This window comes from Sinohyriopsis cumingii, chromosome 8 (genome assembly GCF_028554795.1).
Source record: "Sinohyriopsis cumingii isolate HCF-2022 chromosome 8, ASM2855479v2, whole genome shotgun sequence".
Lineage (NCBI taxonomy): Eukaryota > Metazoa > Mollusca > Bivalvia > Unionida > Unionidae > Sinohyriopsis > Sinohyriopsis cumingii.
This window is the reverse complement of record NC_142968.1, coordinates 91,642,705-91,745,890: the sequence shown is the minus strand read 5'-3', so window position 1 is coordinate 91,745,890 and position 103,186 is coordinate 91,642,705. Positions and strand designations below refer to the sequence as shown.

General features: G+C 35.4%; 1 protein-coding gene across 7 annotated transcripts; it reads left to right on the top strand.

Moving 5' to 3' along the window:
• The first annotated feature begins 36,859 nt into the window (after positions 1–36,859).
• On the top strand, positions 36,860–101,336 carry LOC149794139 (DNA repair protein complementing XP-A cells-like). 7 transcript variants are annotated; one of them, XM_089968210.1, is made up of 8 exons: positions 36,864–36,915; positions 41,959–42,082; positions 44,687–44,839; positions 57,785–57,891; positions 70,219–70,324; positions 72,701–72,866; positions 82,494–82,611; positions 98,317–101,336. In XM_089968210.1, the coding sequence occupies exons 3-8, from the start codon at positions 44,703–44,705 to the stop codon at positions 98,466–98,468; spliced, it is 786 nt and encodes a 261-aa protein (XP_089824336.1). In that variant the 5' UTR covers positions 36,864–36,915; positions 41,959–42,082; positions 44,687–44,702; the 3' UTR covers positions 98,469–101,336. The 7 variants fall into 7 exon arrangements, with proteins under 7 accessions (XP_089824335.1, XP_089824336.1, XP_089824332.1 ...); XM_089968206.1 differs by having other exon boundaries at positions 36,871–36,915; positions 41,959–42,154; XM_089968211.1 differs by lacking the exon at positions 36,864–36,915 and adding an exon at positions 37,192–37,389.
• Positions 101,337–103,186: the final 1,850 nt, after the last annotated feature.

Here is a 103,186-nt window from a genome sequence, read left to right as displayed (position 1 = left end):
ACAAATAAATATATATATACTTTAAATCTGTATTTAAAAAATGTTTTCATCCAATAAATGAACTTATATTTGCTTGTGAATAATTGCTCCAATCAGATAAGCAATACAATGATATTGTTTTATGATAGATAAGTTATGACTGGCAGGATTGATATTGATTTCATTTTTTACAGGTCAAACCAAGCTTATGGAAGTCTCATCAGTTTTGTTTCATTTGTGTATGAACCTCAGAATGGATCAGGACCTAATTGAGACATAGACTTGTGTATCCTTGATGCCTGCACAAAGGGGCAAGGCCCCCGCCCTACTACCCCGGAGTTCACCTCTAAACATGTTTTGGCCTACATATAAAACATGTTTTGGCCCACAAATAAAATATAAATCTATTCATTTTTTATTTTATTTTTCATTAATAAGGAAGCAATACTAATCATGCTGAATCTGATAAATAATTAATTATTTACACTGGTTGCCATAGCAATCAAAATATATTGTTACTGTTTTAAAGGTTTAAAAGATTTCTTAAATAATAGTGTTGGCAGAATCTTCTATCCAGCTAAATAAAGCCTTGATTTTTCAAAGAACTCAGCGTTATCAAGCTGTTTTAATTATGAAGATAAAATACTAATTATCATAATGAAGAACAAGTATAGTGGTCTTGTTTAGTTTGAAGAGAATACAAATTTTGAAATGAAGTAAAACTAACGGAAAACTAGTTTTCTCATTTGAAAATATTTGAAAGGCAGATCCCTTGCAGATTGGTATGTAAACACTTCTTTAAGCAATTAATGTTGCTTGCAAGAATACGTTTTACGAATATACGTATCTCTATACATGTGGCATATGTAATAACTAACACAAATTTCATCTGCATGTATGTCATCGACTGCATTGGACTATTATTTCATCACATCATGTAAAATAAAAACAATTATAAAAAGGTTTCTTTCAAAATAAGAGATACTATTGAAAAAGTAATGATTTCATTAATGGATTTAGCAACTTTTGCGATTTTTTTCAGACTCATGCAACATAAGTATTTATTTTTGCCAGCTTCACTACTAAATCTTATGTATGTCTTAAACTTTCCTTTACTGTCGATTAACATGCAAACTGAATACATATTAATGTTATAGGATACATTGTGTATTTGATTTCTTGAAGTGCTTTTATAACTAATACGTTCTTTAATATATGTCTGCACATATAATTTTTGAATAACTTTCTTTGCAACTCAGGTTGTTTTAAAATATTTTAATGGTTAGCTAGTTTGAGCACAACTGCTAATGGCCTACCAAACAGAGGTATTTAATTATGTAACATTCTTGTGTCTACATCTGAATGATTTTACTGTAATATCATCAGGTAGGGCAATATTATCACGGCCATTAGTTTGGGCCTTCTCTCAACACAGAGGAGTGGACTATTTTTGGTTATATATGGTAACAAAACATCCGTTGAGAAATGCCAATGTGTTACCAAGCCAAGTAAGCTCTTTGATCTTTTTAGCCAAGTGAGGCAGAAAGAAAAACAACAACAACAACAACAACAAAAAACACTATGAACACTGAGACGTGAGTTTGCAATGCTGGATGGGAGCTCTTGTGTCCAGTTCCATGAGCGGCCTTAGCAAACGCAGGGCCCAATCTCGATCATTTTGTCGAGGCCTCGTGGATTTACATCGGGGGGGGGGGGGGGAGGGGGAGAAGGGTGGCCCTGTGAGCACAGCGATTGGAAATAAACTTTTAAACAAGTTTTATATGATATTAAACTTAAAATTTTCTTCCATCGCTTTAAAATTACTTTCGGTCCAATCGGCTTGAGGCCTGCCCTGTCCCGTATATATGAGTTGTGAGGTTTTCAGTAATAACTATTAACTGCAACATACACACACTATTTTAAATAAGATACATTTCTCAAAACCATTCGTAACATATAATAACTTCTACGTTGTCAAACTTTTGAAGAAAATAAAAAAGAACAAGCTTTATATGTTCATTTGCCTACCTCTGAAACTAGCCTTATAAAAACGAAACAAAACGAAATTGATGAGGGAAAAAAGAGTGGGTTAATTAAGAACTCTCTCAGCAGCAGAAAGGGTGAATAGACCTTGTGCTGAAACGTCATTTTTCATTTTTGAAAAATAAAGCTTCCTACGAAAATGAAGAACACATATAAGGTCACTAACGTCAAGTAACGAAGAGTTTCTCTAATTGGGTTATTTTTATTATTATTATTATTATTATTATTATTTATCGTTGGCGTCAGTGTTTTTTTTGTTTGTTTTTTTTGTTTGTTTTTTTTTATAAAATAAAGTATGCGCGCGTGTTTACCAGCCGGACCTTTCACTGAGGTCGCACTCTCTCTGCTGCTGTAATTAAATCAGTCTCTCAACCAAAGATTTTATCAAGCCCTATACGATAACGTGATCGAGGATCATGTACATTTATTGTTATAAATCCGTGTGGGGTAGATTGTGTTTTTGAAAAGAAGTTTTTGAATTTAATCATGTACATGTCCCCACAACACCAAGTCTGATGAATATTTCGCAGAGTATGTGTATCAACTCCATTAAATACAACTAAAATATTACAGTTATCTCGAATCACTTTAGGCATTTGTGTATATCGCTGAGTAACATGAATCACGTCTGTGTTTTTATGTCTGCCTCTGGAGAATAGTCTAGCTGGATTTGGTTGTATGCCCAGCATCACATCATCATAAACGATTAAATTATTAATAAATTCATCTAGGTCATCTACAGATGGGGCTTCATCAATATCAGTAATAAATTCAATAATACCATTGCCGTCCTCGTCTAACAATTTTACATTTTCACTAAAATCTTTAAGCACTTCGTATGATCGCTGATCATCAACTGACGGAATTTCTAAATACAACTTATCCCATTTGATCCATCTCGTTATCAAATTAAGTAGCAAGTGTGTTTTACCAGACCCAGATGAACCTATGATAATTGCTCTGATAGAATTTGGTAGAGCTGGATGATGCTTTACTGGTTCTTGTTTTGGTGTCGCTGAGAAATCAATTACGTTCAAATAATTATAATAAGGATCTATATTGTGTAAAATGCAGAGCATCCACGCCCACAAGAGGATTAACAACAACAACAAAAAAACACAGACAGGTTGTGATATCGCTGCTTCGCTAGGAAAATTATCAGGACCTCCATGGGCTAAATACCCAGGAGGAAAAAAAAAAACATCTTCCAGGATATAATTATTGCGGACCTGGAACTCGACTTCATATTCGACTTGAAACACAAGATCAACCAAACCCTGGTGAATATCCAATATTGATAAATCATGTCCTAATCATGATGTAGATTATAAAAGTAACGATCTGCAGCGAAGATATATTGCAGACGTAAAGTTGATTTACTCGTTACATTCTACAAAAAAATTAATCTTTCAGAGAATAATTAACTAACTTTTAAAATGACATCTGCGATGAAAGGTAAATTATTATACGGAGCCGGTAATTAATCAATCGATTATTGAAATATTGGAATCGTTTTATTATGGCCCAAGATAATATTGAAAAGGTAGAGCAGCGATTAGTAAATTCGTTGATGCAGCAAATGTTGCACGTACTGTTGCTGCAAAACGGTTAGCACGACAGGCAATTTGGCAAATTTACCTACCACCGCCTAAACGAATTCAGCATGAATATTTTAATGTAGGTACAAAGGGTTGATAGGGACAATGATAGACATAAAGAAACAAACAAATATACATCCAAACGCACATAAAAGAGGACAGAAATGTTCTAAAGAAAGACTCACAGATAGAATAGAGACTCAAATAAGAACAATATATTGTATGGGTACAAAACATTTATTCAAGTATATACTTCGGAAATCTCTGGCCTCTGCTTTGGTCTAAGCATTTCATACATGAACATTTCTACACGGAAAAAAAAAACATTTAGTAGTTAAACCATTTCCACGTATCGAGCTTGTAAAATGTACCGTTACTTGTTCGGCTACAAACTTTACTTTTGATAATTTCACCGGCGTCAGATCATCAACGTTTGTCATTCAGCAGATAAATGGCATAAATAACCGCGGTCACATGATAAGCTTGTTCCTAATACGGTTTATCAATACCAGTCAACATTCCTGACATGGAAGTTTTACTTAACACGGCGATTTTTTCACTATGAAGGACATGGCGACATTTTTCACGGATCATCCAAGTATCATTGTCTGTTTCTCCTAATACAATAAACTTTACTCTGAAAAAATATCTTTGATCGTCGAGATAATTAATAATCTTTGCCGCTCGATCATTGTCCATTGTAGCATCGATTACACCTTTGGTGTCGCACATCATTATAAATGTTGATCACAAGTGAGTTGCATCATCTTTGCGAAATTCTTTTTTAGCATCTCGAATACTAGAGGTTCCGTCAGATGAACCAGAGCTCACATCGGTAAGTCAGGGGATATTCTGTCAAGATCGAATCCATATATATATATATATATATATATATATATATATATATATATATATATATATATATATATATATATATATATAGACATACATATATACAATCATAATTTAATTTTCAAACATACAACAAATGTAGATGGCTAATGATAGGCTCTACAGCTCCCTGTAACAAAGCCTGTGTAAACTGTGATATCATTTACAAAGAATGTGTCGTTGAAGTCTAGGACCAAAACCGTGTTTACGGTGTGGTGTTGGACTTAGAGGAGAAACGCAGTTGTGTATGCAATATGTTGATAAAAATACAGAGAGCTGAAAAAATATTAAGATAAAAAAATAGCACTGACAATAATAAGGTTATAAGAAACGCTGAAGACTATCTAGCTAGATTTTCAAAAGAATAATTTAGACAAATAATATATATAAATGGAGCACAATTAATTTGTGACACATCCTATCATCAAGAATTATGAAGCATCCCGTGAAGGTGTAATCAGAAAATATCGACTAAAAAATCAGTCTGTCTTGTTAATAGTGCTTTTGGTTATCTTAGATTTGCTGTCGGGAAGAAAACGTATTGCTCTCATAAATTTATTTACGAGAGTTATCACGGAGCAATCGAATAAGGTCTTGTGATCGATCCTATTGACTCAGATAAGAAAAATAATGATTTGTGTAACTTGCAAGCTAACACATATAGCTAGAATTGTAAATTTGGAAATACTGGCGATAATGATAAAAAGCCAAAGCAGTTGTAGCTACAAAAGTAGAGATATGCAAAAAAATAGAATTTCAATCGACGTATGCAGCTGGCAAATATTTTGATATTTCCAGGTCTTCATTATATCTTGCCGCATATAATATTACTAAATCGATGTATTCAAGAAAGCATAAAAAATTATATTTCAGTATCTCCGATTATGTTAGATGCAAACAGATGAAGATAGATAACTATGTCAAGGATACGCATAGCTGTTAAAGAATTATTTTCTCTGTATTTTATAATCGTATTCACTTCTAAATATAATAAATATTGGTTAATTTTTTCCCCATCGTGTTGCAAATAATATAACCAAATCGATATTTTCAAAGAAATACCAACAAAGGTATCTTACTTCAGAGTAATTTAATGTGTTATGACCTGGTCGATGACAAGACGTCCCGTATAATCTTTGACAGCGTCAAGGGATTAGTTATGTAGGTAGAGTCTGTAAACTTACAAATAATTTGTATTTACTGATGAACAGTGCTTTTCTGGTTGTTTGTTTTTGTTGGAACGTTTTCCTTATTTTTCTGAATCTCTCATATTTTTTTTTTGCTTTATCTAAATTTTGTAAGCTGTTATAATTATGAATAACAAACAGCGAATGAGCCACACCCATTGCGTGAGATACTTTTAGATATATTTGTTATGCAGAAAATGAATATCTTTCAGCCCTGACTTTGTCCGGGCAGAAATACGCATGCAATTTTTTTATACAGTGTGTTTAGAAACAGAAACAAATCCACGCTGTAATTTTACTCAATACAATGATCATTTGTAGCAATCCAGCATAGGTAAATTTATAATCATTTCTGAGACGAATATATGTAAGACTGGAACGTAGCCGATTGCTAAAGTGCAGAACTCTCATACTCGAGGTTTGAAGTTCGATTCCCGCCAATGACAACTGTCGACGGTATCGATAATCGCGAATTTTCATTAAAAGGGTGGGCGGTCCAACCCCATACTGAACTTCAACTTTTTTGCACTCTCCCGGGGTTGATTTGGGGTGGTGCTGAAATGTTGAACTTAGAGAAGGCTCCCCGTCTATATACAGCGCCGTCCTTAGAATTAAGATTGTATATACTGTAAATATGCTAGTATTTGTACTGTGTCGTGCTTAGTGTTGTATCGTTCTTAGAATTAAGTTAAATAATAATGTATGTTGTGCCGTCCTTAGAATGAAGTTAGATAAGATTGTACGTTGTATCATCCTTACAATTAAGTTAGATAAGATTGTATGTTGTACCGTCCTTAGAATAAGGACTGTATATACTGTAAATATGCTACTGTATGTACTGTGCCGTCCTTAGAATTAAGATTGTATATACTGCAAATATGCTATTATATGTACTGTGCCGTCCTTAGATCTAAGGTTTACTGCAAATATTAAGTGCCCTTTGAACCTGCTAAAATGTAGTTTGGCAATCCAGAGTTTCACATGGAATTTGTGTTGTCCGTAGATCTAAGATTGTAAATATTTCACGCACTCTGAACTTGCAACAATGTCAAGTTCACGTGGGGGTTGTCATGTGTAAATATTTTTTATTTTCAATATATATTTATTATATAATGAACTTTGAAAATAGCAATGCTACTATTTCTGCAATTAAAAAATTATAACATAACGGTATAAAATTATATAATGAACTAAATCCTGAAAAAAATATTTTTGATTTTGAATCATTACAATAATGTAAATTCGAAGAGGGATATAAACTACCACTGTATTTCAAATTCATCAAGCTCATTCAACAAGCTATGGTTCAATACTTGACTACAGGCAAGAAAACAGAGGTTGATAATTTCCTCTCGCTTTCACGCGTCATCGAGAAAATTATATCAGAATTGTCTAATGAACACGCAACAAAATAATTAACACACGTGTGATACAATTAAGAACGATTATCTCGTATCTTGAAAGAACTGACACAGTCACTGATGAAAGAGAAAGTTGATATTGGTTGTCAAGGGATTCAGATTTATTTTTCATTATTATGTAATTTATTAATTTTGAGATTTTCATTATTCACCTCATAAAATTAAAAAAATCAGTAAAAAATTGCTATGATATTCTTACTTGATTTGACTTTGTCAGGATTATTTTGTAATTTTTTTCTTCTGTATTAAATGAGATGAGATTTTTATTCAGAACTATACAATATATTCTAAGCTGATCAAATTAAATACAAGAATGTACATAATTCTGAATCTGATCTCTATCACACGCAATCATAATATGTTCTCGCTGCTGTTAATTTAATTGTTCCCGCGTCAAAAAAATTCCTTTGCCGTATTCATCAATAATTATATTAACACTAAATTGTTCTGTATTGAGTTGGGACGGTGTCATTATTGTTTGGCACATTATTAAAAAAAAAACTCTTGATTACATAATTAATTTGTAAAACACTACAAAAATATCTTGATGATTAAAAATCGTTATGATCTTACATATAAATTTATACTCAGAATTACATTCCTTAAATCAAGCAAATGTCCGGTCCGGTCAGTTAGTTTGATATTTACTGTTGATAATAGCAGATTATGATATAAGCCGGATTAATGGGTTCTTGTACGATTAAATGTCCAGGAGGTACTTGATGCATAAATGTATACAAAATATATCCTTGTTGAGCCTGGCTAGATTTTTCAAGATCTGTTTGAAAACTGCCATCGATTATCACATACAAGATTGACTGCAATAGTTGAAGTTATATTTACAACTCCTTTCTTAATATGATGACTCCACCGTATTGAACATTGTTATATCGGAGAATACTTGCCGGTGAATTTATTTTTTCGACTCTTCAAGTATTTTAGGAAAACATTCATCGACGATATCGTTGACTGGTTTCTTTACTTCAGCGGCTTTAAATCCAGGAAGATTAAACGTTGCTAGATCCGCTTCTCTGTCGAATATTTGTTCATGTAACGTTGCTTATGGTTGTTTTCTGACTCAATTACCGCGTGCAGAACACTCTGAAAAACAAATTCTAGATAAAATACAATCGGGTTACAAATTTCTATTTGTTTAATGATTTCCTCTTTTAGGACGTCACATCAAAAATATACTCGTTAAATAACTGACGTAATTTTTCCCGTTGTTGTTCATGGTCATGATTATTAGTATCAAAAACGCATGTGATTTCTTTCTCATCAAACACACGCTCAGGTCTATACTTTTCTCCATACGACCACCGTGTGTAACCCGGTACGGATAAAAAAAATCAACATTGTCCACGGTATTACTATTTATAGGTTTGTATGTCCAGTAGTCTTCATAATAATATGGTTTTCTCACATACGACCGTTTATCTGAGGTAAAATCAGATCGCGCTGGCTCAGGTATTGTTGTTGGCGCAGGAGGTGCTATTCCAGGCCATCATAACACAGACCTCACCGACGAAAAATACATATCAATTGCGTAATCTGGTGAATTTATTTATATGCAGTTGTCAACGCCAGTTCGTGAACAGTTATAGCTATTTTTGATTTAAAAAATTGTTATAGATTTAATTATGCACTTAAATTCATCACTGATTTGTTCAATTTGATAACTACCTGTTGGTATTCAAACAATCTGCCAATCAGGGGCTCCATCATCTTAATATTTATTTGCAAATCCAATAGAATTATTTGCTGGTAATCCGCCAAATGATTTTGACCTAATATTGGGCCAGCTGTAATATACTAGCAATTGTGCAAAAGCTATTTCTTTTACTGGAATTGCAGTTGGAAATTTGACGCTAAATTCAGGGTTGGTTGATCATACTGATATCATCGTGGTTTTCAACGGTGTTGTGTTCGCGACAATTTGCTGAAGTAACTCGGTCATTATTATTTATATCTCAATTTCCTAAATTAGGTGTGGATTCTATTACAGTCATTGAATCTTTGTAGATTTTAATCATCTCCGTGAACTCAAAACCTGATGTTTTTCCATTGTTAAGGCTCACTGATAATAACATGGATAATTTAGAGTATGCTAGCATTGCTGTATATAATTTTACTATATAATCACTTAAATTTGCATTTGTGCATGTACATATGTTCTTGCGATGATATTAAAAATACCAGCAATTGTTGTTGCAGCTGAAACACAAATTGTTTCCAAATGCAAGCTATTGTGTTATTGTTGATAATAATACGCCGGTTCCAGCAATGAGAACAGACGCCGAATACACAATTATATCAACGACAACTACACGTCTACGATATTTTTTACTTTTACTGTAAACTCGTCAACGATATGTTTTAGTTTTTTTCCATTCACGTGCTTGGTTATACATATAATGTTGCGCTGCAACATCACGTTGAACGTTGATTGGGGAGCTCATTATAGTTTAATTATTTAGCAATCAACTGAGGTGTTTCAGCGACTAATTCCAGACATAATTTTTTATCAGATGATTCCAGTATAAATGTTTGTTCGTCTCCTTTATTTAACACAATAGACAAATTTCCAGAAAAAACTATCGGTCGAATGACGCTAGGGATACGTGGGAAATATAATAAATGTTGAACCGCTGCACACGGACAGCCTATACACACCAGTGACTCCTGCAGTATGTTTGATATTGTTATTTTGCTGCGACCATGTTGAGACTCCTGATAACACTGCGTATACTATGTTGGTAATCTGCTTGTGGGGAATTTTAATCAAATTAATTGTTTTAACGATATCAGGAATTCAACTTATAGCATCTTCTAGTTTTTTTCTAATCATTTCAATATCTGATATAGCTGTTTTAATATCGCCGAGTTTTGTGTTAATTTGAGAGAGTTTTACGTAAACAGTCAACGGACTTCCAATGAAATCATTTGCGATTTCGTTAAGTTTTCGAAAGTTTCTACGGAGATTTGAAAACATATTTACGTGAATGTCATATTCAGCTCGTATCGTGTTTAAATTAGTATCTCCAGTATTATAGTTATTGCCTACATATTTTTGGTTGCGGCATCTTCATCAGATGTTGGATCTCTCAGAACAACTATTTTATTTCCGTTCATGCCGAGTTCACCTGTCATTATATCACCGATAGGTCGTAAACGATTAGCAACACTTTTTTGCAATTTCATTTCTAATAGTTGCGATATTTCAGTCTCTTATTCTATCGCCGTCAGTCAATACTGGAATATTATCCATAGTAGCACCGAGAATTCTACGAACTATGCCATTACACTTGATATTACTCGTCTTTAAAACTTTGTATTTATCCTGAAAAACAACAACTTCATCTTGGTCAACTCCAGAGAGGTTCATTATATCGGCAAGTTCATCTTTAGTCGCGTAATTTGACAAATCAATATCATCTTTTTTTTCTTCTTCTTGTCTTCGATAGAAGATCTTCCGTAAATATCTACCACTAAACTTTACGATCTTTTTAAATCGTCTACTTGTATAATCGTGCATGATAATGTTGATGAAGATGTGGCGTTGAGTACAGATATTACTTCACGGCCACATATTGGTAGATTGGTTATTGTTTGTCTTGGTACTAGACTGGAGTTTTTATTGATTTAACGAAATTGAAACATTCTTTTGGTGGAGCCAACCCATACGAATCAAAATAAAGAATTCCACGTGGATCAATTGCGTATGCCACCCTATTATTTTTTCCTTGTCCTGTTGCCTTCTTTAATGCCATTCCAGCAGCAGTTCCAACAGCACCAAGTGCGGCTGCTTTTGCAACAGCTGGAGCTTCAGTAGCTATTAACGCTGGTATAGCTGCAAGAAAAGGAAGTAAGCAACCCGTTTTAATTGAGTCTTTAATAGCACTAGCAGAAAGATTGATTTTTACACCTGTTTTTGATTGTTTGGCGTTATTGAAATGCCTGCGTTGACTTTCCTGTCAATGATAATTTATTTTGACCACCTGTAATCTGGTCTTTTTTTAATGATATTTTATTCCACAGTTCTTTGCTGAATTTGATTGAAGCTTTTTAATCTGACCATGATGATATAACATTTATAATATCCTGAGCGATTTAATTACATGTTTTCTACTGGAGCGTCGATAACTCTCATTTTTCCGCCAACACCTTCAAGCAACATTGATTGATCACTTGGTATAACAGCGGTCGCTCTATAGCCACCAGCGGGTAGTCAAGCTACACGAGCTAGGAAGTGTATATATCAACGACAGATTGCCTGAATAAATCTAAATGTTCCAACGAAAAGTAATAGATCGGATATAGCGTTGTGAAATCCCGCTGAGATATCTGCAAAGTAGAATCAACATTCTGATCACGCCCCATAAATGTCATCAAACGATGATATACACTTGCAACATTATTGTCTTCAAAATTCAGCAATACTTCTTCAGACTGTTTTTGATGTCCGTTTATCTCCAAAACAACTTCAGAAACTCCAAGTGAGTCAAATACCATTGGAAGTCTCTCCTGCGAATCTACTCTGGCATTTTCCTGACATGCGATAAATATATGTCGTGGTACTGCCACTCCCTGCTGTGATACTATCTGCCATGTGAATAACCCACCAGCATTACTTTGAATACTATATGTGGTCATTGTCAACCATGATAATAATGATTTACCACCTGAGTTCATAAAATAAAGTAATTTTTGTTCTTCTGCAAGCGATGGAGTCATTAATGGCATCCACAGAGATAGTTTTGTTAGTGTTACTTTACCAAACCAACGGCAGCATCACACCATATTGCACCATTTTCAGTGGTTTTTCTAACAAGTACCATGGTGTGTTTAGCTCTAAGTATAACCTTTCTGCAAAATAAAAAAGGGGAATGTTGAATCACACATGAAACATATTCATCACCATTCAACATCATTCGACGCGCGGCAAATCCGAAAAGTTCAAATTTTCATTCAGTGATGCAACTTCAGTTCCAGCTTCATTTAGTCTTACGTTTCTGTTTTCTGGATGATCAGTTGCACCCTTCATGAACATCAATGACGGACCAACTGATCTTGGGTAATCATCGCTGTATCTTGTAAGACCAAGTATCGTCGTGGCAACGTCTCCGTTTTCGAGACACGGTTCAATATTTTTTCCGTCAATCGTGTATATAGCGCTGTTAAATAACGCCATGACACCATTATTAACAAAACCAGCTTCATCACCAATTCTGTATGCTATATCATCTGCTTTCAAAAGTCTACCTTCGATCTCGAGAACTGCCTCAGCGGGCATGAAATACCTACTTGTATCCTGAACCTGTAATTCTATTCCTCCATGTGCGTTAGGTACACGTGCATCATAAGAATAATATTGATAATCAAGCACAGACTCATCTTCGAGAATTGGTGCGTCCATGTAAAAATGCTGGATCAGATACACGCTTGAACATTTTATTATAATTGTTATCGTCTGACACAAAGACCACATCCTGCTATCAGACTTGAAGTTATATTTTTTTCTTTTTCTTTTTCTGATAGTGGCACACGAGCCAGCTCTGCAAGTTTTTTATTTCCGGCTTGATTTATCACTTTACTGATATTTACAGGCATAACGTCGGCACTGAGTAATTTTTACTGGTTGTGGTTTTCATCGTATTAATCGTGCTAGTCTTTCTTTGATTGCTGAAAATGCTTTACTGGCAACATTACTAACTGCGCTAGGAATTTTTTCACGAACAAAATCCGTAAATTTCATTCCTAGTTGTTGTACTATCGGAATTGCTTTTGGGGCTATCCTTCTCAATAGACCCTGAAAAACATCGCCGAATCTATCACCGTAAGTTGCTTTATAAGTAGGTAATCGCGAATTTAACACCCTGACCATTACAGGTCCACGTTTAGCATTATGCACGATCATCTTATTTATTATTTATTAATTTAATCACTCTGATAATCATCAACGATTTTATCAATGAGAGACCGATAAACATTGATGTCCATGATATTGCCTGTAAATAATCTTCGACAAATATAAGCTGCTTGATTAATAATTTCGGGGGAATTATTTCCAGCACGTTTCCCTCCAATCAGAATTTCTAAGCAATCTACGCCAGAAAGAACATTGTTAGGACAAGCAATAAATCCACTTCCTTGAGTAGAAAACACACTTCCGGTTATTCCTTCTTCCTCACTTGTTGTTTCGTCTGATCTTTTCTTCCATAATCTTAAGGGTGATCTTTCTACTTTTGCTTTTTAAAGTTGCTGCTTCATTTCTTCTCCCTTTGGTCATCTATCTTGTTTTTCTTTCTTCAATATACTCACATACTTTATTCTCAAAGTTCTCAAAATTATAAATATCTTCATCAGATTGGATTATTAGTAGCGACACGATATATATCCCTGACTCAATCAGCAGCTTTTAGAGTATTACAATACTCGGGCTTTACATACTTATCTCATTCATAATATCCAAACGCGACAATATCAAGTAATTTGCATGGGTCCTTGACAGCGACAATACATTCAGGCTAAATTTATCCATAATTTTAGTTCTGAATCTTTGCAAAGGTTCAGGCTGAACTTCAGGTTGTGGTTGAGGAGGTTGCTGGGGGTGGTGTTGGCTGAGCTGCTTGAAGACGGCCAATAATATCAACGGGCAATGTTTCAAGAGTTTTTTGAGTCACCTCAGTTGCTGTAACAATTTTCATTTAAATAATTGGTCAGAACCTTCTACAAATTCCACTTGAGATTCCTGACGTTCTTGTGCTTTTTGTGTAACAGAATCACGAATAAGAAGACATTTTTTAATTGCTTCTAATCTCTCTCGAGCTAATATAGCTGTGTAAGACTCCATAGCTGTTGTCATTTTTGATATAACAATGATTTAATTACAGCAGCAGAGAAGGTGCGACCTTTGTGAAACATCCGGCTGGTAAACACGCGGCATACTTCTTAAAAAACACTAACGACAACGATAAAGTAACAAAAAGCTCACCCAAATTAAGAAACTCTCGGTTGGTTAGAAGCTTAGGTTGGACGTTATTGACCTTATTTGCTCATTTTCGTAGGAAGCTTTTTATTCAAAAATTGCGTTTCAGCAAAAGGTCTGTTCACCCTCTCTACTGCTCTCTGTCTGTCTCTCTCTCTCTCTCTCTCGTCCATTTCCTTTTCAACTTTAGTGTTGAGAGAGAGAGAGAGAAGCAGAGCAAACAGAACTTCATAATACAAGAAGTATCGTGCTTTTTTTAAAAAGTAAAAAATAAAATACTAAACGGAATTTTGAAAACAACTGTAAGATAGGCGAGGAAAGGAATACCTCGGAATCAAAATTAGTCACCCCCGAAAAATGACATGTTTGTCCCTTTCAACTTGGCACATTTTGCACTTCTGATTTTACAATGTAAAATGTATATTATTGAGGGAGACGAGACAGATCCCCCTCCCCCCCCCCCCCCCGTTTACCAAAAAAAGAAAACAAAAGGTTTTTATATGTTTACGTAGCCCCTAAGATATGTTGTGTTGTGCTGTTTCTTGACAAAGGATTTTGAGTGGGATATTTTTTCCCCGAGTGTTTGATGAACCAGGCTGGTTCTTCTAAGAGGTTGTTCATCCGACCAGGGACTTCGTTGTCCGAGGCGAATTCCCTTCCACTATGTTTTATAGTGATCTTTGCCAAGGATCTCCCAAGTTCTGTGTTTGCTATGTGTGTTTTTGCGATATAGTTTGTATGCTATAATTGTTATTGTAAGGACGACAATATACAAATTTTCCCCGCATGTTGTCTATTTGTATACCCCCTCCCCATATCTTCCAAGCTCTCACCCATCTTACCCCACCAGTTATCTTGTTATACTTTATATCTAATATTTTTTTGTTAAATCATCTCTAACCCACTCATATGTTTTCTTATAATCTAATTCCCATAATTCCATTTTTGCGAATCTGAAATTTAAGATAATTTCTTTAACATATCTTTATTTTCCTGGTATATATATATATATATATATATATATATATATATATATATATATATATATATATATATATATCCGTCCGGTTTATCAGTGTGAAACCGAACCAATATCTATAAAGGGCCTCACATGCCAAGTTTGGTTTGGATTTAAATTCTTTTAACTTAAAATATTTGCTATTTTTAAACGTAGGGGATTCGGGAGGCCTAAACCTCCCCATGTCGTATCTCTGTAGAGAGTGTCTTTATTTAGGGGATGTGTTTTAAAACTCCATATATATTCAATTATTTCCTTAGTTTTTTAATTTGTTATTATCTAAATCAGTTGAAAACAAAGTCATATGGACAGCGTTTTTTATTTTTTTTTTTTTTTTTTTTTTTTTTGCATACCAGGGCCCAGCAACGTGGAATAAATTGCCCACTGGACTTAGACACAAAGACAGTGATCCCATTTAAAATGTTCTCAAAACTCACTTATTTCGACTGCAAGAACAAACTTAAAGACCTAATAATGTGTCCTACCTGAAATATTCTCAGCATGTTTTTTATGTTTTCTAATTTCATGATGTTTGTTTTTGTAATCATATCATTATTTGTTTTTTTTTTATCTTATAGCTGTTGTCTGATGTTGTAAAGCGCTTAGAGCTTCTAAAGATTAGGCGCTATACAAAGTCCTTATTATTATTATTATTATTGTAAGAAGTTTATTATTGAAGTTTACATTTGAATATAAATATGTTTTGGCCACTTGTGCCCGCTCCATTAAGCATAATGGCGTTATGCCCAAATATCCACATTTTCTTTTATTTTTATCATCAGATGCTTGTAGATTTCTATTTCAGAAATTTTCCCAAAGACCCCTTCGAGGGTCTTGGCCTTTTCTTTTACCAGTTGAGGTGGGAGCCCGGGGTAACTCCCCCTACAGTTCCCTATTTTTAAGATTTATGTTTTCAAATGATTAATTTTATAAACTTACGATTTCCCAAAATGTTCAAACTCTTTCTGTAGACGTACAAAACATTTTACGTCTCTGACTAAACTGGTACAATCATCTGCATTTTTTATTTCCTCTCTTGGATTCGGAATGCGTATTCATTCAATGTTCGGGTTATGTCTTATTTTGTGGCTAAGTATTTCGATTACTATTACATATAATAGCATAGATAGTGGGCATATCTGCCTTACTGATCTTTGTATTTCAAATTCATCCGTGACAGCTCTATTTACCTGTACTCTTTAGGTTATTACATTTTACAAGATTTCGGTTCATTTTCGAAAGGTTTCGCCGAAACGAAATTTTCACAGCACTTTTTCCATGTAGTTCTAGTCTGTCAAAAGACTTTTCTTGGTCAAAGAGTACAACGGCACCCTTTTGTCCTATTTTGGTTATGTAATCCATGACTGTTTTTTATGTTTAAAATATTATTTTGAATATCCCTCCATTTTCCCCCACAATTCTGACTTTCATTCATAAATTTCTCCCATTCCCATTTTAACTCGTATGTCTTCTTTCATTGTTCTTGTCATCACTCCCTCAAGGAAAATATTGCTGTATAAAGATTTTAGAATCGGTGCCAAATCAGTCTGGAAGTTCTGGTAGAATTCCGAGGTGAGTCTTCTTTCCCGGGCGATTTCCCTTTCGCCACGGACATGCTAGTTTGTTTTTATTTCTTCACTTGAGATGAACTCATCACACCTGTCCTTGTGTTCTGATGAGATCTATCATTTGGATTCTTTATGATATTCCATTATAGTATTATTATTTATATTTTATGATGTGTATAATTCTTGATAATATTTTTGTAAACACTTTATGACATCTTCCTTTTGATTATAAATGATATCTCCCCCTCTAATAGTTTCTATGTGTTTTCCACTCCCTTCCTTAACTCCTCTCTTTTATACAAACCCTCTGCATTTTTTATATAAGTTTGTGAATTTCCCTGCTCTTATAGTTCGCATTTGATTTTTATCCTCTAAAATATAATTTATTTTTTTGACATTCGTTTTTTCCTCCTCTATTTCAAATCTTCTTTTCCTTTTTTTTTTTTTGTTGTTGTCTTTTCTGCTTTCCCTTTTTTCCCTCTTTTTTCCCCCTATTTTTCTTCTTTCCTAAATAAAGACACTCTCTACAGAGATAAGACAAGGAGAGATTTAGGTCTCCCGAATCAACCGCAATTTATTTGATTCACAGTTGCCAATTACTATCTCATCATATGAATTTAAGGTCTGAAATGAGAGTGTTTCCTTCAGTCTGTTACTCATCTGTCCGCCTCTTGTTTCTCTCGGTATATCCGGTACCCTTGAAAACGTGCTCTAATGGCAGTTCCGGATACGTCCTTCCGACACTTCCGACACGTTTCCTTCTAGCACTGCGCCTCTACTCAAACTGCCTCTCACACCCACCCGAATAATCTTGTCTCCTTGCTATAATCTCAGGAGAAATAACGACACTCACGGACATTTCATCATCATAATGGCGAATAAATCATCATCATTCACGCACTCACATCTAAATATTTCATAAACGCTTTGCACTGTAATAATTGTGATATAAGAATAGCACTAGCATCAACGACGTCTGATAAATACATACACATCATTAATTATTAAATTCTCTATATAGTAAACTATAATCATCAAAAATAATTATACGCATTTCCTACACTACGAATTATAAAAGACACATATAGATATACAAATAACTTTTAATATGCGCAAAAGCTGGCAGCAGGAGGGGTGAATCCGACAAAGGTACAAAGCCACGATTTTACAAAGTTTTCTTGATAGAAGCGTCAATGACAAAATTAACACTTCTATCAAGGAAGTGCAATCCGACAATCAACGCGTAGTGGGGAGGGGGATTACTCGCTGCCTGAAAATATAATATTCCATTTTTTCCTCGCTGGAATAAATACAAATGTGGATGTGGTGGGCAAGGTATGTAATTAAATCACTGTTATATTATTAATAATAGGTGATTCTGCACTAACTATCGAATCTCGTACACTTAACTTAAACTAGCTCGACAACAACTAGATGCAGTCGAAAATATAGTATTGTCCGTGATCGTGTCAAGTAAAAACTATATTAGCGCCAAGAAACTCGAGTGGAATTTGCAGAAGATGCGGCAGGTTTATTTAAACCAGTTACAGAGACTACTAAAGGTCTTCTTTCATCGCTGGAACAAACCGCTAAAGCAACTGGTAAAATCGCAGATCGAACTAAAATAAAAATTAAAAATCTTCTAGAGATAACTGATACTCAATCACAATTACGAGAGGGTATTGACCATGCACGTGTTGAGATCGACACAATTAAGAGTCGTATACGAGAACCAACAGAAGATCAGCCAGTAAGAGTTAAAGTTGATATAATAGATAAAGTTACCGAGGGAGGTATTGCAGCTATAAACTAATTCATATTGCTGCGTTTGGGGGTTGATAAAAAAAAGACATGTGAAACCTGAATATGTTGAAAGTTTGAAAAGTCGTGCTAATTGGCGTAGACACGTGTATCGCAAGTAGTAGGTAAAAAAGATATTTATGGCACAGAGGTCCTAGTCATCATCAAATCAAATGCAAAAACCATATCTTTCGTCGGAAAAATCATACCTTTCAATTTTCTATCTCAGATATTTTTCTCAATATGAGAAATGGCTCATTTTAGATTACATATTTGAGTTAAAAACTTAAAGATACTTTTTCTTACACATGATAAGAAAGTGATTTTTGTGTTTGACTTGATAATGACTCAGATACAGAAATTCTCTTTCTTACCTACTGCTGAAATTAATAATCTTTCCTCAGCAACTATCAAAATGTTATTATTTTATATTAGAGATTATGGTTTGGATATTTTCAGATGAAAACGATGAAAGAATCAGGGGTTGGACTTTTGATCCGATGTCGCTTATTGACATGGTTGATGTTTTATTTGATAATGATTTACAGATAAAATTGATGTTCGAAGAATTTTTATCAGACTTATTTATAAAGTTTAGGCAAAATTTATTAGAGAACTTTTAGCTATCACTAACACATTTAGTTTTATACCCTTTTTTATATAAATTATTCGCATTGGTAATATATATGCAAGAACACTATCAATTGTATGAAATTCATTAATTAAATCATTCATGTCATATGTAACTCCGCGAAGACATGATCTAATCGGATCTAACAATTTTTCTATATTATAATTGCTATTTTACAAGAATTTCTTTTGTCTCAAATTTAGGTTTGATTAGTTTTAACGCTGTTGATAAACTAACGCCGATTCCAGAAATAATTCCAAAAAAAGAGAGGATTAAACAGTACTCCTTCAGAAACTATACCACATCTAGTTAATAGCAACGGTAAATACGAAATTACTCGTAAAATATGTACGTAATTCCAAAAACATTTTTTGTGCACCAAAGTCGTTTATGATAAAACTTGTAATATTATATTAACGCATCATTCTCAGGTTTTTGAATATTTTCTGAGATATAATTGAAATCAATAATTTGTTGGTTTTTTTTCATTGTTATATTTTTTGTGAGATAACATTTTTACACAATTTCAACAAAAAAAAAGCAAAGAAACAATGCCGAAAATGATGATGTCAATGTGTGGCCGGTAGTTCATGGTGCTAATCCAGAATTCAACTTAGGATTCTCAGCACGTCGATCAACGCAAAATGGTGGACATCGAAGATTTTCATGTGCGATTCCACTCACACATATTTGGGTTCTGCAGAGATTTTAGAAAGGTTATCATTGGTGCAAAGCACACAGTTATGCTTGTAAGAAAGGGTACCAACAACGATATAATCTGGGAACCTGCTGATGATCCTGATGATCCTGGTAAAGTAATACTGACAAAACCCTCGATGTGGATGCCAAAAATAACACCACCATTGACCAAAGAACAACGGGTTCTCTCTTTCGTGGACCAAGGTGGTAAATCTACGTTGTCGTGGTCGACAATGACCAATTGATCAGATTCAAAGCAATGTCGCTGCTAATTTACGTGGCAGAAATCATCACAGCAATGTATCTCTGCACCAAGACATATATTTGTGGCTTTTTAAAATACTGCTAGATTAAACTCACAAACACAGAGTCAAATGATATTTGATAAACTTGGTATCACTGAGGTTTCGTTGCAAATAAATGGACATCAAGAATCATCCGAAGAAATATTGCTAAATTTTGAAAACAACCACGTTGCACGTGCATATAATTGGTTAATCTCATTCATGTGTCGTGATCAAAATGATGATTCTGGTCTGCGAATATCTCACTTGAACTTTACGTTCCTGTGCTTTATATATTATTTTTCGTTGGAACATCTGGATTTGTTTAGACAATCTGTCGTTGGAATAAATGTCTGAGCTCGTGTAAGTGCTGCATTGTCAGCTGGTGGTTACATAGCAATCGCTGTTATATTGTTAGACAAAATAATGCTGCTTGAAGGTGTTGGATGGTGGATGAGAGTCCTTGATGTACTGCACCAGTGGAAAATATGTAACTAGATTCATTAGCAAATACATTAGAAAGTAATCCAACAAAGCAATTGGATCATGCATAATATTGAATAAATGTCATATCATCACGTCAACGTTACTCTGATGCATGCTCAGATTGCAAAGTTACAATCAGCATCGAAAAAGAAATCTGGAATTGCGATATCGCTGAAATCATCTCCATTGCACTGCCCAGATAAATTATCACTGACAGAACGTCAACTCAAACACTTTAACTACGCCAAAAGATCAAAGGTCTGAGTTTGACTTCATCTTTTTGCGGCTGCCAATAAAGACCTAGCAAAAACAAGTGGTATAGTTCCACTTCTTGTAGCTGTACTAGTATTAACAGCCTCTTCAGCCCCGACTGTTGCAAAGGCATCTGCACTCGGTGCTGTTGGAACTGCTGCTGGGACGGCATTAACGAAAGCGACAGGACATTGTATGACCTTAAAAAGTGTGTATAGTCATTCCACAAGTGGAAGGGAACTACGAATACCAGGGACTCCAACGTGGTACGGTCAAGGTCTAAGACTACCAGGAATCCTGTCTGAAAATCACCATCTCCAATTTTGATTTACTTGCTGCTGCTCGTTGATGCAAAATAACAAATGTTAGAAGACTTTTCATGCCAGACCAATTACCAGACCGACCTTATAATCCAGTCACATATATTATTAATCTGGATGGTCATTCACGCCCTTGTACTCGTTGGGTTGCATATGCTGTTGATGCTCGTGGTAGTGTTTATTTTTATTCATACGGGATAGAATTTCTAACGTATGCTGGTAGAATTTAAGCGCCCACCCCCCGTTAATCAACATTACCAACACAGACATCAACATATCCATCCATATGTGGTCCTGAATTACTTGATGTACTCGATGCTGTATCATATACACCTCATAAAGTCGTACACGCGTAGACCAGTGCGAGGTCGCTAGCGACCAAGGCATAACCGTCGTTTTAAATACAGTGACCACTTAGAGAGCAAAGCACATCATATAATGGTTGATATATGCTTAAGATCTTCGTTCAGCAATAGAAAAACAACAACTAGATATTGATTTATCAGCAAATGCGACCAAAGACGATCTTGCTAATCGTATGAACCTCGCTGTGATCGACCGGGATGAAATTTTTATTTTTCAAGATAAACACGGCACATTATAGATGAGCAATATTAAGTGGATTGATATTGTCCTACGAGTTTTAGGTGCTACCATTAATATCATTCCAGTATTTACTGATGGCAGGCGAATCAGAGACTCGCGTGTACCAATCGCAACTATCAGAAATGAAATTATAAAAAGTATCGCTGTTCGTTTACGATCCACGGGTGATACAATGACAGGTGGACTCAACATAAATGGAAATAAAATTGTTGTTTTGAGAGAACCAACAAACGACGAAGATGCCACAACAAAGAAATATGTGGAAGATAGCGAGGCAGTAGTCGGTGACAAACTAGCTACATTACGCGCTAAGTATGACGTTCATGTGAACATGTTTACAAATTGTCGTAAAAACCGTCAGAAACTTGATAAAATCACGATGATTTCTTTGCAAATCCGATGGTTGCTGACATGAGACTAGTTGACATTAATACAATACTCAGCGATATTATCACTGCTTTATCAGACATTAATAAATGACTCGGTGTTATCCGATGTATCAAGTCTGTTTCGGACATCACAGTATTAGTGAAACGAGATCTCGATGATGCAAAAAGAAACTCGTAGATATATCCAGTAGATTACCTAACATCGTTGAAAAAATTAATGCGATTGAATCAAGTATTGGTCGGCTTAGTTTTTCACACGAGACTCCTGTGATCGACGTGATATGCACTGCAACATCAGGATCAACAACACGGTTACAGCAAAATAACAACCTCACAAATACCACGGAAGTCAGTGGTGTGTACAGGCTGTCCGTGTTCAGCGCTGCGCGATTTAGGATATATTCCACGCATCGATGGCATCATTCAACAGATAATTTCTATGGAACCGTGTCTGTTGTGTTATGCGGTCAAGGCTGATATAAAACTCCTTAGCGACGTAATGGTGTTGTTGTCTGGAATTTGTTGCCAAAACTCCTTAATTGATTACTTAACGTTAATATACTGAGCAAACAGAATACAGACCACCCCCGATGAAATGCGATTAAAAGATCTAAATTTCGTACATTTTGACAATCATCGTTGCAAAAACATCACTGAAGAATATCAGGTGAAACAAAAAATCGCAGACATATCATAGTCATTGACGTTGTTGTATACGAGGCATCGCCAATAGTCGCTGAAACAATGACGTTAAGCGTCACATTATCAGCTACATACGTGATAGCACCTCCACTTGGTATCTGTGTTGCTGCCATTGCATGTGTTGTTGTCATACTTAACATTGTAGCAAAGAAATTATCAACATGTACAACTAATAAATTACAGGAATATACAACTGTTATGTTCAGCAACACGCGCATACACAAAATTATCTTCATTGATATCTGCAGGATAAAGCGATGGTGCAATCACCGATGCTGATTCATGATATGCCTAAATTTACAATGAAATATCCATGTACTCTGCGATCACACACAAAATGTGAAGCAACAAAGCATTTCAGCACCGAGTACAGCAATCATCAACAACAGCAATTCAAAAGTAAAGTACATGCATGCAGTAATAATTAATAAGGACAAACAATGAGCGAGTATCACAATTAATAGAACAAATCGCTGCTAAGTACAACACCAGCACGTCCCATGATGATATTAACGACGTCAACGCAACCAGGATTTGATATTAGATTTCCTACACCGATTAACGCACCCATGGGATCTTACCGATCCACGCGGTCACTTGAAATCGCACTTGCACATTTTCGAGTCTATAAGAGTTGGCCAAATATTAGATCAAAATTGTTCGGGGGCTTGCCTCGCAAACAACTCTCATATTTGCCTATATATATATATATATATATATATATATATATATATATATATATATATATATATATATATATACACCTGATGGAACACCCAACTGGAACGTTGTTAGTATTCCAATGGGAAGTTATCAAATCGAGAAAATCAACGATGAATTTCAGCCCACGGTTAAATCTATCACTGGAAAAAAATGGCTGGTCAGAAGAAACACCACTACAAGCGGATCCTATTTCTGAACCTCAACGGGACGACTTTACCGAAATAAATAAAAAAAAGTTCATGACGGAACTTGACTATTGGAAAGAAGATCTATTTTGGCAAACCTATAATAATAAGCTCATATATCATTTGATAGGTCCTATATGTGATAAGGGTTCTTCTTACGAAGTTAATGAATCTCAGATCAATTTTTTATCATACAATAACACAAGAACATCAGCGTGTAACCGGTCACCTTTCTTCAATGATAACTGGTGATCGGAAGTATTCAGCTCAGTCGTGTATATACCTAAAAGTCCATGACAACATTAGAGGACGTGGCCTATTATCAGTGACAAGCAAGTAAGTGGTTGTTATTATTACACACATCGCAATACAAGGTAAATACAGGAATCTCAGCACATAAAAATAACTAAATACAGAAACCCCAACAAAAAATAATATGATTGACACACAGTATTGTGAGTTACCCATTACAGAATAGTACATATTTTATATACACTAGTAAGTACTTCATTGGGAAAACCCATTATGATCAATACTTCCTTGTACGGAGACAAGTGTGATAACTATATTGGTACGGTTTAGTCTTAAAAAAACAATCCTCCCCATACTTGATTTTACTGTGTGATTAGTGAACTGCAATATTATTCGTTGATCATATTTCTTTGAAAATGTGTAATTAATTTCACCGTGCGAATAACAACTGAAACCAATTTGAGGATAAGGCGGTGGAAAATATCGGTTAACCGATAAAGTCACTTACAACAAGTAACACATTGTTTGGTTCTAAATTCAGGGCAAGTAGAGTAGCGGCCAGCCGCAGGAAAAAAAAACAACACGTCTGATCTTGTCACTATGCGAAAAGCTATTGAAATCAATTCGAAGCGTACGCGGTAAGAAAATAAGTATATACAGTGATATCGTATATGATGAGTGATGCGTTGTTTGTTCTAAGCTAGTGTGGCAAAATAATGCTAAAGTTCAGTGAACCTCGAGGATGATGACCGAAGCTGCATGTTCATTGATGCATGTATTAACATAAGGAGAAATATAACCTCTAGAATACAAAGATATAAAGCAATCATGATTAGAACGAACAAAAAGCCAGAAACTGTACTAAGAAAGGTATGTTTTCCTTCTGGTCCGCGTAAATTATTTTCAATCTATTTCAAGACAAATATGGTACATTTTGTAGAGCTTGAAAGAAAAAACTGAACAAACTTAAGCACTTTGCTATATATATTTTCTTTCGCAGCAATAGACTAAACAACATAAATATAGTAACACCAAAGAACGCCTTAAATCTTCTATAAAAAGAAATTAAATCTTCTACGAAAAGAAATTCACCAGAAAAAAAATAGAATTAATGATTAACGATGACTAACCAGCAAAACTGAATTTAATAAAGGCAATGGCATGTGTAGAGGAGCCTCTCACTTTGAGAAGATAGGGCTAAGGTAATCTGCTATGCACCATTTTTTCAAGCTTATTTGTGTTTTAGAGAACATACCGCAGCACTAATAAAGGGTGGAAGAGGGGAAAATACATATAAAGCTTTGATATTTCTGAATAAATGAGGGGATATTCCTAACGTTCTTAATCAGCTCTATATGCATGGACGGGTATGTGGGATAGTAAAGAAGTACAGACTTATGGTCACGTTGCAAGTTTATGCGTGTTTTGGAGAATGGTAAAAATTAGATATACATTTTTCTAGTGACGCTTGTAAAGTGAAGAGTCTATGCAAGTGTCAAAAGCCAACGTCACATTAATTTGTACGGTTTGTAAACATTTATACTTTAGATAATGTAAAGTATAACAAGTCATTGTCACAACAAGAGGTAGAACATAGAGGGTTTGGCAGTTGTTGTGTAGATGCCTCCAGTCAACTTAACAACGCACTTGCCTTGTCTTGTGATTTGGTCTTAGGAAAGATCACCTTTGTAGATGCAACACCAGTGGTAAGAGCTGTCGAAAATGGGTAGTTCTATTAAAAATGGATTTAGTAAGTTTTTTACAAACTATATCAAATGAGGAAACAAAAATGTTAAATCAGGGTTAGTAGATATCTTGGTCAACGACAAAATAGAAGTGACAGAGAGAAGGAGACATCGTTGCCGAGCAACGTGGTTTTCTGGAGTATGTACGTGTCCGAACGGCACAGTACCGTCTCTAGTTCTCTTGATGACACCAACTGTCTTGGATTTTTTTTCTTACAAGTTTTTTTCTTTTGGGGTATGGACTGAATCGAAGGTTCGTCAAGATGCATGACGTGTTTAGGACGCACCATTGTCGTTCGCTAAAGTCAGCCAGGGTTCCTAACTGTTGGACTTTCCCTTGCCCTTGTGAAATATACAAAGCTATTGTCACAACAAGAGGTAGAAAGGGTTATATATATATAGGGTTATATATATATATATATATATATATATATATATATATATATATATATATATATATATATATATATATATATATATATATATATATATGAGCGAACCTGAACCATCACCTTCCACGTCTTCGACCAGACCAAGATAAACTATTCCAAACTAAAGTCCACCACCAACACTAAACCCCAAAAAGTACTTCCACATTCGAGAGACGGAAAAGCGCTCCTCCAGATAATTTAAAACCACGGCCTACACATCCACGGTGAAGTTTAAAGATTTCAGGTCCAAGGTACCGGTGGAGAAAGCAGTGGGGTTCATCACCGAGTTGTGGCATTCTTTGTTAACCACACTGAAACAGCAATGTGAATCCAGAGTCAGCGATCGCTTGAGACTATCCATTTATCACAACAGTATGAAGTCCAACATTTGGATCGAATTTAGCAGCCCAGCAGAACTAACACATTCCAAAGTCATCGACAAGATTCAATTCGTGCACCACTCCAACGACAAGGTTCACATCACCTATGGGAAAGCGACACTGTCCATGATCCACGTTCTATTCCCGAAGGGACAGGGCGCAAAAAGGTGTTATTGGTGGAAGAACGTCGTAGCACCAAAAAGAGCATCGCTCAAATTAACAATACTCAAGACCATGTGTGTTTAGCCCGCGGCATCGAGGTGGGACGAACGTATGCAGGAAAGAACGACACGGCAGAATGGAAAAGAGCCTGGGAGAACATTTGACAATCGGACCGAGCCAAACAAGGAAGTGAAGCAGAACTCCTCTTTCAGCAAGCGGAGATATCCAATGGCACACCCTGTGGCATTCCTGAAATGCAAACATTGCAAGACATCTTTGTTGTTTCGAGGCAAAGATTTCAAAGACAGAAACTACATTCACGTCTATCATCACAATGAACATTTCGATGCCATTACAAGTAGCGTCACATTCTTAGGATACAGTTATTAGTGTGAAAAATGTGACTATGGTTATAACAATCGAGAGCAACACAAACATTGTGGATCGAAATACTCAATATGTTTAGCCTGTCAAACCTGTCTGGACGACGGATAAGAACGAGTGCATTGCCCTGCTTGTCAACGAACTTTTGTCAGTCCAACCTGTTACCAACAACATCTAAAGACGCAAGGTTAACAGCAGAGAAGTGCTTGTCAACTGCTGAGAGTGTGCCCTACTTGTGGACAAAGCATACATACCAATAGAGCCAAGTTATACGTTTGTCGAAGAAAGAAACGATGTCACATTTGTCGCCAAATCGTGGACATGGAACACGAATGCTACATTCAAAAATACCATTCAAAACTAAAGGAGTAAGATGACCAGAAAAAGGGGAATTTGATCTTTTTCCCTTTCGAATGCACGCAAGAGACCGGCATTCACATTCCTAATTCTGTGTGCTCATCGAGCGTGCGAGAAGTGCATCAAAGAGCCTATATTTAGTCATTGCCCTCACTGCAGCAGGGTTCCTGGATGACGTGAAAACAATCTTTCAGTGACCGAATATGCTTGCCGATTTCTCCCAATCGATCTTAGACCCCATCGGCGAGACATGGAACCGATTGGACATCGAATGTTACGGAGATTGTCGGAGATTGTCATCGTCATGTCCCGGCGACCGGTCACAATTTCTCGGGATACGATGGTCAATTTCTTCTTAGATACTATACGGAACAAAGTACCGAACGTCCGAAAGTGATTTTGGACGGAGCCAAAATCATTTCCATGCAAGGATTCGATGAGTTACTTGGTCATGTCATTGAGTCCAATGCCTAAAACGTGTGGAATGACAGAAATGGCCAACGGTTATTTTCCCCACTTTTTCAATACCAAAGCCAATCAACATGCCATTCTACTCATTTGCCTGAGGCTCACTACTACGACCTCGACAGCATGCGCACCGAACAACGAGAAGCTTTCTACGATTGGTACCAGACTCATGCCTCTGACCCCTTCGACGTTCAGGAAGAAATGCTAAAGTATTGTCGTTCCGACGTGGACATTTTACGGCGTTGCTGTGGAAGATTTCGAGAATTATTCATGGAACACGGAGGTATCGATCCTTTGAAAGAAGCCTGCACCACCGCCAAGCGTGTTCCTTAGTATACCGCCAACGATTCATGCCTGAAAACACCCTGGCTATCATCAGCCCTCAAATGACCAACTTTGTCAAACGTCAATACTCGGTGAAAGCCCTATGCTGGATACATTACTTGTGCGACAAGGAAGACAAATGGATCTAATATGCCCGAAAAGGAGGAGGCGAAAAGACTATCGGAATGCATTCGGTGGCTGGTTAGGACTTATAATACCCCAAGATCGTGTACAAGTTTAACGGTTGCTTATTTCACGGATGTCCCCTCTGTAACCCTCAACGTGACATCAAAAATCAATTTTTTCAATGGAAATGTGGGAACACGAGTACGATTACCGTTTGAAAACCGATCTCAAGTTGAAACTCATCGTGGAAAGTTACAAGCTGGTGAACCCACTGAACAAGCGAGACAGTTTGTACGGAGGAATGACAAATGTCACCTTTTTCTGTACCAAGCCCACGAGGAGAAAGGAGAAGAAATCAAATACTTGGACGTGTGTTCGCTGTATCATTACGTATGCAAATATTTTCACTTTTTTGGTTTATGTACTAACGCCATGACAAACTACGTGCAACCAGTGCAACTTCCAGACCACAAGACTTTACCTTATGGACATTCTGATATCGCCCAGTATAAAAAGGGACGACTTCCAAGAGCGACACTTCACTGAGAGGACAAGCGACGAGAAAGATGAATCACTCTATGCAGATGAAAAAAGAGAAGGAACAAACATCATTGACCTCTTTCACCACCATAGCGTCGCAGCAAAGTGCGTCCAAAAAGGGAAAGGACTCTGTAGACCTAAAGGAGTATTATAGCATCCAAATAACTCAGACAGCGACTTCGAGCAAATTTAGGACGACGACTTACACGTACACCGTGAAATTTAAAGACTTCGCGGTTGACTTTCTAACCAAGGAAGTAGCAGGTTTTATTACGGACTTACTTGACTCTCTGTTAGAGGAACTCATAGGTCAGTGCCAAGTCAAAGACCGAGGTCGTTTGAGCCTATCTATGTATCAGGACAGTTTGTACTCGCTTGTATGTCTCGGGTTTAAGCATACCTGCAGAATTAAATTGTTCCTAACGTTTGAGGGCTATTGAAGACGTGCAGATGATGAGAGAACAATTTGACATCACCGATGGAAAAGTGACCATTCATATGGCATACGGTGTACCTCTGTGAGAAGAAAACGATGACTGCACTTGATCTGCTTACTGATAAGTGTACCTAGCAAGATGAACATAAAAGCAGATTTACGAATGAAAGGGAGTACTTTGTGGGAAACATCTATGCTGAGACACAAGAGGTAGCTGAACATATTTTAAACAACGGATATAGAGAAAAACATGAACTTTGTCCTATTTGATTGTTTGTTACTTGTTTTGTTTTAACTTTTTCTTATAAACGAACATTTAAAGTAAATAAGTTGTATATGAAGTGATTTTTAGAAAGGCTTGAACTTTCATTTTAAAAAGTAGTTTATTAGAACCAAGAACTAAATAACTAGTAAATAAGTCTGTTTCATGTCGAAATGTTAATGTATTAAATGGATAGTGCTTAGACCAAAGCACAGGCCAGAGAGCCCATGTATATACTTGAATAAATGGTTTGTACCCATGCAATAGACTTTTCTTTTTCGAGTCTCTGTCATATGTGTGAGTCTTTCTTTAGAACATGTCTGTCCCCTTGTCTGTGTTTCCATCTTCTTTGTTTGAATGTGTGTTTGTTTGTTTCTTTATGTCTATGTTTGTCCCATTCAACCTTTGTCCCTATAATTGCATTTCACCCTATAAATAATTTTGACCCTATAAACACCATGACTTCACCCATGTTCAATTCCACAGGTGCTATTCCCTTGTTAAATTCCCGTAGTCCCTATACATGCACACCCATGCTAAATTCCCAAAGACCCCATAGTGCCGGGATACCTTTTTGACTGTAACTTCCATTGACCCTATACAACCCCGAGGTTTTGCCCCGTGTTAAATATCCCATAGACCCTAAACAGCCCCCTGTTACTATATATATATATATATATATATATATATATATATATATATATATATATATATATATATATAATAATAATAATAATAATGAGGACTTTGTATAGCGCCTAATCTTTAGAAGCTCTAAGTGCTTTACAACATTAGACAACACCTATAAAATATTAAAAAAACATATAATAATATCATTACAAAAACAAACACCATGAAATTAGAAAAACATTGAAAAATAAAATACATGCTGAGAATATTTCAGGTAGGAAACATTATTAGGTCTTTAAGTTTGTTCTTGCAGTCGAAATAAGTGAGTTTTGAGAGCCCTCTTGAATGTGATCACTGTGTCTTTGTGCCTAAGTTCAGTGGGCAATTCATTCCACGTTGCTGGGCCCTGGTATGCAAACGAACGCTGTCCATATGACTTTGTTTTCATAGTGGGAATAATGAGTATACGATTGTCAGAAGAGGAACGTAAGTATCTTGCTGGTGTGTACACATGGGTGAGGTCGGATAGGTATGTTGGACTAGAGTCCGACAGTGAAACGTAGCACAGAGAACAAATTTTGTGTTTGATTCTGGATCAAATGGATAGCCAGTGTAGGGTACAGAGCAGCGGGGAGGTGTGCTCTGATCGTGCTACTCTAAGTATGATCCGAGCAGTTGTGTTTTGAACTTTTTGAAGTTTCTGGAGCAGATATTGAGATGAACCAGACAGAATTGAGTTACAATAGTCCAGTCTTGAAAGTACTAATGAACACACATGTGTTTTAGTGGCATCAACTGAAAGATATTTGCGAATTGAGCTGATGCGTCTAAGCTCAAGATATGCAGAATTGCATATATTCATGACATACTGGTGCAATGTGAGAGTACTGTCCAGAGTAACACGTAGGTTTCGTACTGATTGTGTGAATTTAATGTTGGCGTTGCTTGATATTTATTGTTTGAGGTAAAGGATGTGAATGAAAAGTCTTTGTGTTATTTTCAGAATGGCCTCAGTTTTATCATCATTCATCTGCAGCTTGTTTCATGTCATCCATGATTTCACATCAGAAATGCACCTCTCTACACCTTGGATGGTAGCATCAACTTCAGTTGGGTGGCTAGACTTGTATATTTGTGTGTCATCAGCGTACAATTGGCGAGACACTGGATGATGATCCATGACACTTGAGAGCGACTGAGTGTACAGAATGAAGAGAACAGGTCCAAGAGCAGACCCTTGTGGAACACCAAAACATAGATCAACTTGGCTGGAGTGTATTCCATTTGCAGATACAATTTGTGTCCTGTTGACCAAGTATGACTTGAACCACAGTAAGATTGTATCATGAATGCCAAATACATGCTGGAGATGGTGAAGTAATATATCATGGTCTATTGTGTCAAATACTGCAGACAAATCAAGGAGGCTACCCAACGCAGAGAGAATGTCATTAACTACTTTTAGAAGAGTAGTTTAAGTACCGTGGCAAGGGCGATATGCAGATTGTACATTGCTAAAAAGACTGTTTGAATTTAGATGAGATACAAGCTGGGATAGAACAACCTTTTCTGAGATTTTTTATATGAATGGGGTATTAGAAACTGGGCGGTAGTTCTTTAAATCGTTATGGTCTAGTGTTGGTTTCTTCAGCAGAGGCTTTACAATGGCAGTTTTGAAAAATGATGGGAATTCCCCGGATGAGAGAGAGGTATTAATAACATCAGTTAGTGAAGGCAATACTGGATCTACGCACTCAAGCAGCAGTGATGTTGGAATTGGATCAAGTTCACGTGACCTTGGTGCACCCTTCATCAGGATTGTACGTACGAAATCCATAGAGACAGGTTCAAATGCTGCTAATGGTTGCCGCTCAAATTCTGTATCCCAACTGTACGGTGACGACCAGTCAATTGAAATTGTGGTGTCAATATATATATATATATATATATATATATATATATATATATATATATATATATATATATATATATATATATAATTTCTATTTTAGATTATTTTGTGTATTTACATTCATAACTATTTTTCAACATTTCTTGAACATTTTTAGCTGGATAATTTCCCTCCTTGTTTCAAAATTATGATACAATTCTTTACACGGTTTATTTCTTTTGGCTGTTTCTATTGCTTAAGTTTATAAATCATTAGAGGTTAAATCTGGTTTCTTTTTTTACCAACAATCCTGACTGAGTGTGTAGCTATAACCTATGTAAAAACAATGTTTTCTTTAATGTATTGTTAATTATTATGAGTTTTGTGTTTCAGCATACACTGTGAAGCTATTATTGGTTAATGTACATTATCTATACCACATCTGGTAAAGATAACACAAACGTATTGATTACATGCTTTTCACGTCTAGTAAGGTGCTATATCATCTTATAGCACATATAGTTTAGTTAACATAGAATATTCTGTATTGCTGTAACAACACTTCCGTTCAAGATGTGAAATGCACAGGCAAGGATGTCAAACCAGGGCCATAAATAGTTTAAATTATACAAATATTTTTAAAGTTTTTTTTTTAAAATCAATTGGTTTGTAACCAGGTTTTACTGTTTTACTGTATGCGCATTTAATGGCTGAAGTTGTCATGTGGTAGACTGAATATTTCTTAAACTATGGAACTCTTTTTTAAAAAAAGGCTCAGTCTGTTGTACATGAACTTTGAAGTTGTTATAATTTCTCTAAGATTATATTAATGAAGGTATTAAAATGATCTGCAATAGCATGGACTAAGAAGTTTCTACAGATACCATCAGTAGTTAATATTAAAATTCAACTGTTGTCATAATTATTTGGGGTCATTTTATTCTCTCAACTATGTTAGAAACATAGATCCTGCCTAACATTCCTCCACACTTGATTTCCAACTTAAAAATATTCTTTAATCAGCGGCATATTTCATTCAGTGAAGGCCTGGAGCTGGATTTGGTTGTCAGAGGCTCTATCAGACGCAAGCCATTGGGAGATTTTCAAGGGAAGTGGGTGCTTATTTGCCACATCCACCCCCGGCGATGACAACCATTGGAACCCACTGAATGAATTATGCTGCTGATTAAAGTGCGGATGTAGCGCGCTGCTCACACACCTACACGACCTCCTCTGCCAGTGCTGCGACGAGGGTGCAGTGCCTCAGGACATGAGAGACGCTAACTTCATAACCCTGTACAAGAACAAGGGCGACAGAAACGAGTGCAACAACTACAGGGGGATATCACTTCTCAGCATCGTGGGGAAAGTTTTCGCACGCGTCATCCTGAACTGACTGCAGACGCTTGCTGACAGAGTTTACCCAGAGTCGCAGTGCGGGTTCCGCGCAGAGAGGTCCACAATCGACATGATCTTCTCTGTCAGGCAACTGCAGGAAAAATACAGAGAACAACACAGACCCCTCTTCCTGGTCTTTATAGACCTCACCAAGGCATTCGATCTGGTCAGCAGAGACGGACTCTTCACAACCGTGGCGAAAATTGGTTGCCCTCCAAAGCTGCTAAGCATGATCCAGTCCTTCCACGATGACATGAAAGGCACAGTGCAGTACGATGGCTCAACATCCGACCCCTTTGACATCCGCAGTGGAGTTAAACAGGGCTGTGTCCTTGCCCCCACGCTCTTCGGGATCTTATTCTCAGTCCTGCTCAAACACGCCTTCGGGACGTCCACATAAGGGATTTACCTGCACACGCGATCAGACTGCAGACTGTTCAACCTGGCAAGACTGAAGGCAAAGAGCAAAGTGCGTAAAAGTAGCCATCAGGGACATGCTCTTCGCAGACGATGCTGCTCTAGCCACCCACACAGGAGCTGAGCTTTAGCGCCTGATGGCCCGCTTTGCTAAAGCATGCGATGAGTTTTGGTTAACCATAAGCCAAAAGAAAACAAATATGATTCAGGACGTGGACCCCCAAGCTTCTCCATCAACAACTACGAACTCGAGGTGGTGAGTCAGTTCATGTACCTCGGCTCTATCATCACCAACAACCTCTCGCTCGATGCTGAACTCAACAAGCGGATCGGAAAGGCATCAACAACTCTCTCCAGGTTGTCGCAGAGAGTGTGGAACAACAGCATGCTGACCTTGAACATTAAGATCACCGTGTACCGTGCTAAGCACTCTCGTGTATGCCAGTGAAACCTGGACTCTATACGCCTCACAAGAGAAAAGACTGAGCACCTTTCACATGCGATGCCTCCGACGCATACTCGAGATCACCTGGAGTGATCGAGTAACAAACAACGAGATGCTCGTCATCATCATCATCAGTCTCATGACCTAGTGTGGTCGTTGAGGCACTGTGCTGCTGAACATCTGACCAGTTCCCTCCACTTGTCTCGATCATGTGCCAATGCCTGTGTCTCCGCAAAACTTTTCCTGGTCCATTCTGTGATGTTGTCAGTCCACTTTTTTCTCTCTCTACCTCTCCTTCTGCCACCCTGGACGCTGCCCTGCAGGACTGTTGTGGATAGACTGTTGGCTCTAGTGACATGGCCATACCATTTCAGCTTTCTCTTTTTGACGGTAGTGAGGAGGTCCTCATATTGGCCTACTTCGCGCCTGATGGTGTTACGCATTTCTTCATTTGTGATGTGGTCCATGTAAGAGATGCCAAGGATGGTTCTGTAGCATCTCATTTCAAGTGACTGGATTCTTCGTTGTAATTCTGCTGTCAGGGTCCATGCCTCACATGAGTACAAAAAGACTGAGATGACTAGAGCTCGCAATAGTCTGATTTTAGTTTTCAGACAGATATTCTTGTCTCTCCAGATGGGTCTTAGCTTTGACAAAGCTGCCATTGTTTGTGCTGCTCTTGACAAAATTTCTGATCTTGATCCCTCTTCAGTGATTATGGAACCAAGCTATTTGAACTGGCTCACTGTTTCCAGTTCATGTCCTCTGACTTTAATCTTGGCTGAGATTTGTTTGCCACTATTTGTCATCAGTTTTGTCTTCTCAGCGCTTATCTCCATGTCAAATCTGGAAGATGTTTCATCCAGGTTCTTCACTAAGGTGGCTAGCTCGTCTTCACTGCCTGCCAGCCCATCAATGTCGTCTGCAAAGTGGAGGTTGGTGATGTTACGCCATCCAATGCTGACTGTCCCACAGTGGTTTTCCAGGGCTTCGCTCATGATGCGCTCTTAGTAGATGTTGAAAAGCGTGGGTGACAGGAGACAGCCTTGACGCACTCCCACTGTTGTCTGGAACCAGTCCCCAACAGCACCTTGGGCAATTACTGCACTGGTAGCCTTGGCGTACAGCTGCTTGATGGTATTGGTTAGCTTTTGACCCATGTTATACTTCTTCATTGTGGCCCACAATGCCTCAAGCCACACTCTGTCAAAGGCCTTTTTGAAATCTATGAACACATGATAGATGTCTTGTTGGTGTTGCGAGTACTTTTCGCACAGAACCCTGAGATTGAATATTTGTTCTGTTGTGCTTCTTCCACACAACAGATGCTCGAGCGTGCCAAAATTCCCAGCATGATCACACTCCTCCGCCAGCGTCGCATCAGATGGCTGGGCCATGTACGTCGGATGGATGACGGACGAATCCCCAAAGACATTCTTTATTCAGAACTCGCCTCTGGCAAAAAGTCGACGGACGGCCACATCTCCACTTCAAGGATGTCTGCAAGCATGACATGAAAGCCTTTGATATCGATGTCAACACCTGAGAAGAGCCCGCTCTATACAGATCAAGCTGGCGACATGTTCTGATCACTGGTCTGAAAGCCGGAGAGGACAAGCTACGCTTGCTAGCTGATGAAAGACGATCGCAGAGGAAGAAGAAGCAGCTCAAACCAACACCAGACGCAGCCTTCAAGTGCTGCAAGTGCAGCAGGGACTGCCACTCCCGCATTGGACTATATAGCCACAGCAGACGCTGCACAACCACCAACCGGGACATCTCTCATGGGTGCAGTTCCATCGTCTCTCGAGACTAACGGATGTCAACAACAATGCAATCAGTGTGTTTATATCAAATAAAGAATAATGCATTTATTAGAGAAATGTATCGGTGGTATCTAAACATGTTTAATATTTATTTGTGTAAACCAAAATGAATTTCATTTTTTAAAAGTACAAGTTTAACCAAAATGAACTAGTTTCAAAGTTTGTAATCATTGCTGTAATAATTAGGAAAGATAGAAACTTCAAATTAATAGTCATTAATACAGTTTGTATAATAGACTACGTGTACCTAGAAAAGATTTTGCAAGAATTAACTTCACCACCTATCTTAACATTCACTTGAAACTGTGATGAAAGTGAGAAACAAACTAATTAACTTGTCCTTTAATTGCTAACTTCGCCGACGACATGTTGTAAAAACCTGACAAATCTTTAGGTCTCCTATCTGGTATATAAAATACATTATTGTCGAAATTCCTTGTTGTCCTATTATTGGCGCATTTTTCCCTGCAAAAGAATTTTCAAAATTTCACTGTCAACATATATTGCAAAGTCACTAATGGAACTGATACAAAACCAGCCGCTCGGTCTATTTATATCGCTTGACACGGTCACGCAATTTCTGGAGAAAGAGCGCAACAACTCGGAATTCCGAATTGTTGCGTTATTCCAAGTTGAAGCCCAAAAAACTCGCCTGAAAGGAGACCTTTCAGGTATGATTTCTACATAAATATAAATACAATCTGGTTGATTTTAGTCATGAAGGTAAAATGTGGTCAGGAAAACATAAATTTCATTAAACATACAGCGTCAAAATTTGTACTTAGGTTGAGATGTTATATTATTCATTTTCGTGCACGATATTTGGATTAGTTAAAACCCCAGGTGCTCGACGCGAGCTTGGTGTTGAGAAAAAAAGAAAACAACACAATAATCTGAAGGAAAAAGAAATCATTCAGAATGACAAAAAAAACAAAAAACCTTAGATTACCTAGATTACCATCACGACGCGTTCTGACATAGGACCCTCTATATCATCTCTTATATAGTATGATAGAGAGGGTCGTGTGTCAGAACGGGTCGTAGGGTTAATCTGAGGTATTTTTTGTCACTGTAGTGTATGAATTTTTCATTCATATTATTGGGTTTTTTCTCGCGTCGAGCACCTGTTGTTAAAAATGAAAGAGGTGAGTGTGTGATTTTGATTTTTAACGTAACTTTAGCAATATTTCAAACATATCACAATGAAAGCTACTGTACGCTTATAAACAAATTCGTAATAATCTCGATTTTGACGATTCCACTCGACGTGCTCATCTTTTGATCCAAGTTTAGTACATGGCCACCATTGGAAAAGTCCATAGCGATTGGTTATTTTCGTCTTGAAGTTTCTTATGATAGTTAAGGTACAGAGCATTCAATAATCAGGACTGAATAGACATTGGTTAATGAAAATTAGAGTTAAATTTCAACATAACAATTTATAACAATTTATATTTAATTTAAAATTAGTAAATGCACATACATTACCATGTGACTTGTACTATAGTATACTCCAATGCTGTATTATCATGGGCTCTATTGAGTATATTATTGCGGCAAACAGGATTTTTCTTTTAATTTTGGACACACAACGTCTAGTGGTTGTTTATAGAAGTAAAGCTGTAGCCAGTAAGGATATAAATATCTTATAGAGCAATTTCTTCCTCTAAAATTTCAACATTTTTTATAAATTTTCATTGAAAAAGAATGAACATTACTGTTTTGTAATGTGCATGCAGTTATGTTGATCATCATATACAAAATTCCAATCTAACTTTCTATACCCGAATTGGCTTTGATTAAAAAATATATTCAATGTATCCTCTGATGTTTGATGATTAAGTCATGTACTGATGAGTGACATTCATGTCCTTACAAGGTTATGCTTGAAATTTCATTCCATGGTAGCCAATATGGACCAAAATTGACAAAACATTGCATATGATCCTATTTATCCTACATAAATAGGAAAGCAATAATATTTATTCTATTTTTTAAATCAGTAATATTTCAGTAATAATAATATTAATAATAGATTAATTTGGTCATATAGATTTCTCAGCCCACATTGCACTTAAAATTCAAAGTGATATATATATAGATTGTTATTTCTAATTTTTGTTATCATGAATTTGAACTTAACTGACATTAGTGTATTTCTCATGTGACCAATTTAAGAATCAACACAGAAATTTCAAGCTACATTTTGCGTAATGTGATAAATCTGGTGCCAATGTTTAGCTTAGGCTTAGGTATTCGACTTTGGATACCTATCCAAAGTTTGAACTAAAATTTATTATGCTATGCAAAATGTAGCTTGAAATATCAGTGTTGATTCTTAAATAGGTTGTGTGAAAAAGGATAGAAGTGTCCTCCCATGTACTATTTTATACTAATGTATGATAGTTAAATTGTAAGCACTCATACGAGCTCCTGTGGTCCAACCCAGTCACATTATTCTGACACCAGGCCTTCCATTCCTAACACTAACCTTTTAATGCTGAGCGCCAAGCAAGGCGGTTGTTAGTACCATTTTTATAAGTCTTTGGTATGGTTAGGCCAGGGTTCAAACCCGCAATCTCCCACATCCGAAGTAGATGCTCTAACCATTTAGGTAACCAGATCGATGAAAAACTGAAAGGAGTTAAGCTTCAGGATAGTCCTACAATGCAAGACATATCACATGATGTCTTTGTTTCGGAGCACCAAAACATAAATAACATGTGATATGTCTTATATTTTAGGACTAACCTTCAGGAGAGTTTTAGGTGAGGCAGATTTTGCCACCTAATACTATTTAAGAATAATTCGCCAAGCAAGAGGTATATATATATATATATATACATACATACATACATACATACATATATGCTTGCTACAGCTCCTTGATCATTGATTTTAGCTTGCTTTTATGTTTATTTACATGTCTGATCATCATTAAATCAGTCATATGACATCAGTTAATGAGTAAATCGAGAGACCATTTTATCAATCACTCCTTTCATTTATCCACCTGTCATATTCTAGTGACCTATGTTGTTACCATAATCACCAATTTTATCAGCCAATCAGATGAAGTCATATATATTAACATTTGGGAGACAGAGGAGTATGGTTGAAGTGCATCTTTGTGTGCTGAATGATTTAATTCATTTCTAGATCAATGGAAGCTACATTTCCAGTGGCTAATTCAGATGTCACTGTAAATGACCCCTAAGTGGTTGCTGTGAGATCTTCAAGTGAGATAGTGGAGTCTGAGATCTGATTTCAATTGATATGTATGAATTTATGTTCAATGAAAGCAAGAATTTAAAAGATTTTTTAAAAATATTTTGGAATTAGCAAGAGCAGGAGAGAGATCAGTGAGTCAAACGTTAAAAAATCAAACTGAATAGTTGGCTGATTCCGTTTTTATTTTATTTATTTATTTGATCGACAGGTGGATAAATGAGTGGAGTGATTGAGACATTGATAAAATGGTCTCTCAATTTACTGATTAACTGAAATCAAAAAAGCAAGCTAACAACACTTAACTGATCATTGTTAGATTTTCATTTACGACTGGAGATCTGATCTGTATAGACTTTGCATTCTGGAATAAATTATTGTTATAGTATCTTATCTTTTTATATATTTGGGGGAATATCAGGAGAATATTTATGATAATCTCGTAGTGAGTATGTCATACACTGACATGTTTTGATGCAGAAAAATTAAGTTTCATTGTAAAAAGTGAGGTTTTGCTATCATGGAATTATTGATTTTTGTTGTAAAAAAAATGAATATACAAAATTTGCCACTATTTCTCACGCACCCAGAAATTATAAGAAGATGGCTCATTTGAGATATAAAATCAAATCATTTTAATGAGTAAGAATCTATTTCTAATATGAAAGAGCATTTCAGAATCAAAATTGAACCAAGCAAATCAAAAGACTAAACACAAGCTGTTTTCTCTTATTATTGTCGAGGAAGCAATATAATACATGTATTCCATTTTATTCTTATATTAGTATTTGTCAGACTTGATATATCAAGATTGAAAATGCAATGGATAATTTAACATCTCCATCCATTTTATTGATAAAGTTGAGTAACTTTCACTGACAAAAGGTTACTTATGTAAAAATGTGCAGCAAGGTTACACTGCTAATTCATATAAAAATGTGCAGCAAGGTTACACTGCTAATTCATGTAAAAATGTGCAGCAAGGTTACACTGCTAATTCATGTAAAAATGTGCAGCAAGGTTACACTGCTAATTCATGTAAAAATGTGCAGCAAGGTTACACTGCTAATTCATGTGAAAATGTGCAGCAAGGTTACACTGCTAATTCATGTAAAAATGTGCAGCAAGGTTACACTGCTAATTCATGTAAAAATGTGCAGCAAAGTTACACTGCTAATTCATGTAAAAATGTGCAGCAAGGTTACACTGCTAATTCATGTGAAAGTGTGCGGCAAGGTTACACTGCTAATTCATGTAAAAATGTGCAGCAAGGTTACACTGCTAATTCATGTAAAAATGTACAGCAAGGTTACACTGCTAATTCATGTGAAAATTGCAAAGTTTGCACTTCTTAACTAAGGCAATTTATTTTGTATGCAATGTGCTATGTATTTTTTGTTTACATTCTCTTTTATCTTAAATTCAGGATGATAAATTGAAGCCTAACATGCATGAAAAATGTTAACATTGTTTATATACTTAGAATTTAAAAAGAAAGAATGGTAACAGTTATGACAAGGTCAGAAATGTTATGATTGAGAAAAAAAACTTGGGAAGATCTAACTGTATGCAGTACATGAACTGTACATTACATTAATTATTTTTAGTAGGCAGAGTGGCATAATGTTAACAAGAAAAAATATACACCAAAATTTTGCCATTTTTCTTTACCCCTTTCATTTTCATGGGTCATTTTGCCATGAAAATCCTTCAGATAATTATTTTATCTGAATTTCATCTAAAGAAGTGATGAGTTGGTGTTTCTTAGAAAACATAATTCTTTGTAATGTAAGATTGAAAAATGCATGTGGCCGTCCTTTATGAAAGTAATTTTTTATTCATTCTACGTGTTGATTGTCATATGCATACTATTAATTTTGGCAATAGAAATAACACCTTGTTTACTAGCAGGTGTTGTTCCATTTGCATACTTCACCTATTATATATGCTCTGATCAGAGTCCCCTCTAAGTCTAGATTGAGTCCCTCACATAATCTAAGTAAGTTGTCCAACAGGCTCAAGTAAACAAATGTTATTTAATTTGCCTGACAATACCTTGAGTGCACTGACAAAATGTAGCATTTTTATTTTGAAGTTTTTGAACATCACTGGTAAATTATTAGTTTTATCCCCTGTAGGAGCTCCATTTGTAGTTAATTACCTTTGAAAGATCATTTTGCAACACTAATTTGTGTAGAAAGTCAATCATATGACTGTTGAAGGCATCTAAGACAATGTTTTTCGCATTAAAGGAACAGAGATAATTACATTTTATTTTAAGCTGTTAGTACAAAAAGTTGGTTGCTGCTGATTGTATTGATATATGGAGTGTGTGTTATGTAATTGCATTGCATCCACTCTAGATAACATATACTAATTGAAAAACCTGAAGCTGTTGTTACTGATTGAAATAAGTTTTAAAAATTGGCTGTCAAACAGTTTTTGTTTTCATCTCTAATGAAACAACATATTGAGATTTTTTTCAGATGTTCAGGAAATGAAACTAGTGCCTTGAATACTCTTCCCTACTGATAATGATGAAATATAAAGACAGTTCATCAACCTGAAGGCAAGGCTGAAGACTTACTGACAGAGATTACAAGAGCAGAAGTGAATGCCACATTTATTAGGACTTCTACACTTGAACATACAGAAATTTTGAAATTGTTGGAAATCTTAATTGTGAGCCTCTTTAAAGCAGATTGCAAATGATGGTTCAGTTTTCCAAACAGTATAATAAAGCAGATTGCAAATGACGGTTCAGTTTACAAACAGTATAATAAAGCAGATTGCAAATGACGGTTCAGTTTTGCAAACAGTATAATAAAGCAGATTGCAAATGATGGTTCAGTTTTACAAACAGTATTATAAAGCAGATTGCAAATGACAGTTCAGTTTTACAAACAGTATAAAAAGGCAGATTGCAAATGATGGTTCAGTTTTACAAACAGTATTATAAAGCAGATTGCAAATGACAGTTCAGTTTTACAAACAGTATAAAAAGGCAGATTGCAATTGATGGTTCAGTTATGCAAACAGTATAATAAAGCAGATTGCAAATGATGGTTCAGTTTTGCAAACATTATCATAAAGCAGATTGCAAATGGCGGTTCAGTTTTACAAACAGTATCATAAAGCAGATTGCAAATAATGGTTCAAAACTTGCCAACAGTATAATAAAGCAGTTTGCAAATGGCGGTTCAGTTTTGCAAACAGTATAATAAAGAGAAACTGTTTCATTGAGAAGACACTTCAAAGAATTTAGAATGTCTGCAGATCCAGTGAGTAAGAGGGCATTGTTGGACACTGGTTGACATTAGACCCAAGCAAAAAAAATCTTTGCTTTAAGTGAAATGGGTCAGAATTTGACTGGACAGTCAGACATCAATGTTGTTTTTAAAATACTGTAAAGCATAGACTATTTTGGTACTGAGTTCTGGTTTATATCAGGACTTGGAAACAAACCCACATAGTTTTTAATTAAATTAGTCAAGTTAGAATTTTTGTTGGCAAGGTGACATAATTTGTTTTGGAAGTACACATGTATGTTGAGTTGAGAGGTTTAATTGGATAATAAGCCAGCTTAAAGCATTTTTGTGTGAAGTATAGTTAATGCTGGATCAAAATACTAATAAAAGAGTATACTGTAATTCCTTTGGGCAAGTGGAATTTTAATCTGGGCATGTGGTTTTTGTTAAGTCACATGTCCTGGGTGTGTGTCAAACAAAAATTACCAGTGAGTATCATCAGTGATTTAATCTCAGTCTTCTGATGTTGAAAAACACTATTACAGCCTCTATACTCAAAATCAAATGGAATAGGTGCCAGGAGGTGGTCGCAGTGTCAAAATGCATTTGTTTCATCTGGTCTCAACTGTTCTGGTGGCCTAGTGGTTAGAGTGTTTGTCTTGGATGAGGGAAGTCGTATTTCAAACCCTGGCCTAGTCATACCAAAGACATAAAAATATTACTAAAGTTGCCTTGCTAGGCACTCAGCGTTGCGAGGTTAGTATTAGGACTGGTCGGCCTGGTGTCAGGATAATGTGACTGGGTTGGACATTATGCTACATGTCTGCGGCATGATGCCCCAGTGTTAGACATCACTCTAAACTGCCACAATGCACATATGACTGAAAATTTTCAAAGCTACATTAAATATCCAAATCTCTCACACACACACATTTGGTCTCATCTTGTGTTGGCTGTAAACAGTTTTAATACTGATATATTGTATGACTTTGAATTACTAGGAACAACAATCCATAAATTAATATATGTAATAAGGATTCTGCTAGGTAAAGCAGCATTTTGTTGAAATTTAAAAGTGTCAGTTGTAACTAAATGAAAGCACCTTGATCGTCTTCTACCTCATGCACACACACACACATGGACAAGTGACTTGAAATTAGTAATATCAAGAATGCAACAGCAGATGGAACCTATTTTATGTATTGACAACACTATAAACTCTACAGCATTATACCTAGGGAGGGAATATGATACCTAAAATATATTGAATTGAATGGATCTCTGCACTTTAGCTAAAACAGCAACAGCACTCCCAACCCACAAGGAAACACTAGTCATATGATCTTTTATAAAAACTGATTACACCTGTACTTCACTCACACTCCATACAGTCCAATTTGCACCGCAGGTTCACCTGTTGTCAAGTTGGAGCAGTATTTGCTCATTTGTTAGGGTAGTAGATCCATAATCCAAGCTTGTGGGTTCAATTAATGCCTTGGTCAGCTTTCTTGGGTGCTCTTTTCGATATGTACATTGGTGAAATATCATAATACATGTAAATACAGTTTTTAAAATGTTTTTGTTTAATCTACTACTGGAGTTAATATGGAGAGGAAGACAGTTTGATAGGGTTTTTTTTGGTCAAGAGAGAACTGAAACTATGTAAACTTTAAAAAATACTTCAGGAAATGATAATTAATTTTATACCTTTAATTGCTTGCACACCAGAGGAAAAAAATTAATAAAAAGTGTACAGAAACGTAAAGATGGTAACCTAGAAATCACAATCAGATAATAATGCAGTGGTAACTTTATTTAGAATGCTTACATTTTGTCTAAAGTTAATGAAAGTCCAGTAATATGCAGTTAATTTTATAGTTTTTCACAAGCCTCATAATTGGTAAATTGGTAGTGTTCTGTTGAGCCATTGTTTTTATTTGCATTCCATACCATATTTATGCTTCAGTGGATCTGAGTTTATAATGGAGACTGATGCTGACACTGGGAAAAGATTGACTGCGGCTCAGAGAGCAAAGATTGAGAGAAACAGACAGAGGGCACTGCTCCTGCGACAGAGTCGACTGATAGCTCATCCATATGCATCAGAAGCAGCATCTGGGTATATGCTGAAATTATGCACCGATTCATAATTGACCTCATAGATAGTGGTGATAAAGGTGCATTTTTCCTGTGCCTGACAATTAGTATAAAAAATTACCCATGATCAGGTTCACACTAATTTTTGTGAATATATGGTGTCTGTTTTAGACATTATATAACGTTTTTTCAAATTATAAAGAAATATTTTATTTACTGTGTTTTCTTTGGAACTTGTCCATTTTTGCAATTTATTTCCCATCATCCTAAACCTGTACATCATATAAGATTTATTTGTATTTGCACATCAGTGTAATCTTGTACATCGTATAAGATTTATTTGTACTTGCACATCAGTGTACACCTGTACCACATATAAGATTTATTTTTATTATATATTTTACTGTGAAAATATTGAGACTTATTAGCAAAATAATTTCACATTTTTTTTATTCCTGTAATTTCACATGTGAAATCTATATATATACAGTACAACCCCACTATAACGCGAATTCGGATATAATGCAGTCGTGGCTTGGCTCCAAAAATTTTGTATGTTCATTCGCACATGAAAAAACTTTTTTTGTTCAAAGTACATGAAATAGTGAATAACAAATTTATTATCATTATGGGGAAGAGATCGCGAATGAATTTTAATTTAATATGATCATGGCATGGTTCCTGAAATTTTAAATACATATCTGTGTATATTTCTCGTACTGGGAAGAAATAAAAAATTTTAAGTAAGAGAAATAGTGTGTAAAACATTTATTATAATTTTGGGGAAGAGTTCACATATGAATTTTAATGTAATACGATTGTGGCGTAGCTTCTAAAATTTAACAATATCACCAGGTTCTTGAAGTGTTATGCCAAAATAAACATTATCGGACATGTTACCAGTAAATAATGCCTGCTTTATTAGCTGGAATGTGAAATGGTATGAATTTGTACATGCATTGAGCTTGAAATTTTTTTTTATAAAAGTGACTCGTGACCATTGCAGGTCTACTGCACTTAGTTTTTGGGTTTTACATGTGTATGGGGTTTACTTATGAACTCGTTATTAATTTCCTATTTGTTTTATAGAAATATTTTACCATTATGGTAACGCAAGTTCACAGATGCAATTCATTCTCTGCACTTTGTACAACAACAACAAAAAATATCATTTTGGGTAAGAGATCGTGTATGAATTTGAGATTAATACAATATATAATATGATTGTGGCGTGGTTCCTGAAATTTTAAATACTTGTACGTGTATTTTTCTCGTGCCTGGAAAAATACTTTTTAAAAGTACGAGACATAGTGTGTAAAACGTTTATTATCATTTTGGGGAAGAGTTTGAGTATGAATTCGAATATAATACGATCATGGCTTGGCTTCTGAAATTTAACAGTCAGAAATATTACTTGTTACTGATCCATGAGTAAAGCTAGTAAGTCATCTTTGTGATTGTCTTCAATTAATTCAGAATACCATCGTTGCTCAAACAATAGCTGACATGTGTTTCTTTAACTGCATACACAAACAAGCAGCAGACAATGCGGTGGTTGATAAAAGATTCTCACAATTTAATAAACATAAAAAAAACGAAAGCTCCCAACATGCTTGCTGGGCTTGGCTTTGTTATTAGACGCAATCAGTTGACCAATAAATAATGTCCGCTTTATTAGATTGAAATTGAAAGGGTATGAAATTGTACATGCGTTCAGCTTCATTTTTTTTTTTTTTACGTGACTCGTGATCATTACAGGCCTACTGCACTTAGTTCTTGGATTTTACATGGGTATGGTGTTTGTTTTTGAACTCGTTATTAATTTCCTATTTTTTATTAAAATATTTTACTGTTATGGAAAAACAAGTTCACAAACACAAATCGTTCTCTGCACTTTGCTCCATAGTAGTTTTCACATGTTTATTTCGATATTCACAAAATCTGAAGTAATATGCACGCAGAAAGCATGTGTTGATTTGTAATTATTCTTGTTGTAGTCATTCAAATGAATAGACGTACAAGCGTTAATTATTGGAAATTTGCAATGGATAAATGTACACGGACACATATGAAAAAAGTTTACCTGTTATTTTTTTTTCATTGAATTCAGACACATAATGATGTGTGACAAAATTATTGAATATTTTAAACATGTATGCAGTTTTTGCAATGGAATTACATATTTTATGGATTAATTTCAAGCCCTGACGGTACGATATCAGACGGCAAGTAAATGGTATTAATACTCTATCTGTTTATGCTATATATTAGACGTTGAATTCAGATACAATGATCAGGGGGGAATATATTGAATATTGTAAATCTGTGTTCAATTTTTCAATGGAATTACATGCATTATAGATGAAATGAATGCCACGATGGCACGATAGTAAACGGTGTTGATACCCTATTCATCATATACCGTAGACATGAATACACGTATATGTGCCAATGAGTTGTTCTCTCAAAAAAGAAAATACTGTAAAACTCTGCATTAATGTGACCCTATATTAACGCGATCCAATTTTGTGGACCCCAATTATCGCGTTATAGCGGGGTTCCACTGTGTGTGTCTATATATATATATATATATATATATATATATATATATATATACACAAGAACCAGATGGCTATGCATTGTTATTATATGCTAATTAAGTATGCTTAAAAGATTGTATATATAAGAATCGATTTGATGGAGTCAGTTACTTTAAAATTTACAATTGAAAAAGACAAGTGTTTTAATATTTTTTGCTTGTATTACTAAAATGAAACAGTAAGACTAATTGACCAATAGTCTTCACTTTAGCATGTACTGAGATATAACTATTGTAGGATAAGAAAACATCAAAGGGCTACAATGTTGATGTGTGATAGTTTATTTCTGGAACAAGGAAAAACAACAAACTTAGGTGACCTTGTGCCTTACAGAAAACTGGATTAGACCCCATAATTCTAGAAGTATAGTGTCCAATACAAGTATAATATCTATTTTATCATGTGAAACAATCTAACCAGACCCAATACCAAATCTTTCTGCCAAAAGACAAACAAATATATATATATTGGAAATTACAGCAAGAAAATTGCATTTTAATGAAACTTAAATCTAATCTCCCAAGAACTTTCCCCAGGTATCATACCTGTTTGGCTGTGTCGTAGTGTAGTATCATTTATTTTTGTGGGTCTCAATTTTTTTTAAGTTGAAAGGGACATTTTTATGGTTCTTTAATTCATGGTTTTTCTCATCAAAGTTTGCATATTTGTAGGTATTTTATATCCAGGAATAACCTCAGCAAATACTATAAATAAAGATTGTAAAAGAATGAAATTTATGCTGACAGCAAATGGTGGTCACTTGAATGTTTAAAACGATACTACTACACATATAAGTACAAATCAAACACTTGTTAAGATGAATCACATACTGTGTTTTCATCTGAGTGCACAACATCAATGGAAGCTGATCCAGTCAACAACAGTAAGTCAGTCATTCATTGAAGCACATCTGTTTGGTCTCTAAAAACCACTGTTGATACATTTCCACCATAAGTACTTTCTGATAATAATGGCATTAACACAGTTTGGTAAAATTTGGCCTCTGGACCTGACAATAAATAAAGACTACAACGAATAAAATCACACTTGCACAACTGGTATGATAAACAGGTCAGGAAAAGGATGACATCACTGGTGACAATCAGTGTACTGTATTAGTGAACATTGCAACCTCAAGAATCAAGCTGATTCATGCTGAATGGATACTTGCAGCTCACAAAACACTGAGTGAAAGATCAAACCTAATTATTCTTGGCTTGACACTTTGAGAAGCTTTGATTCCGTAATTTTAGGATTTTTTACCTGACAAGCATTTTTGTGTACCAAAAGACCTGATTGACACAAAGTTGATACATTGTGTTTGTCTGAAAATCACTGCATTGTGAACTGCTGTAATTGTATATACAAAACGTCTCATTAGTAATTGTGCTTCAAGCAATATTCCTAGTATTTTACAGTCTTGTTCATATGTTTGGTTGGTATGGGTTTAACACTATTTTTCAGCACATAATAAGCTAGATATGTACATGGCAGCCAGTATTTTTGGTGGAGGAAGAACTTGGTAAAACCCCATAGAAGATCTGATTCATAGTAAGCTATTGGCAATCTTTCATACATAACCATGTTGGCTCACCATGAGACTAAAACCAAAGGAGACAGAGGTGAGATGTCAGTGATCTGTAAAGCAGGTGCCTTAGACCACTTGGCCACCCTGGGCCATTTGGAATAAAATTACATTGATAAAATGAAATGTGCTTCTTTCAGGACATTAACATTTTTTTGACAAACGTTACACTTGAATGATGGATGAATTTGAATAAGTTTTAAATCTTTATTGTCAAATACTAGTGCCATTTATTATTCTTTCTTTCATTTTCAGTAATACTAGTGTTTGAATACCTTATGCTTTTTCTTATTTCTCCTTTGAATACTTTCCCCAATCACATTCCATTAGGAATATTAGCCTGCTACCTTGTGAATCCAGCCCTACTAAAAGACAAAAACAAATTGTTCCCTATCTATATCAATGGACAAAGGGCAAAAGCTCTTGCCCATTACCTCCCCTTGATACCACTAGGTGTTGCCAGTTTTTAGCTTTGCTGCTGTACAAACTATATGTCATGTCATACAATTTATTCTTCGACAGTCCAGTTCTTTTTGTGTTCCTATGGGCCCATCAAAGTTAGTTTTGAATTTATTGTGTAGATTTATCGATCTACTGCAGGTTGCATGCTTTAATTTAAAATTTATGCCAATTATTGAGTGATTTGTAACTTTTTGTGTGACTTTGTCTAGTAACACCACCATCTCACCATGCTATTGTTGACCTTATACAAGGTCATTATAAGTTAGCATACCTTTGACTTTATTTGCTTACTTCATCTGTTATGGAGCTCTTAGCAGAATTCTGAAATGCTGCATGATAATTATGCTTAGTTTATTCATATTTCACACTGCTTTGATTGAATTGTGGTTCAATTTTTAACTAAGCATTGTGCATAAATTTATAACAGGGCCATAGGCTTCCAATATGATACTTTCATTGATCTGTTAGTTACGACAGTGTTTAGCACCCTAGTAATTTCAACACATTAATAGTTTCTGCTTTAGTTTATGATATTTGTGTCATTTCAGCAGAATGTCAATTAAATGTTCTATATGCAACTTCAGAGCATGGAAGTCTACCATGACTGCTGTTTTTTTATACTACATATACACTGTTCTGATATGTAGCATCTATAATGCATAGTCATTGGAAGTCTGGGCTAAGCATCACATATTAGGTATATAGTCACACTTTGATTAGCTATTTATGCTGTTAGCTAGTTAGTCACATGCTAATTTGCTAATCTGTGCTTTGTTTTATCTTTTTGTGTCGCTTCTGGGGTAAAGTTTGCGCGTGACATGCCCATTTACAGCATTCGTCCATTTGGCATTGAAGGGAAGGAAAGCCAGAACAAATCAAGGAAGACAACCTACAGTTTGTTGATGGCACTACCGACTCATTGGGGAGTATTTCCACACTTTAGGCAGCCCATGAGGTGTAATTCCTCCTGTATGTCCCAACATGGTCTTAAAGTTTGTAAGTCCGGGCGCTCGGGGTTCATGTTGGAACTCTAAATACTACCGTGCCATTACCATTTGTTGAGCAGTCACCGGCCCCCAACATTGCCAACCATCCAGCCAACTCCACCAGTCCAGCTGACCCAGCATGGAGACCCATTGAAATGGTCCAGCCAAATATTTGATATGGGGATCTTAGTGATAGACCTGTCTGTCTAGCCACGCCATGATTAGCATCTTATTATTACTGTACTGGAGATTTCAGTGAGAAATGTGTCAGCATCTGGGCCGACCACATGCTGTTCACACACCATCCATTGGATCTAATGCATATTAAAACTGCACCATCGTCCAGCCATTCCAACATGGTGTCCAGCCAGCTATGATTTACGGGGATCTTAGTGACAGATCCATCCATCCAATGTACTCTTGGTGACATGCCCTTGCTATGATGGAGATTTCAGTATGAAATCTGTCTGTCCAGCCAGGCCTTTGGAGTGGTCAGTACTGGTGATAGCCGGACCATCTTCTATACTGCCAGCTTCCAGGCCGACCATTTGTCATTCAAACCAGCCAGCAGTGCCAGACTTCCATGCATTCACTGCTTGTCCACAAGGTGTTGGCTACTTCAGAATGGCCCCACCCTTAATGCTGCTCTAAAGAATTGGTAGATCTTTTTGAGGAAGAAGAAACAGATTCATGGCAACAGACACCTTCAGAACTAGTCTCCCATCATATTTATGCCCGTCTTTTTTGGGGGCAGACGGATCTGCTCCATGCCTATCAGAGCTGGATAGGGATGTCGTTGCAGACACCCAGCAACAGCCATGCTTATGAACTGCTAAGGTCATTAACTAGGGTTGATCACCATACCATGGTCAATTCTTTGACGGGTTTGGCCAGCTCCCTCTTGATATGATGTGTCACATCTTGCAATCCACATCATTCCTACCTTATCATACCCTCCCTTTCTAGACATCCCTGTTTGGTTCACCGTTGCTTTGGAGGAAGAATAGAGGAAGTTTGGAGGCAGGCAGCTCAGGAACTGCCACTCCATCCCACTGCTTAACCCACATAACCCACATGTGCATTTTAGAAATTTGATGTATAATCATTTAAGTAACAATATAGTAAATTTGGAATAGTTCAGTTTTGAGAAATACTTTCAGAGTTGTAAGAAATTCTTTTTTTTTTTTTGAATCTGCAAGGCTAATATATGCTTTTTTTTAATGGTATAAGATATCAGCATGGAAACAATATTGGTATTGCCGTCGCTCTATCATATCTTATGAAAGATTAAGATTTAGATTTATGCATTTTTACTAATATTCTTTGAGACATATGCCTATTTAAGGGCTTCAGAAGTATTACACACGGTTCCCACGCTATTGGGAAATCGAGAAAAAGTGGGGAGAAATGATAATTGTTTATCTGACCGTGACAAGTCCTTGAATTTCGCAGATATTGATGAAAGTCGGGAAAAACCTGGGGAATTTTCTGCCACCACCTGATGCCCAAAACAATGACATCATTGAGTCGTAACTGAGTTAAACTTATCATGTTCTAACTAGAATATTCAGAGGTGCAGTATAGATCATCTGGGTGCTTGCAATAAACATAAGCTGAATCAATCCAAAAGCTCAGTGGATTAGATTCGTCTAGTAGACTTTTATTTTCAAACTCCGTATCTTGTGTTACATAGAAGGTATGAAAACCAGTCTAGCATTACAAGAGGCCAACATGGTCGTGGCAAAACGAAGCCACTTACCTGATGGCTGAGCAAACTTAAACATTGTTCGATCGATTGATACATGCCTGAAATCAATCTGAAAATTACTTATTTTCTCAGATATTGTGAGTATTGAAATCATTATGTCTTTGATCTGCTGAAAGACAAGATAAAACTATGGCATTGATGAAATGTGACCTGGTACTCATGATTTGCATTGCATGTCGCATGAGTACACAAATCTAACAACCCACATTTTCAAAATGTTATAGAGAAAAAAAACAAAAATATTAAATGAAAGTTGTATGCTGGTTGTAATAAAAATATAAAAACGAAAGAACACAAAATACTCCATATTTATATATTCTGAGAACAACTTCAGGAGTTTTGTTGTATCACGTAACTACCACATTGACATGTGCTCTCTGCTTGATAATTCAGACTGGCCACGTTGCTGGTTTTTATAAAAAGTATCTGACTTTAATTTAATATAATTGAATTTCAGTACAACAACATTAAAGAGGAGTTTGTTGTTGATATCATGTGACTATTGAACTTCCGATGTCGTTTGAGATTTGTGAAGTCATGTGACTAGTAATGTAAACGGCGAGTACGGGGGGTCAGGTTTCATCTATGCCATAGTTTCGTCAAATCCATCAGTGGATTAAAGACATAAAGCTTATACTACTTGCCATTTCTGAGAAAATAAATCATTTTCTAACAGTTTGATGTAGGTATGAGTTGATATAACATAAGTTTAAATTTGCTAGGCCCACTGGTAAGTGAATACCATATGTCGCTATGCACGAGGGCAGCAAATTCGAAATTTTTGATTTGCAATTGCCATGACCCCACACCCCAACCTGAATGTCCAACTATGAAAAATGGGGTGGGAATATTTGGAGGAAACCTGGATTAGAAAACAAAATGCTATTCATTTTAAGCCAAGTTGGTAGTCCAAATTGTTGAATCTCAGAGCCGAAATGAGAAATTGTTGTCCGTTGTATTATATATATAAATTGACACGAGCTTCTGTATCAATACAGGCATGGGGACTGGTTTAACAAATTACAAGAAGACAGGTTGATTCTACAGAATATTCAGTCCTTGTTTATACAACATCATATAATTTTGAAGGTCTTTGTCAAAGTTTAAATCAACCCATTTGAAAATGTTTTTTAAATGGTGGATTTTTAACCAGATTGTCTTTAGGAGATTATGTTGTTTGAAAAATCTAGTTTGACATTTTATGGGCACAGATAAATTTAGGGTTAAACTCTTTTTATTACAAGACAAGATCTTAATTATTTGCGTTCATTGTTTTTTTATATACTGTAATAGGAAATGTTTACTTTCTGTAAGATGCATATATATTTATATGTATTGCTGTAGAATTCTTTATAATTAAAGGTTTGAATGGAAACAAAAGGAAACAAAACCAGTTTATGTTCATTATGTTGTTTCCACATAGTAACAATGCAGGTCAGCAAAATATTTATACCCATTTTGTGGTTTTGTACATGATCATCTTTTCTGACATAGATGTTTTGGAAAGTCTCGAAATAGGAACATCTTTACAATTAGAAAATTTTACAATTTAAAATGTTCTTTAATTCCATTTAATAATGGTGATATGTGAACCTTGAAAAAGTTAATTTCATCCTGGAGAAACCCTGGAAATGACCTGGAAATTTATCTTTAGAAAAGTGTGGGAACCATGATTACATAACTTCCTAGGGCATATCATTCATAGATTGTAATTGCTGAAAGCTATGGCAATCAAATCAGCAACAAAGCTGACCACAGAGTATGCGTATGTAACATAATAAGCCTTTATATCGCTACCTCAAAATATTTAAGTAATTAAGTTGGCTATATCTTTCTCTGCATGTTGAAGTGAAACCAGCCTTCTTGATAGTGACTGTGGGGTTTGTTACTGAAGTGACGAGTTGAAAGTAGACTGACATCATTTATATGTACTAATTCAGATATGAAAAATTAAATATTCATGCACTTCATAATTTATGGTATGTAATCTGAAGAATAAACCATGTTATTTCTAGTAAATTTAATCACAAAGTTTGTATAATTCCAGTGAATTACAAATATATTGGAACTATTTTTTAGCAGATCTTAACTTGATGGGGTGACTCAGACTTGCATGTACTTTTTATTTACCTTTTCAAGAGCAAGCATTTCATAAATTTATTATTTTTTAATTAACATTTTGCAAAAATAGAGAAATTTTTAGTGTAGCTTTTGATTTTAATGATGAAATATATGTTCAACATAAATTTGCATTGTTGAATATACCACAGTCATGACCTAGTACAGTAAAACCTGCTATGAAAGACCACCTGTCTTGAGAGACCAGGTTCTCCTTGCACATATTTATTGGTTATATAGTGTTATGACCTGTCATGAGAGACCATCTGTCTTGAGAGACCATTATTTTTTTGCACAAGGGGTGGACTTTCAAGACAGGTTCTGCTGTATATGATGTGCAATTAGCTGGAGTAATGTAACATAATAATATCCATCCTGATGCAGTCTGTCCTTGGTTAGCTGCTCACACCTTGGTGTACAAAGCAAAGAGGAAAAACTCAGGCAGCCCCAAAAAGTAACCATGGTTTTCATTCTTTCAGGTTATTTAGGTATCTGAGTAATGATTAGATGATATATCTGGCATGTACAGCACAATAACAGAACAAAATTCGTAACATATTTCAACTCCAAAGGTTATTATGTCAGTGTCCCCTTTCTTATGAGATGCTTCATGCATAACATATTCTCAATCAGCCTTGGTACAATTTCTTACTGTAATTAGATTTTAAAATGGGACACATGTATAATTGCATTTTAAGTTGATGTGTTAATGTTAGTAATTTTTGTTCAGTTTGAGGAGGGGCCCCATGTGGCTGAGTGGTCCAAAGCACTCACCATTCCGGATCACTCCCATCTCACCTCTGTCTGTATGGGTTAGTCCAAGGCTCGGCTAGCATGGGTATGTGGGAAAGCCTGCCAGTAGCTTCTCGTGGGTTTTCCAGGGTTCTTCATCCACCAGTTATACTGGCCGCCATGTATAGCCTATCATGTGCTGAAAAATGGCGTTAAACCCTAGAACAACAACAACAACAACAATCAGTTTGAGGAAGGAAACGGCCAAAATTTAAAATGACCAAATAGAGTAGTTTCTTCAGATACATTGACCAATCATAATACCTTAGAAGAACTGCTTCTTTTTTTGCAAATCCAGCAGTACTCCCAGGCTAAACATTTCAGCTATGAAGTTAGAAGTTACCGGCCCACATTGATAGTGGTTAGAGTGATCTCCCCTTGATACAGAAGTTTGTGCAGAATTCCATGACCACTCCTGTTACTACTAATGCTTGTGCCAAGTAGCACTCTTTCTAATAAGAGGCTTCATAATCGAAACCTACAAATATTCTAAAAGGGAAATATATTATATCTTTAATTTTCTAGTATTATCTTGCTCTTATCTTTTGACATCTAAGTTTTCTGTTGTTTGTAGAATTATATCTTTCTCAAACTCACACACATAGGTGTCATTCACCTGCACAGGTCACTAGTGCTTTCCCCTCACATTGATGTAACCTTTTTTATGTGCAGATAGTATGTGTGCAGTAGAAAACTGATATTAAATTACTGTGCACACAATGCTCTGTGAACTAAGTTTAGTGCTCCAGTAAACTTGGGATATGTATTCACTGTGTTCTCATGCCTTTGCCACTCAGTGGCTTAGTGATTCTTTGGAAGTAACTGTATTCCAGTCAGGACATTCTATGTGCATTGTGGCCTGCCCCTTTAGACAAATCTTCTCCAGCTTCATCTCAGATTGCACAGGAGGCATTGGCATCACCTCATTGACCTTGAACCAATGAATTATGCCTCCAAGCTTCATCGTCTTTGCTAGATCTCACTGTGACAGTCAGGTGTACCCTTGCAGGTACACCCTCTGGATTTCACAGTTTGTGTGCATGCAAGCACAGAGAGAGGTGCACATCTCCTTTGATCATTCCAGGAGGCCAGTGGAGCAATGCCCACTCATGCACAAGGAGCTATGTGGAAACGACATTCTCATTTTGTCTCAGAATTCCATTGTGGTGAATTATCTGATAAGGCAAGTGGGAACCTAGTCCCCAGACATTTATGTTCTTGTTTCGGCTTGTTTACGGTGGTGTCTTTAACAACAAATCCAAATACAAGTTCATCACAATCCAGGTGACTGAAAGTATTAGAGAATTTGCTCTCCTGTGAGAATCACAGATATAAATAGAATAAGTTGCTATATCCCTGGTTTTCACTCATATATATATGCCCACTGGAATTAACCAATGGTAGATCTATTTGTGATATGGTGGAAAGTAAAGCTCACAATCTTTGTCTCACCAGTCCTGGATCTGAAGGCCTGGATGGTTGATGGTCTTTCTATAGATGGATAGGATTAAATGCATACGCTTACCCTCCAACACCTCTAATTCCAAAGGTGATACAGAAAGCAAGAGAATCAGAGTCTCACCACATCCTGATTGCTCCTCTCAAGTTAAAAAATCATGGATCAACAACATCATAAACTTCCAGGAAAACAGATATTTCCTTGTCTGCTCAACCACAACAGCAGGTATTCTATCCTAATCCAGGGTTGTTAAACCTGCATATCTAGTTTACATTAAACATGCCCTCAGGAACAAACAAATCTCTCCACAAGTGGTGGAGAGTATCACTCAAGTGAGATGGTCATCCACTTTGAGAGTGTACAAGGGAAAATGGAAACTTTTTGCATGATAGTGTGACCATTAGCACATTGCATCTCTGAATGCATCAATGCCTGAATGAGCTAACTTTCTGCTTTGGCTCTTTGATGAGAAACAGTTCAAGGCAGTCATGACAAAGGGCTACCATTCCATGCATGCAGTATTATCAGACAAGACAAAGGGCTTCATCTCTAATACAAGACCTGCTTCCTGCTCGCACTAGCAGGCAGAATCAGCAAAATAATTGTATTATCAGGTTACTCAACTACTCACAGTTCCAATAAGATAGTATGACTCGTCATGGCACCTATTTTCATTAACAAAAACATACCTTCACTCATGGAAAATCAATCATTTGTGGTGAAACCTCTGTCTACTCTGGACACTTCATCCCATGGTCATCTACTGGAACCAGTGAGAGCTATGAAGTGGTGCTTGAGAGGGAAAGGACTAGAGATTGGGGCTGGCACTATTTTCTTGGATAAAATACACTATCTATATGTAGGCAGGTAACTTTTAACTTCTTAACTTAAAAGTTTAGTTTGAGAGGGATGGATTTGTGAGTTAGCAGTAGTTCTTGTAAGGTGTTGTGACTGAGTAAGTATCGTTGAAGAAACTTATTGTACTAGAATAAAATTTTGTATTTCTGTATTAAAAGATATGTTATTATCATTATTTTTGTTTATATAATGCCATTTTGATTATCTTTTATTACTTTTGGAAGCATTCAAGTCTTGGACAATATACTTGGTCTAGAATTAATTGTTTTCATATTTCTTACTGCGTTCATATAAAATGGAGCTTTTTATATTTTTAAGACTACCATTTATTTTGAACAGGTGGAAAGTGAATGGTCCTGCCCGCCAAATTGACACAGGAGCTGGATTCTTTTTAGAAGAGGAAGATGGGAAGGAAAAGTGCAAACAAGAAATTAAGCATCCTCAAGGTAGAATTTAAAACATTAGGATTCAGAGGAGTTATGTTGGTTAGGATTCATTTAGTTTGAGTGTGCTACTTAGAAAATTCTAACCTGTACATGAATATTCTAACCTGTACATGAATATTCTAACCTGTACATGAATATTCTAATCTGTACATGAATATTCTAACCTGTACGTGAAAGTTCTAACCTGTACATGAATATTCTAATCTGTAAATGAATATTCTAAATCTTATTATGTCTGTTTTGATACAGTCAGTCTTGAGTTTAATGAATCCAATCAGGAAACCAGATTCTTGCTAAAGAAAAAGAACAAAAGCCCCCATGCTCAAGTTCTTGCAGTGAAATCAAGATTGCTGATAAAACATGTTTAATAATTCCAACAGCCATTACAGGAGACAATATGAAATTGAATTTTGTTTGAAATTGTCAGTAGAAGTGAAAGCCATTTTCTCAACTGAAATCTACCAAAGCAATGAAAGATACTGACATAAACAAAAGGTCTTAGGAGCAATGAACTACCTATTAAAACACAGTTTTTCACCCATTTTTTATGGACACTTAAAGGCTGTCCTTTATATTTTCACTTTAATTTAATAATACTGTTTGTCAAAAGGCTGAAGAGATGAGAAAAGCATCCTACATGACTATTCTTACATTCACAATTTAAACAAATAAAAGTAAAATAAGTGTTGGTACTATAATGACTGTAAGTCTTGGGACACAATAAAATATATTAATGTAAGAAATATAGCAGTTTTGGTGTCCCAGCATTTTTAAACACAAAAATGTCAAGACAAAATTGACCAGATTGACACACAACAATGACCAGATTTTGTTTAATTACCATGTCAGTATACTCATAAACTGTGTCACAGCAATGTATCCCCTAGGGGTGCAAGACTGAGAGTCAAAAATCTCCTTGGTGTCAAAACTGGTGGTCAGACTGAGTAAAAAACAAACTTTGGTATCAAAACTGGGGGTCAAATTAAAAATTTGAGGGTTCTGAATCGCAAATGAGGGTAAAGGGAAACACTGATAAGCTGTGTTGATTGCTGTTATGTTATTATTTAGAGCGGGGCCCCAAGTGGCTGAGTGGTCTAAAGCGCTCTCCATTATAGATCATTGCCGTCTCACCTCTGTCTGCGTGGGTTCGAGTCTCGGATTTGGCTAATGTGGTTATGAGAGAAAGCTTGCCAGTAGCTTCTCGTGGGTCAGTGGTTCTTTCCGGGGTTTTCCGGGTTCTTCCTCTACCATTAATACTGGCTGCCGTGTATAGCCTATTGTGTGCTGAGAAATGGCATTAAACCCTACAACAACAACAACAACAACAACAACAATTATTTAGAGTTTACCTGGAGACCTATACTATAGTGTACTGTACATACAAAGTACAAATCAGGTGCAGCATCACTTATTATCATTGTTTATTCCAAATATATTTGATGCAGATTTTACTTTATTCATTCTTTTTGCCAAATCGCATTCATGCAGATCGTATTTTAGCTTGATGTCCATTGCTATTTTATTTACTTTAATCCATGTGCTCAAGAATTACTGTCTTTCAGAAATATAATCAGTTCAATAAAATGATGTAAATAATAGGAAAAGATGCACATCTTTCATTAAATAAGTTGCATAAACAGCATATATTCACATCATTCAGACATGATTTTTTTTAAAAGTGGAATTCCACTTTTCTTCTGACTTGAATCCGATTTTTCTTGATATAGTCCATTTTTTATCATCTCCGATCTGTTTTTTTTTATGGTCAGTTTGGTCCCATTCTACAGCGATCCTTATATTAGTTAGCCCACATATTCTGATTGGTCAAAAGTTTAAATTATCCAGTGAATCTTCATGTAATGGAAACTAATGGCAATGGAAAGAAGAAGCATGCTTGCAAAAAATGGTATCCTGAGTTGTTGAGAGAGACCATGACACGAGAAGTTTAGAAAAAAGGTTTAAAAAACATATGGAAATGGGAATGGCTGGAGCGAAAAGTCGATGAAAATTTAGTTAGTCAGTTTATAAGAAAACTGAACGCTAGCGGACTGGCATTTTGTGACCTCTGCTCAAAGGTAATTGCTGTTGGAAGTGTTTGGAACAGCACCTACAGGAGAAGCTGCATACGGAAAAATTGACGCTCAGAAGGCATCTGGAAAAAGTGCAGTTAATTATTGTGAGAAAAAAGATTTCTTGCATGAGAGAACAGATGTCAGAATATGCGCACTGCATGTCACCAATACAAGCACCAGCTTGAAAGGAAAAAGGCCTCATCGAGAAGGAAAAGAAATGATTGCACATTGAGCCAAAAAAGTCAGTCAAAAAGTAAGGCTAAAGAAATCTTTGCCAAAACTGCAAAAAGAGTTCAACTGGCATATCAACAGGTTGTGTCCATTGGAGAAAAAGACAAGTAAATGTATGGGATTATTTGTATATAGTTGATGTACTTGGTGTTTATTTTACAGATTTGTTATGAAAAGAGAGAAATATATATTTGCTGCAAAAATTGAGAAATTATTGTGACTTAATTACTATGTGAACACTGATATGCACATTAAATAACTCCAGCATCAATATTATTGGAGAACAAATTCATCTGACAACAAATATTGTGATATTATCCAAGTTGAAATTTTTTGGTAAGTTTGTTAGTTTTTCAGAGGATTATTTTGTTATATATTATGATCATAAGTTCCACCAGAAGCAGTTTTTTATGATTGTGAAATGCATTTTTGGCCTGAGGGCTTTTGGCCCCCCTGCCCCCCACCCCCCAGATTGGGGGAACTGTCCCTCTAGACCCCGTTGGGGGAGGACCCCCCTTTAAAATTTTCAGCTTTATTTATAGAATACCAAAATCTGATCATTGATCCATATTAGTTTGTATATGATGGCTTAACACAAAATGATAATTTTGGTCACCTGGCTGTTTCAGCATTTGCTTTTGTTTATAATTGGCAGATTTGTCTTTTGTTTCTTGACAATAATCCAGGCCAAATAATTGTTTAAATGATGAATCTGGCATGGGTAAAGAGGACTTTTTGTCTGGTGGCAGTGCCGATAACCATTTATTCTACCACAATAATCCACACTAATAAACTGTTGTAAAATCTAAAGTGAGTTTAGCTGGATGAGATGCCATGCATAATAGTGCTAATAAATTAATTGGTTCCCAAAATTGATATTAGATTGACAAAACATATCACATGTAAAAATGTTTTAACTTAGTATTCAGCTCTCTCTTGCTCTCTCTCTCTCTCTCTCTCTCTCTCTCCCTTCTACTCCATAAATTTAGCATCATTACCATAGCTAAGTAAATAGGTATTTATTTAAAGTTGTTTACATCAAAAATCAAACTTGACCAGACGATGGCAGTAATTGTGCATTCATGGGTTGCTGTAACACTACCTGTCTCTCTTGACTCAATTATTGTTTGTTTATGCATTATTGCATTAGACATTTTATATCAGTGCACCAGTAATTATGATTTTGTTTTGCCTTGAAATTGTAAATACCTAACTAATTAAAATATTATCCCAGTATGAAATTAATGAACAACAATAGGGTTTTGCAATTATGCTAGTGAGCATATTTACATAATGGTGCCACCACATGTACACTGTAGACTTGAACATGTCCTGAAAATGAAGTACATTCTGCTGAATAAAGTACATCCCTTGGATTCGACTCATGGGCACCAATGTATTAAACTTTAATGAGAAATCAAAAATACAATAATGAAGTTTAGAAATAATGCTTCGTAAATGACGCTAATACCATAATCCTGCTAATATTATGGAGTGAAAGGCAATTACACATCAAAGTACAGTTGCAGTTCAAAATTGCCTCTTATCCCAACCCAGTTTCAGGTTTTAATGATTAACTGGCCTGTATTGCTGTCCGAATTAAAAGACAAATCTGCTTATTATAAACAAAAAGGAGACGCTGAAACATCCAGCTTTCCATTGTGTGGAAAATTATGATTTTGTTTGGTCAAAGCACAAAAGTAATTTTGCCTTTATTATTACCATTCTTTCATAAATATGTAACAGTTGTGCTGGTTGTGCCTCGCACAATTGAACGCGTGTACCTTTTCATAAAGATTACCTTAGTTTGTAGCATCCCTTAAATCATTGAAAAAGAGTAACTCGTGAATGTGTGGATCAATGTAAATGAAATGGCTATCACTGACTGGTTGAAGTGTTTTCTGAAACAATGTGATTTGATCGAAAAATGAATAAAGCAAAATCTGCATCTAATATGTTTCGGAATAAACAAGGATTAAAGTGACACTAGGCATGATTTGCACTGTTAGTAGTGTACATTATAGTACAGTCTGGTCTCTCAGGTAAACTTGAACTGGCCAGTCAAAAAAGTCTTTATTTACTTTTATTTAATTTTGTGTCGTGGAAATCAGAAATTATGCACGTGCAAAATAATAACAAAAGCAATCATAGTAGTTTATAACAGTTTAGTTAGTGCTTGGACACCGATAATGTACTTTTTCATGCAGCAAGTGCATCTTAGGACACGGAAAAATTATGTTTTCGTATCCCAAGATTTACAGCCATATTGGTAGTCAACAAAAAAACTTAAAAACTTTTAAGTTTAGATCTTGGCCTGTGGACAAACTGACCCCCCTTTCTTCTAACCTATAATTTTTCTTAAATTATATGGCTTTCGTGCGAGTATATACAGTACACACAAATACATGAAATGACACTTAATATATTCCACTTACAGGTATATTCAAAGATACAACTTAGTATGAAAACACTTGCAGGGATTCATCGGTTTCACATATCAGAAGGAAGTTATCCTAGCATAATAAATCTTTTATTCAGTGAAAATTTGATCTCAAGGAGATTGTCTAAGATATTTATCCACACTGTGTGATATCATTACTATACCATTATACATGGTGTTACTGTATACAGAATTCCAAAAATACCCATGAATATGTTTTTATGTTTATTTCATTGGCCCAGAATGTCAATTTGTTTTTCACCCCCACCCCCATTTCAGTGACATGGATAGTTTTTTTCATGAAGGACAAATGGTGTTTAATTATAGGTTATTGAAATAAAAAGAGAATAAATATTCTTATCAATCCCCATTCATAGGCTTTTTTCCTACTTTGCATACAAAGTAGTGTTCTTTTGTTGTTTTATCTGTATTTTTTTGGGTGGGGTGTTCTGTTGACAGGTCTGATAGGCAACTCATGTGGGATATAGGACAGACTCAGTCTAGAATTAAAGAAATCTGGGCATCAGTTTGTGGAGCACTTTTATATTTTGTCCATCTTCTGCTTTTATGTGGTGTTGCATTTTTACCAATCAAATTACAAATAATTATTCAAAGATTTCTTCAGGATGTATATATTTTGAAAGCTGAAGGCCTGTCATATTTAACTGCTGTACATAGTTAAACATATATGTACCATACACAGTAATGCATGTAAATACGGTACACAATATTGTGGAGGGGCCCCAAGTGGCCGAGTGGTCTAAAGCGCTCACCGTTCCGGATCACTGCCATCTCACCTCTGTCTGCGTGTGTTCGAGTCCAAGGCTCGGCTAGCGTGGGTACGTGGGAAAGCCTGCCAGTAGCTTCTCGTGTGTCGGTGGTTCTTCCCTGGGTTTTCCAGGGTTCTTCCTCCACCAGTTATACTGGCCGCCATGTATAGCCTATCTTGTGCTGAAAAATGGCGTTAAACCCTAGAACAACAACAACAACAACAACAACAATATTGTGGATACCATATTTACTGTATATTTTGGGACACCATATTTGTTTATACACCATAAATTAATTTTAAAAGTAATTATTTTGTGCACTGTATGTTCTGGGACACATCGGTTTTTTTTTTTAGTCGTAAGTTGTGGGACACCATTTAAATCATTTGAAAATTACATGTCGGAAATTGCACTCCAACTGAAATTTTATTTTAAAAAATATAAAACTGTACTTGAGATAAAACTCTTTAATCCACTGCAGCAGCATCTCATCAACACAACCCTTCTCCTGCACATGTATGATCTATTCTTTTGGTACATGAATATTTTTTTTAGCTTTCTCATACAGTGAATTTGTTTAGAGGCAACACACCACCTGAAGCAGAAACTGCAAGGTCAAAAGTCAGACTTTTTAAATCTGCACTAGTCCTGCTAATTCTCACACTTTTTGATGCCCATCTTACCATCAGTCCATCCAGGAATGTGATCAAAGTACACTAGAGTTTCATCCATTTTAATGATCATATTGTTGGCAAAATGATCAGTTTCTCTTCTGGCCTTCACAAATTCATCATGTGATTTTATTTTCTCCAAATCTTCTGGATGATGCTGGGTCATTGATGTTCGCACACGAAGCACTATATTGTGTAACTTCAAAAACTGTTCCACTGTTTCACTTTATTTTCAAAATTTTTGTGAATAATGGTGAAAAGGAACCAAAGTTAGGTTCCATATCTTGGATGTCAGCTTGCTTTGCAATAAAATAACCTTTGTATTGATATCCTTTATAAAAATCGGCTTCTGAGTCCAAAGTCGACTTTCGACATCGGCTTGCTTTGTAATAAAAATAACCTTTGTCTTGAATGCCCTGTCGGTAAGTTCAAAGAAGAAATTTACTGCTGGCTGCCAGTTGTGTTTATTTACCACCAGGGCTTCTATGTGCTTGGCATCTAAAGTAATAATTAATACAAAGGTGCACTGATTTCTGCGGGTAAATAGTAATGATACTTTTGTAACCCGCACTGGCGAAAAGATTGTGACTTGCACTCAAATAAATGTGTTTTCAATAATGATTTTTTGTTTGCGAGATACTGTCATACAGTAGACCTGGATGAAAATTAATTTTGATTATTTTGCACCTAACACCATGCCATGCGTGAATGGCAGTTGTCTTCAGTATATCGGTTGATTATTTCCCTCTCGTTTGCGAAATTGTTTGCTTCTCTTCTGGCCTTCACGAATTCATCACATGATTTTATTTTCTCCAAATATAATGGGTGACGCTGGGTCATCGACATCTGTGCACAAAGCACTATATTGTGTCACATTAAAATTTGTTACATTGTTTCAGTTTATTTTCAAAATTCTGGTGAATACAGTTGAAAAAGGAAGTTTGCTTCCATATCTCTGTCGTCTTTGTATATTCCACACAAAATAAAAATCGTCTCACTTCACAGAATCCATAGTCAGCTTCCGATGTCGGCTTGCTTTGCACTAAAATAACCTTTATACTGATATCCTTTACAAAAATGATAACCAAAGTCAGCTTCTGAGATCGGCTTGCTTTAATAATAAAAAACTTTTGTCTTTGTTGTCCTGTCAGTAGGTTCAAAGAAGGAGTTAACTGCTTGCTGCCAGTCATGTTTATTCACCACCAGGGCTTATATGTGCTTGGCATCTGTGGTTACAATTAATACAAAGGAGCATTGATGTCTGCGGGTAAATAGTAAGGATAATTTTGTAACCCGAGCTGGTAAAAAGATTGTCACTTACACTCAAGTGAATGTGTTTTCAAATAATGATTTTTATTTGCAAGATACTGTCATACAGTAGACCTGGATATAATTCAATTTTGATTATTTTGCACCCAACACCGTGTCATACATGAATGATGGCTTGAAGATATCAGTTGACTATTTCCCTCTTGTTTGCGATTTTGTTGGCTGCAGTTTTCAGTTGGATAACATGTTCGAATCTCTGAGCACAATCACACACAATTGTTTCTCAGTGTTCATGTCAATGAACAACGTGGTGTGTGGTATTGGACATAACTGATACATGCTACAGTATGGAATCATACGCTACTTATATGGATTTCGTGGAAATATTTTATTCTTTAATGCTTATGTTGAAAAAAGGAATAAATGATAACAACACCAGCTTAGTTTCTTTCTTTTTGTTATCAATTAGGCGTTTTATTTACCTATTTTATTGCAACGTACAGTGGAGGGGGCAAGCACAAATGCAGTACAAATTTATTTCGTTTCTTAAGTCTTGGGACATATGACTAAAGTGAAAAATATTTCACCATAAGTTCTGGGACAGAAAAAAATATTATTTTATCATGTCCCAACATATGCAGTAAATATGGTACATGTATATGCTGTACATAGTAATGCATGCTGTACACAGTAATGTGTATATGCTGTACACAGTAATGTGTATATGTTGTACACAGTAAAACGTGTGTATGCTATACATAGAAACAGGTGTATATGCTGTGCATGGTAATGTGTTTATAGGCTGTACATGTCTTGTGGCAACAGTATCTCATTCTGTTTCCTATATTTAGCTTCGCAACTGTAAAAGGAAATAATTTCAAACCTACATATAAGAAAGAAAGCTTAGAATGGCAAATCTTCTTAAAATTTTTATCAAACTACCATGATCATTATTCATAATTGCTCCCTGATCCTGGCTTCAAACTTCCATCAAGAAAGCATATTAAGGTACTGTAGTATCATCAGTTTTCGTGGGGGACCAGTTTTTGTGTTTTCTGTTGTTGCCCCTAACCGCAAATTTAAATTCCCAATGAAAAATGAGCCACATAGGATGATGTCCCCCTCATTTTTCTTACAGTGTTTCATTCCTACAGATCAACACAGCTGCTAGTATTTGATAAATCAAGGTCAATACGTTAATCTGCTAATTAAATGTTAGTTTATACACGTGTTTGTTTTATTTTTATTATTTATTTTAACCTTTTGAAACAAGAATTATAAATCATTTTATATTGTTTCATTGCACACGTTTGATAAGGTCTCCGATAGCTGTAATTTTAAACTCACTGCCTTAAATCGATATGTGAGGTAAGTAAGGATAGAGAGAAAATAGAGAAAAAGCATATGTTAGTCAAACAATAGTAATACTGAAAATGAAAGAAAACAGTATATGAAAATTAAACTTAATAATTATTCAGATCAATCATTCATTCGAGTACAACTGTTGTTGAAATGTTTAAATCCTGCTTAAACACATTTCATTTTATCCATGCATTTTTAATCCAAAAGAACAACAATCCTTTAAAATACTATAACTATATCATAAAACACATTTATTAATGAAACACTATGCATATACACCAATTACAGCAGAGTATTAAAGCTCACACTTCACAGATTTTTCGACAAACCCAAGGTATCAACATCATGTTTAATCAAGTCTCAGGGTACTTACAAATCCTTCTCAGGTAAATAATCCCCAAATTGCTAAATTAAACAAGTCCAGCTTTCTCAAAACCACTGATAATTATGTCTGATCTTTCACTCATTGTCGCGTGAGCTGCAATTTTCCATTCAGCATGAATTGGTTTGATAAATGAGGTTGCAAGGTTTACTAATACTGTGCGCTGATCATTACTGGTAACATCTTTTTCTGTAATGTTGTCCATGACCTGTTGTTGTTGTTGTTTTTGTTGTGGGGTTTAACGCCATTTTGCAGCACATGATGGGCTATACATGGCGGCCAGTATTAATGGTGGAGGAAGAACCAGAGAAAACCCCGGAAAGAACCACCGACCCACGAGAAGCTACTGGCAAGCTTTCTCACATACCCACATTGGCTGAATCTTGAACTCGAACCGCCGCAGACAGAGGTGAGATGGCAGTGATCCGTAACAAAGAGCGCTTTAGACCACTCGGCCACTCGGGGCCCCCATGACCTGTTTAGCATACCACTCATGGAAGTGTGACTTTAATTCTTCTTTGTACTCTTTATTTACTGTCAAGTCTAGTGGTTGAAGTAAATCTGTACAAGGGGAAGGCACAAACATTAGCTGCCTGGTAAGCAAGTGCCTGCATCATGTTCACAGCTTCTGATGGGTTAGGAAGTCCATGAACCAAGGGGGTGGGTCTAATTGAATTTTATGACTCTTAAGCCACTGTGTTAATGTCATGATCGTCAGAAAATACTGATGGTGCAACTTGATGGACAGTGGTTTAAGTAAGAGATCATCCATATGTACTTTGATAACCGATTGGCTAAGTGTTGTTGGCTGCAATGGCTTCCTTTGATGTTGAGCACACAAACAAAAACATGGCGAAAGTGATTAATCTTGACAGGTGTTTTATTTGTGCACATAGAGATGGAAGTATTGTTTTAGTGTTGTTGGCTGCGTTGGCTTCGACTGATGTTATTCACTTGGTCAAAAACACGGTGTAGGTATTGAAATTGCCAGGTCTTTAATTTGTGCTCATACAGGTGGTAGTATTGTTTTAAACATTAAAGTGACTGCCGTTTGCGTCAGCATAGTTTTATTCTTTTGTATTCTTTATTTTGGGTATTTGTAGAGGTTAAACCATGAAATTAAATACCAACTAATATGCAAACTGACACAAATTTAAGTACCCACAAAAAATGCCTTTTTTAAATACAAAACCATGAAAATTGAGCCCAATGAAAATAAATGTTACTACAGTATATTGCCATACTAAATAAAATAAATGTTACTACGGTATATTGCCATACTAAATAAAATAAATGTTACTACGGTATATTGCCATACTAAATAAAATAAATGTTACTACATTATATTGCCATACTAAATAAAATAAATGTTACTACAGTATATTGCCATACTAAATAAAATAAATGTTACTACGGTATATTGCCATACTAAATAAAATAAATGTTACGGTATATTTCCATACTAAATAAAATAAATGTTACTACGGTATATTGCCATACTAAATACAATAAATGTTACTACAGTATATTGCCATACTAAATAAAATAAATGTTACTACAGTATATTGCCATGCTAAATAAAATAAATGTTACTACAGTATATTGCCATGCTAAATAAAATAAATGTTACTACAGTATATTGCCATACTAAATAAAATAAATGATACTACAGTATATTGCCATACTAAATAAAATAAATGTTACTACAGTATATTGCGATGCTAAATAAAATAAATGTTACTACAGTATATTGCCATACTAAATAAAATAAATGATACTACAGTATATTGCCATACTAAAAAAAATAAATGTTACTACAGTATATTGCCATGCTAAATAAAATAAATGTTACTACAGTATATTGCCATACTAAATAAAATAAATGATACTACAGTATATTGCCATACTAAATAAAATAAATGTTACTACAGTATATTGCCATGCTAAATAAAATAAATGTTACTACAGTATATTGCCATGCTAAATAAAATAAATGTTACTACAGTATATTGCCATACTAAATAAAATAAATGTTACTACAGTATATTGCCATACTAAATACAATAAATGATAATACAGTATATTGCCATACTAAATAAAATAAATGTTACTACAGTATATTGCCATACTAAATAAAATAAATGATACTACAGTATATTGCCATACTAAATAAAATAAATGTTACTACAGTATATTGCCATGCTAAATAAAATAAATGTTACTACAGTATATTGCCACGCTAAATAAAATAAATGTTACTACAGTATATTGCCACACTAAATAAAATAAATGTTACTACAGTATATTGCCATGCTAAATAAAATAAATGTTACTACAGTATATTGCCATACTAAATAAAATAAATGTTACTACAGTATATTGCCATACTAAATAAAATAAATGATACTACAGTATATTGCCATACTAAATAAAATAAATGATACTACAGTATATTGCCATGCCTAAGTGATCCCAGCTAAACTGATACACGTACTGTCAGTTGTCCAACAGAATCTGTAATGTAGCTTTCTTAGCAGTTCAGTATCAAATGGCACATTTACATTTAGGTGATCAAAGGTGAGGTCTGCATTTATAAAAGGAAAATGTCACTTGTTATGCCAATTCCATTACAGCTGCATAATGACCTGAAACTTGAATAAAAGATACATTGTTGTTAATTTATTGAATTATGATGAATGTGGAAGGGGGAGGCTTGCCTCCGACAGGTTAAATTTCTGACAGCGCACAAATATTTTTGTATCCACACTTTGTTGGACAAAGTGTGATTGGTTTTACATGTATATGTTTAGATGTCACTTATATGTCTGGCTGCCAGTCAGTTCATATTGTAACTGTGTTTAGACTGATTAAGAGACTCTGAGAATGGTCATATTTGAGATGTTTTTTGAGGATGAGTTGTCAGTGACAATGTAGGTTTGGGATATGAATGCAGTCATTTACAGTGCAATGTAAGGATGGCATAATCAGGAGGAGACAAACAGAAACATATTTGTGATAGCTTCCTGAGCAAGTTTTATCCTGTTGCCAAACATTTCTCATAAAGTCCACTTGGATTTTTTATACTAAATCCAATTGTGACTCCAAAATATTTGTGTATATTTTTTTCCAGGTCCTGTGATGGTGACAGAGAATCTCATCTGTGAAGACTGTGGAAAGGAGTTTCTGGAATCATACCTTTATGACAAGTTTCACTACTCTGTCTGTGACAATTGCAAGTAAATATTTTGTGTTAGGCTGTAGGGCTACGTTGTCAGATTGAATAACACAACTATTAAACAGAGCATATGACAGATTTTAAAGAATCTCTATTTAGTTGGTTTCTTTGGGGTTTTGGTTTTTGTTCTTCATTTTTGGTTTAGTTGGTACTAAAGCAAGCATTGTGACATATCTGCAGCACTAAATGAAAGATAAAGATGAAGATATACTGTACCATATTTTACTTATTACCTTCACAGTGCTTTTTAAGAGAATCCTGGGTAAATTTTTTATATTAAAGCTCATCATGATAAGTGCAGACAGAGTCATAAATAATGTCCATATGATGTGTATCATTGGTTACCTTTATATGTGTTGAGAGCTTTGATATCATACCTGTACTTGGAAGTAATGGGGTTATAAACATTATTTATGATGTCATACCTGTATGTGAAAGTAATGGATCTATAAACATTATTTATGATGTCATACCTGTACTTGAAAGTAATGGAGTTATAACCTGTACTCATGATATCATACCTGTACTTGAAAGTATTGGAACTATAAACATTATTTATGATGTCATACCTGTATGTGAAAGTAATGGAGTTATAACCTGTACTCATGACATCATACCTGTATTTGAAAATAATGGATCTATAAACATTATTTATGATGTCATACCTGTATGTGAAAGTAATGGATCTATAAACATTAGTTATGATATCATACCTGTACTTGAAAGTAATGGATCTATAAACATTATTTATGATGTCATGCCTGTACTTGAAAGTAATGGAGTTATAACATGTACTCATGACATCATACCTGTATTTGAAAATAATGGATCTATAAACATTATTTATGATGTCATACCTGTATGTGAAAGTAATGGATCTATAAACATTATTTAAGATGTCATGCCTGTACTTGAAAGTAATGGAGATATAAACTGTACTCATGTTATCATAAATGTACTTGAAAGTAATTTATCTATAAACTGTACTCATCATATCATACCTGTATTTGAAAGTGTAGTGGTCCCACTTGTGAATGGCTCCCCTGACCAGCAGACACCTACTTTTTACAGCCAGTATCCCTTGGCACCAACGAGTTTGTGCTTAAAGGTATCCCTCAAGAATGACCACAGATCTAATGTGACCAGCAGCCAGCATATTGGTGCAAAAATTTAAAAAATTCCCCATATCAGCAACCACATTTTATTTTAATGTAACCAAATCTAATATTTAATTTGTACGGTAAGGTAAGTAATCCAATTTTCTCCACCAGTGTCTATTTCTCGATGTCAGGTTTCATTACTGGAGGAAGAGTTGGCTAAAGTGCATATACCACTAAGGTTATGATTATATACTTTTCTATAAATACCAATGTTTACAGGAAATGGGCTCAACAATGTTGTGATAGAGTTTTGGGCTATACACAGCAGCTGAGTTATTCTGTTTGATGATTATGACTGGACGTAATTGTCAGGATGATAACATGGTTAGCATAGGCTAAATGTAGATTTTGTGGATTAACAACTGAGAGAAATTAACCTTGAACAAAACATGATACCAGACAAAGACAAAAAAAATCACATAACACTACACGTATATCTTCCTTTATAAACAAGGCATTTTGTTTACTCTACAAAGTTTCATCTGCATATTTAAATTGCAGTGCAGTACAGTTAGCAAAGTAGGAATAAATTGTCACAAAACTTTAACATGTCATAACATAAACAGACAATTATTACTTTAGAAGAAAAAATTAAAGTTACTTAACTTGACAACAGTGGGGATAGTTCAAGTGTTCTTGCTGAGAAAGTTTATATTGGAAAGACTCAAAAATAAACAACATCATAACAGATGAGAATATTCTGCAGCAGTGAAAAAATGGACTAAGTGGAAAGAGAATTATTCTCAATGCCTAGCAATGTTTATACCAAGATTTTAATGTTTTTTAAAGGTTTTGCAGCGTGCAGGCCCAAAATACCCAATTTGCATTTCACGATTAAGAATAAGAACTATTAATATATGTTCACTTGAAATAAGTCTATTCTTAAAACACGAAGAACCATTTAATAATTGATCCTTTTAAATGATATTAAATGCTTTTGAAGCTATATATAGTTTTCTTACTACATACACATTGATATACTTCTCACAAATATAGCCACCATCTTGAAAGACCATCCGTCCTATATCTACTTTCCCATTGCAGAAATGGTGGCCGTATAAGAGGGGGATCACTGTAATTGAGAGTTATAAACTGTACTCATCATACCTGTACTTGAAAGTAATGGAAATATAAACTGTACTCATCATATATGATACCTGTACTTGAAAGTAAGGGAGTTATAAACTGTACTCTTAAGAATGCATTTTATTTTTCAGACAAAATGAGGAAACACATCCACTGATAACAAAGACAGATGCCAGGAATAAATATCTGTTAAAAGATGCTGATCTTGACAAAAGAGAACCGCCATTGCATTTTATCATTAGAAAAAATCCTCATAATTCAAAATGGGGAGACATGAAGTTATATCTGGAATGTCAGGTAACATACAGTACTAAAACATAAAAATTATACAGTCCAACTTAATTCATAGAAGATTTGCCTGAAGAAAAAAATGTCCTAGTTTGAGCCACATATTATATCAGCACACTGATAAAGGTATAACAGTGTACCACAAATATATTTCTTAACTTACAGCAATACTTACCACAATTATATTAGTAACCAACAATTAAATGTTTTGGGGCCTGACACTTTGTTGTTTAATTTCCATCTGTCAATACCTCTAGAAATGTCTTGTTCTGATTTATAGCAAAATAACACCATATAATATCCATGACATTATTTTTAAAGAAATTATTAATTATCCTGAGATAAAAGAAAAGAAAATAATACAGCTCAAACAAACAAAGTCACATACCCCTTCCCCCGAAAATGAAATTGCCAGTATTTTATAGTGGACGAATTTTCTGTGTATGTTAATTATTGTTTAAGATTCAGTCATGAAGCAGTATCAAAAGTGGAGTGTTTAAGCTGTAGTAGATACTGTGCAAGACAGCATGCTGGCATTAGCCTGTTGATACAAATAGGAAGTGTTGATATAAAAACCTACAGTTTACTAGCTATACTGTTGATACAGGCAAGGAAACTTTGAGTGGGATGCTAATACCCTGACTGAATTTTTTGTGGTCTCAGTATTAAGCTGACTGTTGGGTCAGAGAACCATTCCAACATCACCTTACAATCTCGCATAATCTAGTACAAGAAATGTGTAGGGAAATAAAATTCACACATGCACATATTCATATTGTAGACAGTCCTGTGTTAGACAAATATAAACATACAACATCTAGGTGACAGACTTTGTGATATTATAGTCCTTTGTTTCTGTCATCAAATGAGACCCATGAAATATTTTTTTTGATTAGCTATTATCTTATAATAGAAACACATTGTACACTATATCATTCTTAGTTAAAATTCTATGACTAACATGAAATTGAAACCATTGTAATTTTGTTTCTTGTTATTTTAAAAACTTTAGCATATATGTCAGGCCATATTCCCTATTCAAAATTGAAAATTTCATTTTATATATTTTTACTAGTTGGTTTAACATCTCGTTTTAAAAGTGATTTGTAATAGCTTTTACATCCTTTATTGTTATGAAATACAATTTCTAAATGGAAAGGGATAAATGTTCTGTCAAGTGTCATTGTATCTAACTGTACCTTTTTACATAAGGACTTTAAACGTTGAATTATATCTTGAACAGGGTTCCCACACTACCAGGAAATCGGGGGAAAAAGTCGGCAGATATGATAATTTTTTTCCCGACCATGAAAAGTCCTTGAATTTAGCAAATATTGATGAAAATCTGGAAAACACGGGAATTTTCCACCACCACTTGATGCCCGAAATAATCACATAATTGAGTTGTAACTAAACTGATCGTGAGTTAAATTGATCGAGTTCTAAACAGAATATTTGGAGGATGCAGTATGGATCATTTGGTGGCTTGCAGTAAACGTATATGCTGAGACAATCCAAATGCCCATTGGATTAGATTCAGCTAGTAGACTTTTATTTTCAAAGTCAGGTCAATATCTGTATATTTCCTTACAGGGAAGGTATGAAAACCAGTCTAGCATCACAAGAGGCCAACATAATGCTGGCGAAAGCATAGCCACTTACCAGATGGCCTAGCAAACTTTAAACGCTGCTTGATTGAGTGATACATGCATGAAATCGATATGAAAATTACTTATTTTCTCAGAAATTGTGAGTATTAAAATTATGCCTTTAATCTGCTGAAAGACAAGATAAAACAATGTCATTGATGAAATGTGACCTGGTACTCAGGATTTGCATTGCTAGTTGCATGATTACACAAATCTAACAACCCACATTTTCAAATATTGTAGAGAAAAAAATTAAAAAAATATTAAATGAAAGTAGTATACTGGTTGTAATAAAAATACAAAAACGAAAGAACACAAAATTCTCCATATTTATATATTCCGAGAACAAATTCTGGAGTTTTGTTGTATTGCATGACTACCACATTGACACATGCTCTCTGCTTGATAAATCAGACTGGCTAGATTGCTGATTTTTACAAAAAGTATCTGACTTTAATTTAATATAATTGAATTTCTGTACAACAACATTATAAAGAAGTTTGTTGTTGATATGATGTGACTATTGGACTTAAGATGTGGTCATTTGAGATTTGTGAAGACATGTAACTAGTAATGCAAATGGCAAGTACTGGGTCAGGTTTCATCTACGCTGTAGTTTTGTCTTGTCTATCAGCAGATTAACAACATAACATTTATAATACTTGCCATTTCAGAGAAAATAAATCATATGTCACTACCGCATGGTGGTGGCAAATTCCAAATTTTCGATATGCAGTTGCAATGACCCCACTCTCCTACCTAAATGTCCAAATATGAAAAAAGGGGTGGGAATATTCAGAAGAAACTCAGATTAGAAAATGGACTGCTATTCGTTTTAAGCCAAATTTATAGTTTAAATTGTTGAATCTCAGAGCTGAAATCAGAAATTGTCGTCCCTTGTATTATATATTAAAAAAATTATATGAGCCCCTGTATCAATACAGGTTTGGGGACTGGTTTAAAGATTTACAAGAAGACAAGTTGATTTTACTGAATTTATTGTTGTTGTTGTTGTAGGGTTTATGTAGAAGCATGTTAGTTCATGTACACAAAAATCGGTAATGTCTCATCATATCTTCATTATTCGACCAATTGGATTTCAAAATATGACCAAAATACATATAACTGTTGACATAGGTAAGAGCATTGCCATTAAGATGTACAGGGGGAGGAGATGGTAATTTGAAAGAAGTTGGCTAAAAGACCATGCATACTGATTTTTTTTGTATTATAGATTATATCATTCTCAAATGCATATTGTTCACATATCTTTAATAATTTCCTTAAACCTGTTTTAGAAGGATTTATCAATGACATATCATCAGCAAAACTAAAATTGTTAAGAAACGACACATTTGGTGGCAGACGTAACCCCACGTAACAATGATCAAGCTTATGATTTAACTCCATATATATATATTAAATAACAAAGGGGACAGAATACCCCCCTGCTTCACCCCATTGGTTACATGGAAAGTGCTGGACATTACACTTCCCCACTGCACACAATACAACTGTTTCCCATACCAGTAAACCAAAGTATGAACTATGTAGACAGGTATTTTAATGTCAGTAAACTTTTTAAAGTGTGTCCAGTGATTGACCCTATCAAATGCCTTGCTAGCATCTAAAAAACATGCACACACTGGGCTGCCATGTTCTGCATAATAGCTGACAGTTTCCTTAAAGGCATATATGCATAAATCTGTTGAATGTTGCTTTTTAAAACCAAACTGATTATCGGAGATTGTGACTTCACATCTTTGTGTATGATGCATTGAAATAGTTTTAAAATAATAGTTGTAAGAGCTATAGGTCTGTAGTTATTTTTGTCTGCCAGGTTACCAATTTTGTTTTCTAGAAATAGTATAATGGTAACTTTTGTGAAATCATCTGGTACAAAGTTATGCACAAACATACAATTAAATAAAATCATCAATAGCACATGAAGTCTAGTATCAGAAAATTAAATATGTGCCACATATAAAAAATCTGATCCTCGACATTTACCACCTTTTTGCCTTGTTATTGCACTTTGGATCTCAGATAATGTGATTACCTCAATAAGAGCAGAAAGTGTATTCAGTGTTGAAAGCACATGCTTCTTAATCGATTCATTTTTAACACTAATGAGTAAGTCTTCAAAATGATTTCTCCACATGTTGCATGTATTATTCTGACCATGGTTCTCATCAATGCAAATTGGTAGTTTATTCAAAGTTGTAGTGTTTTGTTTAACTTGCTTGCAGAATTCATGTTGGTCGACATTTTCAGATTTTTGTGCTAGCGAGTCTGCTCAGTGTTTTACTTCCTCCTTCTTACATAATCTGAGAGCATATTTAAATTGTGCTTTTGTTTGGTACATTTGGTTACTGAGATGGCCGTGATGAGGTTTACCGTTATCACGCCACATAAGGTAAGCATTTCGTGTGAAGTCGTGTAATTCTTTGACACAGACATTCCAGCCTGTTATAACACAGTGACCACATCTGGATTTACTAGTCATGTTATTACTGAAGTTTGACAAAGTTTTTACTATATCAGTGTATAATCCATTTATCTGTTTCATATGCACCTGGTTAGTGCAGCCGTGGTCATTACAGATCGCAACACAATGTGGGATCTCAGTCTTGTTTAATAAGAATGCAGAAGTTTGAGTATAATTCAGTTTTTCGTCATTGGGGCAAGAATCAAATTTGGGAAGCAAATCAGTCTTGATAGTCATTAAAGTAGGACAATGGGTGGACCCTACTAGGGTGTGAAGTATTCTCATATCACAGACTGTGTAGAGACACAATGATCCAACCAAGACACTGTATTGTGTGAATCACTGACGTAAGTCAAATTTGTTGTGTGGTCTACTATTAGTTTTAAGTCTGATATGATATAACCATATTCGTCACACAATAGGCGAAGTTCATCCCCAAAGGGAGTGGATTTTAGCATATTAGTATTCCAGTCTCCTACTACATAAGCATTTAGTGTATTAGCATTTTCTACAATTATAGAATTAATTTTAATTAATTAATGATGCATATGAAATGGTATTTCTATGAATTTCCTCAACAGAAATAGTGAATATGATACAGCCAATCTGTCAATATTTCCATCATAATCAGTTGCAGCGTATTGTAATTTTGTTCTTTTCATGCAATATTTGATTTCATCAGTATAGTTTTAATCAAATGGTAAATTGTTATTAAATTTCCACAAACCTCTTATGAACTCAAATGCAGTATATTATCATGGAGTGATCAGACCTATAACTTGGTTCAATTGTCACTTTTCCTACATTGGGTATAAAAGATTCTGACACAAGAAAGAAATATAATTACTTGTTTTAGAGGACTTTTTCTTCTCCATGTATATCTCCATAATCCTGCATTTAATGCTGTAAATGGATCTACAAGACCAAAATTTTCATTTTTACCTAATAATGCATTTCTAGCATTAGGGTTATTTACATTTATATAATTATGTGAATTTAATTCTGGATCTTGAACCAAGTCCCCACATATAATAATAGACTCATTTATATTATTATAAAATTCTGAGCCATCATTATTTGGCCCATGTATGTTAATTAAATTACCAACAGTATCCTTTTTACAATCTTTTGTAGCATACTCAAAGTTGTTATTAAATAGAATACAAACTCCCCATGAATTAGACCTGTAACAATTTGCAGTACATTTTTAACCCCATTGTGCTTTAATATTTAAAAAAATGTATCCTCAGAAATATGTGTCTTGTAAGCAATATATATTGCACTATTCTTTTCTTCTAAGATAATCACATGTCCTTAAAATTTTCAAAATCTTCAAGACCCCAACAGTTGGCAGATAGTATTTCCATTTAGCTATCCATTTTCACTTTAAAAGTATAATTCATCATGCTTGCAATGCACCATGTTTTGTGGTGGTAAATACCAAATATAGATTAAGAAATGTTACATATGACTAGGAGAAACATCAGCGATTGGATATATACTTGGAAAATGTCCACCCAGAACTCTCTCAAAACAGGAACAGACTACAGTTTACACACACAGACACACACACACACACCAACATACATACACATTAAAGTAAAACAAACGTAGAAAAGTGTAATAATTTGACATGGCAGGTGAGAATTTTGATATGTAGGATCACCAGTATACCATGAACAATGTGAGTACGAGTTATGGTAGAACCTTTGGTAAAATAATGCATAGTTACACACATACAAAGATTAAACTGAGAAGATTATCTGTGTTGATGCTAATCCTTATATCCATTAAAATAGAAATATCGAAGGTTGCAAAATTATGTATGTGTGTTCTTCTATTAGCCACAGATATAGGTCAGCTTGTCTTGGTAGTCAGTGACATAATTTTTAAAAAACCACCAAAGCAACAACAAAAAATACTTTTGGTATTCTTTTGATCACTTTAAAGCAGTCTTGTCATTGCCTGTTTTCATATGTTTACCTTCATGCTAACGAAACCAATGTTTATTACCAATTTCATCATCAATTTCATCACTAACACTGTCATTGTTCTCAAATAAAGACAACATATTGATGTGAAGTATTGGTGCATTATATTTAAATGTTGCTCATTTCAGCACAACTACTAACATGCATAACATGAAATAATAACTTGCCCATTGTCCTATTTAGTTAAAGTCCTATATGGTTCTACTGAAAGTTGAGTTGTGTTACTGTTACAACTGTCAAACTAACCACATTTGAGTGGGTTGAGTGACATTAAGGCAGTTGAATACTTAGTAATTCTACCCATATTACTAGTCACTAGTGAACTACTAATATTTTTCAGTTACAGATTAAATCAAGAAGACTGGCAAAGATATAATAGACAAAAATCTTTGCTTGCACAACAGATAGCTGTTAGAGCAATCATCTGTGCAATATTATGATTTATTATATACTCCTTTTTTTCTCCATTATCTTTACATTGTCAGAATTATGCAGTATTTTACGATGTTGCACACCTTCATCTTGTACGCACGTGCACAACATGTGTGCCCAATAGTAGTATAGTGTATTAGGAACTACTTTGTAAACAAATCATATACTCTGACGCTTTAGGTTTTGGTTGATTAAATTTGTTTTTAAATTAACTAACACAGCTGTTTCATGTACTTCTGCACACCAGCGGCGTTGCAATATTCGGCTTTAACTTTTTTGATACAATGTTTCAGATTTAGGCTAGTGATAGATGTCGTACATGTCATGACATTGCTACAGATAGCATGCAAGTGACTAGGCATAAACATGTCTTTAGCTGGTAATAAGAATGGCAAAAAATATACTTACAATTTTACATTCTGAATTTCCTCAAAATTTACCTTAGTTCTGCAAATCCGAATTACATGAGCTACGTCATGGGTTCTAAAACTTGACTACAGACTGCAGAATTGTATTGTAATTTTGACTAGATTTCCAACTACAGTAAAATTCTTCTTAGGGTCTACTACACTCAAAATAAATTGAACATGATATTCCGTAGCGTCTTTTTCGATAATTACATTTGAAAGAGTTCTTATTTTTCCCACATTACGATTCCAAACATTCAATGATGGAACAGAAATGCACATGCAGATGAGTCAAGATTCATCCCTCCCTGCTCAAAACGACAATTATTTTTTGAACAGATATTGAGTGCACAAAACAAAGCTCAAAGGTCGCTGGGAGGTGCTATGTGTTCATTAATATTGTTATTGTGTGCATTAATATTGCTATTGTGTATTGAAGAATCTATGGTTGTGTATTTATTTTGGAATACAGCATAAATTCAATTACTTTGTTTCTTGTACTGTTTTTATATATATAATTAAGCCTTAAGTAGAATAAGAAAATGAGTATATAATAAAAAGAAGATACTGCATTGGTATGGGAATACTGGCACTTCCAAAGTTGTGCAGTATTAATCCCAAAAAAACTCGTTCATGTTTTCCCATACAAATGCAGTAACCTATAACTACCTTTTCTTCCGAAATATGAAGGTGGAGGATAAATAAGAATTTGGAACAAAAAACACATTTTGCTTAGCTAAATGAATGTGACAGTGAGAAGAAAAAAAAATAAAAATAAACCTTAAGCCTGAATGCAGGCTGATACACACCTAATAATGCATGTCTTGTTTGAATATGTTTTACTAAATTTGTAATTACTGATGTATTTGTTTGATTCAGAACAAAAACTTTTTTCTCTTCTTCACTTATCAAAATGTTCAATGAACTGTGATTTTGTGAATTATTCCATACCTTGTGATGATTGTGCTGAGGATTGGATTTACCTTTTTCATAACTTGTGCAAACAAGTTTTCATAATTATTATTATAAATATCATGATATTTCTTAAAGTATCAAAATAAATATTCAAAGCACCTGGACAAGATATTTATTAGAGAGGGGCAATAAACAAAAAACACTCAATAGATGAGAAAAATTTCGTCTGAAAAAATTATGTAAAGTTCAGACAGAATAAAATGCACACCTGACAGTCATAGGATGATTTGCAATCTTACAAAGCAATGCTTATACTTAACACATTTACATATGATAGTAAATTAATAATACATGATGTGGGTTTGTTTTTACTTTCTTTTTTTCTTCTTCTTTTTAATCCAAATTTTTCCAGAACTTGGATTTGGCCCAGATATTTATCAGATGGTTCCATTTAGCCACTGCTTTGACGTACGTGATGTGTCAAACATGTGATAAAGGAATCATACATTTTCACCAAGAAATTGTGACATACAAAGCCATTTTGTAAAAAAGATTTTTTTAAAAACCTAATTATCACGAATAATGAAACACCCTGTTACACTGAAGTCATAAAAAGATCCTTCTGGGATATGCATACATTGCTTATTGATGGAAACTACTGATGTACAAGTAGAGTGTAAAAGTATCATGGTATGTACCACCTGAAAAAATACTCTGATGTATAGATAATATGATTCACCTCTCCTATAAATTGCAGTGTTTTTTGTGTCATTTAATTTAGGCAGATCTTTAATTTAGCTTGTAAGCAACATAGAATTACATGAAAATAAGTGATTGATTTGACCACACACAAGAAGTTTGTCAGACCATAAATAACATGAATTGTTGCTGACAGAGAGGAGGGGCCCCAAGTGGCCAAGTGGTCTAAAGCATTCTCCATTAAGGATCACTGCCATCTTACCTCTGTCTGCGCCGGTTCGAGTCTCGGATTCAGCCAATGTGGGTATGTGAGAAAGCATGCCAGTAGCTTCTCGTGGGTTGGTGGTTCTTTCCGGGGTTTTCCCAGGTTCTTCCTCCACCATTAATACTGGCCACCATATATAGCCTGTCATGTGCTGAAAAATGGCATTAAACCCCAACAACAACAACAAAAACAAAGAGGAATATTCAAATAAAATTAAGACATCAGATATAGAATTTCTTAAAATATGTCAGCTGCAGGGCCATCTATTTGCTTGCTTGTTACAGTAGCATCATATGGTGCTTACAAAATTGGTGGCTTGTAAAAAAAGGACCAAACTGTCTGTTTAGGTAGTTAATGTAAAAATACATTAATGACCTTGTTTCAAAAAATTGTTTGCATGAAAAAGTTACAGCAATTCACTGAATTCACTAAAATGTGTGTTGGCAAAATATTTTGTTATATACAGTTGGGTTTTTTTTCTTCTCGATTGGGCATAGTTCTACATGAATATTGAGATCTTTTTCTAAAGCAGCAGCGGCAGATGAATTATTATCTGTCATTCTGTTTATTGATACATCCTTTGTTTGTGCCATTTTACAGGATTATAACATGCTCATAATGTGTCAACTTTTAAACTGTGTTAGGACATCTAACAAATTACTGCCTTACTTCATCTAAGTTTTTGTCCTTTGTTCATTATAACATTTTAGTGCAGTATTTCAAATAATAAACCCTGTACTTGAATCCTAATGCATATTACTGTCTTTCTGCATGATTTTTGATATTGTAGGTCAAAGAAAGAGCCTTAGAAGTTTGGAGTAGTGAGGAAAAGATTGAAGAAGAGAGAGCAAAGAGGGAAGAAAATAGAGGAAAGGCAAAACAAAAGAAATTTGATAAGAAAGTAAAAGGTACAAAGAAAAGAATCTCTCCTTAAAATATGTTCCCCAATCACATTATGTTAGGAATATTAGCCTGCTACTTTGTGAATCCAGTTTAATAGACAAAGGGCAATAACTCTTGCCTATGATCTCCACTTTGCACCGCCAGGGAGTGCTAGTTTTTAGCTTTGCTTCTATACTGGATTACTGGATAACATTGTACAGTTTATCCTCTGACAATTTCAGCCATTTTTGTGTTCTAATTGACTCATCTAACTGTCCTTTGGGATTTATTGTGTTGATTAATAATTCTATTGCAGGTTGTGTGCGTTCTTTTTTACAATTTCTGCCAAATTGGGGTGATTTTGTCACTTTTAGGGACTTTGTCCTTTTAAGACCATGTCACACCATGCTATTATTGACCTCTACAAGGTCATTATGAGTTTGGCTTTCTCACTTGCTTCGTTTGTAACAGGGTTGGTTTTAGCAAGTATTTAGCATACTGCATTGTTAATTTTTACCATGTTTTTTCCATCAGTAGAATAGTCAGCTAAATATTTGAAATGCATAAGTTCAAAGCATAGTCTATAAGTTTTGAATGCGAGTCCTTCGTTACTAACAGGGAATATGTTTATATTAGCGAGTTAATAACTTGATGAATTACTAATTTATGCTTTGCTTTCTCTTGTGTTTATGTCAGCAAAATGTCATTTAAATGCTGTATATGCAATTTTGGAGGATAGACTCTTGTTTTGTTTATACTAAATATTCACTGTCTTCGATATGCAATGTCTGTAATACATGGTCAGAGGAAGTCTGGGCTATCATTATGTTAACTACTCACAGACTGATTATGGTAAGTTTTATTCCACCCCCAAGGCAGGAACGATTTCTACTCTCTTTTAGATCATCCAGGAACTGGGAAAAGTCAGACCTCCATCTATAGCAGAAAATTTTGCATTCAGACATGGAATTTTTAACCAACCAGAAAAATATGGTGTGACATCCTTGTGTTCATGTAATGAAAGTCATCAAGCTCATTGAGTCCATTTCTACAGGATTTCAGTGAGAGAGTTTTAGGAGCAAGAGTTATTTCCATTTGTCTATTGAAATAGAAAATTATCAGTTTCATCTTTTAGTAGAGCTGGATTCATCAGGTAGGAGGCTAATATTCCTGTCATAATGTGATTGGCTAATATTCCTATCGTAATGTGATCAGCTAATATTCCTGACGTAACGGGATCGGCTAATACTCCTGTAGTACTGTGATCTGCTAATATTCCTGTCATAATGGGATCGGCTAATATTCCTGTCATAATGTGATCGGCTATATACAAAATATTTGCTTTTTCTTGAAACTGCATTTTTATTGAGCCAGAAAGTAAATTAAATTTACCATTAAGGTCAGTTAAAAAAAAATTAACATGGGCCTCAATTTTAGGGTATGGATTACTGGATGAATGGATGCTTTGGGTTTCCACCAAGATGGGATGGATAAAATTCAACTTCAGATTTTATTCAGTACCAGTATTGTACTGCAGTTTTGTTGTATGGTTACATTACATTATAGGAATAAACAAGTCATACTTTAAGTACATAGGTTACCTTTTTAAATTCAGAAAGTAATTGAATGCTGTTTTGGTAGCACTAATCGTAGCATCTATATGTTTTTACTTAGCAAATGGAAAATATCAACTACTTGATTCTTGCTTATTACCTAATAAAACCTAGCATCAGTTTGAGTTAACAAGATCATGAAAATTGTCACTCAACTATTTGACAGGTAATAAGTTCATAAGTATGGCAAATGTAAATAAAGTTTTGAAAATCTTGTGCTTATAAAAGTATTTTAGTTCAAAGTTTTAAAAATATGACATATCTTCCATGTGACCGGCATTGCCACATTCAAGTGGTAAAATGTATGAATGGTATCAAAGCATCAGAGCATCTCTGAATGTATTCTTGCATCATGAAGTCAGTTTGGGATTATTGCAGACTTATATAAACGAAATCTAAGAATGCTGTTCGAGATAAATATTTTCTCGGAGAAAACAAATTTAAATAAACTGTATCTCATGTCACATTCAATTTTATTTCAACTGTGCCTTTTTTTAAAGTTTTTTTATAAAGTTTGTGTGATGATTTTAAACCCAAGTGAAAGTAAAAGGTGATTGCTGTCATTTGATTAGCATGCTTTATCTGAGCAGAAAAACTAACTGCCTCAGTTTCTAAATTAGCTTCAGCTTCAGGAATGTCTGACAAGTAAAAAAAAAAAATTTTAAAAACCATTTTGCAAGGAAATATTTTAATTGCAAGTTTCAACTGCATAGTACATGTAGCCATTGTAAACACACTTATTTAGTTGTGTCATGGATAGTCTTTAAAGGCAGCAGACAGTGAATGTCATAATACAGTATTTTCAGGCAATTTATCAGCAAGATACTGACACTCCTCTTCTGACAATCGTATACTCATTATTCCCACTATGAAAACAAAGTCATATGGACAGCATTATTTTGCATACCAGGGCCCAGCAATGTGGAATGAATTGCCCACTGAACATAGACACAAAGACACAGTGATCCCATTCAAGAGGGCTGTCAAAACTCACTTATTTCGACTGCAAGAACAAACTTAAAGACCTAATAATGTTTCCTACCTGAAATATTCTCAGCAATTTTTTTATTTTTGTTGTTGTTTTGTTTTGTTTTTTTGGGGGGTGTTTTTCTAATTTCATGGTGTTTTGTTTTTGTAATTATATTATTATATGTTTTTTATCTTATAGGTGTTGTCTAATGTTGTAAAGCGCTTAGAGCTTCTAAAGATTCAAAGTCCTCATTATTATTATTATTATTATTATTATTTCATAAATATGCCAAATATTTTCCATTCTGGGGTTGAGCTTATATAAAACATGTTTCCTGCATATCATGTATAATAAATACAATGTCTTTAATCATATTACAACTTCATGACTTTATTCATATTACAAAGATCATGACTTCATTCATATTACAAAGATCATGTCTCTATTCATATTACAAAGATCATGTCTTTAATCATATTACAAACTTCATATCTTTAATCATATTACAAACTTCATGTCTTTAATCATATTACAAAGATCATGTTTTTAATCATATTACAAACTTCATGTCTTTAATCATATTACAAACTTCATGTCTTTCATCATATTACAAATATCATGTCTTTAATCATATTACAAACTTCATGTCTTTAATCATATTACAAATATCATGTCTTTAATCATATTACAAAGATCATGTTTTTGATCATATTACAAAGATCATGTCTTTAATGGTATTACAGACTTCATGTCTTTAATCATATTTCAAATGTTCATGTCTTTTTAATCATATTACATACTTCATGTCTTTAATCATATCATAATATCATGTCCTTAATCATATTACAAAGATCATGTCTTTAATCATATTTACAAAGATCATGTCATTAATCATATTACAAAGATCATGTCATTAATCATATTACAAAGATCATGTCCTTAATCATATTACAAATATAATGTCTTTTATCATATTACAAATATCATGTCTTTAATCATATTACAAACTTCATGTCTTTAATCATATTACAAACTTCATGTCTTTAATCATATTACAAAGATCATGTTTTTAATCATATTACAAACTTCATGTCTTTAATCATATTACAAACTTCATGTCTTTAATCATGCTACAAAACTTCATGTCTTTCATCATATTACAAACTTCACGTCTTTAATCATATCATGAATATCATGTCCTTAATCATATTACAAAGATCATGTCTTTCATCATATTACAGATAGATCATGTCTCTTGTTTTATTATAAAGATCATGTCTTTATTCATATTACAATGATCAGGTTTTGATTCTTTGCAATAGTTATTAAAGATACAAAGGAGTTTTGACTCTTTTACATGTGTATGTAATGTACAAATATCAGTAATGAAATTGCATTGTACAGGGATAATATATAAATGGTTTACCAAGAGAATCTCTGAAAGGACAACATGTTGCATATATTGCACTGGAAATTTGTGGAAAATATCAGGCTTCAATTTTACTAAGCATCTCAAAACCTCCTGTTCAAATTGAGTTGTTGAAGCTCTTTATTATTGAATGATTGATAACAATATTATTCACAATGTTCAGCGGGCATCAGGGATTAAAATACATTTTGTCCCAAAATATATCTCTGAGAAAATTGTTTGGATTTCTTCATATTCATGGCATTTCTCTGTTATTCACCTGTTAAAAAAAAAGGTTTCCATGTGTTAAGTTTACATTCTAAAAGTGATTTTGCACTCTACCTCCAATGATAATACTAATATTATCCAATGTGTATTAGTCCATGAACCAGGACCCCACATTTTTGCCATTGGTACCACCTTGGGGAAGAAGGTTTATGATGATTTTCAGCAAGATCTGAATCCCTAGAGTTAGAAAATATGTTATAGCTTGCATAACTCTTTGTCTTCTTTGCATTATCATCATATTTTCAATTATTCCTCTGCTTTTGTAAGTGGATAGATTTATTGGTTTGTGCTGCGGGGTCTTTATTTCAATCTCCAGTAAAATCTTTCTTGATTAAATTATGGCATTAAAATGAAGAGCTAATTTAATCTGACACCTGCAATTGCTTATGTAACAGCATTACATGATCTTCACTGGTTTGCCATTGGTAACTTCTTTAGTCAACGTTTTCCTAATACACACCTTGCAAGAATTCACTTTAACTCAGTTGACAGTGTATTTTTATTTCCCATTTCCACAGTAATCTCCTCTTTTGATACTTTTTCATGTAATAAAGGGACTTCGGGTTATCAAAAAGAGTTTCTGGGGATTCATCACATTTGGTAATGGTAATCAATAACAGAAACGAATAGCTATGGCCCCAATCGTAGCAGTGTAATCTGCCTTACCATTTGTCAATTTTTGCCTTCTAAGAGAAAATATATTTAAAGTGACTGGCAGAAAGAATTTTAATCAGCAGCATTGATGGACTTCTACTTTTATACAGAAATGAAATTTGAAGCCACAAAAGAAGAGACAGAAAACGAATAGGAGATTTATTTACATCTTTGTAGATTTAAGTGTTTCTTCTTCAAAATACATCATCCAATCATAATACTTCAGGAGAATTACTGCTACCTTACAAATCCAGCCCTCCCATTCTAAAACCTTTTTGCCAAAATGCTAAAAGTTGTCTGCCCACCTAGGTGGCAGTTAGAGTGATCTCCCCATGATACTGGGATTGACACCAAATCCAATGAGTTAATCACTTACTGCTTCCATTCATGTCAGGCAGCATGCTCTTGTCAAGAGAGACATCGCAAAATCCTTTACGAAGTTTCTGGAAGCTCACTGCATAAAAGTTGAAGGAGTCTTCACATCAGAAGGAAGTATATTCCATCAATATTTTCAACTTTTCTTTCTCTCTATGATGACAGAGTTCTGTCTTTACAATTATCACTTTGCCATCACTTAATAGTATTGACGTACTGTCATTGGTAGCGTATGTGACTTCACAATAGTTATGGCTTTAGTTTTAATTTATGCATGTATGCAAGACTGTAGTAAGCTATAGAAAAACCTCTGAACATGTGTACAAGTTCTGCTACAACCAGGTACATGCAGATAAGTTTTCAATAACGATAACAGTATTAACATCCATGCACCAAGCTTCACTGAATTTACCTGTACAGGCCATCATTGAGCCTTCATACAGGTAGTATTATGAATTGATATCATATATTGATGCTTCATTGTCCACATTAAGTCCTCTGCTAGCACAAATTTCCAGCTAAAACATTATCAGGTATATCTCTGCACCAACATTGTGTAAACTCATCGGTTACATGCCTTCGGTAACTTTGCTGTGATGTTCACAAGTTCATAATGACATTCACTACACTCTATATATATATATATATATATATATATATAGGATGTGCTGTATTTTATTCTTACAGATTTAGAACATGGGTGAGACCAGTCCAACAAGCATTTGATATGTAGTTTTCTCTGGTTGTCATTTAATACATGTCAGACATTTCTATTATAGACATAAATCAAACATAGTCTGAGGAATGAAAACATCAGTTTGTACGCAAGGGTTCAAAACCATATCATTTAATGGGCAATGAGATGGAGACCAACAGCATCGGTTACAGTCTCGCATATCAGAAATATGGACTGTATACATGGATCAATATCTCAACCTGAAGAACTGGACAACATCATGCTAGCCAGGATGGCCATGTTCCTTCAGAACCAGACTGGGCCTGGGCCATATAACTTTAATCGCAGTGGCCAAGAATACAACTGATCATACTGTATTGGGCACCAGAACATGAACCTGTACAGTTCCACAACTTACATAGTGTGCAGCTAAGCACTTCCTGCATATGATGCCCAGCTTAATGCCTTAGTACTTATGAACCCAGTTATACAGCAGTTTAACCAGCATAGTGGTGCTCAGCACTTCCTGCAGATGATGCATAGTATATATACGTGCTCATGGATCAGTCAAACTCAAATAGCGTTTGCTTGCTCTTCCTGTGGATGCCATATGATTTATATAGACACCCTCATGAATCAATCCTACCTGCAGAGTACTTCAAGACACTTCCTGCATATGATGTCCAACTTGGAGCCTCAGTTTTCAAGATGTTTCTTTGCTCACTCTCAAGCTCTGCCACCCAAGAGACTGCTTAATTACACATTAGAAGTAACACAATCTTACTCATGAATGCTGCCAGTGTAGTGGGTTGCCACCCTTAACATTTTTTTCCACCATCTATGCAGGTAGCATAGGATATGTTGACTTTACTACTTAATTTATAAATGTTGAAAGCTGACACTCAGGTTCCCACATTGTTATTAAATCTGACCTGCTGAGCAAAACTCCACTTTGCAGACTTGGACTGAAGTTGTCCACCCAATCACATTGGAATTCTGTCCTCCTCATCACTCTACATCACCTGCTGGGTCAACAATTCTGACAGTAATATATACAGAAGAATCTGCCTACAATTGCTTCCACAATCTGACAAGTTATTAATGCTTTGGGACTGCTTATGTCATCAGTTACAAGTTACAAGCGTCTGTGGATGTTCTCTTCTTGCAAGTGCCTTCTGTTCTCAACACCCATGAGGTTGATTCATAATGTCATGACCATAGTAGAAATGTTGCATCTAATATCCATTTTTATATTGAACAAGGCAGCACACAGCTTATGTTCTCCCACCCCAAATCTCATAAAATATATGGGAATGTGTTCATAGAGGAACAGCCTACTATGACCATCTCTGTAATAGCAGCTATGAACTTTCAACAGGTCGAACAAAATGCAATGCTACCCCCACCTTAAAAGATCACCATGAGCCAAGTTATGCTCACAGCCTTTGTCATCTATTCTCCTCTTTAATGATCAGATTGATGGAATTCACAACAAATCACCATCCATAACAGCTGTACAGTTAGAGGGATTTGTAAGGCAACCAACCAAAGGTTGCAGGGATGACCCTTGAGCACATGCTACTGGTAAACAGTCCTACTGAATTTACAACCATTGAAAACCACAGTTCTACCAAACTAAGTGGATGAGTCAAAGAGAGGATCATTTTCACCAGCATTCCACAAGACTTAACTATTCCAAATGACTTAAATACAGACCCCACCCCCACTCCTGGTAAATAGAAGGCTCTGATCTTTTGTTGCTGAATGGGAAATATTGACATTGGGACCTGGTATCACGTTAATCATACCTACTAAGCCACTGGCCGTAGTTCTTTCAGTTACAACCAGTATTTTTTATTTGGTCATCAACCTAAGCACATCCAATTAGCTCTGTTACTCTTGGGTTCTTGATAGAAAGCAACAACATGTTTGAATACCTGGCCATTGTGGAGGTTACACAAATCAGCAAGGTCTGAAATCAATGTTCAAGGAAGAAGAATGTTTGCTCATTGCGGCAGCAGACAACTTAGTACTTGGTTGCCTTATTGGGTTCCCATAACAATGATTATCTGGTCCAAATAGAGACTGAACCTTTGACCTTTAGAAATGTTGCCATACTCTGCAGTGATACCAACAATCATAATTGCTATGAATGCAAATGGGGAGGGGGCATGGAACAAGTCTCCTACCATTTTGGAATGCCATAGAAGTGTGGCTCCCACATGATCACTATTTATATATAAATTTCATTGCGATGGAAACCATTTTGAAAGCTTTCGTTGGTGACTGGTAAACCTATATGGGAATGGAGTTCTTAGTCTGTCCAATAACTTAACCATGGTGACTTATCTCAAAGTAGAACAAGTACTCAGACCTTTGTATTCTTGTTTGTGATTTTCTAAAATGGTGTCCTCAATGACAATCCAAGTTGTTAGTTCGACGTATCCAAGGCTGGCTAATATATTGGCAGGCTCATTGTTCTGCAAGAAGGAACAATACAGACAATACAAATGGACCGGTCTCATCATACCTCAGTTTTCACTCAATAGTTGCTCAGTGGGATTGACGTATGATGGACCTATTGGTGTTAAGGTGCAATGCCAAAAACCCCAACCATTGTCTCACCAGTCCTGGACCCAAATGCCTGGATAACTGATGCTCTGTCTTTAGATTGGAATGGCCAAATGCATACACTTCTCCAAAACCTCAGATTCTGAACTTGATACAGAATCAGATGAATGTTTCCCCATCCTGATTATTCCACTCAAGTGGGACATTTTGGACTAACCTCATCAACCTCACAACAGTATCACCAGGAATTGAAATATCCAATCATCTGCATTAAGCAACCATTATGGCAGTTGTTTCACCCCAATCCAGAGTTACTGAACCAGCACGTCAGGTTCTTATTAAATATGCCCCTAAGAACAAATAGATCTCACAACAAGTGGTGGAGAATCCAGAGTGAGCTGGCCATACAAAGGTAATGGAATATAATCTCAGTGGAACAGCACTTTATGCTAATATAGGCATCCATACCTCTATAGCTAACTTTCTATGGCTCTTTGTTGAGAAACAGTTAGCATCAATAAAATTAAACCTACTGTTTCAGGATCATGGTTACACTCTCCTATCATGGAAGAGAGGATACTGAACGAACCAAGACCTGTCTGATCTTATATATTCATTTGGATTTCACCTGGCCTATGTGGAATTTATCATGGGTATTAACCAGACACTGATTGAACTGCTCTCAAGAACTTGAATAATTTCACCTATCATATAAATTCTGCCTCCTCACTACTTTGTCAATTGGCAGGCAAAATAAGATGGATCAGTATCACTAATGAAGCCCCTTGCTTTCATTGCCAAGAACAGGCTTATGTTCATGGGTAATCAGATATTGGTAATAACTACTGTCTATTCTGGACGCTTTATCTCAAAGTCATCTACAGGACCCAGTGCGAGCTTTGAAGTGGCATTCAGCAATATCAAGCTGTTACATCGAGGGAGATCAAGCCTAATTTTACTTTCAAAGAGGGGAAGGATATATCAGTATGAATACTTTCATCCTGACTAAAATGGGCTATCTGTTCTGCATTTCAGATTAAACCCATACCAAAGAATTTACTTTGTATATCAGGTCACTATGTCAGGACAATCACCACAAACATTGCAAATGAGTGAAAGTGTTCTCAAACTGTAATTATATATGATGTTGGATGGAGGTCCGAGTAGACTTCTACAGTTTTTATTGGAGATCTTTCATCTTAAAAGGCTCAGTTCAGTCTGGAGGAACCTTTTCCTATGGTGCATAATGTTACATTTCCAGGTTATTTGACAGGTTCATAAACATGTGGCTTTACGACTTCTGCTGGATTTGCAGTAGGGATTTTTTTTTCCCTATTCAGACCACTCCAAAGAGATGGAGTCTGTTTCCATTTGGGTTATCTAGAAGCTGCCTAACATACCTTAGGGACTGGATATGGTCTGTCCAGTGCACAAGAATGTATTCCCCCCCCCCCCCCAATCTCTTACCTATTCTCTTAATGTATTATGATTGGGTAATGTATTTTGAACAAGAAAACAGTTTTTTCTCTAGCAAAATATGTTTCTTTGATAATACTTACTTAAACATAGTACACATACTACAATCATAGTATACATTCACCATTCCAACCGCCCCTCTGTTACAACCAAATAGAGCATGCTATCTGCGCAAATAGTAATGGAAAACTTAACAGGATATGGCGCCAATCCCAGTATCAAGGGGAGATCACTGTCTAACTGCTACCTTGGTGGGCAGATAACATTTTGCATTTTAGCTATAAGTGTTTAGCCTGGGAGGGCTGGATTTGTGAGATAGTATATCTCTTAAGGTATTATGATTGGGAACATATTATAAAAGAAACATATTTTGCTAGAAAATCTTTATGCTACTCAAAATACAGTACAAACAGAGAACAGAAAAGAGCATTTGAATGCGGAGTAGCGTGTGATACAATGTTTCAGAAACCATAATCATCATCATCTAACCCTTCTTCAGAGGAACTCTCACCACTTTCTGCTTCTGTTGCCTGATTATCAGTCAGAAAGTCTGGACATATCTGTGCACGTGAGATCACTGGTCAGACATACACATTTTGGCAGTTTGCAGCACTGTTGACAGTCGCAGGCCAGTAGAACAAGCTCAGCCTGAGGTGGCAGCTAGTCTTCAATCCAGTATACTGCCAGCTGCACTTCCCCATCCTGTTTTTACCACTTCCAGCCACTCTCAGTGGGGCTTAGTGTTCCTGGATCATTCTTCAGACACCTCCATATTGCAGCCTGGTAATTTGCCCATTAGGCATACTCCTTGAAACAGGTTCAGCATGGGGCAGTTGGTGACCTTTTTATTTGCAGAATACATGATATCTGAAAGAATTTATTTTTGCAGTGTTGCAGACATGGCTGCATAAAAAATGCATGTGAAGTCCTCTAATATGTTCATGAACTCCACAGACATAATATTCTGCCCCCAGCTGTGAGAAGGTTTCCTGTAGTTCTATGTTGTCACTCAAAATTTTGAGGGCACCTACTTTAGCCTTGGACAGCACAGACATTGCCCTATCACCAAAGCTGGCTTGATCACCTCTGGCTCTCTGAACAGGATTCATTCAATCAGTTGCAGTTGCAGAATTTTCTGGAGTTTCATCACTTGTGCTACATTCTTCTGCAAGTATGTGGCAAAAGCAGGCTTTGTTGGTCTTTTGAAGGCACCCTTTTGGAGTTGCCAAAGTCCATAACAAAGGTCCAGTGGATGGAAGAGTACATCCACCATCTGAAGGCTCCGGCCCTGTGCTATCATGATGAAATCAAAGAGTGTCCTGTTTGCTTTCAAAATATAGTCCTCATATTGCTTTTCACCATCTTCTTGCACATGATGTTGTGAAGGCTTTCAGCATGTTCTTTTTATGGGGTCATAACATTTCATCATTGTTGAGTTGTTGTCAAGTCTCACAGCATAATTTTGTTTCATACTTCATATGCCTTCATCAGGTCAGATTCTATTGCCTGATGAGTCACTTTAGCTTTAAAGATAATGAGCTTGTTTCTCACCAAAGTAGACTCATCACTGCGGATACTGCTTTCTCATCTTTTTTAACTCTAGGCTTATACATATCTGCATGATGAAGATCTCATCTGTTATCCTGCACCATATTTCTCATCTGCCCCAGGAATGCACTCAGTGTGATTTTCACAGCACGTGAGTTTAGGCTGAACCTAGCCATACCACCCCTATGTGTGCCTCTTACTGTGACCTCAGTGGTTGGTTAATAGGAATGCATCCAGATGGATTGTTGCCAAACAGCTAAACAATAAGATGCATTTTTGATGTTCTGGTCCACGTTATGGTGTTCTGTTGGAAGCATTATAATCTGGGCATAGTAGTTTAATTTGTCATAAGCAAGACATCAGGGAATCATGGAGGCTTAAATGCTCCTTTGGCACATGTCTTCTACCAAGCAATCCACATCTTCCAGAAATTAGCAGACTCGATGATTCTTGTCATTCCAATTCATCTCTATCCATGGGATGAACTGCAGCAAGAACAGTCTCAGCATAGCTATATATATATATATATATATATATATATATATATATATATATATATATATATATATATATATATATATACACTCTCAAATTGCATGATTGTACATTGCAAAAACTCTAGTTACTGAGAATTGACAACACATTGTAGATAACATGAAATGCCTCCAATCAAAGGATGATGGTGGCATGTCTTTCTTTGTGCTTTGAGGCAATTGCTGCTGCTTTAGCATACAGAGCATAGTTCATGACCATTACTATTTTCTGCAGTTGTAGTACCTCCCTGATGATTTTAAACTGGTTCAAAATTTCAGACATTGCTGTTTGCTCAGTAGCCCATAGCTTGATGTTAGGCAGATAGCCATGGCATAATGTAAGACACCATGTCTCAAAGAACTGATTCTAAACCATGTCCAACTGGGTATTTACTGATTTATTGTTTGCTTGCCATGCAGCTGTCGAGATCAGGCTTTTGTTCTGAGCAACCCTTACGTCCTTTCTGCATTCATCTGTGGCTTCATATATTGTTACAAGTGTCTTTTTTGAGCATGTACCCAACCTCTCAATAGCAGTATCAGGTCTTCATTTTCAGTGGTCACAATTGTTGCAAGTGGATTTTTTGAGCATGTACCCAAGCTCTCAACAGCAGTATCATGTCTTCATTTTCAGTGGTCACAATTGTTGCAGGTGGCTTTTTGAGCATGTACCCAACCTCTCAATAGCAGTATCAGGTCTTCATTTTCAGTAGTCACAATTCTTTGTCTCATTGTCTCAATGCAAGGGAGAGGAGCCTTCAGGAGATATCCATACAAGGCAAGGGGACTATTCACTGAGTAAATGGTACTTGCCTACAAAGTAATACAATTTACTCACTGAATGGTCCCCACACCAGTAAGAGTCTCTTCCAGACTGTCAGTGTTTTTCCATGTTATATTTATGAAAACATAAGGGTGAACTATTGGCCGGAAGAACATTTTGATGATTCAAGGTAGCTGCAAGTTTCTGGAGACACAAAGCTCTGTCATATTCTTCCAGCTTTTAATATGAAACTCCTATTCGAGTCTTTTCAATGTATGGATGATTTCAACATTATCAGTGAGTATTTTTGTAATGCATAGGGGGAGCAACAGGTGTTGGAAGATGAGGTTGCAGACAACAGGTTACTACATATATAAGTTCCAGATCAATACATCATTATCAGCATTGACTCTTTGGGAGGGCTTCATGTGCTGTGGATCATCAGACATAAGTTCCAGCAGGAACCATTGAAAATAATTTGGCATAGTGAAGGATTCTTGACCAACATGAGAAAGCCATGGTGTTGTTTTCATACCTGATCCTTGATATCTGATCTGTCATCTTGGCAATGTTGGCTGACTTGGTTTTCCAGACTGCATCCTCTCTTTTCAAATTCTGGCTTTCTTAGCAACATCCTGCAGTGACTTGTTTGAGTACATGTGACACTATTAGATATAGGCAGCAATTTCCCCATGTGGTCTATAAATATGCGGGCTGTTTCCTAGCTGATATTCCAGTTTTCTATGGATATGTATCTTGGTTGATTCTTTCAGTTGTTGAAGTTTTCTTGGTTTCATGAGATTTCAAGCTTTTTGTCATTGTAGTCACCTGGACAATGTCTTTGTTAGGAATGATAATTCGAATGTACTGAAACAAGTCATTGCAGCCTCTGTTTTCCATGATTTGTGTAGTAAGCATCAGATTGCATGTTCTTGACCTCTGCATTTTCTTCATTTGTTTTAACCCTTGTGTAGATCTTAAAGCAAGATGCATGGTAATATGCTTCTGTAGCCACTATGTCCCTACTTGTAACTGCCAAAATCTTTGCATCACCATTGCTTACTTCACACTTTCAAAGTAATTCATCAACTCTTATCTACATGGTCTTAATATTTCACATGTTGATATTCCCTTGTGGCATATGACTTTTTCATCAAATATGCACTCTTTGTCAAAAACCCTTGACACTGGTGATCTCCTTTAAATGGTTGAGCCATTGGTTAGAGCTCTATCACTGAGACTTGCTTTTTGTGTCAGAGTCTCTAAGTCTCCCTTTATGGTAAACAGGCTCCACCTTTTCCTGTGGTTCAAAATTTGGGGGATCTCATTTTCTCCCAGGTTTTTAACAATGTCTAGAATTGATGAATGATTCCTTACGTGGGAAGCCTCCAGCAAAGTCTACCATGACCCACAGTTTGTGGACAGGTTAAGTGGTACATTTTCCTATCATGAAGTGATTAATACAACACCTAGAAAATTACGAAAGGTTTTAAATTGGCCCTGATACATTATCCAGTACAGATGAACATTGTTTACAAGGAGCTGAGGTCATAGTTATAAGAATGTTTAACTTAAAATGGCAAACAAGTGAAGATAATTGTTTTTTATTACACTGACAAGTACAAGTGCTTTACTGCCTTGGCTTTTAAATGTAATACCCTGATTCAACCAATATAGATTTCATTGGAAATTTTTATAAAGACCCTTCAGCACAAATTTATAAATCTAGCTTCTGGTGAATTTGGTGGTTTGATTGAAAATGTGATAACACAAAGAAGGCAAAGTGTTATGCACTGCTATACCTATTTTATGTCTTTAGAATCCATCTCTTGCTAAAGGTCGTACTGAGCCTTCATACCCATCCCTAGTGTTACAACCCCTCCCCTTCTGGCTTGTGGACTGAATAAACAAGATAATATAAAATCTCAGTTTTAGAGAAAAATTTAGAATTAGAGTGAAACCAGGGAAAGCGAGTTACATAATCAAATTAATGTTGCAAGCAAGTATGATAACACATGGAAAGTTGATGTACATGAAATGATTACATCACAACAAAAATAATCTAATATGCTCTTTTGTGATTATTATTTGAGCACTATAGCGTATCACTCCATGAGCCTAAAGTTTGAAGTTTTATTTTATGAGGCCTTTTGTAATGTCAAGTTGCTTTAAATACCAATCTGCTAAAATGTTTCAATCAGTATTGACTAGAGTTGGTGATAAATAGGCTTATATCAGCATTATTACATGGTAATTATCAATATGAGATACTTTTAAGTAATAAACACAACATACCTGATTCACATCATCCACTAAAATAAAGTTAATTTAAAAAATGAATGTAAAAAAAACTGGGTTTGGTATGACTTCACCATCCTTGTATATTTAGCAAGGTAACTAAATGTTAACAATTCACATCTATGTAGAACAGTAAGAGGTGTTATGCCTCATGCGCTTTGACACTTTCTTGGTCTTGCCACCTATCGGATAAACTCTTGGAACTGACTGCCAGTTCTGTGTTGGAATCCATAGAAAATCTGTGAACAGAGTAATCATTTCACAGAATGGACTTATTTTAATAACGGATATCAGTTGTTGGAGTCATTATATTGGAAAATAATCAGATTTAAGGTTCAAACATTTTGTTTCAAAAATTGGAATTATGGTTTTTCATAATTATGAAAAAAAATCGTATTAATTCATCTTGGATATACTACAGAAAGAATAAGATGTTAGTTTTACTATTCACAAGTAAGCATTTGACCAGTGATTCAGAAAACTCATTTTGTGATAATGAAACCAGCATTATTTAGTCTGAAAAATATAAAATTCAAAACTATTATCCCTTTTCTGCAGAACTGAGGATTGCAGTCCGAAGCAGCTTATGGAAAAAAGATACGGGTCCACATCAACATGAGTATGGAGAAGAAAATTATGATGCAGAAAGTGACATGTACAATAAAACTTGCAAGATTTGTCAACATACAATGACGTATGAGAAAATGTAGGATAGACCTTGATATGTATTATGGAGTATGCAAGACATGCCGTAAACAATGACTTTAATGAAGGCAGACTTTGATATGTATTATGGAGTATGCAAGACATACCGTAAACAATGACTTTAATGAAGGCAGACTTTGATATGTATTATGGAGTATGCAAGACATGCCGTAAACAATGACTAATGAAGGCAGACTTTGATATGCATCTCTTACAATGTGTTCATGTATTATACAGCATGCAGGATTTTTGGGCTTCATTGACATGAGAAAATGTGAATGAAAACCTTGATATTTACATGTTTTGTACAGTATACCAGACATGTCATTATACAATAACTTATGAAAGAAAATTTGAAGAAAGCCATCAGTATTTATTATGCAATATATAAGACTTGGCAGCATAGTCATTTATGAGAAAGGATACAGTGATATGAGAAAGTAAGAAAAGCAAGCCTGTAATCTGTATTATACAACTGCATGACTTAAAGCAGATAGTGTCTTGTGAAAAGAAGTGATGGTGGGCCATCTCAAAAGAAAATAAGACTGCTTAGGCCTAACCACAGTGGATTTGGGTGTTAAATTTGTGATACTTATTGGGATCAGGGTTTGAAACTTGTTGGACTTGAGAATGTGAATGAAAAGGAAGTTGGTTTGAGTTTTCCCATGTGTTTGAATGAATCAAGACATGACTAAAAAACTAAATTGCCCAATGTCCCAGGCTATTCATTTTTGAAGTTTTACTGTTAGGTTTACAAGACTTTATTCTGGAACAAGTGCTTTTTATTAGCTCTTCTGGTTATAGACAATACATATAATGCACAAATTTAGAAAAGATATGCAAACACACACACATGTATGTACACATACATATAGCATGCAATGTCTTTTGACTCAAATTAGATAGGCTGACACAAGTGTGCATTATATAGGTGACATAGACTTCACAATGTCACAGTTCTGTTTCTTGTTTAATGTGTGTGTGCAATTATAGATTTTTTTAACGTAGCTTTAAACAAAAAATCAGTCATATCACTACGATGTCGGCAGTGTGGCAGTTTATAGTGATGTCTAGCACTGGGGCATCATGCCACAGACATGTAGTATGATGTCTCACCCAGTCATATTCTCCTGACACCAGGCTGACCAGTCCTCACACTAACCTCTTAATGCTGAGTGCCAAGCGAGGCAGCTGTTAGTACCATTTTTGTAAGTCTTTGGTATGACTCGGCAGGACATCAAACCCATGACCTCTTGCTTTCAAGGCGGACTCTCTAACCACAAGGCCTCAGGAGTGGTTCCTGTTTAATAAATTACACAGGTTACTTGCTCATGATTAAGGCCCATTTTTGAAGAAATTGGTCCTGTCTTTGTTTAACTTACCATATTTACTGCATGTTTTTGACATGAAAAAATAAATTTTTTTTTTTCGTGTCCCAGAACTTAATGGTGATTTTTTTTAAAAACTACATCATGTGTCCCAAGACTTAGCAAATGAAATAAATTGTGTTCAATTTGTGCCCCCCCTCCCTTGCCGCCGCAACTGGCCACACCGCATGTTACATTTTGTTGTTGTTGTTGTGGGGGTTAATGCCATTTTTCAGCACAAGATAGGCTATACATGGTGGCCAGTATAACTGGTGGAGGAAGAACCCTGAAAAACCCAGGGAAGAACCACCAACCCATGAGAAGCTACTGGCAGGCTTTCCCACGTACCCACGCTAGCCAAGTCTTGGACTCGAACCCACGCAGACAGGTGAGATGGCAGGGATCCGGAATGGTGAGCGCTTTAGACCACTCGGCCTCTCAGGGCCCCACCACATGTTGCAATAAATTAGATAAATAAAATGCTTATTTGATAATAAAATGAAAGAAACTAACCTTGTACAGTGTGACCCCGTTATAACATGGTAGTTGGGAGCCGTAAAACCCAACCGCGTTATATATCAAACCGTGTTATATGCAACCAAGTCAGTTAGCTGATGAAAATGTACCCCTCCCCAAACAAACAAAAAAATTAATTGTGTGGGGGTGGGTAATAAATGCTGGCGGTAAATATGTGCTTCGTCGGCACAGTTACCAGTTTGCATTGATGCATATTAAATGAGAAATACACCTGTAGTTAAAACAGAGAAGACATATAATAAAATAGTTTACTTTATTTAGAGAACCATGAATTGGTACATATACATGAATCCTATTTATATATAAATGTCTAATGTATAGCATGAATAGAGTATCAACACTGTGTACTCACCTGCAAACCTGATCGTATACATTGAATACACAATACAAGTGATTCCGTCGAAAATATGCACACACAGCTTTAAAATATTCATTAATTTTGTAGCAGGTCATATTGGTCTCAATTCAGTGGAAAAACATAGCACAATCACATAACGAATGACAAAGCACATTTACTTTAAAGTATGTTCCAAGTTGGTAAAAGTTAGCTTTCCCTACAAAAAGGAAACTTACACAGTACAGTTAACGTGTTCTAGTCACATTGGAAAATGCAAAATTCCATCAGATTCCATCACTTTTATTTAAATTTGGTACTGACTTCCTTTGAATAAAAGTTCTTTGCTGTTATTGAAAGATTGTAGTCCGCTTTCTTTGATGAAGGGTGCATGCGCTATTGAAGTCACCGCTAAAGAACAGCTTTGGAGAACCAAATGAATGCCCATTTCTTATTGTAGCAGCAACATCAAATAATTGTATTGCATGATTGAGACTGGTATTTTTTCCATTTGCTTAGTACGTTTTCATAACAGTCGGTGCTTCAAAGGTAATGTTTCCTTTGAAATTTCGTTTAGACTATTCTAGTTACTGTCCCTCCATGCCTACTGAATAAACCAATAAGTAAGATGTATTTTTTTTCATTTGTGGTAGCAGTGTGATGCTGCTTTCCACGCATGCATCTGAAAATTAACAAAGGGTCAACGGACAATAGAGATGCAGGTGTTCTGATGAACAGGGATTATTACAGAAAACGTGAGCGTTCTGAATGATTTAATTCTAAGTGAAAAGAACAGGGATTTTATTTACCATCCACATACAAATATCAGTCATTGTAAATATATAAATTACTAGCGAGTGGCTGAAAATCCGATGAAAGACAGATTTCAGGATAATGCCTCATCTGGTTGATCTCCGTTACCAGAAATGTCGACAACAAAAAAGCGGATATTTCACAACATACAGAACTCATGCTAGATGTCAGGATTATGATATAACAATGCAATGTTTAGATGGTTTGTCATTCTGGACAAAGAATTTGTTTATGTAACAACAGATAAATTTCAGTGCATTTTATATCCAGTTTGCGGCTTCCTTTCATGGGGCCTCTGAATTTCTGCATAAAAGTTTAAACAGCCAACAATGTTGCCAACAAATAAAAAAAGCCACATGGTATGTTTTGCAGCCAAAAAGGAAAAACAATCCAAGTTTGTGACATTGGCAAAGACCTACGCAATCACAAAATAAACTTTTTAGGCATTTTTCTTTTTCTTACTTTTAAGAAGAAAAAAATACTTTTTCGTGTACGAGAAAAATACATATAAAATTTCAGGAGCCAAGCTTTCGTCAGACAATACAACACATTGGTCATTGACATGAATATTGAGAAACGAATCATGTTTGGTTGGCCTCAAAGGTTTGAATGTTATGAGAATGAAAACTGGATCCTGCAAAATTACATGCGAATGAGAGATAGAGAAAGAGTGAGAATTATCAACCCCGCTGCTCGAAAGCACCTGACATTCATGCATGACACGGTGTAAGGTACAAAATAACCAAGAGTGTATTATATCGAGGGTAACAATATGACAATATCTTGCAAACTAAAATCATTATTAGAAATAAATTCACTGTGAGTACAAATGACAATCTTTTTGATTCCTAGGGTTACAAAAAGTATTATTAAAGCAAGTTAGTGCTGTGTATACTATTTACCCCAAAGAACTCAAAACCAGTTTGTGTCAATTATGACTACAGACGGCATGTAAATGAAAGCCCAGGTATTGAATAAACAAACCTTGTAACAGCCATGTTTGAACTTACCGGTAGGATATTGGATACAAAGGTTAATTTATTACAAAGCATGCCGACCCAGGAAGCAGACTTTGGATTCCTTTTAGCGTGGAGATTTTTTGTAACTATACATATGTATACAAAGTTGGCCGACATGGGGAAGCCAACTTTAATTTCTTTCTAGCAGTTTTCACTGGGATTTTGAAAATAAATAGAAACAGTGGAACACTTTGAAACGGTAACTTCTCACACATTTACAGAAAAAGTGATTCCTCGCAGTCATTGTTATCGCATACATAGCATATATAAAGGGGAATAAAAATAAAACAAAATAAACTACATTATACATCTTCGCTATTATGGATAAGTTTGTAGTGTGATACTCAAGTAGTGAAGAGGCCTTGCCTCGTGCATGGAAAGAAAATGCGTTGTATAAAGCTTCACATAAAAGACCCATAGGTCAACCAAAAGAACGTGCTAGAGAGGAGTGTGATGTAAAAGAAAATGAACCAGCTGCAAAAAGACACAAAATTGGAGACCCTAGTCAGGAGAGAGATGATGCCTACGATAATGATGATGTCAGGCGAGGGCATTACAAGCATTTTACATTAAATAAAAAAGAGGAAGTTGTAAATTTCACAAAATTGCATAGAATTCAAGTAACAGTAAGACATTAAAAAATTCATAAATCA

Excerpts from the sequence above, each read along its gene's own strand:
- LOC149794139 (XM_089968209.1), top strand. The coding sequence starts at position 44,703 with ATGGAGACTGATGCTGACACTGGGAAAAGATTGACTGCGGCTCAGAGA. Across the intron at positions 70,325-72,700 it reads TCTGTCTGTGACAATTGCAA|ACAAAATGAGGAAACACATC; the intron begins GTAAATATTTTG and ends TTTATTTTTCAG. Across the intron at positions 72,867-82,493 it reads AGTTATATCTGGAATGTCAG|GTCAAAGAAAGAGCCTTAGA; the intron begins GTAACATACAGT and ends TTGATATTGTAG.